Source organism: Sceloporus occidentalis, unplaced genomic scaffold (assembly GCF_023333645.1).
Source record: "Sceloporus occidentalis isolate IW3139 unplaced genomic scaffold, rSceOcc1.0.p SCAF_8, whole genome shotgun sequence".
NCBI classification, from domain to species: domain Eukaryota; kingdom Metazoa; phylum Chordata; class Lepidosauria; order Squamata; family Phrynosomatidae; genus Sceloporus; species Sceloporus occidentalis.
The window spans coordinates 46,718,991-46,822,808 of NW_028316988.1; the positions used below are offsets into that span (position 1 = coordinate 46,718,991).

Sequence of the window (103,818 nt, forward strand, 5' to 3'; positions counted from 1 at the left end):
TAAAATGTCACGTAGCTAGAAGTGAGACACCTTGAAAAGAGGGAGATTCCATCTCAGTGCCTTAGTTAACTGATTATCCGTGTCAAGAACTGCAGGTTGGATGAAAACAACGCAATAAGATTTATTGAATCATCATATACATATAACTGTGGCCAAGTCATAGTATGAAAAGAAGAACCTGCTAAGAGTAGTGACCCAATGTCCCACCTCAATTCCCAATAACGGAAAGCCTACTACAGTATATCTTTAATTATTTATTAATGTCAGGAAATGCTCCAAAGAAAATACCTGCAGCACTAAGATTTTGATATTTCTTGTGTTTGAGACCCCTCCTTCTTGCATTTGTTGGTCTTAACGTTTTACTCAGAGCAGCTTCCTTTTTTCCACTGAGAAGTCAACCCACCTCAAAGAACATTTTGCTCTTGTGCTTGGCAATTACATGCATATAAACATTATATATATATATATATATATATATATATATATATATATATAATCTCAATCAACTGATCAAACATCAACAAACGTCAATCAATCAACAAATATCACAATAGATCATCAAATTGTAAAAGTAGGCAATGGTTAAGATTTCACTTATAAAATTATATTAAAAAGAAAAAAATAAAATTTAGAAGTATCCAATAATTATAAATGTATGAAATCATTATAAAATTTTAACAGACTAAAAAATATTATGAAATTTCAAGAAACTATGTTATGCTGAGAGACCATTGCCGCTGCACAAAAACCGGCCACCCTTGTTGTTATTGCTGGGCACTGGTCTGCCAGCAAATAAGATACATAAAATTCATCAGTTCTTCCAGGAAAATGACTAAGAATTGGATGAATAAACATACAAACATTAATAGACCGCGAAGAGGAGTGGTGAACATGCATACAGTCCATGGGCCTGATGCTGAACGATCGTAGGAGATCTCCATCCATCTGCCAGATCCCTTTGCACACAGTTGGATCTCAGCTCTTTGAAAGCTTCCATTGGTACCAATGGAAACTTTCCTTGCAGGGGGAGGCTGTAGCATTCTCAAAGTGTGATCCTTTCAGTGTCTGCTCCCCTTCCATCAACACATTTCCCATGTGCATTAAACTAAGGCCTCCTTTCCAAAGCTAACACAATTCCCACAAAAACCTCTCAGACCCTAGGTAGGCCCAAGATCCGGCAAAGAGCGCAAACTCCTTTTGCATTTTGAACGGAGCTGTTAGCAATTACAGTAAAATGGAGATAAAGGAGGAGGTAGAAGGAAGAAAGAAACTTGGACGCTTTAAAAGTAGTTGAAAAAAGTAGGATGATAGAAGATTGACTGAAGGTGCATCTACACTGTAGAAATAATGCAGCTCACTATTACCTTGAAGTGCTCCATCCTATAGAAGTCTAGGATTTGTAGTTTTACAAGTAGTTCAAGAAGATCTTTATCTTCTCTTCCAAAGAGTCCTTGTGCCTCACAAAATTACAGATCCCAGGATTTTGTAGGAAGGAACCATGGCAGTTAAAGTGGTGTCAAATTGCTTTACAATGTAGATGCACCAAGGAACTGAACCTCCCAAACTGGGACAATTGGAGGGTATTGAAAACCCATCTGTAGGCTCCCATAAGCTTCAGCTTCCCAAATCAAATAAATTATTTCCACTTGGAGACACTATAAAGGATAGTCCAATAATCACCATACATGCTGAAAACCAAAATTCATTATTAATAATGAAATTAATAGAAAATCTGATGTAATATGAATTACCTCTTAGCATGAAATCCAACTTAAACATAATGATACTCAACCTATCCTTTCATTCATGTTCTCTATTTCTTTATGACATCATTGTCTCTACCCAAGAATTTGCAAGATGACTTCACAATATAAATCCACAGCTAGAAGGGAAAGAAATGGCTGCCAGAAGGAAATATATTCACCCATCAAGGTTAGAATGAAGAAGAAGGGGGAAAGGAACGGTCCTAGGACTTATGAGCACCATTCTGGTTTGTGCAAAGTATTCATGGGAGCACTAATGCAATCTAGACAAAAGTGTCATTCCACTTGGCATCTTTTTTATTCCTGTCCGTAAATCCCATTTTAGTATGTGCTTGAGAATTGGCCTTCTGTCTAATGGAGACCAACATTGCCCACATGGCAGCCAAGAGTTTGGTACAGATATGTTATACCATCTGGCTTACATCCTAAACCATGCTGTAACAAAGCATGGGTCAACCTATGGTCCAGTTGGGTTGCCATGTCTTTCCATACAGCAATAGGAGACAGTTTATCCCAGTTCTCAGGCCACCTCAAGGCTGGTCACTAACACATAAGGCAGGCCTATACAAGGCTTCCTCAAGGCTTGCAAGAGGAGACTTTCTTACAAGATCATGGTGTGCCTATGAGATTTCACTTCTTATGGAAATCCCAAAACACATGCAACTCTCATGATGGCAGGCCAGCCATCTTAGGACAACAGATTTACAAGCTGAATCTCTCATATCTGAAATGCTTAGAATTAGATGTTTTTTCAGTTCTTTTCAAATTGTGGAATATTTACATATACAGATGCAAAGGAATCTTGTAACATGAGCTTTTGTATGAAAGCTCCTGGTGCCAGCTTCTTTCTTTCAGTTAGTCTCAAAGGTGCTACAAGATCCCTTTGCATACTGATTTTCCAGACTAACACAGCTATGTCTTTGAATTCCATATGCATAAAGAGATATCTTGGAGAGGAGGTCCAAGTCTAAACATGAAATTCATTTATGTTTTGTATATGGTGTAGTGGTTTGAGTGTTGGACTGTGACTCTGGAGACCAGGGTTCGATTCCCTGCTAAGCCATGAAACCCACTGGGTGACCATAGGCAAGGCTCACCAAAGCTCACATGGCTGACCAAAGCAGGAATTCAAATCCTCGTCTCCAGAGTCATAGTCCGATGCTGAAATCACTACTTCACACATGGCAGATGTAAAGAAGATATAACTTGTCGTGGGAAAGGGACTCATGTCTTTTTTGTACATGGGATACATAGAAGCACTGTCAGGTAGCAAAGCATCACGGACTGCAATGCCTAGATTTGGGGAGTTGTAGTCTAAAAAATGTAACTTTTCCAAGCCCTGGTCCTAAATCATATTCTCACAGCAGATGAGATGTTACATACACTTTTCATTGCTAAATGTGTAACTGGAATAGTAAATAGCAAGTACAGTAGAAACAGGTGAACTTCAGCCTTTTCCTGACCTCTCTGAAACAGTTCCCAGTCTTCAGTCCAGTTCCATATCAACTCTTCATACTGGAACGTTCCTGCTGGTATTATGTCTAGTATAGATCTCAGTTTGAGTCCTGTGATGTGCTACATTTCATGATCTATGCTGACTTGAGCAGTTTCTCGGTGGGATTGAAAAGTCCCCAGGCATGTCTTTCTTTGAGTTGGCTTCATTTTAAGATGGAGATTGCAGACCGGAAACTCTTCTTCCTATGGAATCTGCTTCTCCGAACAACTGCTTTGTGTCATTTCCAAAAACAGCTGGCCTCGAGAGATAGTCTAAACAAGGGCATCTGGTAGCCAGACTTGCAGGGGAAATCAGACTAGATTCTCACAACAGTACCTTTCATTTACGTTTGGTTTCATTTAATATCTGGGATGAAATCCATGTCCACTGAGGATGCCTCCAGCTGGCAATTCTCTGCATGATGGGGTGGAAGATTTAGTATTGAACTTGAAGGAGGTAAAATAAGGCTTCTCTTCCCATCCACTCACTTTCACAAGAGGTACAGTTCTTACGTGAGACACTCTGGGCTCCCTTGCAACATCAGTTGGCAACTGTCACAGTTTAGAGAGGGACCCTACCAGACCACAGTGATTTTTTATGGGTTTTTCAGGCTATGTGGCCATGTTCTAGAAGAGTTTATTCCTGACGTTTCACCAGCATCTGTGGCTGGCATCATTAGAGAAGATGAAGGCTGGCATTCGCTGGCATTTTAGATGCCAACTACAAATGCTGGTGAAATGTCAGGAATAAACTCTCCTAGAACATGGCCACACAGCCCGAAAAACCCACAAAAAGCTGTGGATGCCGGCCATGAAAGCCTCCGACGTCCCACAGTAATTTTTTATGCATGCACTGTGTATTACAGGTAATAAGATAAAGGAGAGAGGGATGAGAGAATGAGATACTGAGGATACTGAGGATGAGTGGTGGTTAGTGGAAGGGGATGAATGATACTCTGGATGATAGATGATGTAGTCAGTTAAAGTTGTTGGAAAAAAGAAAGGAGAGAGTGGAGTGAGGATTAGGCTAAAGAGAATCCGGGTGCATCTGCACTGTAGAAATAATGCAGTTATTCAACGGCCAAGCATCCTTTCAGCCAAGTTAAAAGTTCTTCAGGATCCTTTTAAAGATGTGTCTTTGATGTGTCTTCAAAGACAGCAGAAGCCCAAATGTGGGTGGCATGTCAGAGGGATGGTTTTACATCCCAAGGGTGGACCAGACAGAACAATCCCATCGGCATCTGTCTGGAAGGGAATGCCACCCCCACTGGGCAAACCTAAGGCGAACCTATATTATTTTTGGCAAGATTTATTCAGAGGACGTTTGCCATTTCCTTCCTCTGAGAGTGTGACTTCCCTAAGGTCACCCAACAGGTTTCATGGCCAAGCTGGGAATTGAATCCTGGTCTCCAAAGTCATAATCCAACACGCAAACCACTGAAATAACTTACCTTTTGCTTTGGATTTGGCAGGAAAATCCACGGTACTCTGTAATGATGCCAAGTGGCTGTCTATACATGTGTCCTGCACCATGCTACCACCTCAAATTGTTACCTCAAAGAGGCTGTTCAGACTGCCCCTAAGGGGCAGCCTGCAGCCACCTCCAGCTGTGCCAGATTGGGGCTGTGGCAGCTCCTTTTTGCGCCATGAAAAGGGCATGATAGCCACAGCACAGTAGTTTTAAGGCATTCCTTTGGAGCTGCATCGAGTGGATGCAGCGCCAGAGGAGCACCATGATGCCACGCACTGGGGGTGGAGTCGGGCCATGTGGCATGTGGACGCCACACCCCAACTCCATCCCAGGCCAATCTTTATGGCCAGTACATATAGCCCCTAAGACTACAAGGTACCCAGCAATGTAATTGATGTTGGGCACCTCATTTGTCACCTGAGAGGGAGCAACTCATGCCAGCAGCAGTGGTGCTGCATGGCACAGCAGGATGCATATGTAGACAGCTGCCTGGCATTGTTATGGAGTGAAGAGGTATTAGGGAAATCCACGGAGCAGCCTGGAGTATTTTGGCCAGTGTAGATGAGCCTTGTATCAAAGAAATCATGGCCCTGAGTGTGCAAGACCTGAGCAGGGCTGCAGATGATACAATGACTTGCAGGTCTCTCATTCACGGGGTCACCATGAGTCAAAGTTGACTTGACAGCAGTTAACACCAACAACAGTAGCCACCAGTCATTAAATCCATCAATGCTCATTTGAGAAAGCAACTTCTGTCCCCCAGTTGCTCATTACAGAAACACGTCCAGCCATCACCTCAACCGGGGCCTAGAGGGAAAGCGGTTACTCCGCCACATAACCATAACATTATTGAATATTTCTCAGACTAATAGCAGCACAGCGGTGTACGCAAGACCTTGCAGCCTTTAATTGTATTTTCATTTCAAGTGGCCAATAGCTACTTATTTTGCTTCCCCCGTATAAGTGACTTGCGCGCAAACACGCTTGCATTCAGAAACACACCAAAGGAAGTAATTTCTTCTCAATTCAGCTTGCTACAGGCTCCAAAGCATCAAAAGGGAGCTTGTCTACCAGGTCTTTAGAATTAGTCCCACTTGGCTTCTGTTTGGGTTCCCATAATGAACATTAAAATTGGGATGTAGCTGGGTGGGGGGAAAGGGAGAAAACAGCAAATGGGTATTTTAGGAGGTAGGAGATAACAGAATTCTAGGGAAGAATTCCATCTGTCTTCCTGTATTCATTCAGGGCCAAAATATACATTCTCTTGAAATAATTCCCTTTATATAATTAAAGGTATGGATAGGCGAGGGGAGAGTTTAGGTTGCCAGTCCCAGTGAGTTAAGACAAACTATATACAGATATATTTTTCCTTTTTACTATTATTGATGTATGTACAAACACGTGCACATGCACAGAGTCTTTCTGCCAAACCACTGAAGTGCTTTACAATTGATCATAATGGCTTGTTGTTCTTAAGTGAGGTGATAGAATGGGAAAATAGAACGAGAAAGAGGAAAAACAAGACAATTCAGCTACCAACTCTTCCCACTCTAATATGACTTTTTATATATAATGTTAGGTGAAATGGATGTTAGGAGGCGGTTTGTGGAGGGAAGGATGAGGAAATCCATGGAAATGGACTTGACAGATGCATACATCCCTTGATGGAGATATTTTAAAGCTCCATTCTTGTTGGGCAAAACTGGTCCACGGAGTTTAATCTGCCCAAAAGACACTGTCATGGCTTTTCTCTATATCTTCAAAACTGTATTGCTTTCAAAAGTTATTTGTACAGTTCTTCACACATGCACACCCAAGATTTGTTTTAAAATATAAATATTATGAGACAGCAATTTAAAAACCAACCTGCATCACTCCTGATAGCTATGGATGCAGCTTGCTTTGTTTTCAGCCGCTGAAGAAGGCAGAAGCCAAAACGCTTTGCTAACTTCTGTTGGTTAATCACTCTAAAAATTATTATTTCTTAAACACAAAGTGTAGATGCAAGAAGCAACTGTTTCAAGACAGTATTAGATCTTGAAAGTTGTTTGTTACAAAGCACAAGCAACTTGCATTGAATTCCCTTTCCCAAACGCAAAGGGATAACTTAACAAGGAATGGCTTCATTCTGCCTCTGGTATAACTGTAATGGTTCAGCACAAACAACAGCAAAAGGAGTAGCATGAACTAGTATTTGAACTACGCAGCAATACTCCTCCACCATCTAGTGCAGCCATGACACTTAGAATGATAAAAGTAACTGAACTGTTACCCTCGCACCACAAAGAGAACAAAGTTATTCCTTGTGAAGTTAGGCCTGTTACAGACTGCCAAAATAAAGCTGCTTTGGGTCTCTTTGGAGGTATGCTATTTAAATGATGCATGGGTCCTAAGAGTCCAGAGGTCGTGCCAAAGCCACACTCCATTCCTAAGCACTGGAGTGCAGCTTTGGTGCAGCTTCCAGATTCTTAGGATGCATGCATCATTTAAATAGCATGCCTCCAAAGAGACCCGAAGCAGCTTTATTTTGGCAGTCTGTAACAGGCCTTACTCCTTGTGAGGCACCAGCACTCTTTGGGAGAGAAGACTAAAGACCTTGGAGATCTACAAATCACCAGATTCTATAGGATGGAGCTGCAACATTTAAAGTGGTGTCAAACAGCATTATTTTCTACACTGTAGATGCACCCAAAGCAACAAATGTTTTGAGAGAAGGGAGAAGTGACATCTGTAAGTAAAAAGGAAGCAAAAGGCCTGAATACATAGACTAGAGAAAGACACATAGTGATGAATATTAAGGGCAGGCATTATCTAGACCTCCCACTCTCACTTTATACAAGTGTTGGTGCCTCACAGGGTTATCATTGGTTTTAGTTTTCGTAAAGCCCTTAAATCCACAGCAGGTCAAATGGTGCAGGATATATCCGATTCCAAGTAAGAAAGTAAACCTGCTTTGGTCAGCAGGTTTCTCTTCACTTACCTGGGAGGAAGTCACTTTGAACTCATTGGACTTTTATCTGAATCATTCCGTATAGGGGCCACACTGCTGCTAAGTTGTATAAAAGCACCTGTTATATTAGCAAAACAACCCACATGTCAGTGTTGTGCTGTTTAAAATATGTTGCTCTGTTTCCCTTGCAGCAATGATGGAAGATTTGCGCTACACGACAAATATGTCCCAGGTATGATGGTGAATAGTAGACGGGAATGTAGGGTGGCCAAGTCGGGACCATCCTAGCCCTTGAGATGTCAGAGCCAAAACCTAAGGTCTCAAGATGTCTCCAGGTGGGGTCAAAAAGGTAGCCCCTGGTGATGTTACAAAGGCCAGATCCTGGTTATATCATTATCACGATACATTCAGCATCAACCATAGTTGCTCACAGCACAACTATAGTTGCACAGTACCCAAATCTGTAGATGCTCAAGTCCCGTTAAATACAATGGCATAGTAAAATGGTGCCCTTTATATAAGATGGCAAAATCAAGGTTTGCTTTTTTGAATGTTCCTCTTCATAGACACTGCTGATTCACTCTAAGGGCAGATCCATCCTAAACATTCATAGTATGTGATCCCACTTTGACAGCCACAGCTCCATTATGTGGCAACCTGGAATTTCTAGTTTAGTGAGGTACTTCTGCTGGAGAACTAATTTTGATCCGCTAGGCTTTCCAGTTCCCAGTATCACCAGCCAATGTTTAGAGATTTGGGGAGCTGATATTCAAACAGACAGAGGACCAAAAATGGGGAAACCCTGCTCTTTAGTTTTCCCCTGAACTACAGCTCCCTAGAAGAAAGTAACCAGTTCCTTCACCAAACGTCAAATCCCAGGCTTCTTTAGGATTAAGCTACGGCAATTAAAGTGGAACCAAACCGCTATAATTGTGCAGTGTGGATACACCCTGGATAACCCTGGGCCACATTTTAGGAGAAAGACAGGCTATAAATAAATAGAAAGAAAAGACAGAATGACTCAATAGGTTTAAGTTGTTACTTCCAAAATATGCGTTATTTCCATTTTATGTTTCAGATATTGAAAGTTATCGCTTTATTCAAAAGCCACGGATCAGCCTAAGTTTTCCCCTGGATTTTCCGAAACCCAAACGACCCGGCAACAAAATGAGATCAAAACCTTCCACTTTAAAGGCAAGGAGAATTCCTACAGATGTTTGAAAATATAAGCATTAAAATATAGAATGCAGTACTTGCAAGTTAAGGGGCATTGAAATCACTAGAGCATTTGATCTTGAAAACCTACTTGGGTTTAGGAGTCGGGGTGAAATAAGCCCAAGTTTTTGAAATCCTAGATGCAGATAAAAAGCAACACCTGCTGGAATTCCTTCTTCTGCACAACTGTTTTCACTCTGAGTGTGAATAATAATAATAATAATAATAATATGATTTATTTATATTTCCTGCCTCTCCCTACGGATCGATGTGGCATGTGCCTTCAAGTTGTCTGTTGAGTTATGGTGACCCCATGAATCTCATAGGGTTCACTTAGGCAAGGAGTACTCAGAGGTGGTTTTTCCAGCAGTTGTCACCTTGATCAGAGTAATGGAGACCGCAGTCAGGAAATCGAAAGAAGACTAGGAATGGGAACAGCAGCTATGAAAAAACTAGACAAGATCCTAAAGTGCACAGATATAACACTGAACACTAAAGTTAGGATCACCCAAGCCATTGTATTCCCCATCAGTATGTATGGATGTGAGAGTTAGACAGTGAAGAAAGTAGATAGGAAAAATATCAACTCAGGTTGAGATGTGGTACAGGAGAAGAGTGCTGAGGGTACCGTGGAGAACCAAAAAACAAACAAATGGGTCCTTCAACAGATCAAGTTGAACTCTCCCTGGAAGCCCAGATGATCACACTGTGGCTGTCATACTTGGCCACATCATGGGAAAACATGACTTGCTGGGAAATACAATAATGCTAGGAAAGGTGGAAGGTAGCGGAAAGAGAGGAGGACAGCATGCCAATGGATAGACTCAGTCAAGGAGGCCACGGCCCTGAATCTGTAGGACCTGGACAGAGTGGTTGAGGATCGAGGGTCTTGGAGGTTTCTCATTCACAGGGTTCACCATTAATGGAGGCCAGCCTGAAGGCAGTTAACAATTATAGGTGCAAGTACAACAATGAAAGTGGAACCTCCCATTCTCATTCACTCCAAGCAGCTTAGCCTATGGTCAGGATGATATGTCCTATACTCTATAATGTCAAAAGGGACACATGTGTCCCTAAACATGTTCTAGCAAACATTTACCCCTAAGAACGCACTTTAAAACCTGTGTCTGTAAGTCAGGCCACCACAGAATAAATGAATGCAGCATAACTACGCACATGGAGTACACTTCTAAGCACTGAATAACTATTAGGAAGTCGAAGGCTTTCATGGCCGGCATCCATAGTTTTTTGTGGGTTTTTTGGGCTATGTGGCCATGTTCTAGCAGAGTTTATTCCTGATGTTTCACCAGGGTCACTCAGTATATATATATATATATATATATATATATATATATATATACACACACACACACACACACACACACACACACACACACCTACTCACTTCCATGCCAGCATTCTCTGAAGATGCCAGCCACAGATGCTGGTGAAACGTCAGGAACAAACTCTTTTAGAATATGGCCACATAGCCTAAAAAACCCCACACAAAACTAATAACCATTAGGCTGGTGCAGGTGATACATGGGATCAGGATGCTGGAAGGTGTGCAGCCACCGATGGGTGCTGTCACCAAAGGAAATCCTCAGCTTTGAAGTAACTGTTTACAAGCCATGAGCTTATTATAAGCATCTTGCAATAACTACATCACTATTGCAACTGCAGTGCTATTTGAGAGAATGTAACTTCTTTTCCAGGGCAACTATTTTAGCTGAAGGATGTTTATACTAATCTCTGCATTTTGCACTACTACACCAGTGGCTTTATATCCTAAGACTTTATTTAAAAAGCAGCTATAACCAACTACTTGTTTACTTGTGAAGAACAAGAAAGCAAATTTACCTTTTTTGAAAAACCCAACATATACTGATATTTCACTACTTTTTATTTGAAACTGCAGCTTAACTCTTTTAACTACTTGAGACTGTAATTGCAACTAAATGCTTACTGTGTGCAATGATTCCCAAGGTGTACTTTGAACCAACCTAAACTTCTATGGTCCTTATTTCTACCTCTATTTGGCCCTTGCTGTACTGATTAACAAGCCATTTGGTCATTGCCTCTTTCAGAGACTTGAGATGGAGAAATCCTATTTCACTTCCCTGGCTGAACCAAGCATGCCTAGCGTCGTTTTCCAAATGGCCCCTAGTGAATCACTTGAAGAACCAGATGAGATGTCTACCTCAGAGGCAGAAGGCCCTGATGCATCAAAGAAGGGGAAAAAGTCATCCTTTCGGGACAAAATAAAAGCTCTGTGTTCATGTCCATGTCCATGTTTGAACAAAAAGAAGAAGGCTCCCAAATCAGAAACTGATGAATCTACGAAATCCGTTCGTTCTGAAACTGTGCAATCTGAGCGATCTGAGGCATCTGAGGAATCTAAGGGATCCGAGGAATCTGTTTTACCTGAAGGAACAACACGCTACGTCGGCGCGTCACGCATCGTCACCACAGTTCCTCCATCATTATCCCCTGACTCTCCAAAAAGAGAAAACGAGCAAAAACTCACAAATAAGAAAAATGGCAGACCGACTCAACCACCCGACACAACCGAGCCAAAGTCAATATATTCCATATTCAAAGCCTCCCAACAACCCCCTGGGGCCCATGTTCAGGAGCCCTCCAAACCACCCAAAGGGATTTTGAAAACCTCAGAAGAAAAAGTGCAAGTTGGCAAATCGGTTTCTATTATCTTACCACCAGAAAAGAAAGAGGAAAAGCCTCCTGCGGCCCTTACACGAAAACAGTCGACTACTCATTTTCAAAGTCAGGAGATGTCATCGGAAACTAAAGACCATGCGATTCAACCGTCTGGTGAGGGGAGCGCTGCTGAGTCACCAGCCAAAGACATCCACAAAGAGGGGCCTTCTCCTACCATTACGTCCGTTAAATCCCAGGTCCCCAGGCCTCCAGTTCCCTCCACTGGTGCACCATTGCAAAGTGTTACTGCAGAAGATCCCCCAAAAAGCCAGGAAGAAGTTGTCCCTAAAACTATAAAAGCTCCAGGAGCAACACCCCCTAAGCTCCCTTCTCCTTACTCTACAGACCAGGAAACTTCATCCACAGCCAAGACCAGCATGCCTCAAGTGCCTTCAGAGAAAATGGTGCCCACATCACCATCACCACCGCCAGTCTATCAGTTCCAAGAAGAGACCGATTCCGTCCCCTTCACGTCTCTCAGAAATCAGAGGCGAGCGCACCTCTTTGCCAGAGCTAGCGCACCGTCCCGAAAAACTGAGAAAAAAAGTTCTGAAAAAGAAAAAGAAAAAGAAAAAGAAGAGCTTGAGAAAGATTCTGGGACAGCCAAAAAAGAAGCCAAAGATGAACCTCTGGCTGGACCCTCCCCTCATTTGCCAGCTGGCGCACCGTCACAAAAAACAGAAGAAAAAAGCTCTGAAAAAGAAGAGTCTGAAAAAGATTCTGGGAAAGCAAAAAAAGAAGCCAAAGGTGAACTTCTGGCCAGACCCCCAACTATTCAGAAAAAGTCACCTGCAAAGGACACCAGCTTATCGCAAGATGAGAAAATCCCACCAGAACCACCCACAGGTCAAGTCTACGTGGAAGATGTTCCTTTACCCACTCTGTCTCCTGAACCGAAAACCCCCTCACCGGCGTTAACCAGAAAGAGCAGGCTTCGGGATATCATCATGGAAGGCTCCGATGGAGAAACAGGAGCGACCAGACATTTTCCAGGGGCACTGTCAGGCAGAAGAAAAGCTGCACCACTAGTGCGTGAGTTGTCATTTGCTTCATGTGGACAGGCTCTTTCAGTGAATTATAACAAGGCTGGTCAATTGTGGGAGGATGGGGAACACATTGGCCCCTCGGTTGACCTTAGAAAGTGCATTTGAGGGCTCCCCCACTGCATCCCCTGTCAGAAAAACCAATTTTTGCCTCCAAATCCCCTCTAAGGGGGGCATTTTTTTTCCATGTTTTTAGGCACTCCTGGACAATTTTTCTCCCCCAAAAGGCCTTAACTATGAGAAGTGACAGCAAGTCACTCCAAAAAGGCCTCTCATGGATCTAAAATGGTCCGGAGGAACAAAAACATGGAGAAAATACCTCCAGACTCTCCCTAGAGTGTATTGGGGGTGCATTTGGGGACAAAAATGGCTCTAGCAGCCCGCATATGGTCCATCCCCAAACTTGCACAATCCCCAGCTAGCATGGCAAAACGGCTTCTCTGGGAATTAAGAGTCCAGATAAAGTAAAGTTTCCAGGCTCCGAGAGGAATATCAGTAAAGGTTCTCTTCACACTTCATTTATCAGGCCATTGACTTCAGTAGAAAGATCTACTCTCGCTGTCTTATTTGATCTGTATGTTTCACTGAAATGTAGACTTTGTTAATGCCTTTCCCCTTCCTCTACCTTGAACAGCAAGGCAGGCTGACAACTTGGCTGATAGCTTGGCTGAAGGGAAGAGCTTGGACAATTGTTCCTTCTGTCACTTGCTCAGGAAGAAGTTAAATTGTACTTGGAGTTTGTGTGGCTCAACAGAATCCCCAAAGAAGGCCTCCCTTGTAGCAGAAGGGTAGCATTTTGCAAGATAGCCTCTGCCACGTACTTGCACCTATAATTTTCAAACAGAAGTCTTAATCAATGAATTAGCAAAATGTTTCCGCTCCCACCTTCTTCCATTGCAGTCAGAAAACAGAAGTGAGTTGTATCCAAGGTGGCAATTGAGAACACTCTCATGCCAACATTCTCAAAATGGATGGCAGTGTTTAGTAGCATCTCCTAGATCGGTAGTTCCCAAAGTTTGGTCCTCCAGATATTTTGGATGTTTCAGCTCCCAGAATTCCATACTGTTAGCCAAGCTGGCTGGGGCTTCTGGAAACTGAAGTCCAAAACACCTGGAGGACCAAACTTTGGGAACCACTGCCCTAGATTTAACCATGTGGTGTTCAAGTTTTAAGCCTGTGGATCTAGAAATGTTCCCTTTTATCCAAAGGGCTTAAAAGCAAAAAAGTGAATCAGGCAGGCTGTTTTCTAAACTAAATTTAGAAATTAGAAATTTTGCTCAAGCTCCCTGATCCTACCTACCTACCTACCTACCTACCTACCTACCTACCTACCTATCTATCTACAATAGATTTTAAATGCCTTGTATCTTTTTTCCCTCCCTCTCCAGCCTGGAGCAAAATGGGTTCACAAATTCTTTTTCTAAAAGGAAACCAGGGATTATTTTCCAGTCCCACCACCTCCCTTCTCTGGAAATCCTTCAAGCAGCAACTAGAATCAAGGCACAGCAATTCCTTTTATTTAAAGCTAACAAATAAATCATCTCCACCAAAGCAATCTGTGATTAGCAATTTATATACACAGGGGATATTAGCTCAGTGGTAGAGCACTTGTTTTCCCTGGGCTTTTTGGTATGCTTAGGGTTGCCATATTCCGGCTGCAACCGGGATTGTCACAGTTTTGGCGGCACTGGGCCCCTCCTGTCCCGGGTGCTGCCAAAACCCAGGACAACCCCGTTTGCAGCCGGGTTGGCTGCGGCCCGCGGGACCTCGCTCTCCTCCTCCTCCTCCACCGCGCATGGCCACGCGGAGGAAGAGGAGGGCAGTGAGGCCTGGGGCAGAGGAGGTGAGGTGGAGGCAGCGCCTCCTGCATGTGGCTGCACCCGCCTCCCCACAGCCTCCTCCCTCCTTCCCGGCCTCTGTGGGGGCTGAAGCCTCCGCAGAGGCTGGGAAGGAGCGTGAGGGCCCGCCGTGATCGCGGCCGGCCTCCTCACGTCCTCCATTTTTTTAAAAAAAGTGTCCTACATTTGTCCCGGTTTGGAGGTCCTGACTTATGGCAACCCTACATATGCTGGACTTATACAAGTGCAACACGCATACAAATAGTGAGTCAAACTTGTGAGACCTAGGGATCGCCCTCTTGTGAGGTCACAGGAAGAGGGCTTGGAGATTTTATAAGGGTAAGATACACAGACAACACCATACTACTACTATTGGCTCTTGATCTGAATCCTCATCCTATGTTCCCATGGTTCATTAGGTCATAGAATCATAAATTTGGAAGGGGCCTCATAGACCCCTTGCTCAGTATAGGAAATCCAGCTACAACATCCCCAGCAGGTAGATCTCTAGCCTCTTACTGAAGACCTCCAGAGAAAGAGGGGGGAAAATTGGAAACTAACATATGAATTTATTTTACTGGAAAATCAGGGTTAACATTTCCTTCATTTGTAAACCACAGCTCACAGCTTCAAACTCAAGTAAAGGGTTGTGGGTATTTTAAAAAATTATTTTGTGGGGGGGAAAAACCCAAAGTTTATAAGTTTGTAAGATCTGCATTTTCTGCCGAAAATGGCTCCCTAATTCAGTGAACCACCTTAAAGGAATTAAAACGCCCGGCTGCTCAAAGCTCAAATGATATTTGTGGCACTGAAGCCAAGTAATAAACAGCAACAAATTCTGAAATATTAATTTGGCCTCTAGCACTTAACACATTGGCTTTCATTAATTAATCTGAATGGAAACGTATATCACTTGCATGTGTCGGGAAGAAGAGTTTGTCAGCAACCTCCAGCCATAACTAATCTTCCAAAATGTGCTTTTATGAGACTTCATAACTGCATTATTTCTTCCAATCATACCCCCTGTGCATTTTTTAAAAATGATATTTTTAACTAGCTACAAATGCGGCAATATACTGGGGAATCTTGAAGAGTTGATATTACTCCAAGCTTTATTCTCCATTTTGACATTTTGAGAATAAATTGCAGTCACTCTTAGGTACAGAACAGTTTGCAATTTTCTTTTCACACCAAACAATAATGTTGATTATTTCTTTTGTCCAGGCATTCCGGGGACTTGCAGTCTTCTTTTTTCCAGATGACTTAAAATTGTTGTCCTCCTTATGTTCACCAGATATCCTAAACTACAAACCTCCTTTTATGGGCAAACTGATATTTAAAATCAGTGACAAAGAGTGAATTAACTGTCCAATGTCCCCTTAGGTCCACCCAAGGTGCTAGATTTCCCCCTCTCTTAGCTTAGGAGAAATCATGGTGCAGGCCTGTATTAAGAGGTTTACCCAGCTGTTGTTCAAAACCAAATGCCAGCAATATGCAGTATTCAGCTTTGCTTAGGTCTATGTAAACCCATTTGGGGTCCATCACACTCTCTCAGCCTCAGAGAATGGCAATGGCAAACCCCCTCTAAAGAAACTTGCTGAGTAAACTCATGATAGGCTCACCTTAGGGCTGCCCTAAGTTGGAAATGACTTGCAAAAACACAACCACCAACAAACCATGGCTTGGCAGAACAATATAAAGTTACATTTTGCAAAGTGTTGGAATTTGGGGATCCCTCTTCTGTCTTCCTGACCCCATCAGCAATGATCCTTTCAGCAAGCAAATTGATGTAATACTTACCAAACATGGGAACCATAGCATCCAACCATCCTGGTCTGGCAAGGAGAATTTAGATTAATCCTCTTGTCATCCCACATTTTCAGTTGCTTTAAAAATGTCCCAGTTTCTCTCCCGTCTTCCCACTTTCTTTCTTTGCCCTTGTCTTTCTTCCACTGCTGCAAAATTGCTTGCCAAAGCAAATTGCACTCACTTAACTCAGCAGTGAAGAGAAAAGAGATGACTTTTGCCCTTCCCAGTAGGCTTAGGCAAAAGCCAACTACTGCAGCCTCTGCGAGTTTGGCTCTTCCCTTTAATGTTTCCCATCTTGATCACTCAGATGTTGCTTGGCCACATGTGTCCCAGTATTCTTCTATGAAATATTGGAGGGAGTGCATACAGCATGAGATGGCCCAAGTGAAGAAAGCTGCCAAATTTGTGGTGAAGGGGTAGTTGCAATGAATAAAGTTTCGAGGAAAGGAGTAGAAAGATGCAGCGAAGGACTATGAGAGCAGTTTTGGTGTGGAAAACAAACTCTAAAGCTGAGATGTTTATACAAGCTCAGATCCTGAATGGCAAGCAATGTCTCCTCAACTGATTTACGACCCTGGCTGCTGGATCTCAGGATTCAATTTAAATAATAAATAAATTGAACCTACATGACTGAAGTCTGTCCATCCTTGTTCTTAGCCTGAGTGCCATACTATTAAGTAGAGCATCAATTGCATAGACTGGGCAAGGGCTCCATCTTCTGACTAAAAGAGGGAATGTATAAATGAAAAACAGAAATCATAGTGAGCCAAAATATAGCAGAATAATGTTTAAAACCTCATCATGTATAGCTAGGCCAGCGTTATGGAGAATTTGCACCCAAGCGCAATTGCTGCAGGAATTGAGATGAAATAAAATCAAGTATGTTGCACAGCTTTTATTCAGGGCAATTGATTCAGTTTAGAGAGACTAAGCACAGCCAGTATGATCTTGCCTTTCTTCATTCTGCTTATTCAGGTGTTGCCATGCTGGCTCCTCTTCTATTTATGTCAAGGGGACTATTAATAGGTTTCAGAATAAGGGCATCCAAATTCAATTCTCCCTTAGTGTCACAGAGGGCAAAATTCATTCTGATGCTGCATGCCCACAAACTAAGGCAAGAATTGGGCCAGGGAGCCAAGCCATTTGGAGGAAAGGATTCGATTTGCTCCAGATGAAGATCTCTGAAGGATAACATCCATAGTAGAGAAGAAGCAAGAGTTCCTGGACATTACTCCATCTCCACAAGCACAAGCAGCACCAATGGATAGGAGTGCATGATTAGGGCTCCAGCAGTAACTCTTTATCTAGCAGTGATTCCCAAACTTTGGTCCTGCAAGGGTTTTGGACTTGAACTCCCACAAGCCTTGGCCACTTTGGCCAACAGTCAGAAACTCTGGGAGCTGAATCCTAAAGCATCTGGAGGACCAAAGATTGGGAACCACTGATCTAGAGGTTGGATCAAAGTGTGTAAAACAAGTGGTTCTCCAAATGTTGGTGGATTGCAAGTTCCAGCTGCTCTATCCAGGTATCTAGTGGTGACGAATACTGGGAGTTGTGATTCAGTCTCAGAAGAGCCACAAAATCCTCAAGCCTGCTCTAGTTAGGTGAAGGTTAAACGATTCTCATTTATGAGGGAGTGACTCTGAATGCAACCTGGAGGCTCCATTCTTCTACCAAAACGAAGCCACCAGCTATGTAATACATTATTAACCACACCCATAGGGCAATATAGTACAATGTAAACTTTAATGTCAATATATACAGATCCTTAATGAAAATCTTTTTTAAAGGAAAGGAAAAAAAAACCCCTGAACAGAATAAATACAATATGATACAAATTCACAACATGTTTTGAGAGGATAGTTACACTATTGACAACAGGGTTGAAGTGGTGGATCTGAAATCTTTTAAGAAGTTGTCCCTCCAAATTGCATGTAATTAGAAATGTGCAAATGGGTTTCCTGAAATGCTTTCATGGGTTTTGAGACTTAGGGCCAGTCGCATGCCAGAAGAGTCTGAGAGATGGAAACAAACCCATGGCCTACTTTAGACGCAACGTTTTCTCAGCTTATAAAACTGAAGTACACAAAACTTATTTTGCCCAAGAATATTGTCCCTTCCCTACTTGGTGTACCACAACTGAAGAGTTCCTGAATAAACCATAGGTTGTTATTACCAAAGAGGAAAATTATAGTTACCAGGATCAGAGCAAGACAGAATCTGAAGCCAACTTCAAATGGTCATTTTGGAGCTTCTCCTGTTCTGATCCCGGCAAATGGTTGCTTCCCTTTTTGACAATGGAAGTTTCATCATAGAAAATTATGGTGAAACTTAAGTAGTCTTCCATCATATCATGCACTGAGAAGGAAGGAAGGAAGGAAGGAAGGAAGGAAGGAAGGAAGGAAGGAAGGAAGGAGTGCATGTGAGCAAGCCAAGGAAAGATCTGTCCAAACCTTGACATTCAGTGCAAAGGTGCCAAAAGTGCTTGGAAAAACTGGAAGAACGCAGCATAAAAACGAATGAAAAAAAAATCTATCATACAGGAAAAAAGACAGAAATCATTTTTGCTTATATATTATAGCAACCCGATGAAAGGCTTTGAAAAGGCTGTACTAGAACTGGACCTGGGGGGGAAGGTAAGCCCCTGAAATTGCTGAATTGGAATTTAAAACTTAGTTTACACCTTCCCCCTAAAAGATGAAGGGGTGGGAGATGCCTTTTGACTTCAATTAGATATTATTTATCAATTTGCTTCAGCTATTCAGTATCACTAGTTCTACCTAATGTTGATATAACATTAATAGCATTTTCATTTTCGACTAACAGTACTGCAGTGTAGGAGCAACTATCCGAAATTCCTGACAGGAGATCTGGAGCCAAAGCCCATTGGGAATGTCCTTGCCATCTTTTTATTCCTAAATAAAAAGATAGCAAGGACTCAAATGGATGGTCGCAACTGGCACTCATTTTAGACAACTTGCGGAAAAGAGACCTTGCTGGAGAATCTTAACTATACTTAGCGTTAGGCAGAAGACATCCCTTAGTATGCGACTCGGAAAGGTGTGCACTATTATATGCAGGCTGAATACAGATTTGTAGAGGTACAGTTAACACTTTTTAATGAATGAAACTACTCTAAATTCAACTATACCAGCTGCTGGATAGCATAAGAATAATCCCTTTATTTAACCTCCTCAAATTAGAAGCCAATTTTTAAAGAATGCATTTATGCATTATACAAACTTCTTGCTTAAAAGAAGATGCACTGCCATTTTAAGCTGGACAGGCTCAACAAGTGCTATAGCCTAGACACACATAATTTGGTTTATTTAGCCATCTTAAAATCATTCAAGAGGTTATTATTTCCCCTCATATGATGCATCCAAAAACTTCACCGCCACCTCTCTGCAGTAAGTCACATTTAGAAGATTTTAAAATGGCAGCAATCCATACAAACCAAAACCACGGTTTCTGCCCCCATGTAATGTTATGCCTGAAAAATTTCATGATGGCACTAGGACACTAACTTGCAAGTGAAATGCACATACCCCATAAGTGTAAAAGTATTTTATCATTTACCGTTACCTGAGGAAAGTAGCACTATTAGGGGAAGGTGGGGAACAAGTCAAATATTTTGTTTTGACAACTTATGTTCTTCAATAGCTAGTTGAGTAAAGATTACTTGGAAACCTTGTTAGGCCATTGCAATAACCTCCACAATGGCTCTGGAGATCCTGGAGATTCCTAGAGAAGTATTCTTTTAGGTTTAAAACTTTTAGGTTTTTTCTTTATTTGCAGTTTTCCCACATTCAAGGGGTCCTTCACCCCTAACCCCAGCAAATGCAGAATAACCAACGTAAAAAGGCAAAATCTAGAGGGAAAGAAATTTGACTGCACAGGCGCAAAGGAGTTGGAATACATAGTCAAATGCATTTAATTAGGACTGGTTCTCATAAAACTTCTTCACTATTAAATTGGAGCCAGTTCAGCTTAGCTGGCGACCATCATGGAAATGCCAAGGAGCCCCACCGGGTTACTTCTGAACAAGTAGTGCAACCTACAAGAACTCACCTCAACATAAAGGGGAATAGTCATTACAACTGTAACTTGCACAGTGCGCCTTGAGTGCAGACATTGTGTGGTTAACACATTTATTCCCCTATCAGGAGGCAGCCACAAGGCATCTCCAACTTAGTATTCCCTTAGGTGTTCATATAGTTGCCAGTATTTAGTGTGATCCTTAAGAGTACCAAAACATATGAGGTTTCTATTCCACTTCAGCAACGTAAAATGAGAACAGGGTATGACTGTTCAAATTTTTGAATCCACGGATTCAAGCATCCACAGCTTGAAAATATTCTATATATAAAAACCAAATAGCAAACCTCAATTTTGCCATTTTATGTGAGGGGCATCATTTTACTGTGCCATAGTATTTAATGGGACTTGAACATCCATGGATTTTGGTATCCATGGGGGGTCCTGGAACCAAACCCCAGCAGATACCAAGGGCCCACTATATTAATGTACGACAATCAATGCAGATCTTCTGCATGTTCTATTTCTTTTTTGGTAGCCATCTCTAAAACTGTCAAGAATTTGGATAAGGCACTTCACACTTTAAGCAGAATTAAGAATTTTATTCAAATCAGGCCAATGTTCATTGAAACACTGAATAGTGGTCTGTAAGTACCTAAATCCGCATGTTTAAGTGTACTAAAAAGACAGACTCAGCACTATTCTCTGGCATCCTTTCTCCTACCTTATAACAGTAGAAATGCAAGGTAACAAAACACATCTGGATGGCCATCCTAATAAATCAATTCTTTAGAGCAAAATGTTCCCAATTTTCATTAATGTGTTCTCGGGGGGGGTGGGGGGTGGGATTCAACAGAATGGGCATTTGTTGCCCCAAACACAGAAACAAACAAACAAAAAATGTCTACTTGAAGACTAAAAATTTGTAGACGTGTTGAGGTTACTTCAACAGAATCAGCATTTTATCCTGTAGCCTGTTCTGTATTTTAAAATAAAAACGAGGGAAAATTATCAGTACCTCACTTTGCTTTGCATGGAAGCCACTATCTTTTCCTGCTCTACTCCAATTTCACCTGCACCTCACCAAATTATCAAGTTATCAGAACTGTATGACCATTCAAGTTGGAAGATGAAATACCATTTATTATTTCTGTTATTATTAATTTATCCTACTTTGGTTTTCAAAAGTATAGCACTGCTACATTAAAAATATTTATTTTCAAATTGCTTACCACATGCTTATATAACCAGCAGAACTTGGTTCAGAAAAGATATAATGCACTCTTAGTCTCCAGCATCACTTTCATGGCCTTCTATAAATGCCCAACATCATTTTCCTGTGGCACAGCCTGTTCTGTATTTGTACTAGGTAAGCATCTGTCCTAGGGAAGCATATTCACAAATGTGAATCATTTAGCCATGAACAAGCTAACCCATGCCCTGCTGTTCCAGTGTAACAAAATGTTTTTTCACCTTTTGGCCAGCCACAGGCACAGCTATATATATCATCAGCAAACCTTGAAAGTTTAGTCTTTATTCATAACAAAGGTAGGGCCTGGGAGCCTTCAATTAAAACACCCATTCATAACCCATCATTGTTTCCCAGCCTCTCTTATTTAATTCCATTACTTTTATGTCCAATTAAAAAGAATACGTAGTCGGTGTCATGAAAGACTTTCTAAGTGCAACTCTGGCTGGTAGATAGGTACTGGATAGACAATACTGGGCTGGGTGGAGAAATCGTCTCATATTAGGCTTCTTTACTATATAAAGACATGGAGATGGGACACCATAGTTAGTGTTCCAAGTTCCTCACAGAAAAGCTAGGATTAGAAACAAAAAGTTACATATTTAATTAGGACAAAAAAATTGATAGAAACAATACTGTATCCCCCCCCCCCCATCCTTCATGCTCAGAACCTGCGTACATCCTGATACACTTTAAAAATGCCATTCTGTTGCAAACCATTAGCTTCAGCTACTTTGCCACGTGCAACTAAGGTATCAACAACAAAAATGGAAACATATAATAATACTCAATATGCAATAAGGTCTTCATTTTTCATTGCATGTATTCAATGACTTTCTCTTCTTCCTTGCATTAGTGGTTATTTCCAGAAGATCACAATAAAAAAGGTGATGATATATTTTCAACATGAAGGTTCTGATAAGCAATAATCATTGGAACTCATCTTGCAACAAAATAACTTAGGAGTCAACAATGGAGTTTTAACTTCCTTTGGATTCAGGGTGTGTGCATTTCCATATTCTGTAACCAAATACTGTGGAACCATTATGCTGTCCATGCTAAAATCAATGCCTGAAAGTCACTTCTTTTCAAAATGACCTTTTCTGAGAATACATATCTGCTTGCAATTTATCCAAATGCAGCATGGGCTCCTTCAATCAGCTGCAGTTTCCCTAGCTCAGTCTTCCTCTACTTTGTCACCTCCAGACTCTATGGAGTGCAGCCCTGGCCAATTGAAGCAGACACCTCAGGCGGCAGATGCTGAGAGAGAGCTGCAAGATGGAAGAGGAGACAGCTACATGTCATGCACTCTGCCTCACGTTCCTAAAGCAGGCTAGCTTTTCCGGTGCGGTGGAGGCACAGTTCCTTTGGCACTGTCGACTATTCAACTACCCTTCTAGTGAACTTTCTACTTGGGGTGGTGTGCCATTGCATTCCTTGACTTGGCAGCCAAAAATCTTAGGCTGGTCCTTTCCTTGCCTACTGGCCATGCCAGCTGAGGCTGAGTGGAGCTGCTGTCCAAAACATTTGGAGGGCACCATATTGGGGAAGGCTGTCCTAGACTGTCCTAAAAAAATGCCACAGTATTTATGGTCTGTGATGGTGGATGGAGACAAAAAACACCAGTAGGACTCTTTTCTTCTTCCTCCCACTGAGACAAGCTCTTCTCTTCGAATCAGCAAAGGTATTTATGTCAAGCAGTTAGAAGGGTTTAAAATAAGACATGGATATTAGCATTTACCTTTAAAATCTTTATAAAGTATCTGAAAAATGACATCGTAGATTTTTTCCCTATTAAATGTGAATAAATAAAAACCATTGTGAAATATGGTATGTAATAAAAACATCAGTATCTTACAATTCAGGATGAAATAACTGCTATTCCCAATATGAAAAAACAAAACATAAAAACATACCCTGCCCCAATGGTAACCAGATCATGGAACAAAGGGGAAAACAAGAGCACAGTGAATTACTAAGGTGGCTTCAATTGCCCGACTTAAGTAATATCAGTCATTCTTTAGGTTCTCACACTGGAGGGCTTATGTTCAAAATCTCAGTGCAGACATAATTTTAGCCCTTCTACAGTAAATGAAAAGGGCACAGCTCATGTTACGGAAATGTACACCAGTAATGCAACACATCTAATCCCTTATCACAGAAGGTTCATATTGTTGTAGGGGACTCATCTAAATCAACTCACAGCCCTACGATATTCTATACCTAAATGTCTTACTCTATACCTATAGCATACCCAATGGACATTTACTCACCCTTGTCCTGATACCTCCAGGTATGGAGATACCACACATATGATAAAAAATATAACTAGTTATTATCCTAACTACCACCACCACGCAACAGCCTTAAAAAGAAGGCACTCCCCATCCAACCAACCCTACAGTTCTAATGATGGCTTTCACACTATAACTGAAGTGCAGGTTCACAGCCGATTCCTTTTGTACACTTTCTTCAATTGCCTAGCACCAGGCAGCTCTAGGTTTTCCATTTCAGCACTTGTACGTTTTGCACTGGCATATCCTTTTCTGTTGTTTTTGTCTTGTTGTACCAATGATTTAAGTGAATGGAGTCCATTGGTAAAGGAACGGATTTACAAAACTATAGCACATAAGTTTAATCTTTTTTTTCCTCTTTACAATAGGGCCAAATAGCAAAAATACTAAACACTGACTTTTTTTTTTCAGTTTTAAATTTACAACCTGAAGCAGTGTCTATGGTCCCCTAAACCATTTTTAATAAACTGGGCAAAAACTATACAGTATTTAAAAGTATTAACACAATGTAATAGATCTCTGAAAAGGACTGTGTACAGAAACTCCTCATGATCGTTGTGATGTACCCTGATGCTTTGCTTCAAATGAACCACTTACACTTCCTGCAAAAAGCATTATGAATCTATCTGAACCTATGGACATTTTTCTCCTTTCTTCAACAGAATTCAAGTAGTGCAGAAGGAACATGTGTATGCCTTTTAAATCACAGGCCCAGCAGATAAAGAGCTACTTATTGGATTTTCCCCCTGCTCCACTTTGGCCAAGTGCCTCAGTGGATCTATAAGTCTGTTGACGTTAGCTTTTTCATGCTCCGCCGTTGAGCTAAGCTTGAAGCTGCGACAGGCTCCAACACAGGCTGAAATGTCTTGTTATTCAGTGCAGAATATGTGGCAGCCATAGCTCCCTAGAAAACAAGGATGTCAAAAGAAATCATCATGTTTCCTTCCATCAGTCACATAGAGGTTTTCTACAGGTAATCAAAAATTGGTTGGTCATCAGTTTTACCTTTACTAAATGTGGTGCATCTTGTCTATTTAGCTGATAATGTGGCAACTGGTCCCTGCAGGATATCCATGAATGTTTAAGAACTTGCTCTGCAGTATATCGCTGATGTGGATCTACATGTAGCATATGAGATAGCAAATCCTGGACAAAAGGAAATTAAGCAGATACAACTATTACAACCAAATCTCAGGAGGAGAGTTGAACCTGATTCTTCATAAAATAACTTTGGCGGGTTATAAACCGCCGCTTTGAGGCGGTCTGCCGCCACTGCCGTTTGCTCCGTGCGGGAGCTGCAGTAGCCACACCGCGCAGCTCCCGCACGGACCGAAAAAGAAGCTCCAAAATGGAGCATCTTCTTGCGGCGCCTCTGTGACGTCGCGAGGCGCCAGGGGCGCATTCGCGACATCACAGACGCCGCGACACGTTCGGATGCACAGCGTCCAATACGTAAAGATGGCACCGGCCGTGTGGAACAGCCGGCGCCATATTGTACGGACAGAGTCCGTACTAGAGCCCGGGGCGTCTAGAAGAGATGCCCCTTTTTTAAAATGGGACATCCTGTGGACGTCCCAAGTGGCGGTTTGTAACCCGCCTTTAGTGATCTTTCTGTTCAAGCTATTGTTAGTCCAAAATAATTCAACAACAAAGGAAGTTAACACCAACTGAACACCCACCATTTCAGAGCTCCATTATTTGTTCATCGCAAATAATGGAGCTCCTCTTTACACAGTGAGTAGGAGCTCCTTCTGCAGAGGCTCTGTCACATGCATATACAACAACAACATTGCTTTTGGCCATCTCTATAATCCACTTAGGTTTGGTACAAATGTAATGAGAGCTAGCATATTGGGAATATTTACATCTGATCAAGACTTGGTAATTAAAGTCTAAATAGAGTTCCATACATTTAGTGTAATTCTTTCAGAATTAGGTTGTCATTCGCTGGTTGTAAACTGCAACCTTTTAAAAGGAGATTAAAGGGATATTCTATATGTGATTAATACCAACATTGCTTTGCATTTATTTTATCCTTTAGTAAGACTTTTCACATTGTTGTAAAATCCTATAGTTTAAACTGTGCCGCTATAGTCTAAACGTAAACATGCAATTTCAGAAATAGCTCCAGAGTAAAAAACAACAACAAAACAACCTAACTATCATGTGTCACAGAAACATAACAGAATAATTAAAGGCCAAGATAAATTACATTTAGGATGATTTGCAAAACTTAGCTTTGTGCACTAGGAGTTTATCTATTTATTTATTTTATATATTTAAATCCCACCTTTCTCCTGGCATGGGATTCAAAGTGGCAATGATTGCAACTTTGAACAAACCAGGTTCCTTTGCCACACCTGCCATATAAATACTCTGAAAACAAAATTTAGAGGAACCAAAGTGATCTGTCGAGCACAGATAAAGAATCATAAAATAGATTCTTAACGGTTCTCAAGGTACAACTTTCAAATATATGTACAGAAGGGCATTAAACGTTTTTATCCAGATTTGCTGCAGATTTTGAATTCCGAATTTAACTGGTCAGAAACATTATTCAACTGTTTTTAATATAATAGTTAACTGAATCTTACACTTTACGCACTGGGAATTCTTCAGTCTGCAGCCCACATGCAGCTCCTCAGGTGCTTTTTCTGCACAAAAGCCCAGGCTTTCCTTGACACCTTGCAAAGCCTCTCAACCCACTCCATTTTTTCCAAAGAATACTTTTACCCCCAAACATAGGGAATGATGTTTGGCAAACCTCCCGTGGTGTTGCTCAAAACTGTAAAAAAGGCCATGCCAATCCCAGAAGTCACAACCAATGCCCTTTTCACAGCAGATTTATGGTGGGCTGTGGTCTGCCATGATGACCAAAATCAGCTCCTGCACCTGCCCATCCCTTCTTTATAAGATAAAGTACATTTGCACCTTTGCTGCATCTGAAACAGTATCCCAGTTGCCTCCACTTAGAGAAAAATTTCCACTGCCTATTCGTAACAGGATCTCCTCGGGGGTATCGTTGGGACCATTGGCAAAAGGAGTATACCTGGATTTCAGTGTTAAAAAGAAAAAGAAAGAGAAAGAGAGTGTGTGAGAGAAAACAATAAACTACCTTCTATTAATGTTACTTCAATATTGCTTTTCCAGCATAGCAAACTTGACTCCTTTTAAAAAGTATTGCCAAGCCTATTTGTTATGAGCTGTCAGATTTCATAGTAAATAATAAGCAACATGATAATGCTAGGAAACAGAAGAATAACAGGTTCTGAATGCAAGCAACGTTCAGGGTAAAAAGATACTCCTTACCCTGCCAACATGGTATAAAGGAGGACACCCAGACTCCATATATCACAAGCAGCATCATATCCCTGTCTCATGAGAACCTAGACAGTAGATAACAAAGGGTACAGATGACTGTCTGAAAGTCTATCCCTGGAAAGCCCTAACTAAAAATCAAATGATTTAGAGAAAACTGAAGAAATATGCAACATTTATATTTAAACACAGCAGCTTCCTTTTCTGCAATGTCCCACTCTCATGACAATTTCAATTTAGTCAACAATTAATTAGAATCTGACTTTGTGCATGTGCTTCAGCTTCAACATGTTGAAAGTATGTTCTATTCCTTACCAATTTATTTTGTAAAGCTTTATCAAGATGAGTTATGAGAACAGGACTGTATAAACGTGGTAAATAAGTAAACATCTGGGGAAAAGATAGCAGACTATTCCGTTTTTCTATTAAAAGATAACATACAAGGGAAATAGATCTTATGATGTAACTGCTTTCTTGAGATGTCAACACATGCTCAAAAATATACAGGAAATCGCATACCTCTGGTGCTACGAAGTTGGCAGTGTAACATGGAGTTAAGAGAAGCCCGTTCTCTCCTCGCAGCTGTTTGGCAAAACCAAAATCACAAATCCTGATGGAATCAGCATTATTGGAATCATCCATATATAAAATATTACTGGGCTTAAGATCTCGATGCACTACCTTTAAAAACACAAAAACAAAAGGACACAAATAATTTACAATGCAAATCCAATCTAAACCTTACTAACAGGTCCCTGGCTTAATTTGTTCAATTGCAGTGAAGGTTTTTAAAAAAGAAATGAAGTTCTCTGCTCCTTCAAAATACTGTACCAAATTAAAGTGATCAGCAAATAAATACTGTTGCACTTACAGATCTGAAAGTAACATTTCTGCTTTATGAAACTTTAAACCCTTGAGTTACTTAATTGCTCACATGCATATATTCGACTCAGCATTGGTTATAATACAGAGTAATATGTTGTTTAGATGTTCAACCAAAACGCTAATCCTCCTTAAAATATTTTATGTATAGGAATACAATTATTTCACAACAGGGGGAATACTCAGAATGTGCACAACTTACTCCTTGACAATGAAGATAGTCTACTGTTTTAGCGATAGTATACAACACAGCACTTGCTTCCCGTTCCGAAAAATACTTTTGTCTGAGAATACGATCCAGTAGCTCACCTCCCTTCATCAATTCGGTGACAAGATAGATATATTTACCATCATCATATACCTGAAAAATTTAATAATGTTGAGTAACTGGGGTTTTTCAAAGTGAGTACAGAAGCATTGCTATGTTCATTTTAACAAAGTTTAGCAACACTCATGAGTAACTCTGAACCAAGGTATGTGAAAACAAGAACTGGGGATGCATGTGAAATAAATATGTTGTGATTTACTGGCCTACACTCTAAACTTAGTCTTCTGGTTGGGATGCTCATCCACACATCACAATTGTCCACATGGGTGGCTGAATTGGTGACACCTTTGCTTTCCAGTGGTTTAATGAACACAAATTTTGTTTCTTGAAAAAAAAATTAAAATTAAAATATTGTGTATAAAATTACATCCAGGTGTGTGTATAAGGTGTATACAAAACATAAATTAATTTCATGTTTAAACTTGGGTCCCATCTCCAAGCTATCTCATTATATATGCAAATATTCCAAAATCCAAAATACTTCTGGTCCCAAGCATTTTGGAGACTCAAGAAAGACTGAACCTATACTATCAAGTATGAGACTATACTATTCCTTATCCAGGAAGGGCTGATGAATCCTTCTAAAATGAAGTACAATGAAATGCACTGAAATACTCAGTATGTTCTCAAAGTTATCAGAAAGGGTTTGTGTATGTGTATATGTGTGTGTCTGTGTGTGTATACACATATATATGTTAGTGGGAAAATGTTAAGACATTGCTTTACTGCTTCAGCATAAACAGATGACACACTATTTCAGAAACCAGTCATAATACATACATCTTTTAAAGTAATAATATTTGGGTGCTGTCCATAACGCATCAAAATCTCAATTTCTTCAGAGGGATCTCTCTTACTTTTGTCAATTATCTAGAAAGAGAAAATGGTATGAAAACATTACACAATATTAAATCAAAGCCTTTATTAAATTACAGTAATGAATTTAATCTACTCTTGACATTAAAGGCCGATTCCAAATAAAAGCCTTACAGCAAATAAAGCCACTGAGAGATTTGGGAAGATCCCTACATTCCCCCGATCTTATCATGAAACACAATTATTTATTGCAAAATCTACAACTGACAATCTTATAAAAAGATTACTCCAGAACAATTAAATGACAGGATTATGTTTTATACATGCTGACTGTTAAAATCACTGCATTATCGAAGTAAAATCTAAAGGAACTAGAAAGCATTTCATGAACATGGTAAATTCTACATAGGTTGCTGTGAATATTTAAATTGTATATTAGTATTGTTACTGTAATTTTATTTACGGCCTTTGACCAAAATAATTGTGTATTCATAGCATCTACAGCAAAAAGAAGAATTTAATACATACCTTCACAGCAAATTCCATGTTGGAAGCTATATGAATACAACGCTTACACACTGAGTAGGAGCCAACACCAATGTCCTCCTTGAGTTCATAAGCATCTGTGAATAATGCACTGTTCCCATGAAGTTGCTGAAAGCAAACATAAACTATTTTTTATTTTTAAAATAAAAGTATTATTAATACACTGGAATAAGAGATCCAACAATTCTCAGACATATTGGGTTGGATCCAGATTTAATCAGAGTGGATGGACTGAAATGAATGAGAAATAAATGAATTAGTCTTTATCTAACCCAATATGCCAAATATATTTTAGAATTATTAATTAGCTGCTTTAGTAATTTGATCAGAGAAGAAAAGAAAGAACAATGAGAAGAAACAAGACACGGCTCTGGCAAACAGACAAGGCCAACTGTTTATTCCTCCTAATTAACTACAAATACATTTGACAGTTCAAAGCTTTCAATAGTTGAAAAACATAAGCCAGCCCAAGTTTTGGCTTTGTTCATGAGGTTGAGGCAGTGAGCTCTAAATATCTCTCCCATAAATATTTTTGACACTGGCTATGTTCACACATTGTATCATACTTTAATGCCGGAATGGGAAAAGTAGCCCAGGGACTGCATGCAGCCCTTGGGACCCCAAGGTGCAGCCCAAGCTCCCTCTTTTTTTACATACAGATTTTGGGGCGTTTAACCCAAAATTAAGCCCCAAACACCCCAAAACCAGCCACAAACACGATTGTTTACCTCTTCCACACCATCACCCCAATCTCGTCATTCCCAAACCCTCTTGAAAAAACATGAAAAGGCTTAAAATCAGCCAAAATGGCAGCTGGAAGTGATGTTATGCTACTTCAAGCACACCCAAATGTGATGGTGGGGAGGCAATGAGAATGGGGGAAACAGCAACTGCCCTCTCAACAGTTGCCCATCCTGGGTTTGGTACCATAAAGCATGCAGGAATGAGGTATAGCAGTCCCCATCCCGATTCTCTTGCCATAAGCCAAAAGAGAGAAGATGTTCAGGAGCTGTCTTCTAACCAATTTATCGTGCTGACTAAAGCCCTATCAAATATTTTTTGATGTGTGAAGACATGTTGGCACCATGTTGCCCCCAGTCCATGCAACCACAGATCTTGCAACTAAGCTACAAAGCAAGGTCAGGATCTGAGGAAATGGCTGGGTATGGGGTATAGAGAAGAGGTGTAGTGTGCCTTCATATATTATTCAAACACCTGAAAGGGGCTAAACTGTTGTTAACATTTAGTATCAAATAAGCTGTTTCCCAATCAGTTACTGAAACTAGCTTGCTTTAAATCTGCCATCGTTAGAAAATGTTAATCCAGACAATTACAATAAATTGCTGTTAATAATAACAACAATCATAATAATATTTATTTCTTCTCTGCCTCTCCCTGTGGATCAAGGCAAGGGACAACAAATATCACAACACATAAACTCAGTATGTTATGTGTAAGCAATTGTGCAAGCAATTTTTATAAGTCTTAACACTATACAAATCAGAATTTATTGTTTCAATAATTATGTATGCATAGAGAAGTTACCTGTACTATTGGCAATATATTGTTGAAAGGGGAGATTTTGTGGTCTTCGATGGCAGTAGTTGCAACAAAACTAAAGCCTTTGAAGAGCTGGTGTGCATTAGCACTTGGTGGAACTCCAGGAGAATCTAATAAGTAAATTCATATTATGTTAGATTATCCATAATACATTTGCTGTGTAATATACTCTATTCACTACCGATTGATAACACATACTAGTTTCTTCACAATAATTATTGATAAAGACTGATATAAGTGAGCCATGAAACAAGAATGTTTGAATAGGTGTCCTTTTTAAAAAGCAAGTTACAGTCAGGCAGCTCTTATTCCCAATTTTAAGAGGAACGTTAGAGACATACAGGTGGGGGAAGAGAATATATTACATTAGTTTAGATAATATTACCTTTGGGAGTTTTTGCTGTGAATTCTGGGTCAAAACAAAATGTATCTTCTGGTCTTCCAGAAGCAGGTTTAAATGGGGGCTGAATCTCTCTCCTGTATAACTTCTGGAATTGGAATCACAAAACATTTACTATTATAGATTACAACAGGTTGTATCCACTTGGGTACCTCTGCTTTTGTGAGGCTTTTTGCTCCAATGGAGGCTTCTATGAACAGAAGAGAAAAGGAGGTAAGGATCAACCAACCCTCTGGAACAGAAGGAGGAGCCAGAGAAGGCTCTACAGGGAAGGCAGAAAGAGCAAAAAGTAACCTTTTCATTCACAAATGTTTTTGCTGGATAGAAGAGCCTTCTGTGAGTGGAAGAATACCAACAGATACAACCATATTTGTCATGTGCAAAGAGCTCACCTCCCAAACACCAGATGTACATTACAAAGTTAAAATATAGTCAGTACTTTTTATGTTGAATTCAGCTGGTTTTCTACTTTGAATTTGGCTACCAAGAAAAGAAAAGAAAAGGGAAAAGAAAAGCATCGGTATTTTCAATTAAGATCCACAATACTAATAAGATGAAGAGGAAGAAAAGATAGGACCATCTTTCTCCTAATACATCTCTTCTACAAAATGACTCCTTTTATCTATTATCTCTTTGATACAGATGACAAGAGTGTGTTGGCTGGCTTTGCTTCATCTATTTGACACATCTTCACTGTTTAAAAGAATGCAATATTTACAAAATGATGTGTTAACTCATAGTCACTAGTAAAACAGTATTTTAGTACAGATTTCTCTTATGCACTTACATTCCAGTCAATGGTTGAAAAGAAAGGATGCCTCTTTATTTCTTCAACTCCATCAGAACCAGCTCCTATAATTTTAGGAGATACAGGGTATGAAATTACTGAAAAGCAAACAGTATGATGTAATATCTTCTGGTGCATACAACAGGCACTGAGTTTGAACTCCCAGACATTTCTCTGATATACCCTTTGTCCATGATACATAGCTCTTGCTGTTTTCTCTTCTAAAGACATGGTGAATAAATTAGTAAATTGCTGATGTCAGGATATACATCCTTTGCACATGGAGATGAATAATTGAGACTATCAATGTTCTGAAGACTGAGGGAGGCTATCAGTGCTAGTAGTGAACCCTGTGAATCTTGATACGCAAACTTGAGAAATCTCCTGTGTCCTGGATGAAAAAGAACATGCATCAAGGCTTCCATGATACCTACAGAGGCCATCAAATCTAATTGAGCATTGGTCTCTAGAGTCATAGTCTAGCATTCAATCTACCATGCCATGCTGGCTCTCAGTTGGTTTACTTTCTCATTTTCCCACTGGATTAACAGTCACACCATTGTATGAACAAAGACATATCTCACAAATGTGTGGTGAAGTTTAATAAGACAACCAGAAATTGTTAACTATCCAGCAGCCCAAGTGATCTATAGATCTAAAACAGCAGAACATGGGCTGTCGAATGGGAATTTAGTATGTAACCATAGACATTTGTGGCTCAAAAGTCATCTTTACATTTTAAAATCTTAGCACTGAGAACAATGAAAGTTGTTCATCTAAGACACGGTAAGCTGATTGCACAATATTCCACAGGATCAAATAAGCAACATTAGTTGCTTCTTCTCCAAACTGAGAAGAAACTACAGCTGGTATCTCACTTGATCACTTGGCATGTCAGCCGTGGTTGATGGGCATCCAGTCCACAATACGTAAAGGGACCTATATCAGGGAAGTCTGGCCTAGGCATTAACTTACCTAGCCTATTTGAAGGATTTCTTTTGAACAACATCCTCAGAAGACTTTGAGCTTCAGGACTAAGGAACTGTGGCATTCCAAGTTTTGCTCTACAATAAATACATAAATAAATAAAAACAAAATTTACTCAGTGAACAGTAAATTAGATAAGACTATTTCATATTTCATCAGCCTCAATTATCATGGCCAATAGTAAGAGCATACAGACTTGCAGTTCATCATCATCTGGATCCTCATTTAAGTTTACAGATCCTTCCTCCATTACATATCAAGATGACACACAAGTATTAAGTCTTAAGACAAAGTCTTTTCCTTTCATGTTTTTTTTAAAGCTATGACTATTGAGGCAATCCAGACAACTCAAAGGTTTACACACCTTAGCCTTTTTTTGTTATTCTAGTATTATCATAACTGACCAAATACAGCCTTCTCTGCTTTTGGAGGGGCAGATTCCCCACTCTTTGCACACCAAAATCTATTGTCACAAGAACAGATACTCAAAAGCCTTAAAACTCACTATAGCTGGAGAGAAAAAATGCAATATTTCAAATAACCTACTGTTTAGAAAAGCGTATGTGACATTGTAGAGATTTTTTAAAAACTAGGCAATGACAAGTAGCTTACCATTTGTACAAGCAGCTGGCACACTCCCAGAGCAAGTTTCCTGCAATGCTGGCCTAATGCCACAGTTCGCAAGACTGTGTCATTGCTGTAAGCAACATTCACACTAACTTCTCATTTGAAATTATCCTTAAAGTTAGAGTGGCAAACGAGAAGTAAGTATGGATCTTACTTACTGCAGTGACACAGTGATGTAAACGATGGCATTAGGCCATAGCTTTTTAAGGATTCAACCTTTTCCCTATACATTTGACTTCCTATTTAAAGATGTTTAAATATTATATTTTAAAGAAACAGACATGTTAAAGTTGCAACACTGGGGAAAGCAGATGACATTAAGAAAAGAAGAACCAAGTATTACAGAGGGATAGGTTCAATGAAGAAAACCATGGCTCTGAGTTTGCAAGACCTCAGCAGGACTGTCCATAATAAGGTCTCCTGGAAGTCTCCCATTCATAGTGTCTCCATTAAATTTAAGCAAACTCAAAAGCAAATAACAACAGTGTCAGAAGTTTGTACTGTAATTTGTATGTAGGCACACATACATTTCATAACAGACACTTTTTACAGTTTATTTTTCTTGCTTTATTATTTCACACAAGTGTCTCTTTCTCTCTCTCTCTCACACACACACACATGTTAAAATTAATAAATAAATTACACTTACTTGAGTATCATATTCATGGTTTCATTTCGATCTTTACCTTGAAATGGTAGCGTACCAGTAAGCATTTCAAACTAGAAAATAAACAAATACCCAACATTTAGCAACTTAAATTTTGTATTTTACAAATGAAAAACAAATAAAACAAAACTAGTACTTGAAACTACATTTTATCCTATCTTAACTACTTTGCATTCTATTACAGTAAAAAAAAGCAGTGTAACATTAAAGCAACAAAAATATGGCCAGAGAAGGCTTTTATATTAAACAGTCCTAATGGGTTTGTAATAAACCAAAATATTTTAAATGACTCTGTGTGTGTTGTGTGTCCAGATGTTAAAACAATATTTTAGACAAAACTCTCTGAAACACAAAAAGTAATCTCTGTGGGAATTTTATAGCATTTAGAACCATAAAAATGAATTTGCAACATAATATAATCTTCAGACAATCACCTCTCTATACAAAAACACTGCTATACCACTATGTTACACCAAAGCTTTCTTTCACAAAATATTGTTTTCAATATTCCTCCATTTCCAGTTATTTATTTTTGTTAACATGTTGTGTTAAACTGTTTTTAGCACTTTCAGGAAACAATTGCAAAAATAATGAAAAAGGCACAGTACTTTTGATAAAGAAAAAAAATCTTTTCTTAGTATGTGTCCTAAGCAATATAATACTGTATCAAAGTCCTCCAGAATATCAAGAACTTGTGCACAGCTTATCTACGTTTGCAGCAACATTAAGAATCACATCTGCACATCGTGTTAAATAGGCAATGAAACATACAGTACCATAAGAACACCAAATGACCACCAATCTGCACTCTGGTTGTGGCCTCGCCTGTTTACAACTTCAGGTGCCATGTACTCTACAGTACCACAGAAAGAGTAGGCTTTCTTCTCTTGATCGACGGATTCTTTACTGAGGCCAAAATCTAAAACAGTATTATAAAGGTATACCAAGTAAAGAAACTTTGTGCAAAGGTGGCAACAGAATATAAAAATATGAATTCTTTAGGAGTGCATGCATATGTATCATTCCAGGGACTGAGTAGGAGATATTGTGGTCTTCCAGTTGTTCTTGGAACCCAACACCCATTAGTTCCAGCTAGCATGTTAAATTGTTCAAAGTCACTGAATTTATGGTTCAATATCTGAAGGATCATAGCTTCCTGAACAATACTACACGCTACTGTACTTCACAAATGTAAAGATGGGATCCACTACAGCTAACTTGTGCACTCTAGGAGTAAAAAAAATGAAACTCTGCTGTTTTAGCTCAGCTGAAATATATGAAACTGTACAATGACACATTACTGTTTTGCTAAATTTACCATATTATACTGTCTACTGAAATTTTGCTTGTAATATTCTTCCACAAAAACAAATTCTTCAGCCTCAGGGACCTCTGTGAACTCCTCCTTGGCCTATTCATACAACTTAAATTTTTGCCAGTGTCAAAGTACCAGCTGAATGTAGTAGCATGTACATTACAAAGAGCTTTCTACACATATGATCAACATGACTGAACATGAGTTTATACAATGGCTGTAAAGCAAGCAGAGTTTAGTTGCCCTCCTACTAATACATTCTTGTTAATCGGTAATCAGTTGTTAAATCCTTCCAAAATGTTAAAATGATGAAGCACAGTCTTCAGCAGCTATGCAAAATCGTGTAACCAGTTCAACTGAAAAGTACTGATTTTTTAATAGAAATCTTGCTCTAGGAAATTATGGCTATGATTCAAAAAGGCTACAGCTAAACACACTTGGAGCAGAATTCAAACATATAGCCGCGTTAGTCTAGAGAATCAGTATGTAGTAGAGAGACCTTGCAGCATCTTGGAGACTAACAGAACGAAAGAAGGTGGCAGTATGAGCTTTCGTAGACTTCAGTCTACTTCCTCAAATAAATTTAGTGGAGTGGAAATGGACAGACATATAGATGCCATTGGTATGTGAGAATGCCAATTCAAATTCAAAACCCTTTGTATATGGAAATGAAGTAGCAAGTCCAGTTTGACTTTGGAAACCAGCCTGTAGGTGAGGAGAATAGATAAGTGTAGGTCACCCCCCCCGCCCCCCCCCCGAGGACGGGGGGTCAGATAGGGTTGAAATGTATATAGTGAGCCTCTTGGAGTGACTCACGCTGACAAAGAGATGCTACCGTTCAGCTATAAAAGTGGCTTGCCTCAAGCTGCTGTGGTGAAAGTTTCAAGGAAAGAACAGACTACAGGCATGGCTCCTGCACAATTGTTTGCAAAGTTTCTATGGATCATGGCTTTGAACTTTACATGGCTTCCTCCAGTGTCCAGGAACAGAGTAAAGGGAATACTGCAAGTGTACAAAGATAAAGCCAACGTTTTATTTAATAACCAAGGCGCGTTACAGACGGCACAGAAGGGGCAGTCTTGTGCCGCTGCTGGTTGCTGTGTCTGGGAACCGCAGCATCCAAACTGCGTGGTTCCCGGACGCAGCAAAGAAGGAGCGCAAAAATTGTGCTCCTTCCTTGGCCCCGGAAGAGACGCTGTGAGGCGCTAGTCACACACTCGCGGCGTCACTTCCGCTGTGCGCCGTGCAGATGCAGAGCGTCGCTACGTCAAAATGGCGGCGGCCGTGTGGATTGGCCGCCGCCATTTTGACGAAGTCATTACACACGAGGGGCAAGGTGCATCAGGAAGCGCCACCCCTCACGCGTAATGACGGCGCCTCATGGGCCTGTCTGTAACGCGCCTAAGGGTCACTCCAGCTAGCACCTTTCTCTCTTACACAGGCAGTGAAAGCAAGCCTCTCCTTTGAATCAGGGCACTCACACAATTATTTCAGGGTATTCACACAATAGTTTTTCTCCCAACATGAAAGCCTAATGCAGTGATGGTGAACCTTTTACAGACCGAGTGCCCAAACTGCAACCCAGACCCCACTTATTTATTGCAAAGTGCCACGTTCCTCTGGGTTTCTAGTAAGAAACTCTGGCAAACTTTGTGCTAGGGTGTGCCATAGGTTCGCCTTCACTGGCCTAATGCGTTCTTAGTGTTAGCAGATGAGGTGGCTTAACCCAGAGGCTTACATGATCTTTCTTCCTCTCCTGTCACATGGAACTTCCTTCTCCCCACTTTAACTTTTAGAGCCAGCTATGGTGCAGCATTATACCTTTATTAGCATTTTCATCAACCACAGTTAGCTCCAAATTGCCCTTTGTAGCCATGGCTAGGTTTTAAACTGTGGTTTGAGTTAACCACATTGCAGTTAAATTGTAGTGTGATCTCTGAAAATGAAAGGGGGTAGGGAATGTATAGGTAATTGAGAGGAAGGATTATGTCAGCCTAGACAGAAGTCCCAGTAGTCTAATGTGGTGAGAGTAATGGCCAATGCTACTTTGACACAAGACGTGACATGATGAAAAAGTAAATCCATCTAGAGGAGGTTTTGAGAAGCCACAACTGGCTCTCTAACAACCACATAAAACATAGGTTATACCCAAGGCTTGCATTCATATGGTAGGAGGAACCCAAGAGCCTACTACATTCTTCCACCAACTCCTATTCTATAGAGATTTCATCTACAGATGATGATCCACTATGTGGATTCTGAGAAACAGGTGGGGAAGCCCACTCAGCTGCCTCTGAAAGTACAGGCTAGACCATTAAGTACATGTAATATTTACTGTACCACTTATTACGTAAATTATGAACATAGACACAATGATATAAAAACACTATTAACCATGATGGAGAGCACTGTGCATCGATCAAATTCAAGAAATTATAAGCCATATGGTTTCCTGTGAATTTATAACAACGTGCAGAAAGCAAAGCTTTTATCATATAATATTGTTACTGTTCATATAGGTTTCCCAGGATTTGAGATAGACAGACCATAGACAGACAATTCTGTATTTGTTTGTTTGTTTACTGTAATAATACTCCACTCTTCAGCCAGAAAAACGTAGAAATATGATTTCAGCTTGGATACTATCATTAGATATATTCCTTATTACGTTAAAAATGACTCCTTTTTGAGCTTTAGAAGACTTGATGGCAAAATAAACTGTACTAAAACAGATAAAATGTAAGTGTAAATGACACTTACGACAGACAAACATGTGCACACACACCCACAATCAAAGTAGTGGTCCATACAATTGTAGCTGAAGTGCACAAATATCTACTTGTCTCCAGTACACTAGGAAAAAAACTTGCTAGTCCTCCACAAGATATCTTAAGGAGATCAGATGACTGCTGAAGCACCTTTAAATTCTACAGTTCTTTGATCATTTCTCTAGGTTATCTTTCTCTAAGGTGTTTATTTTAGCCTAGGTAATTCCCATCATACCCTGTTTTCCTATGTTGGCTTTGCTTAGATTGTACCATTCTGAGTTGCTATGATTTTACATCAGTTTTATGCATCAAATGTTTGTGAGTCTTCCTTGCAGTATATACCCTGAAAGGCAGTATATACCTTGAAAGAGTATACAAGAAAGAAAGAAAGAAAGAAAGAAAGAAAGAAAGAAAGTTAAAGGGAGTATCTGCCACCTGGAGCATATGTCCTCAGTTACATTTCTGCTTAAGAAGCCATGTTAGAGTTTGCCTGGATTCAAAGAACTAGATTAAAGCATGAAGACTATAAATGCTTCATAATTTTGGACTCAGACATGATGTTAGCAGACAATATCTGCTGCAGTTGCATTGTACAATTGGAAGCAAGTGATGTCTCCACTTTCAGTAACTACCAGTTCCTGTTGAAACCCACTCCTAATGGTCCAAATCACTGTCATAAGATTTTCAATAGGCTGGGGAGAGTAGGAAAGTTATGTCCCAACTACAGAATAGAATCCGCTAGGGTTTTCATTTAATATCTTGGTGCAAAATCCAGTTCAGCCAATGTCCATTGTAGCTCAAATTTTAAAAAAGGTGCTGCCTACTAGGATATGTGAGAGTAGGCTAGTCAACTGGATAGGACACTAGAGGAAGACATAACCGCTTAGAATAAAACCATGTTCACCTAAAAGTGTACTGAAAATGAATGACAATAAAAATTTCGAAAAACATGATTGATTTTTTAAAAATCTGCTTTCATAAATAATTATACAATTTCTACAAATAAGAAAACATTGTTATATTGATAGATTCCACCTACCTGTTAACTTGATATGTCCTGCTTCGTCAAGCAAAATGCTGAAAATTAAAATTCACATTCACCAACACATAACAGGAATATTTTAAAGACATTTTAGTGTAGCAATCCAACAAATAAGAATTATGTTAAGATTATGCATATAGTCTATTAACAAATTTACAGTAGACAAGTCCATTTTAATATATGTATTAGAAATTAAAATAAAGAAACTGAGCTTTCAGGTTATTCTAGCTCTATCTCATAAAATGCAGATCAGCCTTTAAACAAGAGTACTGTAGTAGGAGATAAAATACATTTTACTTTACTTTTCTGGCTTCAGGTCCCTGTATACAATTCCCAAGCTGTGCAGATGATCCAAAGCAAGGGCCAGTTCTGCGAGGTAGAATTTCACATCTTCCTCTGTAAACATAACCTAATAAGAACTATATAGATTTACATTCTGCTCTTGTTAAATTTCTATATATCTTAAGATATTTACAAACTCCCTTGATATTTAAAAAATTGTGATGCGGATTAACTAGGTACTGGTAACTTCCTATACACTAGCAGAGGGAGAGAAGATGAAGGCACACACCACCATGCCTAGCCCCAGAGGCAGATGAAAGGCTCTCCCTCCATCTTAACTGCTACCATCCTGGCCTTGGAGAACAGGCAGTATCTGCTGGGCTTTATCACCCTTCCCCACTGCTATTCCCTTCTCCTTTTGTGTCACGTCCTTTTCAGATTGTAAACCTGAGGGCAGGGAACTGTCAAATTAACAATCTGTAAGGCACTCTGAAGGGGTTTGTGGCAGAAGAGCAGGGTAGAATCACAGAATCATAGAGTTGGAAGAGACCACAAGGGCCATCCTGCACAACCCCTGTCATGCAGGAACTCTCAGTCAAAGCATCCCCCACAGATAGCCATCCAGCCTCTGTTTAAAGACCTTCAAGGAGGGAGACTCCACCACTCTCCAAGGAAGTGTATTCCACTGTCGAACAGTGTAAAAATACTCCAAATAAATAAATAAATGATGGGAGATCAAGCTGCTTACACACCATGAAAAAAGGCAAACATCACAGTGGACCTAACAATCCCGTTGGCTCTCACAGAGAAGGGACAAAATCCTCCTGCTATTGCCCCAATGTCTGGCAAAAATAATGGGCTGAAAAAAGGAAAATGAAAAGGTCATGAACAAATCATGTCAAAGGAAGGTCTGAACGCAACCCAGACACTCCTTATCCCAAGCCCCCTGTTCCAGGGATCATGTGGTCAAAAGGGTGGGAATACATCTCCAAGTGCTATTACTTTATGGGTAGTGCCAAAAGCCAGGGCAGATATTGTCTGTCATGTTAATACATGTGTGAGATTCATTTATTACTCTTTTATTTATCAAATTTATACCCTGCCTTTCTCCTGGAAGGGGATCCAATGTGACTATGGGATCCAAGTATTTCAAATACTTTAAACAATAAAACATCTCTCAGTATTGAGCTGTTGGCAAACACTGAGATCCAAATACTGTACAGCCATTTTCAAAAGTCATTTCTGAAGTATTATTGATATATCTATATCTATCTACATATATCATGCCAAGTTCTATTTCAGTAGATGTCAAATAATTCATACCCAAAAGTTTATGGACAGAAAGAAAACACAAAATCCCATTTTCTCTGGTTTGGGGAAAAACAAATATCTAAACATTAATTTACTTTATGAATAAGAAGTTCTAGACACAAATGGAACATCTACATTTCTCTATTCATACACCAAGCACTTTACTGCACAATCTTATGCATGTTTACCCAGAAATATTTCCCCCTGCATTTAACTGGAATGATTCCCAAATAAGTGAGTACAGATTGCAATTCATTAAGGGAAACACACCAATTATTGGAGACTCTGGTCTGTTAATTAATGAGGCCCAGACACTCACATATTCAACTCACTTTTTTTAGCATCAGCCCTAAAACCCAAGCATAAACTATCCCCTAAGTGACTTCTAAAGATGGTTCAATAACACAAGTGAGTCAACTGGGTGCATCTTAATATTTTGGCTTCTACAACTGGAGATGTCCCATTGTGGCTTCATTCCTTTCTATGTCCCATTGTGGCTTCATTCCTTTCTATCAACCTATATTCTTAATTTACTTGAACTCAGAATAATTCCAAATTAAAGGAATGACTTCAGGTTACAGGAATAAAAGGAAACCACTTCAGAGTGTTTTTTGAAGGGCGAAGAAAGCCATGCTTGCAAGCATACAGCAAAGTGCTTAATATACTTATTAAATTGGATAATTTTACATTTTAATTTGTAATCTTAAATTTGACTGAAATAGAATTCATTGGGAGGGCTAATGAGAGCTAACATCACAATCCTTCACAGAATTAAAAAGGTACAGCAGATATTTATTTCCTACATTTATAACTTGCTCTTTTGAGGAGCTCAAAGCACCATGTATGATACTATCCTATCCATTCCATAGTATCTTCACAACAACATTACACAGGAGATTAGGCTGACAGGCAGCGAATGGCTGAAGGTCATCCTGTAAACTTCATGGCTGAATGAAAACAGTGCGTCAGATTTGGGCATGGAAGATTCAAGCTCATGTTCCTGCTCCAGACATTAAACTTACCTGCCAGACTATCTATCTCTAAAATGAATGTTGCATGTATGTTATTGCCCTCTAAATGTCGCTCATGCTTAAAATTTCTAAAATACATACCTCTTTGGATAATCTTGTGAAAACATCTCCTCCCCTGAGAAAATCCAGTATTAAATATAGCTTCCCTTCAGTCTGAAAGGCTGATTTGACAAAGCAGACATGAATCAATTTTATTTGACAATAGAAAAATTATATACACATCGTATATGAAATGTTAAATAATGTCTTATTTCGAGAGCATGCCTGGCATTTGAAATATTAAAACTGCTCAGCCAAAATAAATTAATGTTCTTCCATTTTATGAATAATAGTGGTCAAAATGCTATACTCATCCTACATTCAGTTACAACATTAAAATATTTTACTATTAGTCTCCAGCAAAGGAATTTGGGATTTTTAGGGCCTACTGCAAAAATGAAGGTATTTAGTTTTTGAATGCAACCAATTATTAAACCTTTAAGTCAGGGACAAGAAACTCTCATGAGTTAGGAGGTTGCACAGGCGCACCATAGGTGGCCTTGGAGTGTCTATCCACCAACACACCTGGAAGTTTTGGCACAAAAGTGCCTCAAATGCCCCTTAGGGGGTCATAGGGGCAATTTTTTTGCCATCTCTGGGCCATTTTAGATGTAGAAGAGCCCCCCACCCCCAAGACAAGGAATTAACTCAGAAGTCAACACTGAAATTCCTTCCTATTTTAAAACAGGTCTCTTTGGGGCCCAAAATGGCCAGGGAGAAAGCACAGATGTGGCAAAACTGTCCATTCACAACCCTGTGGCATTTGAGTGTCGCATTTGTTGGAGGGGGAAAATCGGTGGTCCTGGAGGCTGCAATTGGCCACACTTTACTCCGCCCTGCTTTAAGAACTTTCAGGTGAAAAATATATTTGTTAAATTCATTAACTGTTTGTCCTTTGTAAATACAGTTGGCCCTCCTCATAGGCGGGCTTGCCTTCCGTGGCTTTGAGCTTACGTGGAAGGCAAGCCTCACTAGAAATAATGAGGTGTGTACCCTAGCACCACCACGAGCATGCACCTCATTATTTCCTATGGGGCCTGAGCATATGCTCATTTCCCCATATGCAGGGGAGTCCGGAACGGATCCCCCGCGTACAGGGAGGGCGGACTGTATCATTATTACTTCGTATAAGAAGAATATTCAGCGTGAATTCAGCTGAATATTATTAGGACAGACAAGCAAATATGTGAAAAAAACACATTTCATGCTGGATTACAATTAACTTCCCAATTTGGTCATGTTGAGGTAAATATCTAACATTTAGGAGACCTGTGACAGGCTACCAGCATGTCATATACTATCATGCATGCAAATTGCTCTTGAGCAAAGGACCTTTTGAACATTTAACAGCAATTTTTTAAATACATGTGTATGAAACTACAGTTATTTTGAGCAAGGCCAGTTGTAGATGTAGAATGAATAGTGCGGAAAGATCCTGTATTTTCAATTTCATTTGAACAAGCCATCCTTGTACTTTCCTGATATTGCTATTTTTTTTGTAGTAAGAAGGCATGTATTTACTTTGCCATCAGGAGGATTATCAGAGTAACTGCTACACTACAGGGAGATTAATTGAAATGCTTAAAGCTGTCTTAAAACTTTGGCCAGGCCATACTAGTGGCCCATGAGAAATGTTCAGTTGAAGATTTCGAGGTACTTTTTCATACAGACCATAGTTAAACAATACACAACATTATCACAAGATGTGGTAACAACCAGCTTCAAATGTGTAGCAGAACCCTTCCACTAATTCATCTTTCAACAGCTCTAGTCCTGATGGCTAAATATGATTTCTAACACTGGAGGCAATATGCCTCAATACCAAAGGAAGAAGGTCAATGCCTCCTATATACAGGCTTCCCACCAGCAATCATCCTGGCCAAGATGGGAAAGAAAATAATGGATTAAATAGGACTTTGGTTCATCTGGAAGAGAACCTCCAATTTTGTTTCATTTTTAATGAGCACAAAGCAGCCACCTTCTGAACTGGTTACTTGCATAGCATCTCTGCGTGTCAGTACCCTAGAATTGCTACTCAAAATTGGGAAGCAAAACGGTCAGTAACTCAAGCTGTAACACCCTTTTGAAGACGGATAATTCTTTCTCAGGAGGTCTTTAAGCAGAAGCTGGATGGCCATCTGTCGGGGATGCTTTGATTGAGATTTCCTGCATGGCAGAATAGGGTTGGACTGGATGGTCCTTGTGGTCTCTTCCAACTCTACAATTCTATGAGTCTATGATTCTAAGCTGTGTTACAGAAATAAATAGCCATCTTCAGTCACTGTTCCTCAGACTTTTTGTACTACAGGTAACCTGCCCCCCCCACCACAAAAAAAGAATTAAATTTAGAATTACAGTTCTCATAAAAGGTTTACCTTTTGTCGTTTATGAGAAAGAATTATTCGTCTTCAAAAGGGTGTCACAGCCTGAGATTGACCGTTTTGCTTCCTAATTGGGAACTTTTTCAACCTCCATTGAAATAGGCTTAATCTATCTGGTTAAATTACATTATGGATCATAATCAGGTGTTAAGATTAGTATAATTAGCCTTTTTACCAATTTTGGGGTGAAATTCAAATTCTACAGGTGGGATACTGTTTGACAAACCCACACCACAACACTGCAAACGACAAAGAAAGACTCACCATAGTGCAGTTTGACAATAAATGGATGATTTACTTCTACTAATATATCTCTCTCCATCTTTGTACGAACTCTATCTCGAACTACAAACGAAAATAACAGTTGTACACATAAATACATAATTTGATTATGTATATATCCTAATCAAGATAAAACAGTGTCTCCTGTTGATATGTGGGCCTGTCGATTCTATGTTAATATATAACCACTAAAGCCTGCAGTAGGCACAATCCACATATCATTCTCTCTCCATAAACCAATAATGGCCTCTATACAAAATCATTCTAATATTCTTCAATGGAGATGACACAGGAAAGATTCAAGTGACTGGACATTCACCAAACACATACAAACATTAACTCAAACATCATGAAAAATTAGCTCATACTAACAATAATTATACACACACACACACACACACACACCTTGATCTTGCCCCTGATATAAAGGACACCATCTTACTACACTATTATATTTAATGAGACTTGAGCATCCACGGATTTTGGTATCCACAGGGGTCCTGGAACCAAACCCCAGTGGATACCAAGGGCCAGCTGTACTGTCTTGACCCAAGGAAACAGCTGGGTAAACCACAACTCTGTCCATCATTAAATGGTATACTTTTAAGCAAATAGTAAGCGGGTCTCATAATAGCCTTCTGATGTGTGCCTTGAAGGAACAAAGCCTAAAACTTTAAAGCCAAATATATTTACAAAGGATTCAAGTATCCCTATCTTCAATTGGCCATATATGTATCTTTAATACAGGGATGACTTTTACAAAATATTTAGCAACTAAACAAGTATGCTCAACAAAACAATTAGTTTACTGAGCTTTTTCTTTTCTTAAATATACCTTTCAAAGAAGCTTTCTTCAGAACTTTCATTGCATACAGCTGCCCAGCATCGGGACCAATAATTTTCCTTACAAGGAAAACCTAAGCAAAGAAGAAAAATATTTTTATAAGCAATTGCTAAACTGTGTATAACTAGGTTGTCCAACACTGAAGTCAAACAATTTTAAGAGAGCAATGAATCCCAAAACATTTAATTCAGTAAGCTCCTGAAAGGTATGCAAAATAAGCCTAAAGTACTACTTCTTATTTCCTATATACCTCAGCTAAGGAAGTAGATGCGGTCCTAGCCATTACTTCTTTAACAGAATAATTTGGTACCAGAAATAGCATGGAAAGAATAAAGACAGCGTCCTTCATCGCAAAAAAAGGAGAGGTCAACATATTTCAACAATCTTTTCATCCAAAACTAATATGCCCAGATAAGCCTATCATGAGTAAACACAAACATTTTGAATCTTGTAGAAACCACTTGAAAACTTCTTCCAAAATGCATCCAAGGATGACCTTTTTTCTTTCACCAGCCTTCACTTTTCTTATGATTTTGATCTTGGTGGTCACATATATCAATACTTAACATGGTCAGCTGCTAGCTGGCGAATGGGATTCTGCCTAAACTGCTTTCCCGCTTTCTTTCTGCTTTGCTGCTCATGCACATTTAATAAGGGATTCTAGAAGCAGCTGCCATTTACCTTGCCTGTTATGGGCAGACACATACAGCTACAGTAAGATCTGCTAGAGAATCCTATTCTTTTCTAGCTCAAGCTTTAATTGTTTACTACAGACACACTGCTGCAACCCACCCCTGAAAATTTGCTTTTCTCCAGCCCTCCCTTCACCAATACAAATGCTAATATAAATTCCAGCTAGAAAGAGGAAAAGGAGCCTTTGGAAGGTGTAAATGACTCAGTAAAAGTCAGAAAGTAAAATGAACTTTACTGCCGCTAGTCTTAATTCTCTGAACTGAATTCTATAAAAATGAATATAATCCATAACCAGCAAGAAATGATAGGTTGTGCAAAATAGACTAAAGACCAAAAACATGTAGATTTGTATCCTCTCTTTATGAAAGTGCAAACTCAAAGGATGAATGGTCACAAATATCCCAGGGTGGTATGAAGGAGGACAGAAGGAAAACAAAACCAATGAAGTTTTGAACATTATTCATTCTTGGATTAGTATCATTAGAAGAATAGGAGTTATACAAGGTTAAAAACTGGTCTTCATTTACTCAAACTCCAATTTAGATATTAGCACTGCCCAAATTAACAATACTTCAGAAATAAGAGAATGTTGAAATTCACATGCAAATGCATGGATAATAATGAACTATACTTAACAATGGAAACAGAGAGGGAAAGAGAATGGAAGAACAGAAAGAGGAAGGAATAATTTTAATCTTCTAATTATGGTTACATGATCAAGCACCAAATATACCAACATTAGAATCCCCATTCCACAACAATATTACATTTATTGTGCCCATCAATCCAGGAGTAAGTATAAAATGTTTTTTTTTTTAATCACAATAACATATTTCTATACCATTTACTTTTCAAAAGTGTAAAGCAGGGTAAAAGCAAAATCCGTAAATATTATGAAACATGAAAGAAAAAGAAAAAAGAGGGAAAGCAATTAGAATCTTCTCAGTTGTGTTTTGCAGAAAACAGCAACTCATCCAAAACGTTTGCACATTTTAATGTTCAGTAATGATGCAACAGATGAACACACATATGTTTAAAGGACATTTTCATAGATGTTTTAAATGATGTTGGCTAATCATTTACCTTCAACAAATCAAGGATGGTGTCTCCGTTACATCAAAAGCAAAATGTTCTAATTTCAAGAAAATTACTGAAATACGTTTAAAAAAGAAAGTGCCTTGTGAGTGTGGATGAAGTGTAAAGAAGTGTTTCAGGAACTTACTATAGTCAGTGCCACATAACACAACTATACAATACCTTGCAAATGCATCCATCCCCATTGGAGGGTTCCACATTTTGCTGTCTTACAACTTGGAATAGACACTCATTTAACTGGCATTGTTTCCACTGAAGGTACATGAGATACTCCACATTGTGGAGGTGCAGAATAGGCCAGTTAAATCCACTTCCATCCCAAATTGTAACACAACAAACTGTGGAAAAATCAAGGACAAGGATGAATGTTTGTGTGAAGCACTGTTATATACCAACCCAACACAAAACAAACAAACAAATGAAACACAAGTTAAAATGAAAACATGAGTCTGCTTAGAACACACAGCATTTTGAATCAAGGAAAACTCCTTTCATCTTACCTTTCCAAATGATCCCTGACCAAGGACTTTAAGTAATTCAAACTGTGCAGGATCTGCTTTTTCACATCCTTCTTTCACATGGTGAGTAATAGGGATCTCTTTCACAATTCCTTCATCATCCTATTCAAGCAAAAATGTAGTAACAAATCCTTATTCCCTATACAAGTCCCTATTTATACATCTGTAAAAGGCAATATGATTTATAATTCATTCTTCTCTTAAAAACTTGAGTTCAACTTCTATGGCCAGTAGCAAATCCCAAGGACTGAAACTGACTTCTAGATCCACTAGTTACCTACCTTTAGGTTATATGGACTAATACTGGTTTCCAACTTTACCTGGAGATGCCAGAGATTGAGCCTGACACCTTTTGTGTGTATGGCTTGTACAAAAGTTAAAAACAGTCACATTAAAACTTTAATTTAAAATAGCTTTAAAGGGCAGTTGAAATGGCTATTTTAATCTCCTGTCCCCTTCTCTTTCATTCTCTCATCCTTTTTCTCCTTGTGCCCTTAGTTCACCTAGGTCCAGAACACACTGCAGAAATAATCCAGTTTGAGACTGCTTTAACTGCCCTTGCTCAATGTTAGGGAATAATTCAGGGAACTGTAGCTTTGTGAGACATTTCACTTTCTCTGTCAAGAGAGCTCTGGTGCTGCAATAACCTACAATTCCAAGGACTCCCTAGCACAGAGCCAGGTCAGTTAAACTGGTCTTGAACTGGATTATTTCTGCAGTGTGTTTTCAACAACATCAATAACATCCAAAATCCACGAAACAGTGATACCTTTACTGGGCCAACCAAAATGCAGAAATTACATGTCACAAGCTTTCGAAGCCCAACTAGGTTATTCATCAGGAAAAGGTATTTAAAATAATACAGGAGGAAGGGAAATGAGTATGTTAGTCAAAGGCCTGCACTTTGAAAGTGGTGGTGGTTTCTGAGCATGGAGGGCTATCTGTGCAGGCAGGCCACTCCTCCATCTGGCCATGTGGCATTGGGAGACATAGCATTTTAAAGTCCTGGAACTTTAAATACCATTAGCAAAACAAAAGGGTACTTCCTATGAGATCCAGGATTTCTAGTTAAACTTGTTTTTGTGATAACAATGATGATGATTTGAGGTGTGAGAAAGGATTTCGCAACCTGGCTAGGGAGAAAAAGGAAAATGTGGCCAGTGAGAGGCAGTGGTTAATGAGATTAACCCATTAAAGTCAGTTCATAGAAAGGTCTTGTAGCACCTTTGAGACTAACTGAAAGAAAGATCCATCAGTGATATCTTTATTGGCCAACCGAAATGCACAATATACTTGTTGCAAGCTTTCGAAGCTCCATGGGCTTCTTCATCAGGCAAGATGTTACAAACTAAACAGGAGGAATAAACAACAACTGGAGATGTTAGTCAGATGCCTGCATGTTGTTTCAGTCCTTAGTAAAGATGGTATGCTGGGGAGGATGTCTTTTGCAGGCAGGCTCCTCCTCCTTCTGGCCATAGGGAGATTTTCAAAGTCCAGGAAACTTAAAGTACATTTGCATCTCAACAGGGACCCCTCTTTTGAAGTAATTAAATTGCCAGCATTTTTCTTTCTTTCAGTTAGTCTCAAAGGTGCTACAAGATCTCTCTACATAGATTTTACAGACTAACACAACTATACAGTACCTTTGAATTCTACCATTAAAGTCAGTTTGGAAAATTTCTGTTTATATTTGGATAAGTTTCTTTGGCTGGACCACCATAGAGCAAAACCAGTGCTTCCCATACCTTTACAAATAGAGCTGGGAAGTGTCTAAAATCTTCTATTCGAAGCAGAACTTGGAAAATCATCTTTGGTAGGACCACAGTTTCCACATGTTTTTAACACCTTGAATGTTACTAATGTTACTAATCTGGCAACCCTAACCATACTCAAGGTTGGAACGTTTCTAATGTGTATCATATCTACCTTTGCTTTCTGCAAATATGAGTTACATGCCCCTGTTCTATCTTCTAACATACATTACTGTCAACATGCCATCTTATGAGATCTGATCACATACATGGAAGTAATGGCTAAAATACTGTATTACAACCAATAAATAAATAAATAAATAAATAAATAAATATCAGAAGCTAGCACATTTTGCCAGATCTAGGTAAGTCGTGATGGATAAAAAATAAATCATAACAGACACCACACTAAAAGGGACAAACACGGATTACTCCCGTTTGGTTTATTCTTTTATTTACAATTCTTTTCAACCAAAAAGTTAAAAAGAAATGTTTAGGTAGGCCTCTGAGTAAAATAATAATCATGCTATTCACTATTGAAAGGAGGAAGGCTACATATTCAAGGGATGTGGCAGAGGAGAGTCCCTTCTCCCTATGCAGTTTTATAAATCTATAAACTCATATCACTACTTGACAGGAAGCCCCTTCTTATCTGATGGGTTAGGGACCGGAGCACTGTCAGAAAGTAGAACTGGTTGAAAAGTGGAACCTTGGTGTTTGTAGCTTATAAATGAATTCTGGCCACTGAAGAATGTAAATAATAATAATAATAATACCCCACCCTTCTTCCAAGGCTGGGACTCAGGGTGGCTTACAAAATTAAAACACATTCTGTATCACATTCAAATGTATGCAAAAGCTTAATAACATACTATGTGTATACACACACACACACTGTATTATAAGCACAAGTACTGTACAGTAATACTGTAAAGTAATACTGTAATACTGCCCACAATCTCAAAAGCTCCACGATCAACCAAACGCAAACTGAAAGAGCACTGCCCACAATCTCTGAAGCACCATGGACCAAATGCGGGGGGGGGGGGGGGGCTTTGAAATGCTATGGAGCGTGGTTTGGACTGCTCCCATGTGCATGTGTATGCATGCTGCTTGCAAAGTAAGCTGGGGGGGGGGGGGGGTTGGAGGTCCCAAACCTTCATAGTCAACAGCACCTTCCCCCCCCCCCTGCCTTAGTTCATTTTGCAAGCAGTGTGCATTGTGAGCAGTCCAAAGCAAGCGAACCTCCATAGGAAAAACAACTGATACAAGCCCTATCTTTCCACACTTGCAAATTACACAGACAAGTTTCATTAATTTAAGGAGGGATCTGCTCTTTCTATATGCAAGCCTCAGGACTGTGCACACATGTGATCCCAAGCGAATCTCGAAGGCAAGAATAACTGACGTTAAGAGAGAATCCCTTGTTTAGTTATTGGAACATGTCTGTAATTTGCAAGTGTTGAAAAAGTAAGTTGTCAAAAACCTGGGGATTCCTCTACGCTAACCTCTAAAAATGTCTTCCTGTTCCCCATGATGTTAAGGGATGCAGAAGTTACAAGGCCTGTATTTTCAAAATCGGGATGAATTTAAGGCATGTAATAGGAAGCTGTTTTCTTCTTAAATTACCAGCTTCCTCCAACTATGCACTGATGATATAAACACTATAAAGGTCAAAATTCCCAGTGTATAAAAACACTTACGTCAGAGCCTCTTATTCCTCCTCTCACATAAGATTAGAAGGCATCTAAGTACTTTTCTCATACATATTAAAAATGCATGCCTCCCTTAAGGAAAAAAAGCATTCACGTTGCCTAGTGACAGGAAAAAACAGAAGCTATATCAATCAGTATTAATGAAGTCTTTAACTGATGCCACACACAAGACATTCAACAATGCTATTTTCAAATTTTAATAAATCTGAACATTTACAGAAAGCAGATTCGACCACATCCTGTTTCTATATTCAAGACACATCTTAAACCACTCTTCTCTGACATCACAACTGGTTTCTGTGGAAACTGACACCATCGTAATTAAATAGGAACTTGATGAAAACAGTTTTCATGCAATTGTCAGTGAAAATGATATAATCTCTCTCCTATAATACAACTCTAAACACTTGCTTGCTGAGTCACTCTAGACCCCACATGTAACTGAATTATATTCCTCAGTACATTCACTAATTTGGAAAGCTACAGCCAGTGAATCCTAAATACTGAGTAGCAGCACACAGCGTAACAGAAGAACTTGGAAGCTCAACAGCTGTTTAGCGTGGGCAGTAGTGGCATAAGCAGAGCAGAACTACGAGGGAGAGAGGAAACAGGTGCTGGGTAACTGTATAGTGCTCTTACTCAATTGTTGCTTCAGACTCAGTACTCCTCCCCCTTGGCTTTTGGACCTGCTACAGCCTTCCAAGTCTCTCTTACCTTTCCACTTCCTGTTCCTAGACCTACATTCCTCTACTAACAAGTCTGACCGGCTTCCTTTAATTTCTCTGTTGCAGCAACCTGATTTCACAACTGGGAACATTAGTAGCATAAATCAAGAGCAGACAGGTGTAGCTCAGAACGTGGCAGCAATTTAGCTTTGGATATTCAAAAGGGTCCCACTACTGTTCTTTTCCTCTTCTTCACCCACCCTGACATAAAGCCAAGAACAACAACAACAACAGAATTTACATTTCTATACAGCTTAATTGTGAACTCAGCACTCTCTAAGCAGTTTACAATCTATAAGCCAATTGCCCCCAACAAGCTGGATATTCATTTTACTGACCTACGAAAGAATGGAAGGCTGAGTCAACCCTGGAGCCCTGGGATCGAACTCACAACCTTGTGGCTGCAGAACTGGCATGCCCCAAGGCCATACAATCATCACAGCAGCCAAAGGTGAGCTATCAAGCCAAGACATTTTGTTTGAAGAACTGTATCCAGCTGAGCTCTTAACACCAAGTCTTTCTGAAGTCTGGAGTGAGTAGAAGGGAGTATCTGGATCTAGCAGTATATCAGCAAGGTTTTCTGACTCACAATTATTTAACAATTGCAACAGGAAAATGATTCCCTGCCACCCTACATTAGGAAGCTGAAGTTAAAAATGGCTGCGGGAATCAAGAGTAGATTTTATGTGGAAACACTGTGAGGTCCTGGGTTCAGAGTTCTTTAAGCGCATGTCTTCCGCACAAGATTGGTAGATCTCATAATTCTAGTCAAAACCAAGGCTGAAATCTGCCCAGCCCTGCTTTAAGTAGTTTGCCTTGCCATGTACTGTTACTACATGTAGATTACACTACAGATTAAATGAAGTCTCGGGATTTTTTTTAACAAATTCAGAAAGGCAAGATGAAGCAAGGATTTCTTCCGTTTTAAAATTAAGCTTTAAAATGGATGTAAGAGCTAGCATTCTGCCGCAAGACAAGTGGCCTATTTAGTTCAAATCAATATGTGAAATCTAATCCTGTCCTTCTTGCCCCATGTTACAATGTCACAACACTGCAGTAACAGCAGAAGTCACAACTGGCAGAGTATACCTTTCCACAAAAAGTGACACAGCAAACCTGCCAGGTTTACTTTCCATAATCTTCTGTCCCTTTTAGCTCTCAAATTCAGCCCTCCAAGACGCTTATGTTTCTTGTTGCTGTTAGCTGCCCTCGAGTCGACCTCAACTCATGGCGACCCTGTCTAGTACACAGTGATGGGGAATACAATGCATTGGACTATTCTAATTTTAGTGCTCAGTTGTATATCTTTACTCTTCAGGATCTTGTCTAGTTCTTTCATGGAGGAGGGGGATTCCAACCTTCTTTCAGGATATTTATTACCTCTTGTAAGCCATTCCAGACCGGTTGTGCTGCCCTGATGTTGGACTACATGACCTACTGCAACACCCTGCGGCTGGAAATGTAACATACTCTACATGAGGCTTTACTTGAGGAGCATACAAAAACTTCAGAAAGCCCAAGGAACAGCAAAACTATTTACTAGGACCAGTTTTATGATATACGCAACAACAGGTTAATTGATGTTTCCAGAGACAATTCAAAGTGCACTTTATGATTATACACACACACACACACACACACACTTTAAAGTTGCTTTTTCACTAAAGCTGCAGGACAGCCATGTATTCCAATTTCTTTCCCAAAAGCTATTGAAGTGCCCAGGGTCTGAGGATGATTCCTTCAAGCCTTTACAAATGCTGATGATATCCAGTTCTATGTTGACATTAAACATTCAAATGCTCAGTCTCTCCTAAATTAGTATTTGAAAGAATGGTCACCTGGAAAAGAGCTCACAGACTGGTGTTGGATCCAGATAAATAATATGTGCTATTAGTAGTTTTTGCTGAGTTTTCCAGGAGGTAAATTTGTCAAGCTCCACACCAGAAGAGGTTTTGAATCTGATAACCAGGTACCAGTTACAACTTTATAATAACTCTATTTGCTGTGTCAGCCACTCTCCCTCCTGAAGGCCTTGCAATGTTAACCTATTCTTTTATGAACTTCAGGCTTGCTTTCTTAATTGTACATTGCCTTCATAATTGCTTTCTTAATTGCACTCCTGAAGACAATGCAGATGCTACAAATTGGAATATTCCACTACCCACTTCCTCATGGATGTGAGGCATCATCATCATCACATCCAACCAGTTTTTCTTCTAGTTGCACTAACATCCCATATACACATGTTTTAATTCAAGGTGCTGGTGATTATTTACCAAGCACTTCATGGCTTGGGTCCCAGCCTTGCCTATAAGGTGGCAAAGATAACATCAGGCGTCTGTTCCTGCTGGATCTTCTCCTGTGGATTCAAGTAAGGGGAAAGGCAGAGGAAGAAGAAAACAATGACTGGTCTCTCCTGCTCCAGCCAGACTAGTTTGCATTGTTTTGGGTATATAAACTTCACAAATGACAATTATATTAAACTATTTTGAACTAATTTATAGCAGCTCCCAGCATTATGAGCAATTATGGTTTATGATACAAGTACAGTACTTACATTATAGGAATACGGTTCTCCCTCTTCCATAGGTTCGTCTACCATTTTAATGCCATTTAGCTGAAAGAAGAAAATAGTAATGAGGTGAAATTAGAAACACAAATAACCACACGATATACTTCCAATACATGATTATTGGTAATCCAATGTTCTCTAATCAAACAGAAATCTGAAAAGCTGATACCCATTTTTTTAATTAGCCCTAAAATTAGCTCTTTCTGTGGAGTATCCCAATTCATAGATAAGGCATTGCATCACCATATAAAACCTTGTTCAGAATATATTAACAAATCAGGCATTTGTTTTATTCAAATGAAAGAAGATGTCAAATTTGTACAAAAATGTCACTATATAATATACTTTGTGGCATACTAGTTTATTTTAATCAAGAACCTAAAATGTCACAATTATTGGCTCTAGATTAGGAAGGTTGTATCTATCTGTACAATATTTTGACCATTACACACTTCAAGTTTCCAACTAAAGGTGATACAGTCACATGATATTCTGTGTATGTATTCAGACAATAAGAGAACACATTTCCAGCCATGACGATTTAATGTTATGTAATTCTGAGCAATACTGTGGAAAAATGAATGGAAAAGAGTAGAAAGTCCAGCATTTCCAGTTAACGTCAAGAGGAGGCAACTGCCTAGTGCCATTTCTAAAGATCAAATCTAAACTCCAAGTGAAAGTCTGTAATTCTCCCATGTTTAGTCTAGGCAGAATGCTACTGATATGTTTTAGAATTTTGAAAGCAATATCTACTCAAGCTTCCTGTTACTAAAGGCCAAATCTCATTGAGCCTCCCTTAATTCAAAATGCTTGGAACCAGAAGTGTTCTGTATTTCAGACATATTTTTTTTTTACAGATTTTGGAATGTCGGAATTTGTGTATACAGTTGGCCCTTCGTTTGCGTAGGGGATCCATTCTTGATATACACACACCCCGCAAAAATGGAGGTTTGCGTGTATTCAAGGGCTTGAATTGGGTGCGGCCGAGGGATGTGCACCATTAGTTCGCCCCTTCGCGCATAGTCGAGGTCGTGGATCTCAGATCCGTGAGTTAGGAGGGGCCCCTGTACATACATATAGTGAATGAGGGATGGAGAGGAAAGAGTGCCCTCTGAGTTTTAACTCAAGGAACCTTTTCTCCACCTCAGGGGGAAAGAGAAGAGGGGGAAGCTGGGGAGGAATTCAGTTCCTGCAACTCTGCTCACAGAAGGTCCCTGTAATAAACAGACATCCCAAATGCTTCCCACAGTTTCTGCTCTTTTAAGAAAGTAGCCCTCATAGCTGGGAAGGGAGAAAAGCATCCAAGCAGATTTGACCACTGCTGCCAAGTGGCACTTCACTTGGCTGCAAAGGCAGGAAACATCCAACTGGATTCAGTCGCTGCCACCGACTGGTGTCTCACTTAGTGGCCCTATCTCAGGGTTTTCTAGGACTGAGAGTGTGCGACTCACCTAAGGTCACCCAATGGGTTTCCATTAAGCATTTTAAATTATGGTAATAATTAAGCATTTTAAATTGTCAGGGGTGCAGTTGCTATCAGTCCTAGCAAACACAGCTAATAGTAAAGGATGTTAGGATCTGGAGGGCCCCTCTTGGTCCAGCTCTATGTAATGTCAAACAAATAAATATTCTTCATGAGCAAATAAAGGAGATAGAGCTGGAAACTGATTTGAAAATAATTTTGTACCAATTATTTTAATTTCCCCTGATTTAAATGCCATCCTAAAGACAGTGTTCATAAATGTGAAAAAACATCATTTTGAGAAGTGGAACTCCCTGCCTATATGGCTCAAACTACATTTTTTTAAGGGTTTTTTAGGCTATGTGGCCGTGTTCTGGAAGAACTTATTACTGACATTTTGCCTGCATCTGTGACTGGCATATTCAGAAGACACAGCTGTGAAAGCCTTCAACTTCACAAAACACTTTATAGTTTAGCAAAAAAAACCCCTAAATTTAAGAAGTCTTGTGCTGATTTTGCTTTTAAGAAACATGCATGCACCTGTTTCAAGACTAGGTATTCACCTAGGAGTATAAGTTAGGCATGCCCCCAAATACAATTCTACTAATATTGGTTTCATTTAATTAAAGGTCTCACTAAGTTACGCTACACAGATGACATCTTCAATTTTTTCTCCCAACTACCAAGCGACTAAATTTGGTTGAACTACTGCACCTTACAAACAAGGCTAGACTGTACTAACCAAGAACTTGAAAAACCTGATAAAAACAAGGCAAGATAATTATTAAATTAAATTAAATTAATTATGTTGTATTAATTACCATACATTTCAGTAACAAGTCCTTATCATAACATCTCCACCATCTTACGGTGCGCTCACACACAAATACCCAGCAACTACATCCTGAGAAATGAATTCCACAAATAGATGTGTTGCTTAATATCAGTATTTATAGGGTGCTCTATAGAAGAGCTCTTAGGGCGGTTGACAATAAATAAGACAATAAAATTCAATTGCAACCAAGAACTGCTGCATGAATGAAAGTTAGAACATATCTGACTTTCTTTTAAGTCACTCAACCTAAAGCAGGTTACACAGCAGCTAAGAGCCAAATTCAGCAAAGAGCCACAGACCTACCACACTTGTAACAGAAAGGAGCCAAACAGGTGTGAGTTGTACTTACTAAGACTCAAGGTGAGTGCATGCAAAAGGCATCCACATTACAAACTACCAATAGTACTGGGAACACTTATAACATCAAGTCTGAGCCTAGATCTTTGCATTCTCCCCAACAAATGAGTAGCTTGCCTATCTTTAACACCATTAATGGAACTGGGTTACTTCAAAAGCTTTAGAAATTAATTCCCATTGAAGGAGGTTTGGCGTGTTCACTTCCTTTTGTGTTAGAGAGCCACCAACCCTGGTTTCCCTAATAAGACTTTATAATCTAAAAATGCAATAAATTACTAAAAACACAGACAATGCAGAGTTTTCTTGTAAACCAAGTCTACCACTTGATTAAATCCTTTTCAACAGAACCTTGATTTTGAAACACTCTTCAATCAAAGAAAAGGGCAAATTAAGTGGTTTCTATCAATAAAACAGTAGGTTTCAAAAGTCTCTTGTATTTTTCAGCTCACATAAAGCAATTAAGTATTTACTAAATTCAAATAACTTTCAGAGGCTGCCATCATAATAAGCCAGCCAGAAAGCACTAGGAGCTAATCAAAAGTCTTATTATTTTTAGTCATTACTTTTTAATTGCTCTGTCTAACACACATGGAATTGGTCTGGCATAACAAGTACTTTTCAGTTGCTAATTTCCCAATAATCATCATGCATTACTTACTATTCGGGATAGTGATCGTTTTAAAGTGTGTGTGTTTTTTGGGGGAAGAAGGTTTTTAAAAGTGGCAGAGTTTTAAAAAAAGGTAAGAAGGAACATTCCTCATCAACAGCAGAAAGTTTTCCATGTTGCTTCCCATCATTTTAAAAGGCCAAAACCTGCAGCAACACTCTGGCAGATGAAGAGGTGTATAGTTTGCCTCTCATTAGTGGTTCAAGAATCCTTCAGCATTTTCCATTGCTGAGATACAGTATTTCCCCTGATCTATCTTCTCATTATCAGAGGTCTGTGGGGTGGGATTTACCCAACCTACCAACCTTAGCTTCATTGCTAGCATAAGTGTCTTTCAGGTGTTCGCTTACACATAAGCAATGCAACGAACGTCCCCTTTCTTCTTCCAGTAGCAGAGGAAGCAAACCAGAAGATGCTTCAGAAAGTCTTTCCATTAAATTATGTTTTGAAAGAGAGCCCATGAAGAGGGGGGGGGGACTTTAAAGGAAACTTATGACCTATACCCACCGCCCAAAGAATGGAAATTCAGACCACAGATCACTCCCTCGTGTCACTCAAAAACACGGGCACATTGGTGGATCTTTCTTGTACCTTAAATTCCAAAGCAATCAAGTACTGCAGCATGCCATAACCCTACTAGTTGAGCATGTAAGAGTGAAAGCGACAAACAAAGCAAACAGGAACGTAAAGGCTGACCCAAAGACAGGACCCACTGAACAAAGCAGACCTTTGGGAGAGGGAGTTGCTATTGCCATATAAGCCTCTCTTAAAGAAACAAGTCCTGCATATATATGGTATCATTTATAAACCCACCCTTCACATTTACACTGGTGGTGCTGCTCCAGGTTTCCCCCCCAAAACACACTGCAGGATCTGAAGCTTCCCACAACAAGCCATGTCACACCTGGTGATGGGAAGTTAGGATAATGATAACTGGGCTGTTTGAATAAATGAAGCATATCAGATTGATGACTACCTTTAACTTCACCTCAAAGGTAACAGCTTTGTGTGGAATAATTTCACACATTCAATTTCAAGGCCTCGTCATGACTGATCCAGTAAATGTGTATGCGCATGGGAAGTATCAGCCATAAACAAGTTCAGGATGATATACAATAGCTAACCCAATGTTCTCATCTCTACTTGAAACTGCAACGGAAACAAGTAAGAACAAGATTTTATTTCCATTTAAGATTTTCCCCCCTCAAACCCCCAAATATCACTAGTAGCAGAGAAACCAGATGAACATCTCTAGCACACAAATGAATCTCCAAAATACAGTACAGTGGTCCCACCACATTTCCTGGGGTTAAGGGTGTAGGACCCCCATGAATGTGGAAAAACCACAAATAAAAGAACGCTTATTATTTTTACCCAACGCCTTTCTAGGAATGTGCAGGTGCTCCAGTGCAACTCTACAGCCAACATCTGCCAGAGGTTGATCACAGATTCATGTTGGAGGACCTACAAATGCCTAGAGAGGTGTTTTGACTAGGAACTCCTAGGTTCTCCAGCACAACTCTGTAGTCAACTTCTGGCAGAGTTGCGCTGGAGGGCCTAGAGAGTCCAAGAGGGAACATATTAATTAAAACCGCAAATAATCAAATCCGCAGAAGTCACAGCCGCAAATATGGAGGGCCAACTGTAACTGCTACTTGCATATTCAGTTTGACACTATCTATGATTACAAGAGTTCTGGCTACTTAGCAGTTCGCTTATATACATACACACAGTACACTTTAGAAAGTACATGTCCTTCAATAGGGATGTTCACCAAAAATGTATTCTGTACTTAGTGACTTGACAACCTAGATTAATGAAAACAGGTTTCACAATATAAATGTAAACAAAGTCAACCATACAAAAGCAACTTAAAGTACTGATTTCATCACTATGAGGAATGTGGCAATCGAGTTGCTAAACTAAGGATGCACTTTTCTTTCTCACCAATTCAACAATAAGCGCACACACAAAAGAGGCACTGAGCTGGCAAAGCAGCAGAAAGAGCAAGGTTCAATTCATATTCATGACAATATTTGCTGTCTCCAAATCCAACAGCATTGTCCTAAGTAAACATCCTTTTTGTTATGGCTGAGTAATTCCATTCCAGGCTACTGTGTTATTCTGGCATTTGATTTCCTCATGAACTTCAAAGAGTAAAGCAACAGTTTCCCATGGACAAATCTGCTATTCTGATAGTGGAAATCTGAACATATGGTTAAGAAATAGCAACAAGATCACAAACCATACAGCACAATTCGCTACTTAAATTATAATATATCCAAGATATTACAAGAAGAACCAAGTGTGTAACAGTATTCACATATCAAACACATAACAAAATGCCAAACTCCCATTAATTATCTAATAATGTTTTGAGAATGGATAAGGAAGACATTATGGATGAATGTGAATCTGCAGAACTTTAAGCTCGAAACCAAAACAAGAAATCTTTTCTACACTACCAATATTTTTTATAGTCACTTTAATTTCAAAACATGTCCAGCCATTTGGAAAGTATTCAGAACCTAGATAACAAGTTTCATATGTGACATAAGCAGCAACAATGCATATGGCATCAGTCAACATACCCAGAACCCCCTGATTTTTAAACAACTGATTTTAGCCTTTCGGAAACTTTTAAAAACATTTAGCATGAAATGCCAGGAGTCAAACACAAGTAATGACAAAAACTTTTTAAATATTAAGCAAGGAAATACCAGGATCCATACACCAGAAAGGCCACACTTTGGATTTCAGCAATAAAAGTGATTTCCTTGACTTCTGAATGAACAAGTAAGAGACCAAAGCTGAAGCCAGCGACAGGAGGCATCAGTGGTTCTTAGACTTCATAGGCTGGTGCCAGTCCCAGGCTTCTTTTGCACTGTAGAAATAATGCAGTTCGACACCACTTTAACAGCCATGGTTCAATGCTATGGGATCCTGGGATCTGTAGTCTGCTCTGGCACCAGAGCTCTCACATAGAGAAGGCTAAGTATCTCACAAAACTACAAGTCCCAAAATTCCATAGCATTAAGCCAGGGCAGTTAAAGCTGGGTCAAACTACATTATTTCTGCAATGCAGATGCAACTGCAGTAATTTGCTGCCAGTCCCTGGAGAGCTTCTAGGAAAGAGGAAAAGAAATAAAGAATTGCAGCAAATGAGCACAAATACGTTATCAGTCCCTGACCCACTGGGGAGGAGGGACTTGCTGGTCCTCACATCTGATAGCTTGAGCAGCACTGCTCTATCTGTGGTTCCCCAAGTAGCAGAGAGACAGGAAGCAGTTACTAACAAGGCTTAGGATGTTGCAGGCTAGCTGAAAAGTTGGCTTGCCTTTCTTGATGCAAAATTCCCCTCTGTGTGCATGTGCATGACTTCAAATGGCCTGCTGACCTACAGCAACCCCATGGTTCACCTCCACTATTTCTGCTTTCAGGACAGAACAAGGTAACCAAATTAGAGCAACGAGGAAGAGTCAGAAGCATGAAATGCCACATTGCACTTTCTCCCTTCCTTCATTGTGGTCATGCTGTCCTACCTGGAACAGGGGGACAGGGAAACAACTGCTGCTTGGCAGCTTATTCCTGTACCTATTTACATAATGTGCAATTTGGACCCAAGACACCTAGGTCCAAAACGCACTGCAGAAATAATCCAGCTTTAGACTACTTTAACTGCCCTGGCTCAGTGCTAGGGAATCCTGGCAACTGTTGTTTATTGTGGCACCAGAGCTCTCTGACACAGAAGGCTAAATGTCATACACAACTACGTTCCTTAGCATTGAGCCAGGGCAGTTAAAGCGGTCTCACACTGGATTACTTCTGCAGTGTGTTTTGGTTTACTGGGGCTTACTCCTGAATAAGCATGCATAGGATTGCAGCTTTAGAAAACAGTTAGACTCAAACAGGACTGTGTAAAGGTTAGGCAATTCTGCAATACTCTGAATGAAAAGTAACAGAGGATTAACTTGCACAGAGGTTCGTTGGAATAATTCAAAAATTAAGAATTTGTTGCTAGTCTTGCTGTGTTATATTTTAACACCTCTGAGTATAAATATCAATCTTCGGCACATTAGAGGTAACAGAATGTTTTTATTTGGGTAACCAATAATGCAATTTTATTATAGTATTTTCCTAAATTACTCAGGCATATAAACCATGATTAGGTATTCAGTCACGGAAATATTTTGAAGTGCATGCAGCTATAATAAAGAACTGCACCGTAATTACAGTGCTTAAAGAACCGCTTTCTATGGACACACAAACTGAGGAAATCTAGAAGACTGAAGTTACAATCCTGCACACAGTTAGGCTGCTTTCAGTCCCACAGACTTCAATTCAACATATATACCCACCAGTACTTGGGAATGACATACCACTGGATTCTGTAGGGTTCTTGCACTTCCAAGTAAGATGTACAGGATCAGGTTGTGCTTAGCCAAGAAGTATTAAACTTCCAGCTAATTCCCTCATACATTCACAGTATAGAAGTACAATAATCTCTAACTGTAAAAGGATCCCTCTAAGAGATGTAGACTATTAGTATGTTTAAAAAAACAACCCAATACAACCAGAGGCAAGTCAAACCAGTTTCTGAAACAGTTGTTTAGATTAGATCTTTCATTGACAGAGCATGCAAATTGGCATTTAAGGCATATTTACAATATTTCATATCCAACTCTCACTCACCGTTTCCAGAAACCTAAGGTCTACTGCAAAGTCTTGTTTATATCATTACAGCATAGATCTGTAAATATCACAAAGCACCCTACTCTAGCATAGGACCATTTTCACAGTGTGAATTTCCTTCAGTCGTACAATGCACTCCACTTCCAGCAACAATAACTCTAGAATTAGGAAAGCGCCGAGAAAACTGATCAGTAAAAAAATATAAACTTCTTCCTGGAGTTATTGCTTAGTTTTGTCATGAAACATCTGGATACCTTTTAAAAAAGCTCTGCCCGGACAGTGTTAGGGAACTGTAAGTAATGGATACATCTGGTATGTTTGTTTAATGAAACCTCTGGTGATGTCAGGGGCAGGGAAACCAGTCAATAGTCAGCCTGCAACAACAGAACAAAAGCCATTCTGACAAATGCTGTAACAACTGGCCAGAAGCAAATAAAGAAGATCCAGGCACCAAATGGCATTTTCTAACATCCTGGCAATAAAATACATCCTGGCAATCTAACATCTGGGCAATACATTGGAGAAGGTGGGCATGCCGACTTACAGATGTCACAATGCATACAATTTATCAGGTTCCACTTCCCTGAATCTCTCTCTATCTTAAGCCTGCACCATTTGTTTTCATAATAAATGAGCCCTTGAGAGGCCAAGAGTTTGTCAGTGTCTCTTTGGCCTAGAAACAGTAACTACATAAGTTCCCAAACCCTCCAAGGGATGAGTAAAGCCTCAAGTGCAGATGGCTTTTAGACATGAAGATGGAACAATGGCAGGCAGAAACTGTGAGCAGTTCACTGTAGTCCTAAAGGATGTGTGGGGCCTCTGTATAAGGGTTGGGGACCTTTGCTCCTCTCCCACTTGATGCTCTGATCTTCAGCTCCCAGAAGCCCTCAGCTAATATAGCAAATGATTCTGGTAGGTGTAATCCAAACCACCGTAGAAGCTCAAGCTCTCCAGCCCTGCTCCAAATACAACCTGGATGTAGATACATGAGACATCAGCATTGCTGAAATTAAGTAGGTCCGGGTCTACACAGTGCCTGAATGGGAGACAAACTAATAAATTCATATGGGCCTTAACATCTATTAAAGCCTAACAGGATAAACGTGAAATGAATAGCTACAAAAAATGTTGTTTGAGTTAGCCGAGAGTAGCAAATCAGGACCGTCCAGACAAGGGTGGGCAAAATGTGTCCTCCAAATATTGCTGGACTGTAGTTCCAAGCAATCTTCACAACTTGCTATTCAAGCATACATGCATCTGAGGAAGTAGGCTCAACTCTGCAAAAGCTCATGCTACCAACCTCTTTCTGTTAGTCTCAAAGGTGCTACAAGATCCCCTTGTATACAACTTGTTATGTAGGCTAGGATCAATAAGAGTTGTCATCCAGCAACCTTTGGAGGGCTGAACTTGTTCACCCTGATATAGACCAAAACCAGTTTATCTTTCGAAGAAAAGGACTCCAGAAAGGGTCATCATCAATAACCCTTAATGTCTGTTGTAAATTTAGAGAGCACTCCTTGTGTCCACTATCAAATCATGGGGTTGACAGATTCAAGACACCTCCTGTTTTTAAAATGGAATGTCTAGCATCACCTTGAAGGATTGATACTTGGAATATGCTGGAATGCACAGGTCATTAGGAACAGTTAGAGGACATCTCAGGCCCAAAAACAGGCTCACTGAACAGGAGGGGAAAGTACTTAACTCTTTGAAGGATTCAAAGGCCTTGGGAGGTTTAAGAAAATGGTGAAAACCACAGTGACTCAGAGTGGCAGTATATTATAAATTCAGAGTAAAGGAATTCACTTTTGCAGGTGCACAAACAGTGGAGAGAAAAAGTTTGCTTCCCTCTGTGCTCACAGTACAGAAAATAAGTTGCTGCTACAGTAAAATAAATGATCTTACCCTTGAAACTAACAACTGTTAAATGAGATAATAAGATGTGCTCTTAGGGCCCCTGTTTGGCTGGGACTACTGTCATTTGTGACAGTACAAATTGTGAAATCCCAAGAAACGGGAACATCTCAATCCTAAGACAGAAATAATATGGGACAGTGCCTTGTTGCATGTGCACACGTGTGCGAAGCAGCAAGTATTAAGAGTGTAGCTATACTGAACCATTACTGCAGTCTGATGACACTGTAACTGCCATGGCTCCATCCTAAGGAATCTGGGAAGTTGTAGTCAGATGAGCTACTTACAATTCTCTGATAGAGAACTCCACTGAACTGCGCCAGAGAATTCAAAGCCCATCACCAAACTACAAACCCCAAGGGTGCATCCACACTGCAGAATTAAGGCAGCATGACATGGCTTTAACTGCCACAACTCTATCCTATTTGTATCTGTGGTTTGGTGAGGCACCAGAGCTCTTCAACAGACCAGGCTAAATACTACACCAAACTACAAATCCCAAGGTTCTGTAGGATAAAATCATGGTTGTTAAAGTCATGCCAAACTGCTTTAATTCTGCAGTGCAAAAGCCTAACTGGTACCAAATTGCTATAGTGATGAGGATATATGCTAGGACAGGTGCATTAGTGTTGGTATTATCATCAATAATCACTACTACTACTACTACTAATATTTCTTCGTCTCCTCAGAACAAAGACTCAATGTGACTTACAAAAAATAAAACAGAAAGCCCCTCCATCAAATACAAAAATGTATCCATGGGGGGAAAGTAATAAGAATAGCACAGCAACCTATTAAAAGCCCTTCCCTTATACACAGTTAATTTCTCAAACTATATCACAATATAGAAGTTTTCATTTATTGAAGGAACGGTGACAGAGATAAACCCAGTTTAGCCACACTTGGATGCAAGTTCCAGGACTTAGTAGCAGCCATAAAAACCCTTGGCCCGCATTCCCACCAAACATGCAAGATGTTCCAAATTTCTGGATAAGCTTTTGGGATTATTCGGTCCTTCAAGAAAACCTGGGGCCAAGTGTTTGGGAATAACTGTAATGAAAAACAGAGCAAACAACTTGAAAAGCGGCTGTTAAGACAGGATGGATTGGGATGAGTAAGGAAGGATGGATGGAAGGCACCTGGCAACAGTTCAGAACTAGATTTATTTAGGAAACAGGCTGAATATATAGATTTAAAAACAAAGGAGAAGACTTTTAAATGGAGTGATAATAGGAACTGAGGGGAGAGGGGTTCAAATGTTTAAGGTGTCTATAGTTGAAGAACACAGGCCTGAATTGGAGTGCAGAGAGAGGAAGTGAGACAAAGATGTAAGAGAAGAACGGAGAGCTGTTCTCATGATTTTACTGCATCTGTTTCAAACCTGGGAATCCTGTGGTTGAAGGTCAGCTTGGAATCCAGTCCTTAAGTAGCAAGACAAGATCCTCAGCTCTCTCTGGGTAAGGACAGTTAGGAGGGGAGCAGGGCCAATGGGTGAACCACTGGATTTAGAGAAGACTTGTCTAAAGATGGCACAAGATATCAGGGTTAGATATGCTGTTGTTGTTAACTGCCCTCAGATCGATCCTGACACATGGCGACTCCCTGGAAGAGACATCATCTCCAAGGCCCCTGTCCTCAGAAGAATGACAGGAAAGACTAGATTATAATTTTTGGAGAGAGAGAAAGAACAAGAGAAGGCCAAGGGCAAGCAGAAGGACCAAGTGGAAGTCAAAAGTGGAGTGGATATGAAGAGGTGTCACTAGAAACCCCAAAACTGTTTCTGGGGCCAGAGGGAGCTCAACCTCAGCAAGAAGTATGTAGGGAGACCTTGAAGCAGCTTTGAGACTAACTGAAAGAAAAGAATTGGCAGCATCAGCTTTCCTAGACTTAAGTCTACAAATGCAAGTTGCAGAACCTAGTAGCAGCCACAGAAACCCTTAGCCCGCATTCCCACCAAACATGCAAGATGTTCCAAGTTTCTGGATAAGCTTTTGAGATTATATAGTCCTTCAAGAAAACCTGGAGCCAAGCGTTTGGGAATAACTATAATGAAAACCTGAGCAAACAACTTGGAAAGCTTCCTTAGATGCTTTTGGTGGAGGCCTTCTTGGAAGAAGGTTGTTCTTAATGTTGCCTGCTTTCCCCACCCAATAGTCAAGAGTCCTACCTACCAGCAGCCTGGCATAGTGGTTTGAGCATCAGATTTGCGGCTCTGGAGACCAGGGTTGGGTAACCTTTGGCGAGTCACACGCTTCCAGTCTCAAAAACCACCACCATCTGAACAAACCTTGCCCAGAAAGCCCCATCATAGGGTCGCCCTGAGTCAGAAATGGAGAGCCATAGTTGTTTGAGTGTTGGACTACGACCCTGGAGACCGGGGTTCGATTCTCCACTTGGCCATGAAACCCATTGGAGGGCCTTGGGTGAGTCGCAGGCTCTCAGCCTCAGGGGAAGGCAATGGCAAACCTCCTCTGGACACATCTTGCCAAGGAAACTCCATGATGGAGACAACTTGAAGGCACACAACAACAAAGGCACACCACCCCAGGTGCCACAAACTCCGGATTCCCCTTTTGGTAACCTGGCTCCTTCCTCTTCCAACTCTGGAGGGTCTCCATGGAGGCCAGTGGCCCAGCCACAGTCAGAAGCACCCTTTCTGGACCTCAGTTCCCCTTTTCCCCCATTTTTACCTCAGGAGAGTTCTTATTTTTTAACTCGTGTACCCCACTTTTAACTTCAGTGTTCTTTTTTTAGCCTCAGGCCCCCCACTTTACCCCCCTTTTACCTGAGAAGCATCCCTTTTTTAACCTCAGTTCCCTCACTTTACCTCCCGCTTTTATCCCAGGTGCCCCACTTCCCCCTCTTTTACCTCAAGAGGCGTCCTTTTTAACCTCAGACTCCCCACTTTATCCCCTTTTACCTCAAGGGTGCCCTTTTACACTTCAAGAGCATCCTTTTTTGACCTCACAAGTCCCATTAGCCCACTTTTTTACCTCAGAAGCATCCTTTTTTACCTCAGGTGTTCCATTACCCCACTTTTTTACCTCAGGGGTGTCTTTTTTAACCTCAGGTTCCCCACTTTAACCATCTTTTTACCTCAAAAGTGTCCGTTTACCTCAGGTCCCACACTTTACCCCCCCCCCCTTTTTTACCTCAAGAGTTCGCTTTTTTACCTCAGGAACATCCTTTATTACCTCAGATGTCCCATTAACCCCTTTTTTACCTCAGGGGCATCCTTTTTAACCTCAGGTCCCCCACTTTACCCCCTTTTTACCTCAGGACCACCTTTTTTTACCTCAGGAGCTTCCCTTTTTACCTCGGATGTCCTATTAACCCCTTTTTTACCTCAGGTTCCCCACTCCGTCCCTTCCCTTCCCTTCCCCCTGAGACCCACCTCTCCGTTGCTTCCTCCGGAGGAGGTCTCCATGAGGGCGCTGCCTCCGGCTGCGTCGGGGAGGAGGATCGGGGGGCAGAAGGGCTCCTCTTGGGGCTGAGGAGGCGGAGGAGGAGGAAGAGGCGGCGGCGGCGGCGGCGGCGGCGGGGGTTCCTCTGCGCCCTCGTCGGGCGGCGCGAAGGGCACCATGGCTCCTCCGAGGCGGCGGCGGCGGAGGCGGCGGTTCCTCGGCGTCTGGGTCTCCGCCACCTCCTCCTCCTCTCCTCCTGGTCCTGGTCCGGGGAAGGACGGGGCAGCCGCTCATGCTCTTCCCCTCCCCTCGCTCTGAGGGGACGGGGACAGCCTCGCTCGCTGGCTCTCTCGCCTACGAGGAGAAGGAGAAGCCAGGAGGAGAGGAGGCGGCGAAGGCGGCGAAGGCGGAGGCCTCCTTCCAGAGCTCCATCCTCTCGGCCGGAGAAAGAGGAGGACGCGGCGGAGAGGCTGCTGCTCTTGCGGCTCGCCGGCAAACGGGGGCGGCTCCTCCGCGCTGCCTTGCGCCCAATGCGCCGGCCTCCCTTCCTCCTCCTCCTCCTCCTCCTCCAAACATGGCGGGAGGAGGAGGGAGAGGAGAGGGGCGCGGAGAGGCGGGACCTCCCTCCTCCTCCTCCGCCGCCCGCCCTCCCGCCATTTTAGGAAGGCGCGGAGGGATACCAGAAAAGAATCCCCTCCGCGGAAGGAGACCGAGAGAAGGGGAGGAAAAGAGAGCGGCGCTGACGGAGTGATGCGGCAGCGCAAGGAGTTCCGAGGAGCGCGGGGGCGGGGCGGAGGAGGAGGGTGACGTCAGCGCTTGCGTGGGATGGGAAGGCGGTGACGTCGAGGGCGATGACGTAGGCGCACGCCTCCCTCCCTCCCTCCCTCAGCAACAAAATAACAAGGGAGCAGAGCAAGGAAAGTGGATGGCAGAGATATAGATGGATGGATGTTTGGCAGATTATTGATGATAGATAGATGGATTGATTTGGTGGAAGATAGATAGATAGTAGATTATAGATAGACAGATACATGTTTGGTAGATTATTGTTGATGATACATAGACAGCTTGATGGATGGATGTTTGGTAAATGATAGTAGATGATAGATTGGTAGTAGATGATAGATAGACAGACAGATACATGTTTGGTAGATTATTGATGATACATAGATTGATAGATGGATGAATGGATGTTTGGTAGAAGACAGACAGATAGATAGATACATGTATGGTACATTATTTATGAGAGATGGATGGATGTTTGGTACATGATGGATGGTAGGTAGATAGATAGATAGATAGATAGAAAGAAGTTTGGTAGATTATTGAATATAGATAGACAGAGAAGCACATGGATGATGTTCGGTAGATTATTGATGATACACAGATAGATGATTGATCTGCACTGTAGCAATAGCCCTGTTTGAGGCCGCCTTAACTGCCCTGCCTCAATGCTAAGGAATCCTGGGAGTTGAAGTTTATTGTGGCACCAGAGCTCTCTCTGACCAAGAAGGCTAAGTAATGTCTCACAAAACTACAGTTCCCAGAATCCCCTGCCACTGAGCCAGGGCAGTTGAAGTGCTCTCAAACCGGGTTATTCCTGCAGTGTGTTTTGGACCCTAATCTTATATCTGAAAACCAACTCCTTGTCCCTGAGGATAGACTAGGGAATGGCATGAGCTCCTGCTTCCAGGAGCTATATCTTGCTGTATTTGATGTATTTTGCAACAGATCTCAATACAGATTTTACAATTCATCACCTCAGTGCCGTTTCATGTTATGATAATGTGCAATGTTGGGATTCTGAATGCATTAGTAAACTTACTCCATATAGTATCCAAGTTGAAAAGTCAGCATTCTTCTTCCCTGCCAGGAACAAATGGGAAATGCTACAGAAGGGTGAGATTGCAATATACGCTAGTAGTTTGTGTCCTTAGAAGAAAGCACTCGGCTTCCCTTAATCTACTCCCTTGTATTTTCAAAGAAGGCCCCCTAAAATAAAGTTTATTAAACTGCTTGAGCAGAAAGCGTGAAAAATGTAATGTTAACATATAAACGTGTAAAGTATTTTAATGTAACACATTTATTATTGTTATTATTATTATTATTGCAATAAGTAATATACAAAACAACAACATACAATAGAGTCATCCAATCTTGTTTTCCAAATCTACACATTTACAATTGGCTTCCTATGTTCATCCACTTCGTATAAATCTTTGCCATTTCAATCTAATTTTCTTCGATTCAAAAGTAATTTTTTTAAAAAACAATTCTTCTATGTATTTAAAATCTAGCTTAATTTATTTTGATCGCTCTTATCTTGATTCATACAATTAGCGTCTGGACAAGTTTAAGTGTATAGTAGTATTGAAAGCCAGTCCTTTTTTCACTATGTATTTATATTTCACTCTTTTCCCAAAACTGGGACTCACAACATTAAACAGGACTACAATTAAAAGCATACAAAAATGGTACATATAAATATACATATTAATATTGTATATTATTAAAACACAGGCATGTTTGGGATTCTGGTCAGAGGATTATTTCATATGGAGAAGCAAGAAGTAAAGTGTTGGTGCTTGTTGTCGTTGTGATGGTTAATGGTATGCCTTCAAGTCGCTTCCAACTTACAGCAAACCTAAGGCAACCCTGGACTTTATCACATGGGGGAAAGCAGGGGTTTAAATGGACATCAGCCCATGAAAACCATGCAATCGCGGTGAAGGTTTTCACACGCGTCGCAATTAAAGAGGACTTATCCCGGCAATAAACAGGTAATAACCAGCAACAACTGCATTACCGCACTTATAGTGCTACTATTCCACTTTTACTGCTCTGGCTGCTTCCTCTTGCATTCAGTGAACTACAATTCCCAGAATTCCCTAGCACTGAGCTAGAGCAGCTAAAGCGGTCTCACACTGGGTTATTTCCACAGTGCGCTTTGGACCTGTGTGAGCTTCCAGGAACCTCCACTTCAGTCTCATCTTTCTTCACCTCTGCAATTTTTCCCCCTTCCATACCTATGGATAATCCAATCATTTGACCACTTGCAGAATGCATACCTTTGGGCTCCTGGTGGGTATTTATATCTCTCTCTGGGAGCGATGGTCCTTGTTATTCATCCCTGGCTGCTCTTCTTGCCATCTGCAGATGGGGACACACAGTCATGGCTCCGGAAAGTAAAACAACAAGGGCCTCCAGTTGTTTTGAGTCAAGCACAGCTTGGCTCCAGCGAGATTTTTCGCACCATGCTTGTGATTAATTCTTTCTCCCACCATTTCCTGTGTCACAGCCGAGGAAGTGGGCACCACAGTCATTTGTTTGGGCATCTGGCTCGGCTTCTTTGTAGAAGCCAAAAGGTGTAGGCGAGGCAGTATTTCTTCCTCCCATACCATTTCCGCACAACCATCCATCCATGCCCAGTGACCTTAAAGAGTGAGTAGCTGGAGATGCCTCGTATTAGGGAGGTATTATATAGGTTTGCACAGACATTATACTAGATGGCCGCACATGGGATGTTCCTCCTTTGAACACAGAAAGCCATATTTCCATCAACCAGACATCCCCTCTCTTTATTTTTAGGACTGCAGTCTGTATTTAGATGGATTCATCTGTTAAAAGTAGTTTTAATCAAATAAAATGATCACAGTTAATAATGTAGAATCAGATTCTCAATACACACGCACACCTATGTATAAAGCACACACTTGTTTTAAAACAGCTGTTCAAAACTGAAAATAAGCAAATGTCTTACAGGGGCATTCCTTCTTTTCGGATTTGCCATGATGGTACGACAGTATGACACCAAAACGCATACAGCATCATGCAGTACAGTGGGCTTGCTGCCGGTGCTTTCACACCAGCATACCAGTGTACTGTGGTAATGTGATAAAGCTCTTATCCGCACATGTCCAGGTCTTCATCTGTGAAATGTTGAAGGGTATGGAAATGTAATGGCTAATCCCAACTAAAGTAGCTCTATTGAATCAGTTCCCAAACAGTAAACCAGGGCTGCATTCACACTACATAATAAACTGGTTTTCAAACCAGTTTAAACCACTTTAAAGGGCAGTTGTTCACACTGGCGCCCAATTTCTCTGATGCAGTTTGCAGGGGGCCAGTGCTAAACCCGGTGAAATCTGAGGCATTCACAACATCTTTTTAAACAATTTGGTTCAATGCAAGTGCAAACACATTGTCGATTGGATTTGGTTCCTTATGACGCAACCATGCCTGAGATGTCGCACATGGAGAGTCCATTTTGAATCAATCCAATTGTTAATGTGAATATGAAGTGGGTTAAATTGAAACCAACAGGTTCGATCGCGGCAATCAAAGTCTGAACATCTATTCGGTGTTGAATCGCTTCGTCGATTTAAAATGATCCAGCACAAAAATCGGTTTGTTAGTGTGAATGAGGCCCTGCATTTAGGTAAAACCTGTTGCTTCAGTGAGCTTATTGTTGTTGGGACTAGTACTTTGCTTTAAGCCTTTGCTTTTCTTTACCATTTCCTTTGACTTTTAGAGCATCGCAGAAGAAGCTCGCAAGTAACGCAACAAGACGCTGCATGGACCTCTCAGTTTCCCCCTTCTTTTTGTAACATTGGCAAGAACGATGGAACAATCTGGTGCACCACATGGTTCAGGAAAAGATTTTTCTCTCTTTGTTCACAGTCAGTGATCACAGTTGTAAATCTGGGTACAACCTACAGGCTGTTGCTATGTTGTTTATTAGAATATCTTGGGAAGAACTACATGTTTTATTCAACTAACCATAATACATTGTAACACAGCTATATGATTCCAAAAGATCTGCGCGTTGTGGGCGTTGAGAAATATGCGCACACGTAGCCATGGGATGAATGACAAGGTCTGTCTTTTTAGCAAAACGTGTGGCGACTTTATCAGAAGCTCAGCAATTTGGACTTCTTGTTTCAAAAGAAGGGTTCTGCCCATCCCAGTGTTTGCAGCAACTGGTTGCAATAAAACTGAACCTAGAATCTCAGGCCGTTTTATGAGTGGGCTGTGGCAATTGGGAGCAGAGATAATAGCTGCTAGATAGGCAACTGCTCTGGCCTGCTCTTTGCTTTCCTCCCACCCATGTTATTGCCTTCTAGTACTGACAGGGTCATTTTGTTTTCCTGTGAGACACATAAATAATTCTTTGTATTTCCTGCATTTTAATTTACAGTAACTTGGGTTTGCATTGAGTATGTTCGCATATTGCCTTTCCTATTGCTCCCCACTCCCATGCTCTGCTCCCAGTCCCATGCATAGCTCTCCTGGTTTGTTTCCAGGCACAATCCAAACTGCAGATTATCCCCTGAAAAGCCCTATATGTCCAGGCTCTCTGACACACTCTCTCCCCATATAGTCCATACCCTTAGACTTTACAGTGGTCCATCCACATTCACTGAGGTTAAGGGTGAAGGACCGTGAATGTGGAAAAAGCTTCAAATTAAAAAAACAAACCACTAGAATTATAGAATCAAAGAGTTGGAAGAGACCCCAAGGACCATCCAGTCCAACCCCTTTCTGCCATGCAGGAACTCTCAGTGAAAGCATCCCTGACAGATGGCCATCCAGCCTCTGTTCGAAAGCTTCCAAAGGAGGACACTCCACCACCCTCTAAGGGAGCATATTCCACTGTCAAACAGCCCTTACTGTCAGGAAGTTCTTCCCAATGTTGAGGTGGAATCTTGTTTCCTCTGGCTTGCATCCATTGTTTTGAGTCCTATTCTCTGGAGCAGCAGAAAACAAGCTTGTTCCATCCTCAAGTGTTTAAACAAGGCTATCATATCACCTCTTAACCTTCTCTTCTCCAAGCTAAACATCCCCAGCTCCGTAAGTCTCTCCTCATGAGGCATGGTTTCCAGATCCTTCACCATTTTGGTTGCCCTCTTCTGGACATGCTCCAGCGTCTCAACATCCTTTTGAACTGTGGTGCTCAGACAGGCTGCCAAGCCAACTTCAACCCCTCAAGCCCACTGCTCAAAACACTTGCTGTTCCCCTCTGAGAAATGCCACCCACCAGGGACGTAGCTAGGATTTTAGGAAGGGGGGGGGTCCAGACTAACTGCCACCATTCTAATGGGGCTTGGATGCAGCGGCGCAGCAGCACAGACCATTCATTTTTCTAATGGAAGGGGGGGTCCAGACCCCAAGAACCCCCCCTTGGCTACGTCCCTGCACCCACCTCCTTTTTTTCTGTTAAAAGTTGGTTTCCAGACTCATTGTGCAATCTATTCCATCAATTATCTCACACCCCATCCTTCTGGTTTTAGTTGACAATTAATTTTTTAGTATGAATCTTTTAATGTATTTGTGCTTTAATCGTTATTTTAAGGAGGGTGTAGTTGTGTATTGTTATTTTATTGTGTATTGGACTGTTTTACTGTAAGCCACTTCGGCCCTAGTCGAAGTAGGAGGGATATAAATAAAAGATTATTATTATTATCATTATCATTATTAATATCATCATCTCTTCCTTGAAATGCACCTTCCCTATTCTAATGCTACTAACTGATTGTTTTTATTTCTCCTTTCCCCCTTTCTACCTTGAGGTAAAGGCTTGCTCCGAGAGGCCCAACCGGATTCATCAATACTTTCTTCAAGCTACATTTCTTCACTGCATCAGCTTCATTATCAATGATGTCACTGGTTAATGGACATTTGATCCTCCCTTCATATTCCAGTCTCCCTCTGATTTACTGCCATAGTCCTTGCTACCCAGAATTCTCATTAATGCTCTATTTCAGGAATGTGTTCTTTTCCAAGAAAGCATTTAGGAAGGTTTTATGCTTGCAGTTACACTTGACGCCGGAGTCTTTAGCCTATGGAGAAAGCCAAATATGTGCATAACAGTTTTCCTATATCCAGTTACCATTAAACATTAATAGGAGGAAAATCTCAAGGCTCTTTTGCATACAAAACATGATCAGCGGAAGAGATATTGACAGGGCTTTGCAGAATATAAAACAGGTTCTGGTTGTAAATTTGTAAGTGGTTTGCAGTAGGTAAGCAAGGATTTTTGTCTCCTTGTCCTGCTCACATCATAGTGGTTATTCTGGCTATCTTGGCATGAGCATGAGCTTTCGTAAACCAAAGTCTACTTCCTCAGATGCATTTAGTGCAAATTATTGTTGCTGAGACAGAAATCTTGCAAACAAACAAAAAACAAATCAAATAGTACAGTGGGCCCTTGGTATCCGCTGGGTTTTGGTTCCAGAATCTCCTGTGGAAAACAAAATCGGTGGATGCTCAAGTCCCATTATAGTTCATGGCACAGTAAAACGGCAAAATCCAAGTTTGTTTATTGGTATTTATATATTTTGGGGAATATTTTCAAGCCGTGGATGCTTGAATCCATGGATAAAAAATCTGTGGATAAGGAGGGCCAACTGTACATGCAAAAAGGTTCAGCTGAAGTCCTGAGAAGATAACTGATGCTGTAAATGATGATCAGGTTAATAGAGAAGAGAAAGCTGGTCAATGGATGACTACCTTATATATGCGACTATAAGTCGACCTCATCTATAAGTCGAGGGTGAGTTTTGGGGCCAAACTTATGGATTTTGCTATGACCCGTGGATAAGGTGAGGGTAAAATTTAGGGGCATATGATAAAGGACCTAAAGGATGAAGCCAAGCAAAACAGTGTCAAAGACCTTATAAAATTCCAGCAGACATAACTCCTTGTGCTTTCTCAAAACTGGATGGATGAGAGACTAGAGGGGGTCAGTGCTGCGCATATTATACTCTTGCTTTTCACCAGGAGATGGTTCCTTCCTTTAAGAGTTAAGATACAATACATATATTGACCTGTGGGTAAGTCGAGTCAGTTTTGGGGGTCAATTTTTTGACTTAAACTTCTAGACTTATACATGAGCATATACAGTATTCAGGTTCATAATTTCCTTTAGCCGATGCCTTCGAAAGCAAGGGGATGCTGATGTTCCTTCTTGAGAAAAGAGGGAACGGACAATAGATTCCCCTGAAAGATGGCATCCACTACCAAATCAATCTGTTCTTTGCATGTTTTGCATTCATTTGGAGGTTCGGTGGAGGCTGGACTGTGGCCTGCATCCAATATCTTTTTCCAAATCCTTCACCGTATGCAGACGTTCCATGGCAAATGTTATCACGTTCTTAACCAAGACAAGTCCGTGTGGAAATGCTGATTATTTGAGGTTCAATTCCACAGACCATTTGGCACTGGGTTGGATCAGATGGTCACCCTCATATCCAGCATGTCCTGCTCTACTTTGCGCCTCATATTTCATATCAAATAAAATATCAGCCCCTTTTGGTGGTGCAATATGGGGCTATATAAATCCTTGATCTGTAATCTAGTATCATCTAGTACAGTTCTTTAAAATTGGGATGCAACCAACACTTTGCTATTTCAGTAGCTGACAGAACAAAGTTAACTGTTTTGAAGATTCTCGTGAAACCTGGCCTGACTACCTTTTTTCCTTGAAAGATTTCTATTTCAAGAACAATAGCATGGCAATTTCTATCAATCTTTGCATCTTAGTCATCCCTTGATAACAGGCTGATCTCGGCTCTCTTCCATTCTTTTCTTCCTCTTCCTGAATGGTACTTTTAACAACATCTTACACAAGCTCAGAAAATAATTAGATGCCATCAGAACAATATGTTCAGGAACAGATGGCTATATAAGCACAGCATCCTTTGCGATGACTGTTTGCAGCCAGCGGTTGGTATGAATCCATACCATCGCCATAGTGAGCATCAAACAGAATCGAAAATGCATGCTGGGGGTATTAGGTCAACCAAGAGGCACAAAAATTAGTGTCTTCATCAGATGAAGATGGTGCAAAAAAGCATCATGCTGAGCTAGAAATGGATGTTGCCGGAGTCACAGGTCTCCATCTTGTTTGTGAGATTATGGAGAGAAGATTTAAGGCTTAAAGAATGAAGTCTGTGCTTTGATCCCTAAATAAGAATTGACCCCCAAAGTAATTTTCCTTTACTCCCCAAATTTCTAGCCTTGCAGAAACCTAAAACCTCAGTTGTTCATTTTGACACACAAAATAGCTACCCCTCTATCTTACCACTTTGGTTTGTTCTCTGGTTTGAAGCATCTATCTCATGAATCTCCATAGACACACGCACTGTAGAATTTAGATGAAACCATTTTTGCAAGGTGTGCATGCTTTAGCTAAGACTGGAGATTAAGAACCAAGACCCTAAATGCCAATATCTTATATCTGTGGGGCTCTAAAGGCCAGTGAGGTGTGGGACACATGCCACTTTGTTGGAACATGCAGCAGCTTCTGCCCTTCTCCTCGCCATTCTCTTGTCCACTAGGGATAGGATGGCTTAGACAGAGAGAGATCCAGAACTTTTCTTTTCCTGCTTGTTTCCTTCCTCTGTGTATTCCAAAGCATTATGGGCAGATGACATTTTCTGGTTCAGCCTGTCATCTGTTGTAAAGAAAAGAAACGAACCCATACTGAACTCTCTCTCCATCTTGTTTTTAAGACCTGTCTCTCCTCTCCTTTCATCAAGGTGGACATGTTCTAACATGTCTTCCAGTGTAGATTAGAAAGGATTAGGCTGTCCTCTCTGAAGAATTCAGAAACATAGCCATCACGTTATTCTGGAATATCAGCATGCAAAGGAATCTTGTAGCATTAGCCTTCGCAGACTTGCTCTACTTCCATGCCTCTGAAGAAGCAGACCAAAGTCTACAAAAGCTTATGCTACAGTTTCTTTTGCTCAGTTAGTCTCAAAGATGCTATGAGATCCCTTTGCGTGCGGCTATCCTAAGAATGTATTTCTTTAATAAATGTTCCTTCTGTTGAAGATCTTAGACTTGTTTTCTGGCTCTGTTTGGTTCTTGGAAAGTCATCCTCCTAAGACGGGCACTTCTGCTTTCATTGGAGTGAATGCTCTTGCTGGCTTTTCTTTCATGTAAGAATCTCTCCATCCATCCCCTCCAACACACTCCACTCTATCAAACAACAAGTCCATCCTGCAACACCCTGAAAACAGAAGCTCCATGTTCAATGTTGCTGAACACCACTGTTATTTTTACACCGGCACAACATTCAGTTTACTCCCAGGAGAAGCCTACAAGCCACTTAAGAACTATATCTCAGGGGAGCGGCAGTAAGTGGAGTGCATGGTTTTCCCTCTCAAGGTCCCTGGCATCTCCAGTTAGAATGACTTCATCTAAAGGGTTAGGAAGGATCTGTTTGGGAGTCCTTGGAGAATGGCCATTAATCGGAAGAGAACGCTCAGTGTTAGCAGAGGCTGAGCCACAGAGTCCATTGCTCCAGTGCATCCACGAAACATGCCAACCAGCAATGAAGAACAAATTGTGGTGGCAGCTACTCTATGAGTGAGGTAGGGACTCTGCTCTGTGTTTAAGTATGAACTTAAAGAGGCTGCATAAGGTGCTGTAGGTTGGCTTATTCTTTTAACCCTTGAACAAAGGAGCAAGATGGACTGTAGCTAAAAGGAGAAGCCAAGTGGAAGGCATTGCCCCCCAACAAAAAAACTTGCACCCCAATGAGATTTTCCCGCCGTCCCAAAATTTCTACCTTTGTTGAGAGTCAGACACTGGAAACCTTTCATACCTTGAAGTCTTCCATTGCCAAGTTCGCTTTCCCTTGGTCACTTTGCCAGCCTCTTTTCTTCAGATGCTGAAACTCTAAATGCTTAAAGTTGAAAACCTGGGGAAATAAGGAAAATTCAGGAGAGCGAGAGAATCCTTGTATGAGGTGCCCATTACCTTATTCCCATCACAACCCAAAGCAGATTCACCATCCTACGGACATGGAAACCAACAGCTTGAAAACTAAATATTTCATTTCATTTATATCTTTCCTTTCTCCCCAGAGGGACCCAACACCGCTCCCTGATAAAATATTTAAAATTGCAATAAAATTAAAAACAATTAAAATGTCTAAATCCAATATAAAATCACATAAAACATACACAAGTTTTAAAAAGCAGACTAAAAACCCATATTGAGCTCACGCACATCTCAGATTTCCACATCAGAACTTACAAAACAGGCTTGAACTCAAGGACCTTTGGTTTTAGAAATCAACAATGTGAACTGACTCTCAGTTTCTCCTTTTGCTGAAGCATTTCTGCAAAGGCTGCCATTCATTTTTTGCTCTTGTTCTGCTTTTAAAGCACATATCCATAAGAGCAGTTACACTCGGAGCCATTTAAAAATACATGACCTTGATATGAAGATAGATATGCAGAGTTTTAATAGTAGGCTTTCTTCCACCAGAGAATCCACTCATTCATTCATATCCAGGGTTGCCAGATGTCCCTTATTATAAGGGGTATCCCTTATTTGAAGGCCAGAAAGCTTGTCCCTTATAGGACTGGTAGGTACCCCTTATTATAAAGAATGTCCCCTATTTGAGGGATAGGATTAGCATATTTTACGATTAGCATTTAATAGAAATCGATAGAGTATTTCAGTCGAAAACAGATTTGTTAATAGCTGCTTCCTGATCGTCAACCTTGAATGTCACAAACCTCAACTGTCCCTTATTGCTGTTTTGAAAAACTGGCAACACTATGCATGGCAAAAATTGTGAATTCAACAATGTTGAAAGCTAACAGGGGTTTGGGTTTTTTCTTCTTCTTTATTTCAATTGCAGACTCTCTTTCCTTGAAATATTCATCGAAAGTTTGGAGAGCATCAAATGGTTTCATATTGTTGTTCTGTGTCTTCATGTCAAGACACATTAAAGCCAAGGAAGTGAAAGACACCCAAAGTCATCTGGTTTCCATGCCTGAGACACAAACTGTCCTCGTCCAATACTCCAACCACTACACCATCCTGGCTCCTTGTATTCACTTATAATAAATTAACAATGTCAGCGGAAGAGGGCATGAGCATTTTAAAAGAAACATCCCAATCTGATAGTTCGTGAGTTCCTTTTCTAATTAACAGGTAGCTTTAGAAAGGCTTGCTGCATGTTGCCACATGTTCCTGACTTTACTTGAATATCCAGTTTGAGCATATTCCATCTATTCAGGTTGGGTAACCTGGGAGCTGGGTGTTTTCTTTCAATGAGATTTGCAACAGAAGGGAGGAAAAAAGGAACAAGGAACTGCCTCTCCCATATACCCCAGTCTATTTTCCCATGCAATATATTTGTCACTGAATACCCATGGACCAACACACTAACATCTGCTATTACAATTCCCATCCTATGGATGCCTTTAGGAAGCCAATAGTGCCAGTAATGACTTGCAGGACAGCAGGGAATTTTTTGTATGTATGTATGCATAGCCGTAGTGTTGTGTAGTTGTCTGAGCATTGGGCAACAACCCTGGAGACAGGGTTTGATTCTCCGCTTAGCCCACAGAAATCCAGTGGATGATCTTGGGCAGGTCACACACTCTCAGCCCCAGAAAATCCTGTGACAGGTTCATCTTAGAGTTGCCATAAGCGTGAAGGCACACAACAACTGTCTGTGTGTATATGTGTGTGTGTGTGCACACTAGCATATGTGTATTAAAACATTTTATTAGTCTTTCTTCAGCTGAAGCTCTCAGTATCTTCTCAAAGCACTGAAAGGGTTAAATGAAGTTATGATAACCCAACAAATAGTTAGATAGCTAGCATAAAACAATAGCTATCTCTTGTTAGTGATTTACAATGACTTAAAGCCAACTTAAACCATAGCAACTCACTTTTTTGGCCATTGCGTAGGCTGGACTTTGCAATAACCCAAGGTGCCCCCAGAACCCACCCCACAATACGGCTATTTCTGGGTTGCTGGAGAGCCAGGGGATCAGTGGCAATGCATCCAGATATTTTCCTAAATGATTATAGGATTATAGCCTAAAGAATTAATTACAAGAACAACAACATGATCCCATATGTAAACCAAACAAAGAAATGTGAGAAGTGGAACTACTTCTGTTGACATATATGATAAACTTTTGAATTCCATGAGATGATGATGATGATGATGATGATGATGATGATGATGATGATGCAATACTCTCAAGATGCTGACTTCTCTACTAGAAATGACAGGCATGCCTGGTCAGAACTTCAATATGGTAATGATGTGTATAATACACAGAGGTCCATTTAAAAGAGCCAAAAGCTTCAGGTTCCATGGTAGGTGTGAAACTAAAATCCTTTTTCTGCCACCCCGAGTAGAATTTGAGTGGAGACTGATAGGGTTTGAAGCATTTTAGTTCAGATCCAGCCTGGAATCCTCTTGAATGCTAACACTATTTAGATGCCAGGTGAGTGTGCGATCCTATTGCCAGCCATTGATTCAGCTCTGAGTCATACTTAAAAGCTACGCACTCCATTGCCAAGAGCTTATTGGCGTTACGTGTCCTGCATTTCACGTTGCTTTTGTTGTTGTTATTGTTGCTAAACACATATATTTTATATAGAAATCATCCCTATTATCTAGCTGGGTGTGATGCAGAGAGGGGAATATCTGAAAGAGCCTGACAAGGGTTCTAGCTTTTGAAATGGCTTGATTTATGTGGCAGTTTGGAAACCAAGGGCAAGCGTGTAGCTTTAGGACGGCACAGATTAGCGACACACTGAGTCAACATATTGCTTCAGTGTGGGAGAAGTGAGCAGTCGGGTGATGTCAGCATGCGCTCTGCCATGGAGCCTTGAAGGAGCCATCAGTGATCAGACTGAAAGAGAGGCGCACTGGCAATGCTAATTGATGATCAAGCGCACACTCCCCAAGCCTCCCAAGGGGAGCTGGAATAAAAACCTAAAGAGACCTCCAACCTACATCTAATTATTTTTGCATCACTGGAGGTTTTGAGATTGAAAAGAGGCACAGAAAAACTAATGTTAACATTAAAGGCTGAGTGGATTTCTTTCCCCCCTCATCACCCTGCTATATTTTACACGTTTCATGATGTGCCAGTGGTGCATTTTTACAAGGCAGCAAAAACTCTCACCAAAGATGGTGTCCTCAGTCCCATCCGCTTTGCTCACCAAAGGGCTCCTGGAACGGTGACGTCGTCTTTGCCAACTGTTCTGCAACCAAGAGGAGATTATTTTTCCCCCCTCCGTTTCTGTCTTGTTTTCTATTCCAAGCATTTTTATCCCACTCTTCAACATGTTCCCAGCATGACTTACAGAAATAGATAAAATAGCAAGGTTGAAATATACTACAACCAGCTGCGAGTCAGCCATTCCAAAAAGGATTGAGAGACCCAGAAAATGAAAGTCTTTGCCGGCTAGAAGAACATCAGTATAGGGACCAAGGGAGTGTACTTCGGAGGGTATTCTCAACGATATAATGACTCAAAATACTCTTTTGCTTTTTCTGCTAGGCATCAACTGCAGTTTGTTGGTATGACAAGGATCTTTACTTATGGATGGTGACAGGCCATTTCAATATCTTTGCTGGTGTGGAATTGCATCTAATTAAATTTCTTATAGAATGACTCAAGCGACAGGTTGTGTTAATGTTCATGGTATGATCTTCATCACACTGGTTCCTCAACATACACACAAACACACATTTGTGATTTCTTGTTTGCACATAGAATAATGCAATTATTATATATATGCACTTGTCCCTCCATATTCACTAGGGTTAGGGCCACAAGACCCCTGTGAATCTGGAAAAACCGCAAATAACAAAAACACTATGTTTTCTACCTGAGAAGACACCTCTCTAGGAATGTCTAGGTCCTCCAATGCAACTCTGTGGTCAACGTCCGACAGACACTAACCATAGTACTGCACTGGAGGAGCTACAAAGGCCTAGTAGAGTATTCTCTCTAGGAACCTCTAGGTCTTTCAGTGCGACTTTTAGTTAAAGTTGACCACTGGAGGACCTAGAGATTCCTAGAGAGAACATATTTATCAAATCCATAAATAATCAAAGCCGCAAATATGGAGGTGTGTGTATGTGTATTCTCCACTTTTCCTCCCTCCCTTGCCTCACCTCGTCCCCTTGCAATGCACCCCGCCTTTCTTCCTTGTGCCCTTCCACTGCACCTTCTTACCCTCCCTTCCCTCCTTTCTCCTCCTTTCCTCATTGCACACTTTCTTCCCTCCCAGTCACTCCCTTGCCTGACCTTCCAACCTCACAATATGTTCCTCCTTTGCTTCTGGCACGCCATAGTTCTCACCGCTTATGCTCCCTTCACTCATGCTCCCTACTCACCTCACGTTGTGCCGTCTCAGGGTGCTTCTCTTGCTTCTTGCACTCTGCTGCTCTCTCCCTTCCCTCCTACTACCTCCTTCTCCTCACCTCATGTCCTCTATGGGTGTCCCACCCTCCCTTCTTACATTCATCTGCTCACATCATACATTCAGTGGCATCACTAGGGGAGTGTGGGGGTGTGGATAGCACTGGGTGACATCCCAGAAGAAAGGAGACAGTCGGTGGGGCCCTCCTCCTGTTGCAGGGTATGTGATGTTGCAGCCATCTTCTTCACTGCTGTGCCTCTCTCCCTGAGAACGAAGCCAAAGTAGTGGAAGAGGAGCAGGGGTGAGTGCATCCCTCTTGGCTTCACCTCCTCGCAGCTCCCTCCTCTTGAGGAAGCCATGCAGAGGCAAAGGAGGAGTGAGCCTCCCTTCTCTCCCTTACTAACCCAGCACCCCCTTCCTCCTAGCTCTGGGAGGCCAAGTAGCCAAGTGAGTAACTGGTAGCCGCCCCCCCCCCCCACACACACAAGACGACACAGTCCAAGTACACCACTAATGTTAAGAATTTCACAGGACAGACTATGGCAGCTGGCTGAGGAAGCTGGACGGATGCAACATCTGGAAAGGCTGCACCATGGTGGTTGACATGGAGTGTCATTGTTGCACCACTTGAAGGACACGTCCAGGATGACTCCACAGGCATGATGCAAATGGACACCTATGTGACCTATGGACAATATGTTTTTGCTGATGTGGATGGTTGTTTGGAGAATTGTTGTCATGTATAGAATGCTGCTGTATATTCTTAGTAATAAAGTTCTGTAAATAAAACTTGGAGACTTTGAGTATTTCTTTAGCATCTTGTGCAGTTGTTGGTGCTGGCAGCACTGCAGAGCCCAGCAGAGGAGGACTAGGAGTAGTATGGGGCTCTGACAGACACCAGTCCCAGGGATGCCACTGCACTCATTCTCCTACTTTCTCCTTCACCATACCTCTCCGCTTCTGCTTCCTTCCTCTTTGTTCGTCCCTTGCTTCTTCCCCTTCTTTGACTCATGCTGCTCCTTGTTCTTTCCCTTCACTTCACCTTGCACCCTTGAAATGCATCCTGACACTGCTTACCCTTATGTTTCTCATAGAACAATTTCAAAGAAGAGTGCCTCCACATTTGGTCCCATGTCTTGGCTTACTTCTTCTTTCAATGAAAGCTTGGAATCTGAGCCAGATAGTGGTCCAAATGATCACTAGTTAGCATTCCTATGGTCTGGGTAAAACCTGGCCAAACTGGGGGATATAGTGACCCTACTTTTGGGTTGCTGAGCTCACTTCTTCCTTTTGCAACATAGTCAAGCCTTTCTCCAAAGAGAGTAGATATATTTGCTTCTGCTGGAGAAGCAGAGCATGGCTCCCTTTCCACCTTAGTTAGGGTTAGCAATTTCTATCCTCTTACTTGTCACAATATATTTCCTCCAATAAATTATACATTCATTATTTTGATAAGTGAAGTGTCTTGGTACAATTGCTTGCCTGGGTGAAGCTTGCACCTCAATGGATGCTGATATTTCTGAATCCACTGCATGCTCGTTCTGTGTTATCATACAGGACCCAAAATATTAGGGATCCAAACCTTTAAAATGTTCTTCTGCAGGTCCTTCTAAATAATTGGCTTGGTTTGTATGCATGAATCACCTAGGCCTTTGCGTTTGTTCAGTTGCCGCCCTTCTGCAATGCATTTATTCTCCTGGCTTGTCACACATTATGATTAACAAAAGCTGAGTGGGCAGAGGTGCTGGCATGCTGATGTCCCTTCCTCATAGCAAAGAGATTGCATTTTTCTTTTGTCTCGGTGTCTATTGGTACACTTTCTTGGCTTAAATTCAAAATTATCTGGGCTCCCAGCAAGCATCAAGATACTGAACCTATTTGGGGCTGGGGGGGGGGGGGGGAGAAAACAGATGGTCATCCCATTGATCTTCATACTAAATAATTTCATTTTGATAGCTTGTTTTATAACTGCATTGCATTAGTTTGTATATTTGTATTACTTCATTCCTTCCTCGTGTTCTTTTCCCTTTTCCTAAATTAGATTGCATGCCTGTGGAAGTGTTGTCTCTTTTATGGTTTGATTCTGTGAAGTTCCATGTATATTGATGGCACCATATTATTATTACTATTACTATTACTATTACTATTGCTACAACTACTAATGTGGCAAGACAGAGAGCAGTAACATTAGTGATAAATAGGATGGGGCAGACTGAGAAAGAGACAAAGTCAAACAGCCGCCCGAAAAGTGCAATCCACATGCCATGGATGAGATCCACTCACAGACTGAGTTTCTCTTATCTGGAATTCTGAAATCCAAAATATTCCTCAAACCAAAACTGTTTCCATGGGTGGCTCAGATAGTGACACCTTTGCTTTCTGATGGGTCAATCTACACAAACTTTGTTTCATGCACAAACCTATCAAAAACATTGTATAAAATTACCTTCAAGCTAGTTGTATAAGGTATATATGAAACATGCATGAATTGTATGTTCAGACTTGGGTCCTATGTCCAAGATTCCACAATTAAAAACAACAACTGAAATATGGAACACTTGTTATCCCAAGCATTTCGGATAAGGGATACTCAACCTGTAGTGAGATCCATTTGCCATAGATGAAGCCAAAAGCCAAAATACTGTAGTTGTTATGTATCATCAAGACAACTTCAACTTCTATCTAAGTGACTATCTAAGGATTTTCTTGGCAAGATTTATTTACATGTGCTTCACGATTGCTATATTCTAAGGTTAAGAGAGTGTGACATGCCCAAAGTTATCCAGTGTGTCTCTGAGTTTCTGAGAGGGGATTTGAACCCTGGTCTCCTGGAGTTCACAGAGGATGGCAATGGCAAACTCCTTCTGGCAACAAAACCCCATGATAAGCTCACCTTAGGGTTGCCATAAGTCAGAAACAACTTGACGACACACAGCAACAACAATTCCCAGAGTCCTAGTCCAGCATTTGAACCCCTGCTCCACATTTTCAGTGACTTGTACCTTGTACTTTTGGCTGGTATTCTTGCAAAGAGCACAGAGCTGGATGCATGTGGGGTATTTCCAGCAAGAATCCAAAGTTCATTTGCAGCATTTAAGTGACATCTTACAAGATACTTAGGAGATGCACGCTTGCTTCTAAATATAAACGCTTCATGGGGAATTTTAGTTGTCATAGTAGCTGTTGTTGTTTTAAGTCAAAGGGGGGGGGGGAGACGAAGTGTGGCCTTTCAGCTATTGTTGGATTGCAGGTCCTATTAGCCTTTGTCAGTGTGGTGAGAAACACTGGCAGTTGCACTCCTGAAGGGCTTCACTTTTTAAGTGAACTGTGCAAAACTGAGATTAGCCCATCCCTGAATGTTGGGTTTAGATGGCAGAAGACCATTTTGAAAGTCTCATAAAGCTCACTGGATACCTTCCTGGTTGTAAGACATTGTTCAGAAGGACATAAGTATCAGAGAATGGGGAGCCTGTGCCTTGCTTGGCAGCTTTCTCCACCTCTGGGATATGGTCATTTTCTCAAAGGCATATCCAGTGTGCCATCTCCCAGTCCAAATTGTGCACCAAGACTGTCACTTCTAATAAGCTGTTGGGTACACAAGACTTTAACCGACCTACCTCTCAGATGGGTATGAAAACCGTTGGGACAACCCCGCGTACAGAACTGCGAGATCCTTGGAGGATGGGTTATAATTTACAAATCCGATAAGACAGAATCAGGTAAAATTTGCAAAACCGTAGGCTGGGAAAAGAGGGAGGGAGATGACTGGCTGAATCGAACAGTTGGCAGAATCAGAACAACGGGGCGAGGGATGCGTGCACAGGAAGGAAGACTACATTCAATAAGAAATATTTGGCAGAATTATTCCAACATGTTTATAGTACAGATGGGAATGCGCATATGATTCATGCGCTGAGCAAAGCTCTTGCTCCTTTTTAGAACATTTAAAAAAAAGGTTTATTGTCAGTATTGATTGGTGGAGTGGGCTTCAAAGGCAGCTTCTGAGCATGGTCACTACCTGACAGTTAGAAAGTTTATATGCATTATATGACAAAGGTTTTCATTGCAAAAAGGAGTCATATTTACTCAGAGCTCCCTACTATAGAAGTCCTCACTTTCCGAGGGAATAGCAAACCATCTTTAATTCCAAAAAAGGGACTAAATGAAATGGGTGGCATTTGAGCACAATCCTATTTCTCAGCCCAGCCAACCTCAAATGGCTGTTGTCTCAAGTACACTGGTCTGAAGAAGGTTAAATATCAATACAAATACAATGGATAGCCAGAAAGTTTCAAAGCCCTTCCAGATGAGAAAAGAAGTCTCTGGAAGTCCCAGATTTTGTTCCTGGGCAAAACCAATTTTATTTTGAAGATCTGCACGACATTTTCTTCATCCTGATGTATTTCCTGAGACCTCTTGACATTACCAAGTACTTTTCATTCCTATTCCCCAGGTCAGTTTAAATCAACCCAGCATTTTCTGAAATGAAATGTACGTCTACTTGGCCGTCTGTATTACTTAGGAACTAAGATGGCCTCCACTAATAAACTTAGGTGTTGCTCCCAGGACACATATCCAATAGAGATCAAAGGAAAGAGGGAGGTTTGCACCAAAATAAAATGTTCTTAATGTTTAACTAGTGTTGAAATAATAATAAAGAAGGCTCAATGGAAAGTGGTGAAACTCAGTTTCTGGAATGTTGCATGCATCTAGATGTGACATATGATCAGGAGGAAAGGGAGGAGGAAGAACACAAGGGAGGAAACTAAGGATATTTCAAGGAAGAGTTTGCATGCAAACCTGGGAATGTGCAGGTAAAATCAAAATTAAAAGAATGGGAAAGTCTCAATACTTCTAGAGATTTCCCCGCACTTCTGGATGAGCCTCCAGAGGATCAAGTTTTGCCTACTACAGCAAGATGCATTGACCTGGTGGATAATTTAATTCACTATGCATGATTTGGCCTATTCTATCACAACCCAGTTTGTAACATAATAATGATTATAGATAAAAACATCAGTTCTGGACTTTCCAGTAGTCCAAAGTTAAAGATAAAAGAGAATTCAGACAAAGGCGTGGAAATAACCTGTGCCTCAAGGTCCAGCATGTGTTTTAAATATTCTGCCCAGAGCAAACCCAAAAGACCATTCAGCAAATGTAGTGCCACTGCAGAGATGACCTTAGAATCATAGAGTTGGAAGAGACTACAAGGGCCATCCAGTCCAACCCTCTTCTGCCATGCAGGAACTCTCAATCAAAGCATCCCCGACAGATGGCCATCCAGCCTCTGTTTAAAGACCTCCAAAGATGGAGACTCCACCACTCTCCAAGGAAAGAGTTTGTTCCACTATAGAACATCCCTTACTGTCATGAAGTTCCTCCTAATGTTGAGATGGAATCTCTTTTCCTGTAGCTTTGAATCCATTGCTCCGGGTCCTATTCTCTGAAGGAGCAGAAAACAAGCTTGCTCCCTCCTCAGTATGACACCCCTTCAGGTATTTAAACAGGGCTATCATATAAACTCTTAACCTTCTCTTCTCCAGGCTAAACATCCCCAGTTCCCTAAGTCATTCCTCATAGGAGATGGTTTCCAGGCCCTTCACCATTTTAGTCCTTTATAAACCACTTTTCTCCCTTCCTAAGGAGATAGAGTAAACACTGCTGTCCAACGTGCAACTAAACACACAATCTATATCCAACAAAACTGAATCAGACTTTGAGCTCCTCCAGACAAGTGTCTGAAGGTTGAGGCATTTGCTGCCATAGTTCTTGACAACAAATTCCAAATGATGTTTATGTCGTTCCAGAATGCGTCCTGGCATTTCCCAGCAGCTGGTACAGCATCTTATTCTCATCCTGCAGTGGGTTTATTTTCTTGGAATATGTATTCCAAGACAGATTAGAAAAACAAAACAAAACCCTTCTTTCCTTCTCCTATCTCCCTTTTAATTGTAGTGTTATGGTGCTATAGTGCATCAGTGAAATGATACTTTTGCACTGTAACATTATAACTCCATGATTGTCTGGATTATTTCTGCAATGTGTCCTTGGTACATACATAGTTCCCATCATGCAGCGACCGCAAAAGGTCCCTTGGCTTCTCCCCTCTCAAACATCAGATGCTCATTTGCGACGGAAACACATTTGGACCATTATTGCATCCTGCGTGGAAAATCTTGCGCAGAGCAAACATCCTCGTGGGGATGCTGAACCGTATCTGTCCTAAGTTTCACCCAAAATAGTTCTCCGCGCTCTCAAATGGGAATTGTCAAAAAGGGCAGCATAAATAATTCAGAAGGAGATGTTATTTTATGCGAGGGGGAAACACATGCGGTTAGGCAGAAAGGACTTTGCAGGACTTTGATGTCGGTAAATGAAAATACTGCACTTTTCCTTACCAAGAAATAAGGTTAAGAGGTAAGAAATCTATTCTCACCTACATCAGAATTTCAGCTGGAGGCAATGCACCCTTCTATGAGAGTAGCAATCCATGCAAACGCACATTTGTTGAATGAGAATTGAACATGAGCGCCACAGTGTTCAGCATGAGCCCAGCAGGGCCTTGGAAGTTGTAGTTCCCCCACTGCCATTGTTCCCCTAGGATTTGTTTCTCAGGCTACAATCCTATTCCCATTTGCTTTTGGGTAGAAATGGAATAGGCTGGATTGCCAATCACAGCCATAGGAATGTGGGAAGCTTCCTTACAGAGCCAAGGTGCATCTACACTGTAAAAATAATGCAGTTTGACACCACTTTAAGTGCTGTGGCTCCATCCTATGGAATCCCGGGACTTGTAATTTTACAAGATCTTTAGCCTTTTCCGTCAAAGAGTGCTGGTGCCTCACAAAACTACAAATCCCAGGTGTCCGTAGGATGGAACCATGGCAGTTAAAGGGGTGTCAAACTGCATTATTTCTACAGTGTAGATGCACCTTAGCAAAAATACCTAAGAGCCAAAAACTAGCTGTTTTCCCCTTGGCGTGTGCCTTCATGGTCCACTTGTACCGGATGAAGTAAAATGAAGTCCAAAAATTAGCCAACTACATCTCAATTTAGTTTTCAAAATGCCAGAAGTCTTTATTGTTGCTCATATGTATATGGCCGCTCACACACATATATAAGTGTGTGTGTGTGTATGTATATGTATATGCAGACACACATAAAATATATATACATATGACCCATGTCTGGGTTCAAAGCTGTAGCTGCACTTCAGAATTAATGCAGTTTGAGGCCACTTTAACTGCCATGACTCAGTGCTATGGATTTGTGGTTTTGTGTGACATTTAGCCTTCGCTGTCAGAGAGCTCTGGTGCCACAACAAACTACAAACTCCAGCATCCCATAGCATTATCTAGCCATTCCATATTCCAGACTACAAATCTCAGCATTCCATAGCACTGAGTTATTACAACCAAAGCAAGGTCAAATCGCTTTGATTCCGCAGTGTGGCTGCAATCAAGATCTCTCCTTAGCTATGGAAAGATGCAGGGGGGCCTTGCACAAGTCACATTATCTCAGCTTCAGAGGAAGGCAAACCACCTCTGAAGAAACCTGTGATCAGTTTGCTTTAAAATGCCTTGAAGGCGCATAACAACAATGGTCATATATGGTACGTATTGTATGTTCAGGTGCCACTCTGGTGCCACAAAAAGCTACAGTTCCTAGAACCCCGTAGCACTGAGCCAGGGCAGTTCAAGAGGTGCCAAACTGGATTATTTCTGCAGTGTGGATGCAGCCAGGGTCAGCTGGACTCAAAACCAGGTGGAAATGGGTTAGTCAGTTGGGGATAGGAGCCTTTGCAAGAAGAATTAGAGCAAGTAGGTCAGTTAGCATTAGAGAGCCAAGATCGAAACAAGGGCAGCAGTCAGAACTGTCAGACTGAGTCAGAAGAAAGTATTCAGCTGGAGATGTGAGTCTGAGAGAGAGAGGAATAAGAAGAAGTCGTCCACTTGGTTAGTGGAATAAAGCAGAGAATAGAAATTATGAGATTTGTTTTCAGGAGGACTAGTCAGAATACAGAGCTAGCATGGTGCAATGGTTCTGATGCTGGACTAGGACTCTGGAGACCAGGGTTTCCCATTGCTTCCCCTGAGGCTGAGAGAGTGTGACACATTCTCAGTCTCAGAGGAAGAAATGGTCCATGATAGGCTCTCCATAAGTCACAAATGACTGGAAAGCACACAGCAACAGTCAGAATAAGCCTAAACGGCTGCATTCCCGCTTACAAATAAATCACTTTGCGATCCGAATCGATGGCTTGGTTTGGCAGCGGATCATGGTTCCCACTACATTTGCCCCGATCGCATTTTCTTGCTGCAAAATAAAATAACCCACTTGTGGTTCACATTGGTGAATGAATCGATTCAAAATGGACCCGCTCCAGCTGGCTGAAGGGCAAATTTAAATCAATTCCAATCCGCAGCTAGTTCACACTTGCACAGAATCCCTTTATCCAAAAAGACGTGGAAAAAATCAGTGTCAAAAAGACACGGGTTAAATGGGTCTAGTGCAAGCCCTCCCCCTCCAAATCGCTTCAGCAAGTCAGTTCAAGTGCAAACCATGGTCATTTAAAACGGTTCAAACCGATTCGCGATCCTGTTTAAAAGGTAGTGGAAATGAGGCCTAAGTATATAAAATAAGTATGGTAGGCCCTTGGTATCTGCTGGGGTTTGGTTCCAGGAATCCCAGCCCATGAATGCTCAAGTCCCATTAAATGCAATGGCCTAGTAAAATGTTGTTAAGTGTCTTCAAGTCGTTTTGGACTTATGTCAACCTTAAGGTGAACCTATCATAGGGTTTTCTTGGCAATTTTCCTGAGAGGTTTGCCCTTTTCATCCTCTGAGGCTGAGAGAGGGTGACTTGCCCAAGGTGTCACCCAGTGGGTTTTCGTGGCTGATCATGGATTCGAACCCTGGTCTCCTAGTTTTGCTCCAATGCTCAAACCATGTCCTTTATATAAAATGGCAAAATTGAGCTTTGCTTTTTGGAATTCAACAAGCCGTGGATGGTTGAATCCGTGGATAAAGAGTCTATGGATGTGGAGGGCTGACTGTATAAACAGGAGGAACTGTATTATAAAATGAATGCAAGTAACTGTAACAACTAAGCTAAAATACTTTTTGTAAGCACCTACTTTTGAAAAAGTAATTGCGAATATCTTCATTATCTTGTTTATATACATATGCCTTTGGGGTATGCTATGATGATACTGTATTATGCTATGGCTATAATGTGGCAAAATAATGTCTTTGGGGGCAAAAGATGTCCAATAATGGTTATTTTGGGTGACCAGAGACAGGTTTGGAAAGGAATGCACTTGACCTTGGGCAAGTCACACTCTCTCAGCCTCAGAGGATGACAATGGCAACCCCCCTTTGAAGCAACTTGTCAAGAAAACCCCATGATAGGTTCGCCGTAGGGAAACGACTTGAAGGCACACAATGACAACAACAACGAAGTTACAGCTACAAACCAGGATCACATTTTTATCATGCTCTCCTTATCGAAAGTAAAGAAGTGGCTCAAGTCTTTAGAGCTGAATAGAGCTCTGAACCCAGCTTTCTCCCTCATCCTGACCTAACCTTCTAACCACTGCACCCCACTGCCTCTTATTAAGACTGCATCCACACTGCAGAAATAATCCAGTTTTGACACTACTTTAACTGCCATGGTTCAATGCCATGAAATTCTGGGAACTGTAGTTTGTTGCGGCACCAGAGCTCTCTGACAGGGAAGGCTACGTGTCTCACAAAACTACGATTCCCAGAATTCCATAACACTGAGCCAAGACAGTTAAAATGGCATCAAATGGGATTATTTCTACAGTGCAGATGCAGAGCTAAGAGGGCATTTTCAGCCAATCTTTTCAATCAGGCTGTCTTTAGGCACCAGGACCACCAGGTGGCAGTAGAGCAGCATATATCACACAAAGAGTGGATTTATCAGTTGTGTTTTGCACAAGTCAAGCCTTTTCTCACTTTTTAGGCTCATTTGTTTTTTAATTTCTATTATTTTTAATTACTCTTTTCATTGCATTGCTCATTAGCACATAAACTATATTAACCTAAGATGCATATGAACTATATATACACAAACAAAAACTAAAAACTATGTATATAAACATATACATACATACATACATACATACATACATACAGTTTTGAGTTTTTGCTTTTGTTTTGTACATATGTTTCACAAGATATGTTACTTTTGATACATAGATCCTCTTCGTCTTCCCAACCTACTGGTTTTGATATTCATATATTAAACTTTATTTTCAGTCCATCGATAAACTTAGATTTAGTCCCATTTCAGGCTCATTTGTTTTTTTTCATAAGAATTATTTTAAAGTCCTGAATTAAATCCTCATCCATTCTACATTTTATACAGAATTGGCCTGATGATGATGATGATGATGACTATAGGATGGTATTGTTGTCATGGATTTAAATAATATATTGAACTGCATTAACTTTGTTAAAGAATACAGGTTCAGCCTGTTGCGAAACCGGATTGCTGCCCAGAAGGAGATTCAAGTGAAAATTTCAAATCCCATCGACTTAGAGAAAAATGTCAAAATTCCAAGCTGTTGTTCCTACATTTTAATGTACTCACTCCATTAATCAATCCATCAATTCTGTTAAAGCAGAGACATCTCCTAAAACCCTAGCCTTGGTTCATCTTGGTTTTATTGGTGTGTGTTTCTCTAGACGCCATCTGGCCGGTTCCCTCTAGAACGAAGCTGCTCACTTCAAATTCTGCATCCGTTTGCTTTTGCGGGCTGCTAATAGCTCCATCAATATTGCAAGCCTCGCGCTGCATTAATGATTTCAATCCCGGCTTTTCTGATTTGCCCCACTGTTGATACTGCTAATTAACGGCTTGTCGAGACGGAGAGCGGCAGCGGAGGCTACAAGGCGGAGGCAGCGCCTGGGAGGACTTTCATCTTTTCCCAACATAAGCAGCTACATCTGGCAAGGATCCAGAGAGGGCTAAGAGAAACTTTCCTCCTCATTCTGATGAAACAAGCAGGATTTATATATATGCACACTTGTATTTTCTGATTTGCAGGAGATTTGTTCCAAACCCTCCCCATGAATCGGATATATCACATATATTCAAGCCTCATTGGTTATAGTGGGGGTGCTCTCCCATGTGTGCTGCTGTGTGCGCACCCCATGCATGCACCCCATTTTGTCCCTACCCGCTTGCCATCCATGAAGGACCGCAGATCCCGACCCCGTGAATAGGGAAGGACGGGTGTATATTTCAAAGAGGAGCAACAAGTAAACCCTTGCATACATCTTATACCTTATTTATTTACAGCCAGCCTTCCACATTTGCGGCTCTGACTGTTGTGGATTTGATTATTCATAGATTTGATTAAGATATTCTCTCTAGTAATCTCTAGGGTCCTCCAATGCAACTTCCAGGTCAACTTCCAGCAGAAGTGGTGCTGGAGGACCTAGAGCCGTGGTGGCGGACCAATGGCATGCATACCAGAGATGGCATGTGGAGCCATTTTTAAGGCATGCAGAGGGCGGGGAAGGCAGCTGAAGGCACAGGAGGGTGTGGGAAGCCACCCTGGAAGGTGGAAGTCCTGCCTCTGGAAGGTGGAGGTCCCACCCAGTACTGGAATGCTTTTGGGCACTCAGTCCCTAAAACAGGGGTCGGCAACCTACAACCCACGGGCCGGATCCGGGCCGGCGAGGCCCTGGGACCAGCCCCAGCCCTGTCCTGCCGCCGATTGCCGCCCCTGCCGCAGCTTCCACGCCGCTCCGGGCGCCATTTTGAGTTCACCCCCCCAGTTGTCTGAGGGACAGCAACCCGGCCCCCGGCTCAAAAAGGTTGCCTACCCCTGAAAGGTTTGCCATCACTGACCTAGAGATTCCTAGAGAGAACACTTCTCTAGACATTTGTAGGTCTCCCAGCCCAATTCTATGGTCAACTTCAGGCAGATGTTGACCACGCAGTTGCACTGGAGAACCTAAAGATTCCTAGAGAGAACACTATTCTAGGTATTTGTAAGTCTTCCAGCCCAATTCTACAGCTGACGTCAGGCAGATGTTGACCATAGAGTTGCACTGGAGGACCTAGAGATTTCTAGAGAGAACACTTCTCTAGGCATTTGTAGGTCTTCCAGCCCAATTCTATAGTTGACATCAGAGGACCTAGTTGATGTCAGAGAACATAGTGTTGCACTGGAGGACCTACAGAGAACATTTCAGTAGGCATCTGTAGGTCTTCCAGCCCAAGTTGATAGTCAACTACTGGCAGATGTTGACCATAGAGTTGTACTGGAGGACCTAGAGATTCCTAGGGAAGTGGAGTCAAAGGCTTTCATGGCCAGCGTCCATAGTTTTTTTGTGGGTTTTTCGGGCTACGTGACCATGTTCTAGAAGAGTTTCTTCTTGACGTTTCGCCAGCATCTGTGGCTGGTATCTTCAGACAATGTTTGCCTGGAAAGGACTTGTGTGTGTGTGTGTGTGTGTGTATTCCTTCAAAGGTTCCAGACTAAAAAATATCTAGACAAATAAAGAAAATAAAGACATTCATTACAAAGAAAAATGGCTGTATTTGATAAAATGAGATGGACTCCCAGGAATAGAAACAATGCCAGTCACTACTATAATATCATACATGAAGACAATATAATTTATGAAACCTAGCAACCTATAAAAATCAGAGACTTAGGGCAAAACCCGGAGATCTGACAACCGTACTATAAATAATAATAGGCCAGATGGACTCATGTTTGTGTGTAAGGAATAAGTGTAAGATCTAATTTTTAATGTTCATGTTACGATACGTTTCTGAGCGCTGGCTAAAACCGGTGTTCTTCATCCTCGCACTCTGCAATTTTATGCACATCTATTAAAATCAAATAGGTCCGACAGACAATATTCTTTCCTTTGAAGCTATTTTTGGGTCAAAGCCTTTGGGGGCGAAATAATGAAACAGGGGACAGGGACTCGTTTCTGAAAAGAAATTTACATTGTATATTTAGATGGCTTCCTCCCAAGAAGGGGACTTATCGCATTTGTATAAAAACATATCTTTAAAGTTTGCATTGTGAAAACAGGTTCGGTGTTCTGCATTTATTTTTACATTGAATAATTGAGGTATTTGTATATCCTAGAGGTGCCCTGGAGTTGTAAATCTTCAAGTAATTAAGCCGTTTCGATATTGCCCAAATTCTATTACTTGTTTGGGTTTATTTATCCCTAGGGATTTATCTCAGATTATTAATCTTAGTTTAATTAAAGTGGTAAAAAGATATTGCACAAGAATTAAAGAGGTGGGCATGCTGAAAGATGGGTTTGTGGGTACAGAAAACACAATTACAATGAATATTATACCTAGAATTGTTAATGTTTGTTTGTGGAATTCTTCTACTTTTCAAAACATTAAATGCATGGTTGAGATGATTTGCAGGTGAAGAATCTCCTTCCAGAATTGCAATGAAAATGGTGCAAATTCCTATCAAAGAGAGAGGGTTCGACCTTCTGGATACCATCAAGCATATGTTATATTAAAGTTTGGATTTCTAGATAATTCAAAGTGCTGATCATGGAGCCCTATAGGGCTTAGGTCCAGATTATCTGAAAAACCTTCATATATGAACCTACCTAAATCTTAAGAGCTTAGGAGAGGTCTTTCTGACGCTCTTCAGTGATTCCCAAACTCTGGTCTTCCAGCTGTTTTGGACTTCAACTCCCAGAATCCCTAACCCAGTAAAAGGCGGCTGAGGCTGCTGGGAGCTGAAGCCCAAAGCAGCTGGAGGACCAAGGTTTCAGAACCACTGTTCTAGAGAACTTAAGGTAAGGTATAGTTGTGTATGTAATGTAGAGTAAATGCAATAAGGTGAATGGGTATGAAATGTTGGCCGAGCATCTGAGTAGGATTTAAAAGACTGGCATGTATGACCATTAGGAATATGAGTTGGAGAAGTTAGGAAAATTAGTGAGAGATTTGTTAGATTCAGGTCAGTGAGGATTAGGTGAAAGAGAAGGGAGTTAGGAGTATGAGTGAGAGATGTGAAAGTTCATTAGGGTAAGTCAGGATTTAGATATAATAAATAAGCAATCTTTAAGTTTAGGTTGAACTTCGGTTTAATAAGTATTAAGATCTTGTAGCACCTTTGAGACTAATTGAAAGAAAGAAGTTGGCAGTATGAGCTTCCGTAGACTTAAATCTACTTTCTCAGTTGCCTGCTTCCCCACCAAATGCATCTGAGGAAGGAGACCTAAGTCTACGGAAGCTCATGCTCTTTTGAGAGAAGGCAAAGTAAAGTCATGCTTGTTTTGCAATATCCCTGCAGGATGCCCCCTTGGCTCCACTTATCAAAAGATGGCTAGATTTTGCAATCTTTTTTACCGTTTGGAAAAAAATCCCTAATTAAATCAGTGGGATGGGCAATGCATACTCTGAATATCTTGTTATCTAGAATTGGGTTACATCCCATGACAAACCACATTTGTATCAAAGTCCCCTATTTACCCAAATAGATTGCGCTGCCATCTCCATAATCGCTATTCAGATAGCCAATATTTAGAATGAGAACCCTTGACAAGACCCATTTTAATGAATGAAATCCTTTTCAAGACTCATTGACCTTTATGGAGGAAAATTACCCTGAGGTTTACTTGGGTAAGTTGTACAGTCTTCTATATACAAGTACTGAGATCTAGCTTGATGCAAAAAGCACTAAGAACAGAGATGAATAACTCATCTAGAGGTATAAAAATTGAAGATATAGGCTCCCTTTATGAAAACTGTAATCGCCAAATGTGTGTTTTTAAGAACTAACACCGGGGTGGATATTGCAGATGTACTTTCTTGTGAGTCTCTCTGAGCATGTTTCTGGCTGGTCAGCTATCCAGTGATCCAGTCAACATTAGTGATGCAGTTGAAATTGAAATTATGTACACTCCGATACAGGAGTTTTGAATTTGAATGCAGATTAGTTTTTCAGGTCCTGGGAGATGGAGTGGGGAATGAGTTCATCTTCTTGGACCAAAACACTTGGTCAGTGTCACTGTCAACTCAACTTCTGCCTTGGCTAAATGGGACAAATGAAGCTAGCAGGTATGTTGACATAGATGTGATCAACTTGTAAAACATACAATGAGTCTCAACCTGGGGCAAGCAAGCCATAGTTGTTACATGCCTCCAAGTCATTTCCAACTGATGGTGACCCTAAGGCGAGCCTATCAGGTTTTTCTTGGCAAGGTTTGTCAGTGGTTTGCCATTGTCTTCCCCTGAGGCTGAGAGAGTGTGACTTGTCCAAGGTCACCCAGTGGGTTTCATAGCCAAGCTGGGAATCAAAACCTGGTCTCCAGACTCATAGTCCAACATTCAGGGTAAAAATCAGAGGATCAGAAGGGTTTAATGTCAAGAACAATAGGAAGTGTTTCTAAATATGTCCAGAAAGATAACCTATATGCTCCCATTCTTAATATTTTGCAGCCCATTTTAATTTATCCATTTGGCCTAACGCTGCATGCTGCAGATATATGCACAGTCAGCATTCTTTACTCTCCACATGGGTGCTGGCTAGAGTAATCTGCTCCAACTAAGCTTTGTGTACCAGCTGAAAAGGAGAAGAAAATCCCTTTCTCTTGTGCTGTTCTAAGCATAGCTTTTGGCAAGCCTTATAGTTCCCACACCCTTCATCAATCCACCGGGGGGTCTAAGGAGTATGAATGCGCATAGCACACTGAAACATGCTCACAAAGTTAATATATGATTATGGTAATAAAGAACAAACTGTGTAATATGTGGGGAAACTGGTCTGTTTCACGGCATCTATAATATAGCAGTTATGGTGCAGAGAAGCAAAATCTATTGAACAGAAATGCCTTTGTTTCTTTTGTGCAGTCTTTTTGATGTCTGCTAAGTAAGAAATACCCTAAAGGCACCAGGTCTCATCTGATCCTGGAAGCCAAGCAGGTTAATACTTGGATGGGAGACCATCAATGAATAACAGGTGCTATAGGAGATATTTCAGAGGAAGGAATTGGCAAAACCATCTCTTGGGTATTCCTTGCCTATGAAAACCTGATGAAGTTGATGGGGTCACCATAAGTCAACATTTGAAGGCGCATAGACATATACACACAAATATGAAAGGCTGAAGTTCATAACCCAACCAATAAAAAGTACAACTCCTATTTACACAGTGTAGCACCAAGAACCTCTAACCAGTGTCTAGTTTTCTGGAGGAATACCCACTGGATCTTCAATTCAAGGCTTGCGTGTACCATTTTCCTGCTTCTGGTCTGTTAGTGATCATTTTCAGACAGATTGAGGTTTTTTTGGGGGGGACTGCAACTAGTCACTTGAATTTGGGGGCTACTGAAGATCTATGTAGATTGTACTACATTCATAGTCAGAGACCCATCTCATACAACATACTCATGGTGATCCAAGAGTAGCAATCTGGGCAGCCAAATCTGAATTATTCACCTTTTCAATCCTTGTTTAGCTGCCTGGACATGGCTTCATTCTTATATTCCAAGTCTGTAAGATGGCCCTTCTATCTCTGAAAATCTCTGTCCATGAGTAAAAGGCAAGAAGAGATTTTGCCCCAGACACTAGGTAACCCACTAACATCTTTCCTGGACTTTTTCGGTGTGATCTGTGAGCATGGGAGTAATGCTTACAGGGCCGTAATGGTGCTTGCTTTCTGCTCCATTTCACCTGTGTGACTGCCTTTCTCACCATAGAAAAAGGCAAAGGACTATGGAGTTAAATTGCTCATACACTCCCCTGCTTCTAAAAATCACAGAGACTTTAAAAATCTTAACAAAACAGACATCGCTTCCACATTACATTTCATCCAAATTGTTATGTATTACCTTTTTTTCTTGTAACTTCTGAGGAAGGAAAGTCCTTTGTCTGAAACATGTAAGTTACTCGCAGTGATAATAAACCTGACAGTAGAATCAGGCAAAAGTTGTTCTGAACAACCTTGACATTATGGTCATGAATGAATAAAACATAATGTACTATACAAATAGTCAAGAAAGAAGATAAGCAAATGGAGTGGAAAAATAGCCAAGACATACAATCCCACCACTGGGTGGATTGTATCTTGACATTATGGTCATGAACGAATAAAATATGATGTCCTATACAAATTGTGGTTATCAATACCGTATTATTAGTACTTCTTTTCCTTAGCCATTCAAGAATTCAGGAAGTTTTAGGTTGGACAATAATTACGCATACAGAAACTGAAAACTTCACATAGGAAAACAAATCATTTAGCCTTTATTGAATTTCTCCAGTCTTTCAGATCTGGTAGATATAGAAAAATATCCTTGAGTGAATAGACAAAGACAGCAAAGGTAGTTAGCCCTTTACTCTAACCAATTTTGACCTAACGGATACAGTTTCGTAACAAACAACTCAATTTATTCATTAAGGTTTTGCCAAATGATATCTTGTAAACTGCGGAAACAACAACAACAAAAAATAGTGACAATTCCTGGAATTATGAGGCGCGTGCAGATCATTGTGGATGCAAAAAAGGTTTTAGAAGGAGAAATATCATTTTTTAAAAGCAGCTATACAGGCTGGATAAATCTGAAGAACAATCCTTAGTTAATATCGGTGTGACTTTATAACTCTCCAGTAACACAAACCCAATCTTCTCTTAAAAGTTTAAATGGTGAACTAAAGCAAATTTGGTAAGCTATCTGTGATAAGTTAAAAATCCTATGGCACAAATCTTCACAAAAAAAGTTAAGGCAGAGACCAACAGTTTATATAAAAATAGTTGAGCAGGTTTCTAACGGAGGAAATCACCTTTTCTGTATGTGATGGATTTTGTTAATACAGTACAAGATTATAAATATCCTTATATATACAGAGAAACAAGATCAATACAAATGGGTGGAATCCATCTTTCCGATAAACCAAGATCATAAATCCTGGGCTACAGTGGAGGTACTCATGTTAAATATCTGTCATAGTCTTCTTGCTACACATACCATTTACATAGCATAAAAATGCAATATAAACACTGAGTTTCACAGAGAAACTCAGCTTTAAATCACACTAAATTTACAAAACTGGCCAAAACTGGCCAGAAGGATATCATGTTAGATCATTACTTTGTTGGCACATCTGAACAGCATACCAGTTTATATTAAAAAGAAAACAAAAACACAAAATACCTTCAGAAGCTTTCAACAAAAAAATGAAGTTGACTTTACAAGGTTAGCTTAGATGCTGAGATCACATTGATCACTTCGTGTTGGGATCATTTATATAGCTGCCAACTCACTCCTAGCAGCTTAACATGTAACAGCAGAGCATCATTCACAATGAACAGTTATACAGTGTGACCATGTCCGAGCCATGGCTGGTTTTGCAAATAACATGTAAGGGAATTTCCCAGCCAATAGTTAAAGAGTTGGTGGAGTGTGGAAGAGGATATGCACTTGGGTTGTTAAGATGTCAACATGTTTTACATTTTTGTTATCCTGCTTTCTATACATTGAACACAACAGAAAACAGTGCACACTAGGTCCTTTGGGAGAAGAGGATTACAGCAATGTGAGAAAGTGAATGGACTAAAAGATTCTTGTGCCACTGAAAGGTTTATATTTTCAAGTGTCTTGAAAAAGGATCTCCTGGTGCTATCAGAAAGGTTGGAAGGGAAAACACAGTTCCACCTCCTCCTTCTCCAGCTATTCAAAAACCTTTGGACCTATGGTCCATGTTGTTTTGAGGTAGCAAGGGAGGAACAGACTCTTTCCTATCTATATGGAATTGTACACAACATCTTTCCAGACATGACTGTCAGAACTGTGTCAGCATCAAAGGGAGTTGTTTACCAATCCCCATCTTTCTCCCCTATTTTAAGATATACAGTATCAATGCCCCCATGTTACTGTGTTATCAACCTGCTTTAGTTGAATTAGAAGTCTGGTGCAAATGAAACTAAGCTATTTTCTTTTAAAGGCAAATCTGTGGTGCACTGTTTTCTTATGCAACGCAGACAGCCTTTTCAACATTCAAGTCCCATTGAAAACAGCAAATCTAAAGGATCTCTGCTCTCACATCTCACCAACATTGACAAAACTGAACCTCTCCTGACGTTCCCTAAATTTCTGAGTCAGTGGGATCACTTAGCATGCTTAATTTCCAAATAGTAAATTTGCAGCAAGGTTTATGACCAAGTCACTGTATTTATTATCAGTCTTGATCTCTTTTTTGCTTCAGCTATGGTATTAGTGTGTTTAACATGTGGGCATGCTTTAAAGATTTGGAAAGCCAATCTGTTACACTTCTGCCCTTTCGCCACTTATTTTGCTAGCATGTAAACTAACAAGGACAGCAAACTAAGTTGCAAACCATCCCATCTCAACGTGGCGGGGTGAAAAGCGTGCAGGGAATTCCTGTAAGACAACTTTGAATTTTCAAAACTATATCACAACTCCTCTGTGCTTTTAAAAATATGGTTTACATGGATATTTTGGTTAGGCATGCCCACTTATGAGGCTGGGCCAGTCTTGACCCAAGAGAAAGTGGAAGCTACTGTGAGATTCAGCAAAGAGAGTGTTTAACAAGGAAGAAAACACAACAAAAACAACAAATCTGGAGCCTGGAGGGATGCACCACCTGATTTTGAGCTCCATTTTGCATCTCTGATGCATGCCACAATCTGGTTGTTTCTTGAGCTACAGGATAACTGGGTTTTTTTTTCAGTTGGGGTGCTCCCTGAAATAATACATAAGTTTTGCAAAGGGTTAAAAAACCCTTTACATTTTTTTTTTGGGGGGGGAAACCTGGGTTGAAAATATGGGGGTGGGGGAGAAAGTGTCAAGGCCTTTGGTGGTGGTCCAAAGGGCCATCTACTTGGTGCCACCTCCAGGGCTGCATGAAGCCCATAAACTACCCAGTTCCCACTGCTTCCTCAAAACATCCCTTGCTATCCAGTACAGCAAGGAGGAATTACTTTTAAGCTTATTCTCTAAGGCGTTGGTATCTGAGAAGCCCATCTCAGAAGTGTAGTGAGACGCTTGGGCAATTGCAAAATTAAGATTGGGCTCCACTGATACTGTTTTTTTTCTCCCCATGGGCCCAAACAATTCTGGAACTGGCCTTG

At 40.8% G+C, this 103,818-nt stretch overlaps 2 protein-coding genes across 2 annotated transcripts; one reads left to right on the forward strand and one right to left on the reverse strand.

The window, feature by feature from the left end:
* The first annotated feature begins 7,636 nt into the window (after positions 1 to 7,636).
* LOC149308835 (uncharacterized) lies at positions 7,637 to 14,257 on the forward strand. The gene is made up of 6 exons (XM_089537147.1): positions 7,637 to 7,662; positions 7,870 to 7,910; positions 8,757 to 8,872; positions 10,981 to 12,160; positions 12,269 to 12,643; positions 14,043 to 14,257. The coding sequence occupies exons 1-6, from the start codon at positions 7,637 to 7,639 to the stop codon at positions 14,255 to 14,257; spliced, it is 1,953 nt and encodes a 650-aa protein (XP_089393273.1).
* Positions 14,258 to 18,057: 3,800 nt separating this feature from the next.
* Positions 18,058 to 69,109, reverse strand: LOC149308836 (ribosomal protein S6 kinase alpha-6-like). The gene is made up of 22 exons (XM_089536532.1): positions 68,486 to 69,109; positions 55,150 to 55,209; positions 48,384 to 48,503; positions 46,087 to 46,168; positions 45,234 to 45,314; positions 42,631 to 42,710; positions 40,228 to 40,334; positions 39,923 to 39,960; positions 35,577 to 35,719; positions 34,783 to 34,853; positions 33,495 to 33,583; positions 32,520 to 32,584; positions 31,718 to 31,820; positions 31,318 to 31,442; positions 29,755 to 29,880; positions 29,191 to 29,280; positions 28,285 to 28,443; positions 27,720 to 27,881; positions 27,192 to 27,268; positions 26,814 to 26,931; positions 24,888 to 25,028; positions 18,058 to 24,786 (listed from the first exon to the last, which is right to left on the reverse strand). Exons 1-22 carry the CDS (start codon positions 68,672 to 68,674, stop codon positions 24,661 to 24,663), a joined length of 2,352 nt encoding a protein of 783 aa, XP_089392658.1. The 5' UTR covers positions 68,675 to 69,109; the 3' UTR covers positions 18,058 to 24,660.
* Between the last annotated feature and the right edge of the window lie 34,709 nt (positions 69,110 to 103,818).

What these genes read in the sequence shown, in the direction of transcription:
- LOC149308835 (XM_089537147.1), top strand. Translation starts at nt 7,637, where the DNA reads ATGGTGCAGGATATATCCGATTCCAA. An exon ending in ACACGACAAATATGTCCCAG is followed by an intron (nt 7,911 to 8,756) that starts GTATGATGGTGA and finishes TTTATGTTTCAG; the next exon opens with ATATTGAAAGTTATCGCTTT. An exon ending in AAAAGCTGCACCACTAGTGC is followed by an intron (nt 12,644 to 14,042) that starts GTGAGTTGTCAT and finishes CTCCCTCTCCAG; the next exon opens with CCTGGAGCAAAATGGGTTCA.
- LOC149308836 (XM_089536532.1), bottom strand. Translation starts at nt 68,674, where the DNA reads ATGGTGCCCTTCGCGCCGCCCGACGAGGGCGCAGAGGAACCCCCGCCG. An exon ending in GTCAGGGATCATTTGGAAAG is followed by an intron (nt 46,169 to 48,383) that starts GTAAGATGAAAG and finishes TTCTTTGCTTAG; the next exon opens with GTTTTCCTTGTAAGGAAAAT. An exon ending in GAAGAAAGCTTCTTTGAAAG is followed by an intron (nt 45,315 to 46,086) that starts GTATATTTAAGA and finishes TTTCGTTTGTAG; the next exon opens with TTCGAGATAGAGTTCGTACA.